Raw genomic sequence first — 144,179 nt, forward strand, 5'->3', positions numbered from 1 at the left:
CCTTAATGCTTCTTCCAAGTGCTGTTCAACATGGAGGAGCACTGATTCATCAGTTGAGGGAGGGCAGTACGCGGTAATCAGTTTCCTTGTTCATGTTTGACCTGATGCTATGAGACTTCATGGGGTCCGGAGTCAATGTTGAGGTCTCCAGAGCAACTCCCTCCCGACTGTATACACCACTGTGCCGCCATCTCTGCTGGGTCTGTCCTGCCAGTGGGACAGAATATGGTGATGGTGGTGTCCCAGGTCAACTCCTTCCCAACTGTATACCACTGCTGCTGGGTCTGACCTGCCAGTGGAACAGGACATACCCAGGGATGGTAATGGTGATGGTTCTGTCTGGGACATTATCTGATTCTGTGAGGATGACTATGTCAGGCTGTTGCTTGACCAGTCTGTGAGACAGCTCTCCCAATTTTGGCACTAGCCCCCCGATGTTAATAAGGAGGACGTCGCAGGGTCAACAAGGCTGAGTTTGCCACTGTTGGTTCCGGTGCCTAGGTCGATGCCAGGTGGTCCATCCAATTTCATTCCTTTCTTGAGGCTTTGTAGCAGTTCAATACAACGGAGTGGCTTGCTAGGCCATTTCAGAGGGCATTTAAGAGTCAACCACATTGCTGTGTGTCTGGAGTCACATGTAGGCCAGACCAGGTAAGGACGGCAGATTTCCTTCCCTAAAGGGCATTAGTGACCCAGATGGGTTTTTACAACAATCGATAATGGTTGCAAGGTCATCCAGATTTTTATTGAATTCAAATTCTACCATCTGCTATGAGCATTACCTGGGTCTCTGGATTACTAGTCTAGCAACAATACCACGATGCCATCACCTCCTCTTGACTCCCCAAAGCCTGCCATCTACAAGGCACAACTCAGGAGTGTGAGGGAATACTCCCCACCTGCCTGGTTGAGTGTAGCTCCAACAGTAGTCGAAGCTTGACACCATCCTGGACAAAGCAGCCTGCTAGATTAGCACTCCATCCACACACATTCATTCCCTCCACCATTGATCCCCACCCACACACAGTCACACACTCCACCACCAACACACAGTGGCAGCAATGGTACCATCTATAAGATGCACTGCAGGAACTCACCAGCTCTTTATGATATTACCAGCCCATTAATGCTAAATCTAGGCACGTTTAATCTTAATGGGGAGATGCACAGACAGGATGAGGCCAATAGCAACTACGAAGAAGCACATCTCTAAAAGGCTGTTGAAATCTTCAAGACTGAGATCAATAGTTTTTTTTGTTGAGCATCAAGGGATATGGAGCAAAGCAGGGTAAATAAGGAAGGGCAAGGGGAGGAGACGAGGAGGGTGGAGTGGACAGAGCAGAAGAAAGGAGAAGGAGAATGGGAAGGGGATACAGAGAAGCAATAAGAGGAAGGAGAGGAGGGAGAGAAAGGAAAAGGGGGTGTGGAAAGCATTGGGAAAGGGAAGGTGACAGGGAAAGAGTAAAGAATGGGATTCAGAGAGGGAAAGAAATTTTCAAAGCTGCTATAATCTTGACAGGGTGGATGTGGGGAGGATGTTTTATCTTGTGGGAGAATCTAGAACGAGGGGTCACTGTTTAAAAATAAGGAGTCGCCCATTTAAGACAGAGATGAGAAGAAATTTTTTTCTCAGGGAGTTGTGAGTCTTTGGAGCTCCCTTCCTCAAAAGACAGTGGAAGCAGAGCCTTTGAATATTTTTAAGGCAGAATTAGATTGATTCTTCATAAACAAGGGGGTGTAAGGTTATCAGGAGTAGACGGGAGATTACAATCAGATCAGTTATGATCTGCTGGATGGCTGAGCAGGCTTGAGGGGCCGAGTGGCCTAGTCCTGCTTCTAAATCATATATTCATAGAGACTCTGGGGAAAAGGACAGGTTAGTGGGCCAGGCTGCTGTTCAGGGAGTTGAAGACAGGATGTTAAGAGGTCCCTCTGTCCAATCTCTCGGTTCACCAACTGTATGCTCAGTTTCTGCTCTTTCAAGCTGCACAGTTTCAGTTTCATTTCTTGTGCCACTAAACCATTACCAATTAATAGAAACTGGAAAGAAGCCCAGGATGAAGGTTGGATGCGATGAGTCACAATAGAAAACACATTCAGGCAAATATTACTCAGTTACTCATTGCCTTTGCTGTTAAGATGTTTAAAAGATGGTTTGTTCTTTTCCCAAGTATTGTATGATTAGTCAGGAAATTGGTAGTTCAACAACAACTTGCATTTAAATAGTACCTTTAATGTAGCAAAACATCCCAAGATGCTTTATCAAAGTGTCTCCGACATACATAATGGTGTTATTAGCACAGGTGGCTAAAAGCTTGGTCAAAAAGCTAGATTTTAAATAGCGCTCCCACTCTGAACTTTCTCTCCTTGGTCTGCCTCAGTATTCCAATGGGTCAAGGAACAGCACCTCTTCTTTTGACTTGGCATTCCAAAAAATCCAGAAGGCTGTAACTCTTTCACAGGATGTGGGCTAGATAAGCATTTGTTCCCCATCCCTAATTGCCCTAGAGAAGGTGGTGATGAGCCACCTTGTTGAATTACTGCAGTCCATGTGGTGTATGTACACCACAATGCTGTTCAACATATTAGAATTCAACAACTTAACCAGCTTATATTTCACCTCTCTTCTATTTTTCCTTAGTTCTGGTGAAGAGTCATACGGACTTGAAATGTTCGAGTTCCTGTGTTCCTCTCCGCAGATGCTGTCAGACCTGCTGAGTTTTTCCAGGTATTTTTATTTTTGTTTTTGTTTTGGGTTTCCAGCATCCACAGTTTTTTGCTTTTAACTTTCGATTATCCTTTTGCCTTCATTTTGTTTCTTTTTTTTTGCTGGTTCAGTTATTTCTCATTTCTTTCTTTATTCCATTACTTTGCATTGTGATAAGGCCATCAGACATAGGAGCAGAAATTAGGCCATTCGGCCAACCGAGTCTGCTCCGCCATTCAATCGTGGCTGATAAGTTTCTCAACCCCATTCTCCCGCCTTCTCCCCGTAACCTTTGATCTCCTTACCAATCAAGAACCTATCTATCTCCGTCTTAAATACACTCAATGACCTGGCCTCCACAGCCTTCTGTGGCAATGAATTCTATAGATTCACCACTCTCTGGCTAAATAAGTTTCTCCTCATCTCTGTCCTAAAAGGTCTTTCCTTTACTCTGAGGCTGCGCCCTCGGGTCCTAGTCTCTTCTACTAATGAAAACACCTTCCCAACGTCCACTTTATCCAGGCCTTTCAGCATTCTGTAAGTTTCAATCAGATCCCCCCTCATCCTTCTAAACTCCATTGAGTATAGACCCAGAGTCCTCAAACGTTCCTCATATGTTAAGCCTTTCATTCCTGGGATCATTCTCGTGAACATCCTCTGGACCCTCTCCAGGGCCAGCACATCCTTCCTGACTTACGGGCCCAAAATTGCTCACAATATTCTAAATGTGGTCTGACCAGAGCCTTATAAAGCCTCATCAGCACATCCCTGCTTTTATATTCTAGTCCTCTCGAAATAAGTGCCAACATTGCATTTGCCTTCCTAACTACCGACTCAACCTGCAAGTTTACCTTAAGAGAATCCTGGACTAGGACTCCCAAGTCCCATTGCACTCCAGATTTCTGAATTCTCTCCCCATTTAGAAAATAGTCCATGCCTCTATTCTTCCCACCAAAGTGCATGACCTCACACTTCCCCACGTTGTATTCCATCTGCCACTTCTTTGCCCATTCTCCTAACCTGTCCAAATCCTTCTGCAGCCTCCCCGCCTCCTCAATACTACCTGTCCCTCCACCTAACTTTGTATCATCTGCAAACTTAGCCAGGATGCCCTCTGTTCCTTCATCTAGATCATTAATGTATAAAGTGAAAAGTTGTGGTCCCAACACCGACCCCTGCGGAACTCCACTAGTCACCGGCCACAATCCTGAGAAGGACCCCCTTATCCCCAATCTCTGCCTCCTGCCAGACAGCTAATCTTCTATCCATGCTAGTACCTTGCCTCTAACACCATGGGCTCTTAATCTTACTGAGCAGCATCCTGTGCGGCACCTTGTCAAAGGCCTTCTGGAAGTCCAAGTAGATAATATCCATTGGCTCTCCTTTGTCTAACCTACTTGTTACCTCCTCAAAGAATTCTAACAGATTTGTCAGGCATGACTTCCCCTTGATGAAACCATGCTGACTTTGCCCGACTTTACCATGCACTTCCAAGTATTCTGAAATCTCATCCTTAATAATGGATTCTAAAATCTTACCAACAACTGAGGTCAGGCTAATAGGCCTGTAATATCCTGTCTTTTGCCTCACTCCCTTCTTAAACAGGGGGGTTACATTAGCGATTTTCCGGTCCTCTGGGACCCTCCCTGACTCCAGTGATTTCTGAAAGATCACCACTAATGCCTCCACTATCTCTTCAGCTATTTCCTTCAGAACTCTGGGGTATAATCCATCTGGTCCAGGTGATTTATCCACCTTCAGACCTTTCAGTTTTCCTAGCACCTTCTCATTGGTAATGGCCACCATACTCACCTCTGCCCCCCGACTCTCTTGAACTTTGGGGATGTCACTCGTGTCTTCCACCATGAAGACTGACGCAAAGTACCTATTCAGTTCCTCCACCATTTGTTTGTTCCCCAGTCCTACTTCTCCAGCATCATTTTCCAGCGGCCCAATGTCCACTTTTGCCTCTCTCTTACCCTTTATATATCTAAAAAAAACTCTTGCAATCTTCTTTTATATTACTGGCTTGTTTACCCTCATATTTAATCTTCTCCCTCATTTCTTTTTTAGTTGTCCTCTGTTGGTCTTTGTAGGCTTCCCAATCCCCCGGTTTCCCACTGCTCTTCGTCGCATTATATGCTTTCTCTTTAGCTTTTATGCTGTCCCTGACTTCCCTTGTCAGCCATGGTTGCCTCATCCACCCTTTAGTATGCTTCTTCTTCCTAGGGATGAATTTTTGCTGTGTCTCCCAAATTACTCCCAGAAACTCCTGCCATTGCTGTCCCACTGTCTTTCCTGCTAGGCTCATCTCCCAGTCAATTCTGGCCAGCTCCCCCCTCATGCCTCTGTAGTTGCCTTTATTCAACTGTGATACCGTTACATCTGATTCCAGCTTTTTCCTCTCAAATTGCAGGGTAAATTCTATCATATTATGGTCACTTACTCCTAAGGGTTCCTTCACCTTAAGCTCCCTTATCAAATCTGCCTCACTACACATCACTAAATCTAGAATTGCCTGTTCCCTAGTGGGCTCCACCACAAGCTGCTCCAAAAAGCCATCTCGTAGACATTCCACAAATTCCTTTCCTTGGGATCCACTGCCAACCTGATTTTCCCAGTCCACCTGCATATTGAAATCCACCATGATCACTGTAACCCTGCATTTCTTACACATCTTTTCTATCTCCTGGTGTATCTTGTGCCCCACATCCTGGCTACTGTTCGGAGGCCTGTACATAACTCCCATTATGGTTTTTTTACCTTTGCAGTTCCTCAACTCTACCCACACAGATTCTACATCATCTGACCCTACGTCATTTCTTGCTATCGATTTAATTTCATTTCTTACTAACAAAGCAACCCCACCCCCTCTGCCAACCTGCCTATCTTTTCGATAGGATGTATATCCTTGGATATTTAGCTCCCAGTCCTGATCCCCTTGCAGCCATGTCTCCGTGATGCCCACCACATCATACCTGCCAATTTCAATCTGCGCCACAAGCTCATTTACCTTATTTCGTATACTGCGTGCATTCAGATACAACACCTTCAGTCCTGTATTTCCCGTCCCCCTTTCTCATTGTCATCCCTTTATCTGATGTGCTTGAAGTTAGATTCCTAGCCCTTTCCAAACACTCTGTCCTATTTTGTGTTCTGAAGACTTTAATAGCCTCTCCTGGGCTCTCCTTTCTTTTCAGTTTATTCATAATTTTCCATGAAGTTGAATTCACCACCCCCCCCCCCACATGCTAATCTGCTGCTTTGTTTCCCATTAGTTATACTTCTTGGAGTTTTACCCTTCCCCCCCCCCCCACTTTCTAGTTTAAAGTCCTGTTGACCACCCTATTTACCCTTTTCGCTAGAACATTGGTCCTAGATCGGTTCAGGTGGAGACCGTCCCAACAGTACAGATCCCTCCTGTTCCAATACTGATGCCAGTGCCCCACGAAATGGAACCCCTCTTTCCCGCACCAATCCTTTAGCCACATGTTTACTTCCCTTATTCTCGCATCCCCATGCCAATTTGCACGTGGCTCGGGTGGTAATCCGGAGATTATAACCCTTGAGGACCTGTTCTTTAGTTTAGTTCCTAGTTCCTGATAATAGCTGCTAAACCAGCCGTTCACATCTGCTATAACAGACTGGTTGCAGCATTCAACCCATTGTCAGTGAATTTCTCTTGCACGAGTTCCCACTCCCCCAACTCCTCCCCCGTCATCTTGCCAATGTTTCTGTTCTGCTCTTCTTGAAAGCCACAATTCAATTGGCCTTCATCCCACAGAGGCAGTGCTTTCCTCAGGCTGTATAAAGATGTTTATCCTCGTGTCACCGTTGCTTCTTTTGTCAATCACCTTAAATCAGCGTCCTTTGGTCCTCAATCCTTCCACAAATGAAAACAGTGTCTTCTTATTGGGATTCAAAATCACTTGATCAAATTTCCTCTCAACATGCTCTCCGCTGCCCTGCAGTACTGAGGGAGTGCTGCACTGTCAGCAGGGTCAGTACTGAGGGTGCACTGCACTGTCAGCAGGGTCAGTACTGAGGGTGCGCTGCAGTGTCGGAGGGTCAGTACTGAAGTAGCACCGCACTGTCGGAGGGTCAGTACTGAGGGTGCACTGCACTGTCGGAGGGTCAGTACTGAGGGTGCGCTGCAGTGTCGGAGGGTCAGTACTGAGGGTGCACCGCAGTGTCGGAGGGTCAGTACTGAGGGTGCGCTGCAGTGTCGGAGGGTCAGTACTGAAGTAGCACCGCACTGTCGGAGGGTCAGTACTGAGGGTGCACTGCTGTGTCGGAGGATCAGTGCTGAGGGTGCGCTGCAGTGTCGGAGGGTCAGTACTGAGGGTGCACCGCAGTGTCGGAGGGTCAGTACTGAGGGTGCGCTGCAGTGTCGGAGGGTCAGTACTGAAGTAGCACCGCACTGTCGGAGGGTCAGTACTGAGGGTGCACTGCTGTGTCGGAGGATCAGTGCTGAGGGTGCGCTGCAGTGTCGGAGGGTCAGTACTGAGGGTGCGCTGCAGTGTCGGAAGGTCAGTGCTGAGGGTGCGCTGCAGTGTCGGAGGGTCAGTGCTGAGAGTGCGCTGCAGTGTCGGAAGGTCAGTACTGAGGGTGCGCTGCAGTGTCGGAGGGTCAGTACTGAGGGTGCACCGCAGTGTCGGAGGGTCTGTACTGAGGGTGCGCTGCACTGTCAGCAGGGTCAGTACTGAGGGTGCACCGCAGTGTCGGAGGGTCAGTACTGAGGGTGCGCTGCAGTGTCGGAGGGTCAGTACTGAAGTAGCACCGCACTGTCGGAGGATCAGTACTGAGGGTGCACCGCAGTGTCGGAGGGTCAGTACTGAGGGTGCGCTGCAATGTCGGAGGGTCTGTACTGAGGGTGGGCTGCAGTGTCGGAGGGTCAGTGCTGAGGGTGCGCCGCAGTGTCGGAAGGTCTGTACTGAGGGTGCGCTGCAGTGTCGGAGGGTCAGTACTGAGGGTGCACTGCAGTGTCGGAGGGTCTGTACTGAGGGTGCGCTGCAGTGTCGGAAGGTCAGTGCTGAGGGTGCGCCGCAGTGTCGGAGGGTCTGTACTGAGGGTGTGCTGCAGTGTCGGAGGGTCAGTACTGAGGGTGTGCTGCAGTGTCGGAGGGTCAGTGCTGAGGGTGCGCTGCAGTGTTGGAGGGTCAGTGCTGAGGGTGCACTGCAGTGTCGGAGGGTCAGTGCTGAGGGTGCGCTGCAGTGTCGGAGGGTCTGTACTAAGGGTGCGCTGCAGTGTTGGAGGGTCAGTGCTGAGGGTGCGCTGCAGTGTCGGATGGTCAGTGCTGAGGGTGCCCTGCAGTGTCGGAGGGTCTGTACTAAGGGTGCGCTGCAGTGTCGGAGGGTCAGTGCTGAGGGTGCGCCGCAGTGTCGGAGGGTCAGTGCTGAGGGTGCACCGCAGTGTTGGAGGGTCAGTGCTGAGGGTGCACTGCAGTGTCGGAGGGTCAGTGCTGAGGGAGCATGGCATTGTTGGAGGGTCAGTGCTGAGGGTGCACTGCAGTGTCGGAGGGTCAGGGCTGAGGGTGCACCGCAGTGTCGGAGAGGCAGTACTGAGGGATCAAACAGATTCTTATCTTGCCTTACCACCCATCCTCAAATGGTGAAGCTGAATGCTTTGTTCAGACATTCAAAATGGCCATAGTGAAGGGGTGGACGCAGACAGATTGGAAGTTGAAGCTGAAGAACTTTTTGATGATGTATTGTAACACTCCACATTCAACAACAGGCGTATCGCCTGCTCAGCTGATGTTTGGAAGATGACTCCATACCAGACTGGATTTGCTGTATCCAGATTTAAAAGGAAAGATTGGTTCAAGGCAACTTGATCAGTAAAGGTCACATGACACAAGTAAACCAGCTTGAGAGTTTAATCTGGATCAGTCTGTTTGGATCTGAAATTACTGTGGGACACCAAAGTGGTTCCAGGGAAGAATCATCAAACGTCAGGGACCACTGATCCATGATGCTGAATCTTCCAGATTCCACAGGAAGAGACACACTGACCATGTTAAGAGAAGCCAAATCCAAGGAACCAAATTTCCAGGGGTCTCCAGTCACAGTGGATGATTTCTGGGAAACATCTACACCAGTTGGTGAAACCCAAACTTGATTCCACTGACAAACCTGTAGCTGCAACTGTTGAACCTGAACAGAAACCAGTGGAACAGCAGAACCTTCCATTCCAAAGGACATTTTAGTTAAAAAGAATTGTTATGTATAATCTGCCAATAGGGTGTGCTAAGTCCCAGATGTATTGTCCTCTAGTGGAGAATAAGGAATAAACGAATCTTCAGTTTTTCACACAGGAGGTTGGAGTTTAGAAGCAGATAGCTGTGTGTATATTCTTAATTGTTAAGAAGTGACAAAACACTTCACCTGCTCCGACAGCACAGCACTCCCTCAATACTGCCCCACTCCAACATAAGAACTAGGAGCAGGAGTTGGCAATTCAGCCCCTCGAGCCTGCCCCTCCATTCATTACGATCATGGCTGATCTCATTTCAGCCTCAACTCCAATTTCCTGTCCTCTCCCCATAACCTTTCACCCTGTTACTAATTAAAAACCTGTCTATCTCCTTAAATTTATTCAGTGTCCCAGCATCCACTGCACTCTGAGGTAGTGAATTCCACAGATTCACGACCCTTTGAGAAAAGTAATTCCTCCTCATCTCTGATTTAAATTTACCACCCCTTAGCCTAAAACTATGGCCTCTCATTCTAGAATACCCCACAAGGGGAAACATCTGCTCCATGTCTACTTTGTCTATCCCCTTTAGCATCTTATATACCTCAATTAGATCTCCTTTCATCCTTCTAAACTCTAGTGAGCATAGGCCTAAACTGCTCAGTCTCTCCTCATAAGACAAGCCCTGCATCTCTCGAATCATTCAAGTGAATCTCCTCTGAACCGCCTCCAGTACAACTACATCCTTCCTCAAGTAAGGGGACCAAAACTGTGCACAGTACTCCAAATGCATTCTCACCAATGCCTTGTACAGTTGCAACAACACTTCCCTATTTTTATACTCTATTCCTTTAGCAATAAATGCCAAAATTCCATTTGACTCCCTTATTACCTGCAGACTAGCTTTCAGCGATTCATGCGCAAGGACACCCACATCCCTCTGCACTGAAGCATTCTGAAGTTTCTCTCCGTTTAAATAATAAGTCACCTTTTTATTCTTCTGACCAGAATGGACAACCTCACACTTATCCACGTTAAACTCCATCTGCCAAATTTTGGCCCATTCACCGAACCTGTCCATATCCATTTGTAAATTTCTTATTTCTTCGTTGCAACTTACTTTCCCACCTATTTTGGTGTCACCTGCAAATTTAGCTATAGTATCTTCTATCCCTGAATCCAAGTCATTAATATAGGTTGTAAATAGTTGGGGCCTAAGGACCGAACCCTGTGGCACCCCACTAGTTACAGCTTGCCATCCAGAAAAAGACCCATTTATCTTGACTCACTGCTTCCTGTTGGTTAGCCAATCCTCTATCCAAGCTAATATATTACCCCTAACTCCATGTGATCTTATCTTGTGTATTAATCTTTTATGCGGCTCCTTATCAAAGACCTTCTGGAAGTCCAGATTTACTAAATCTACAGGATCCCCATTATCCACTTTGCTTGTCACATCTTCAAAGAACTCTAGCAAATTAGTCAAACACGATTTACTCTTCATAAAACCATGCTGACTCTGATGGATTGCACTTTGACTTTCCAAATGCCCCATTACTACTTCCTTAATAATGGATTCCAACAATTTCCCAATTGTTAAACTAACTGGTCTATAGTTTCCTACTTTCTGCCTCCCCCCTTTTTGAATAAGGGCGATGTATTACCATTTTTCCAATCTACTGGAACCCTCCCAGGATCCAGGGAATTTTGGAATATTATAGCCAATGTATCCACCATCTCCGCTGTCACTTCCTGTAAGACCTTGGGGTGTAGGCCATCAGGTCCTGGGGACTGGTCACCCTTTAATCCCAATAGTTTGCTCAGTACTTTTTCTCTAGTGATGGTGATTGTTCTAAGTTCCTCCTTCTCTATACCCTCTGCACTACCTGTTACTGTTGGGGTGGTACTAGTGTCCTCCACTGTGAAAACTGAGGCAAAATATTGATTAAGCGTCTCTGCCATTTCTGCGTTCTCCAGTCTCGTCCTCCAAGGGACCAACATTCACTTTAGCTACTCTCTTCCTTTTTATATACTGGTAGAAATTTTAGCTATCAGTTTTTACATTTTGCGCTAGTTTTCTTTCATAATTTATCTTTGCTCTTATTTTTTTTTAGTAACCCTTTGTTGATTTTTAAAAGTTTCCCAATCTTCCAGCCTGCCATTGACCTTTGCAATTTGGTATACCTTAGTTTTTGCCTTTAAGTTATCTTTAATTTCCTTGCTTAGCCATGGATGCTTTTTCCCCCTCTTACCATCTTTCCTCCTCATTGAGATATATTTTATTTGGGAGGAATTGAATATCTCCTTAAATATCTGCCACTGTTCATCAACTGTCCTACCTTGTAGTCTTCCTGCACAGTCCACTAGGGCCAAATCTGCCCTCATGCCTATGTAGTTACCTTTGTTTAACTCCAGAACACTAATGTGGGACTCAAGTTTCTCGCTCTCAAACTGAACTTGAAATTCTATCATGCTATGATAACTCTTCCCTAACGGATCCTTTACTATGAAATCATTAATTAATCCCATCTCATTACACAACAGCACAGCACTCCCTCAGTACTGTCCAATTCCAACAGTGCAGCACTCCATCAGTACTGCCCCATTCCGACAGTGCAGTACTCCCTCAGTACTGCTCCTTTCCTACACTGCAGCACTCCCTCAGTACTGCGCTGCTCAAACAGTGTGGAACTCCCTCATTACTACCCCACTCTGACAGTGCAGCATTCCCTAAGTACCACCTGCTCCGACAATGCAGCAAAACCCATTTTTAAAAAAATATCCATTTTGACAGAGGAACAATTTTTTTAACTATCCATTTTGACAGAGGAACAGCAAATAAATTTTAACACATAAATGAAATATGTTGCAGGTTGGTGGAAAGAACATGTTGAAACTAATGTAAGATTTATAAAGGGGACCTGAGACTAACAGTAAAACTTCGATGCTCATACAATGAGCAGAAGCATTTAAGAAAGCAAGTTGAATACCGAGGTTACACAGCCACAGTAGCAGTGTGCAATTCCAGAGAGGCTATGGCAAAACTATTACAGGCTACTGGTGGAAATCATTTTACAGTATCACCATCCTAAGGGAAAAGATGTATGTGCAGTGGAAGTGCTTCTGAAGTTAGCAGCATAACTGATCCTAACTGCAGAGGGATGAACTAGATGGAACTATACAGCAAGATGTTTGCACACAACAAGCTCCCACAAACAGTAATAAGATAAATTACTGTTTTAGTGATGTTAATCGAGGGGCAAATATTTGCCAGATCATGGGATCTTTATATTCACAAGGGAACGGGCAAGAGTCTTTAAAACAAAAACAGAATTACCTGGAAAAACTCAGCAGGTCTGGCAGCATCGGCGGAGAAGAAAAGAGTTGACGTTTCGAGTCCTCATGACCCTTCGACAGAACTTGAGTTCGAGTCCAGGAAAGAGCTGAAATATAAGCTGGTTTAAGGTGTGTGTGTGGGGGGCAGAGAGATAGAGAGAGAGAGAGGTGGAGGGGGGGGGTGTGGTTGTAGGGACAAACAAGCAGTGATAGAAGCAGATCATCAAAAGATGTCAACGAAAATAGTACAATAGAACACATAGGTGTTAAAGTTAAAGTTGGCGATATTATCTAAACGAATGTGCTAATTAAGAATGGATGGTAGGGCACTCAAGGTATAGCTCTAGTGGGGTTTTTTTTTAAATAATGCAAATAGGTGGGAAAAGGAAAATCTTTATAATTTATTGGAAAAAAAAAGGAAGGGGGAAACAGAAAGGGTGTGGGGATGGGGGAGGGAGCTCATGACCTAAAGTTGTTGAATTCAATATTCAGTCCGGATGGCTGTAAAGTGCCTAGTCGGACGATGAGGTGTTGTTCCTCCAGTTTGCGTTGGGCTTCACTGGAACAATGCAGCAAGCCAAGGACAGACATGTGGGCAAGAGGGCAGGGTGAAGTGTTAAAATGGCAAGCGACAGGGAGGTTTGGGTCATTCTTGCGGACAGACCGCAGGTGTTCTGCAAAGCGGTCGCCCAGTTTACGTTTGGTCTCTCCAATGTAGAGGAGACCACATTGGGAGCAACGAATGCAGTAGACTAAGTTGGGGGAAATGCAAGTGAAATGCTGCTTCACTTGAAAGGAGTGTTTGGGTCCTTGGACGGTGAGGAGAGAGGAAGTGAAGGGGCAGGTGTTGCATCTTTTGCGTGGGCATGGGGTGGTGCCATAGGAGGGGGTTGAGCAGTAGGGGGTGATGGAGGAGTGGACCAGGGTGTCCCGGAGGGAGCGATCCCTACGGAATGCCGATAAGGGGGGTGAAGGGAAGATGTGTTTGGTGGTGGCATCATGCTGGAGTTGGCGGAAATGGCGGAGGATGATCCTTTGAATGCAGAGGCTGGTGGGGTGATAAGTGAGGACAAGGGGGACCCTATCATGTTTCTGGGAGGGAGGAGAAGGCGTGAGGGCAGATACGCGGGAGATGGGCCGGACACAGTTGAGGGCCCTGTCAACGACCGTGGGTGGAAAACCTCAGTTAAGGAAGAAGGAGGACATGTCAGAGGAACTGATTTTGAATGTAGCATCATCGGAACAGATGCAACGGAGGCGAAGGAACTGAGAGAATGGGATGGAGTCCTTACAGGAAGTGGGGTGTGAGGCGCTGTATCGAGATAGCTGTGGGAGTCGGTGGGTTTGTAATGGATATTGGTGGACAGTCTATCACCAGAGATTGAGACAGAGAGGTCAAGGAAGGGAAGGGAAGTGTCAGAGATGGACCACGTGAAAATGATGGAGGGGTGGAGATTGGAAGCAAAATTAATAAATTTTTCCAAGAGTCTTTGTTTAACACCTCTAGAACTAGCAGTCACTGTTTAAAAATAAGGGGTTGCCCATTTAAAACAGGGGTGAGGCAAAATTTTTTCACTCAGAAGGTCGAGAATCTTTGGAACACTCTTCCTGAAAAGGTGGTGGAAGCAGAGTCTTTGAATATTTTTAAGGGAGAAGTGGATAGATTCTTGGTAAGCAAGGGGGTCATAGGTTATCGGCAGTAGGGGAATGCAGATTTCACGTTACTATCAGATCAGCCATGATCTTATTAAATGGCGGAGCAGGCTTGAGGGGCTGAATGGCCTACTCCTGCTCCTTGTTCATATGTGTGTATAAAAAAAAAACTGCACCTCCAACAGTGCAGCACTCTCTCAATACTGCGCTGCGATTGTAAACCTAGATTATATCTGGAATGGGATCTGAACTCTCAACTTTCAGAGGTTGACTCTGAGGTGAAAGTGCTACAGCTGATCAAGGCAGTGGATATCTGACATTGACCCCGATGACTGACCAGAAGTTGGAGCCGCACAAACCAAATGCAAGCGCAACAAGCATTTGGGGAGGCAAATGGTGTGTTAACCTTCAATGCAAGGGAGATAGAGTGTAAGAGTAAGGAAGGCTTGCTGCAATTATAGAGAGCTTGGGTGAGAACAGACCTGGAGCACATCCACTACCTTAAACATTCACTCCCTCCACCACCGACGCACAGTGGCAGTAGTGTGCATCATCCACAAGATGCAATGCAGCAACTCAGCAAGACTCCTTCAAAAGCACCTTCCAAACCTTTGGCCTCTAACACCTCGAAGGACAATGACAGCAGATGCATGGGAACACCACCGCCTGCAATTTCCCCTCCAAGCCACACACCATCCTCACTTGGAAATATATCACCGGTCCTTCACTGTCACTGGGTCAATATCCTGCAACTCCCTCCCCAACAGCACTGTGGGTGTACCTACACTACATGGACTGCAACGGTTCAAGAAGGCAGCTCACCACCACCTTCTCAAGGAGTAATTAAGGATGGACACAATAAATGCTGGTCTAGCCAGCGACACCCACATCCTGTGAAAAGAATACAAAAATGTGCTGTGTATAGTTTTGAGCTCCTTAACCAAAGAAGGATATACTTGTCTTAGAGGGAGTGCAACAAAGGTTCACTGGACCAATTCCTATGCTGGAGGGATGTCCTATGAGGAGAGCTTGAATAGAATAGGTCTACATTCTCTGGAGTTTAGAAGAATCAGAGGTGATTTCATTGAAATATATAAAATCTTAAGAGAGTTTGGCAGGGTAGATATTGAGAGGCAGTTCCTAATGGGTATGGTTCTACATAACAAAAATCTCTCCACCCCGACACCACATGCCAGCTGTCATCAGAAACAGGAACACATCACACTGTGCAGCAGAGCATGTCCTTCAGCTGCTGCTGTACACCTCAGACACTTTGTTCTTTCTGGGGCTCGAAGAAGCAATAAGTTCAACACTTCAAGAGTTTAGGCTCTTGGTGTTTCAGAATCCAAGGTACAAGTCCAGTCTATGTGAGCTGTAACCTAAGCACAGCATCAAGAAAAGGGAGGGAATAGAGAAAGCGTTAAAAGTGTAAGTAAAACAAAGGGTCTCCCTCCCTAAAAGCACCGTGCATGTACCTATACCACAGGAACTGCAGCGGCTCAAGAAGGCAGCTCACTACCACCTTCTCAAGGGCAATTAGGGATGGGCAATAACTGCTGGCCTAAGCTAGTGACGCCCACATCCCGTGAACAAGTTAAAAAAGTTAAGACAAAGATGAGTAAGAATTTCTTCTCTCAGGGGGTTGTTAGCATCTGGAATTCTCTCCCCTAGGCAGCAGTGGAGGCTGGGTCAATTAATATATTCAAGGCTGAGTTAGACAGATTTTTGGTTGACAAGATTATGGGGACAGGCAAGAAAGTGGAGCTAAGGCCAAAATCAGCCATGATCTTACTGACTGGCGGAGCAGGCCGAGGGGTTGTATGGCCTACTCCTGCTCCTGATTCTTATGATCTCACTGTATTCCCTTGAGTACAGGAGACTGAGGGGGTGATCAGAGAGAGGTGATTAAAATAAAGGATTTGATAAGGTAGATGCAGAGAAACTATTTCATCTGGTCAGAGAATCAAGAACAGAGGGAGATAATCTAAAAATTAGAAGTATTTTTTCCATATACAATAGTGGAAGTTTGGAACTCATCCCCCAAAAGGCTGTGGATGCTAGCAGCAGGTACAGTAGCATTGTGGATTAGTAATGTAGAGGCCCCAATGAGTAATATGGCATTGAGAGTTCAAATCCCACCACGGCCGTTTATAAATTTGAATTCAGTTAAATAAATCTGGAATAAAAAGCTAGTCTCAATAATGGTGACTAGGAGCTATTAGATAGTCATAAAAATCCATCTGTCCCACTTCAGGTAAACCTGCTGTCCTTACCTGGTCTGGCCTTGCTGCAATGGCGGAGACAAATAAAGAAACAAAAGCTGTCTAGAGGAGGTGTGAACTGGAACAGTGGAATCATTACAAATTTCTAGACTCAACATTGAGTCTAAAGCTTTCATATCATCACCACCTGTTTTAGTTCTTTCAAACAGCCACCAATGATTCTGCTATTGTTACTTTCAGTTCCTGTAATCCCATCTTTTCTTTCTTTACTTGTCCCATTACCATCTCCCTTTTATTACTAAATCTCTCCTTGCCTTATACCATTATAAACCTTCGATTTTGCTCTATCCTCACTTCCTCCCACCTTTACCCTGCCTCTGTACTTGCTGAAACTCTGATATTTTTCATTTCTGACAACAAGATCATTGATCTGAAAGGTTAACTCTGTTTCTCCCCCCACAAATGCTGCAGGAGAAACTTCTTCACGCAGAGAGTTCTGAATGCGAAACTTGCTATCATACAAACACATGAATTAGGAGTAAGTCACTTGGCCCCTCGAGCCTGTTCCACCATTCAATAAGATCATGGCTGATCTGACTGTAACCTCAACCCCACATTCTTCCCTATCCCCAATAACCTTTCACCACCTTGTTTATCAGGAATCTAAATACCCTTGCCTTAAAAATATTCAAAGACCCTGCTTCCACCACCCTTTGAGGAAGAAAGTTCCAAAGACCCAAGACCCTCAGAAAAATTTATCCTGATCTGTCTTAAATGAGATTAGTCCTAGCTTCTTCCACAAGAGGAAACATCCTCTCCACAACCACTCTGTCAAGACTCCTCAGGATCTTAAAGTTTCAATCAAGTCGCCTCTTATTCTTCTAAACTCCAGTGGATACCAGCCTAACCTTTCCTCATAAGACAACCTGCCCATTCCCAGTATTACTCTAGTAAACCTTCTCTTAACTGCTTCTAACCCATTTACATCCTTCCTGAAATGAGGAAACCAATACTATACGCAGTATTCCAGTGCCCTATATAACTGAAGCATAACCTTCCTACTTTTGTAATCAATTCCCCCGATGCCCAGTTTGGGTTCTGCCAGGTCCACTCAGCTCCTGATCTCATTACAGCCTTGGTTCAAACATAGACAGAAGAGCTGAGCTCCCGAGATGAGGTGAGAGTGACTGCCCTTGACATCAAGGCCACATTTGACAGAGTGTGGCATCAAGGAGCCTTATGAAAACTGGAATCCATGGGAATAAGGGGAAAAACTCTCCATTGGTTGAAGTCACCCCTAACACAAAGGAAGATGGTTGTGGTTGTTGGAGTTTAGTCATCTCAGCTCCAGGACATCACTGCAGGAGTTCCTCAGGGTAGTGTCCTCGGCCCAACCATCTTCAGCTGCTTCATCAATGACCTTCCTTCCATCATAAGGTCTGAAGTGAGGATGTTCGCTGATGATTGCACAATGTTCAGCACCATTTGTGACTCCTCAGATACTGAAGCAGTCCATGTCCAAATGCAGCAAGACCTGGACAACATGCAGGCTTGGGCTGACAAGTGGCAGGTAACATTCACGCCACACAAGTTCCAGACAATGACCATCTCCAACAAGAGAGAATCTAACCATCACCCCTTGACATTCAATGGCACTACCATTACTGATTCCCCACTATCGACATCCTGGAGGTTACCATTGACCAGAAACTGAACTGGACCAGCCATATAAATACTGTGGATAAAATAGCAGGTCAGAGGCTGGGAATCCTGCGATGAGCAACTCATCCTGACTCCCCAAAGTCTGTCCACCATCCACAAGGCACGAGTCAGGAGTGTGATGGAATACTCCCCACTTGCCTGGATGAGTGCAGCTCCCACAACACTGAAGAAGCTGGACACCATCCAGGACAAAGCAGCCCCGCTTGATTGGTCACCCCATCCACAAACATTAACTCCCTCCGCCACTGATGCACAGTAGCAGCAGTATTTACCACCTACAAGATGCACTGCAGGAATTCACCAAGAATCCTCAGACAGCACCTTCCAAACCCACGATCATTACCATCTAGAAGGACAAGGGCAGCAGATAGGTGGGAACACCACCACCTGGAAGTTCCCCTGCAAGTCACTCACCATCCTGACTTGGAAATATATCGCCCTTCCTTCACTGTTGCCGGGTCAAAATCCTGGAACTCTCTTCCTGGGAACATCGTGGGTGTACCTACATGGACTGCAGAGGTTCAAGATACAGCTCACCACCACCTTCTCAAGGGAAACTGGAGATGGGCAATTGGCCTAGCCAGTGAAGGCCACGTCCCGAGAATGAAAAAGAAACAATAATATTCTATTAGCCTTCCTAATTATTTGCTGAACCTACATACTAGCCTTTTATGATATATGCACTAGGACACCCAGATCCCTCTGCATCAGAGCTCTACAACCTCTCACCATTTAGATAATATACTTCATTTTTTATTCTTCTTTCCAAAATGGACAATTTTACATTTGTCCAGGTTATACTCCATTTGTCAGATCTTTGCCCACTCACTTAACCTACTTTCCTTTGTGTTGTCAGCAAATCCATAACAATAGCTTTGGTCTCTTCATCCAAGTCATTTACATAAATTGTATAAAGCTGAGGTCCCAGCACTGATCCCTGTGGCACCCCATTTGTCATATCCTGCCAAACAGAAAAAGACCCATTCATGGCTACCCTGTTTCCTGTTAGCTAGCCAATCTACTACCCATGCCAGTATGTTGTCCCTTACACCATGAGCTTTTACTTTCTGCAATAAACTTTGATGTGGCACCTTAACAAATGCCTTCTGTAATCTAAGTACAGTACTTCCACTGGTTCCCCTTTATCCACAGCACATGTGACTCCAAAGAGCACCATTAAATTGCTTAAACACGATTTAACTTTAACAAAACTATGTTGACTCAGCCTGATTACCTTGAATTTTTATTAAGAGCCCCACTATAACATACAAACAAGGATTAGGAGTAGGCCATTTGGACACTTAAACCTGGTCTGCTATTTAATAAGATCATGGCAGATCTGGTAGTAACCTCAAATTTGCATCCTGCCTACCTCCAATAACCTATCACCTTCTTGCTAACCAAGAATCTATCCACCTCCTTAAAAATATTCAAATGCTCTGTTTCCACTGCTCTTTGAGGAAGATTCACCACCCTCAGAGAAAACATTTTGCCTAATCTCCATTATTTTTAAACAGTGACCCTGAATTCTAGATTCTCCCAGAAGAGGAAACATCCTCTCCACATCCACCCTGTCAAGACTGCTCAGAATCTTATATGTTTCAATCAAGTCGCCTTTTACTCTTCTAAACTCTAGCAGTACAAGTCTAGCCTGTCCAACCTTCCCTCATAAGACACCCAGGTATTAGTCTGATAAACCTTCCCGGAACTGTTTGCAATGCACTTACATCTTTCCTTAAATAAGGAGACCATAAAGAATATGTACATATTCTATGTATTCTGAAATATCCCTTTAACAGTTTGCCTTTGCTTCTCAACCGACCTGTCCCTCAACTTCATTTGCCAGTTCACTTTAGCTAGCTCTGCTTTTATGCCCTCATAATTGCCCTTATTTAACTTTAAAATGCTAGTCTCAGACCCACTCTTCTCTCCCTCAAACAATGTAAAATTCAATCATATTATGATCACTACTATCTAGGGGTGCCTTCACTAGGAAGTTATCAATTAATCCTATTTCGTTGCTGTCACAGGGAATGGTCGAGGTGAGTAGAATAGGTGCCTTAGTTTTGTCTCGTCGTCCATCCATCTATGAGGGATAAGGGACATGCAGCAAACAATCCATTTAGGTGGAGTCTCTTCATTTGGTGCACCTTTACTGATGGCTGTAAAGGCCAATCCTTGAAAGGCAGGTTCTGTCACAAGTGCTGCATGTGAAGCTGCCACATTGATGTTGTGGGTTGTTGCTTTTGATGTTGGTATCTGTTGTCAAGCTGCTGTGGCCATTGGTCAGGAGGTCTCCACTTTCCGCCCCTTTCTCCAGCTAGTGACTCCGAGGTGCGACAATTGATATCTAGGGTCTTCATATCATGTTTACAAGCATTGTTGAAAAGTCGTCTGGCTCTAGCTACTTCACCATATATAAATTCGTTGCTAATGAATCATCTTCCATCCTGCAGAAGTGACTGAGGCAACACAGACATCTCTGTTTGATGAGTGCTAATAAACTTGGGAAGCTTTGCCTTTGAGAGGATTGTCTGCATTCATGATTTTGTCCTGCTAGGATATACCCATAAATGCCACAGAGAGCGAAGATGGAAATAGTTGAGCTTCTTTCCTTGATAGCTGTTAAGCCATCCATGTTTCACAGCCATACTATAAGGTGCTGAGAACAGAGGCCTTATAAAGTATTATCTGGGCCCTAAGTGTCAGCTTGGTGTTATCCTTTGTGCATTTTGTAAGTTTGCCAAAGGTGGTAGCTGCCTTTCGTACGTGTATCAAATTCTGCATCAAGGGACATATCGTCTGTCACTGTGGACCTGAGGAAACAGAATTTGCTGACCACTTCCAGTGGGATGTGACTTAGTTTGACCAGGGGCAGAGATGCAGCACTTTGTCCCATGACCATTTTCTTGACACTTCTAGTCAGGGAGAACAAGTTACAGGCGTGGCCAAGACAGTCCATAACCCTTTGTAGCTGAGTTTCCATGTGGGTGATTTGTGCAGCAGCATCAGCATTATGAACTCTCTGATCAGGACACAATATGTTTTTGACTTGGCTTTCAGTCCTGATAGATTGACCTTGTGTGCAAGTAGACTCCTTCCATATCTACAGGGAAGGCAAAAAATCAGGAGCATGAAGAAGAAAATATCAGCGGGGCTAGGACACAGCCTTACTTTAAGGGGAAGCTAAATACATAAGGGAGAAAGGAGTAGAAGCATATGTTCATTTGGTGAGATGAAGTAAGGTGGGAGAAGGCTTCTGTGGAGCATAAACAACAGCACAGACAAGTTGGGTCAAATTGTCCATTTCTGTGCTGTAAACATGACCTAATTCAGTGTGCACTTATGATCACCCCTCCTAGTATTTCCTTTTTTTTGGGCTAATGTCCATATTTCCACACACTCCTGTGAAGCCCAATGGGATGTTCTTCTCCACATTAAAGGGACTGTATAAACTGCTGTATTGCTTAAACCAAAGAAATGGCTTCAATCGTCCTGGGTTAGAGCCTAATGACAAGGTGAGTTGTACCTTGCATGGAGGTAGAGTAGATGGGCTGAATGGCCTACCTCATTTCAGACCAGTACTCAAGGAAATAAGAGTAGTTCACAGCAACACAGTATCAGAAAAAGTATTTGTTTTATTATTACCTTTAGCCTGGAGAGAGAGAGGTTGTGGTAGAAGGAAGATTTCTCATTATAACACTTAAGGGGGTTTAAATACCATAAATCTCATGTTTATTCCGCCTCATGGATCCTCTCAGGGAATGGAGGGTGGCAAAGTCTCAACTAATGTCTAGTCCTGCTCAAGCGTCAGCTTCAGGAAGCGCACCAATAGTTCAGGGCTGGGATGTAACGAACATATAAAATAAATCCTTTTTTTTTTTGTTTTTTTTTTTCCATAGCTCTCTGCAATAACAGAGGCCGGTATTCTAAAAATCTAGTGTCACAAAAAGACAGCAGCTACATTGCTGACTGAGACAGGACAGGACAGGAGGTCCCTGCAGTCCAGCAGTTAAGTACACAGAAAACCAATGCCATTAACAGCCTGCAAACCTAAATATCATTAATTTTGCAGGTGGTTTGTCAATTTTTTTTTTTGCACTGAACAAAAATAAACGTGTTAAGGATCCACGAGCAATTGGGGCTCTGTCTCTGGCCCGCCACCTGCCTCCTGGCTCCTCTAGAAAACACGCAGCTGACGAGGAGGAGGAGGAGGAGGAGGTGGGGGGGAGGGGGGTTGCGATAGCATGGTGGGGCCCTTGGTGCCTCAGGCAACGTCAAGAGCCAAGGGTCGAGGGTCAAGGCTGTGCTCCGGCTGCGGCGGGGACAGGTGGTCCCAAGGTGTTGGGTGAAGACATGACTGGTGATCCGGCGAGTGGGCCCAAGGGCTGAGACACGGGCATCGAGATTATACCTGCAGGAGGGGAGCGAGGAAGGGGGTAGCGGAAGGCAACAAAAACAGACAGCTAGGTTAGGGACGAGAGTCACAGTTCAGGTACTCCTTCACGAAGAAACTGCGTACTTCAGAGTTGTCAGAATCCAGTTATGCTGGCCCTGCCAACCTATTTGAAATTTATATGGAATTTAGAACACAGAAGCAGGCCATCCAGGCCAAATGGTCTATGCCACGTGAGCTTAACTGTCGGCTATGACTCAGTTGGTAGCACTCTCATCTTTGAGCCCAAAGGTTCTGGGCTTTTGTTTATTCTTTCATGGCCACCAAATAGAAGCAATGCGCAATAAAATTAAATCTAGTGAGAAGGCCGTGGTGAAACTACTAAGCCTAGTGAGAGGGTTGACGTGATACTGGTTTCACGGACTGTTACTGTGCAGGAAGCCATTCAGCCCATTGTATCTGCACTGACTCTCCAAATGCCATTCTCCAGTTTTCTTCCCGTAACCCTGCACATTCTCTCTTTTCAAACAATCATCCATTTCCCTCTTGAATGCCTCGACTGAACCTGTCTCCACCACATTCTCAGGCAGTGCATTCCAGACCCTAACCATTCACTGTGTGAAAAAGTTCTCTTTCATATTACAAAATAGAACCTTGGTGAGGCCACAGCTGGAGTACTGTGTGCAGTTCTCATCGCCACATTATAGGAGGGATGTGATTGCATTGGAGGGGGTGCAGAGGAGATTCACCAGGATGTTGCCTGGGATGAAACATTTAAGTTATGAAGGGAGGTTGGATAGACTTGGGTTGTTTTCATTGGAGCAGAGAAGACTGAGGGGTGACCTGATCGAGGTGTACAAGATTATGAGGGGCATGGACAGGGTGGATAGGGAGCAGCTGTTCCCCTTAGTTGAAGGGTCAGTCACAAGGGAGCATAAGTTCAAGGTGAGGGACAGGAGGTCATGGGGGGATGTGAGGAAAAATTTATTTAACCCAGAGGGTTGTGACAGTCTGGAATGCGTTACCTGGGAGGGTGGTGGAGGCGGGTTGACTCACATCCTTTAAAAAGTACCTGGATGAACACTTGGCATTTCATAAAATTCAAGGCTATGGGCCAAGTGCTGGTAAATGGGATTATGTAGGTAGGTAGGTCAGGTGTTACTCATGTGTCGGTGCTGACTCGATGGGCCGGAGGGCCTCTTCTGCACTCTGTGATTCTGTGATTTTGCTTTTACCAATTACCTTAAATCTGTGCCCTCTACTTCTCAATCCTTCTGCCAATGGAAACAGTTTCTCTCTATCTACTCTGTCCAGGCCCCTTATGATTTTGAATACCTCTATCAAATCATCTCTCAGCTTTCTCTTTTCCAAGGAAACAAGTCCCAACTTCTCCAATCTATCTTCATAAGTGAAGTTCCCCATCGCTGGAACAATTCTTGTAAACCTCTGCTGCATTCTCTCCAATACCTTCACATCCTTCCTAAAATGTGGCACCCAGAATTGTACGCAATACTCCAGCTCAGATCTAATTAGTGTCTTATCCAAGCTCAACATAACCTCCTTGCTCTTGTACTTTATGCCCCTATCAATAACGCCTGGGACTGTATGCTTTATTAACTGCTCACTCAACCTGACCTGCCAACTTTAATGGCTTCTGTACAGAGGCCCTCTGCTCCTTTAGAGTTTTACCCTTTATTTTATGCTGTCTCTCCATGTTTTTCCTCCAGAATGAATCACCTCTCATTCCTCTGCATTAAACTTCATATGCCACCTATCCATACATTCTACCAACTTGTCTGTGTCCTTTTGACTACATTGTCCTCTTCATAGTTTACAATGTTTCCAAGCTTTGTATCGTCTGCAAATTTTGAAGCTGTTCCCTGCACACCAAGGTCTAGATCATTAACATATATCAGGAAAAGCAAGGGTCCCAGTACCAACCTTGGGGAACTTCACTACTAACCTTTCTCCAGCCTAAAATACATCCATTACTCTGTTTCCTGTCATTCAGCAAATTTTCTATTCACGTTGCTAACGTCCCTTTTATTCCATGAGCTATAACTTTTCTAGCAAGTTTGTTGTGCAGCAAATGCCTTTTGAAAGTCCATGTACACCACACCAACAGCATTGCTCTCATCAACCTTCTCCGTCACCTCTTCGAAAAACTCCAGCAAGTTAAACATGATTTTACCTTAAGAAATCCATGCTGGCCCTCCTTAATTAACCCACATTTTTCCATGTGACTATTAGTTCTGTCCTGAGTTACAGTTACTAGAAGCTTCCCTACCACCGAAGTTAAACTGACTGGTCTGTAATTGCTGGACTTATTCTTAGCCCCTTTTTTGAACACGGGCATAATGTTTGCAATTCTCCAGTCTTCTGGCACCTCCTGAGTCTAAGAAGACTGAAAAATTAAGGCCGGTACCCCTGCAATTTCAACTCTCACTTCCCTCAGTTTCCTTGGATGCATCTCATCAACTTTACATACTACAGCCTATCCAATACCACCTCCTTATTAATCTTAAATCCTTCTAGTGACTGAATTTCCTCCTATTTCACCATAGCCTGGGTAGCATCTTCTTCCTTGGTAAAGGCAGATGCAAAGTACTAATTTAATATCTCAGCCGTGCCCCCTGCCTCCATGTGTAAATCCCTTTCCTGGTCCCTAATTGGCCCTACTCCTCTTATCACCCTTTTACTGTTTTTTTTGCCTGTAGAAGACTTTGGTATTTCCTTTCATGTTAGCTGCCAGTCTCTTTTCATACTCCCTCTTTGCTTCTGTTATTTGATTTTTCACCTCCCCTCTGAACCTTCTGTATTCAGCCAGGATCTCAATTATATTTTCTACCTGACACCTGTCATAAGCACACTTTTTTCCTTTATCTTAATTTCTACCTTCTTTGTTATCCAGGGAGCTCTGGGTTTGTTTGCCCTACCTTTACCTTTTGAGGGGATATACCCTGACTGTGCCCGAGGTCTCTTTTCTTTGAAGATAGCCCATTGATCAGCTACGGTTGTTCACGCCAACCTTTGACTCCAAATTACTCAGCCCAGCTCCGTTCTTGCCCCCATCGAAGCTGGATCTCCCCAGTTAATTATTCTTACTCTGGATCGCCCATTGTCCTCTTCTACTATCATCCTAAACGTAATGATACAACGATCACTGTCACCTAAATGTTCTCCCACTGTCACTTGTTCTACTTGGCCCAGCTCATTCTCAAAAACCAGGTCTTGCAGTACCTCATTTCTCATTAGACTGGACACATACTGCCACAGAAAATTCTCCTGAACACACTCTAAGAACTCTTGTCCCTCTCTGCCCTTCACACTACCACTACCAGTCTACATTCAGGTAATTAATGTTGCCATAAGTACTCCATAAGCACTGCAATGCTCTGCTTAACCAATACAGCCACCCCTCCCCTTTCCTTTCTTTCCTATCTTTCCTGAACACCTTGAACCCAGGAATATCATGCCCTTCCTGGAGCCACGTTTCTGTTATAGCCACAATATCGTAATTCCACATGGCAATCTGCACTTATTACACACCAATCTTATTTACCACACTCCGTGCAATCATGTACATGCACAGATTTAGAATATTACTTTCTCCATTACTCTGACCCCACCTATTAACTTTTTAATCCCTATTTTACTGCTGTCTCTCTCTCCCAGTATTTTGCGCACCCTGGTTTCCCTCTCCTAGGTTTCTCCTGATATTTTCTCCTGGTTCCCACACTTCTGCCATGTTAGTTTAAACCTTCCCAAATAGCACTAACAGAATTGGTAAACCTAATGACAGGGTCATGCAGAGAAAGAAAGAAATTTGAGGAATTAATTTTAAGAAAATATCTTATCTACACAGTAATTAACAGCAGGCTATTAAGGTTATTGGTTCAGTTTGCAACACTGCTCCTGTACCTTGCATCATTTGCTTGCCTGGTTGAGGGAGGAAAGGCTGAGGCCAGAGTTTCAGAAAGCTCTTTGGGATGTTTTATTGCCTTAAAGATGGTACACAAGTTCAATAAGATAAAAGCACAATACCGTGGATGCTGGAAATTGGAAATAAAAACAGAAAACACTGGAAAAACGCAGCAAGTTCAAGTTGTTATACAGATTGAATTGGCAGCAAGTTATGAAGATCACTTCTAAATGAACACAAGTTATTTTCGAAAGCTTGGAGCGAGAAACATCAGTGATAAGAATTTGTCATTAACAACAGGCCAACTGTCCCTTTGAACAAACATGAATTGAGCAGATACAGACAGCAATGATTTGCAAGGGCTAAGTCATGTTTACGTAACATGGTTAGACTTTTCAAGCATGTTTTGATGGAGAGAATAGGGAAAATAACTGACAAAAAGGTCAATAACTAGAGGGACCCAGATTTAAGGCAAATGGCGAAATAATTATTAGGAGGCGAGGAGAATTATATATATATATATTTTTTTTTAAACGCAGTGAGTTAGTGAGATCTGGAATTCACTGCCTGAAAGGGAAGTGGAAGCAGATTCAATAATAAATCTTAAAAGGGAATTGATATAAATACTTGAAGAAGAAACATTTGCAGGGGTCGGGGAAAGAGCAGGAGAGTGGGATTAGTTGAATAGCTCTAAGAGCCAGCACAGAATCAATGGGCCGAATAGCCTTCTTCCATATCATTCCATGAATCAGCTGATGGTGAGGAATTGTAGCAACACTAACAGGGTGGGCGGGGAGGATGACAACAGAGTAATAAACAGATTATTATGCAGTTAAAGGGCTACCTGATGATTTTGACAGCATTATCCATGTTCTTTTAACAAGCAAACTATTTCAAAGTTGCAGCAGCATGCTTTCCTTTTCTTTATTCTTTTGTGGCTTGCTAGGCCATTTTAAAATCAGGCTAGTTAAGAGTCAACCATGTTGCTGTGGGGTCTGGAGTCACATATAGGCCAGACCAGGTAAGGATGACAGATTTCCTTTCCTAAAGGTCATGGTGAACCAGGTAGGATTTTACAACAATTGGTGATAGCTTCAAGGTCACTACTACTGAGACTAGCTTTATATTGCAAGTTTATTAATTGGATTTGGATTTGAATTTGAGTAGATGCCACGGTGGGATTTGATCCTACGGCCCCAAAGCAATAGCCTGGGCCGCTGGATTACTAACCCAGTGACATTACCACCACGCCACCATCTCCCCCGACTTGGTGTAGCTGGAGAGCTGGTACAGGAGAGAGGGTTTCAGACTTCTGGAGCATTGGGTCTGATTTTGGGGGAATGATGAGACCTGTACCAGCTGAACAGGATGCAGCTCACAGGGCTGGAACCAATAGGAACAAGTTAGGCCATTCAGCCCATTGAACCTGTTCCGTTATTCAATTCGATCATGGCTGATCATCTACCTCAACGCCACTTTCCCACGCTATCTCCTTGTCATTAGTCTCCAGACTCGAGAATTTTGGTCCTGATCATACAATATTGCGGTAGGGTGGTTTGCTGTGCTGTTGGGGAGGGTTGAAACTAGCTTGGCAGGGGAATAGGAACTTGAGCATTGCTTCTTTCCCTTGTGAACCTAAGCTGGAAACGGAAGGCAGAAAATGAGTGAGTGTGGAAAGTCAAGCAATTCAAAGGGAAGAACAAAAAGAGCCGAAGAAGTCATATTGGACTCAAAACATTAACCCTGTTTCTCTCTCCGCAGATGCTGCCAGACCTGCTGAGTTTTTCCAGCATTTTCTGGTTTTTATTTCAGATCTATAGCATCCGTAGAATTTTGCTTTTACCCAGAATACACTTTTTTTTATACATTTGCAGGATGTGGGCTTCGCTGGCTGGGCCAGCATTTGTTGCCCATCCCTAGTTGCCCTTGAGAAGGTGATGGTGAGCTGCCTTCTTGAACCGCTGCAGTCCCTGTGGTGTAGGTACACCCACAGTGCTGTTAGGGAGGAAGATCCGGGATTCTGACCCAGCAACACTGCAACCTTACTGTATGGTGCACAATGGTAAGACCAATCTCCACTTAAAAGCCTTGGTTATTTTCACACAATGGGTTCTAATGATAAAACAGACCCTGTGGATCTTTTGAGGAGAGGTGTGACGATAAAATAAGGGGTACAAGTCTTCAGGGGATGGAGGGGCAGAAAGATCTGGGTTTATATGTGCATGGATCATTGAAGGTGGCAGGACAGATGGAGAGAGTGGTTAATAAAGCCTACAGTACGCTGGGGTTTATTGATAGAGTCATAGAGTACAAGAGGAAGGAGGTTATGCTGAACTTAAATAAAACACTAGTTAGACCTCAGCTGGAGTACTGTGTACAGTTCTGGGCGCCACATTATAGGAAGGATGTGAATGCAATGGAGACAGTGCAGAAGAGGTTTACAGGAATGATTCCAGGGATGAGAGACTTCAGTTATGAAGAGAGATTGGTGAGGTTGGGACTGTTCTCCTTGAAGAGGAGAAGGCTAAAAGGACATTTGATAGAGGTGTTCAAAATCATCAGGAGCCTTATAGAGTAGATAAGGAGAAGCTATTCCTGCTCATAAAAGGATTGAAAATGAGAAGATACAGATTTAAAGTGAGTTGCAAAAGAAGCAAATGCAATGTGAGAAAAACTTTTTTAACACAGCAAGTGATTCGGGTCTGGAATGTCCTGCCTGGAACTGTGGTGGAGGCAGGTTCAATCAACACATTCAATCAGGGCATTGGATGATTATTTGAATAGAAACAATGTGCAAAGGTACAGGGAAAATGCAGGAGAATGGTACCAAGTAATAATGCTCATTTGGAGAGCCATTGCAGAGAAGATGGGCAAATTGGCGTCCCACTGCAGCGTAACAATTCAATGATTCTGTGAACACAGAGGCATTGAAGGGATCGAGCTGAGTGTTATGAGGATGTCTGTGTAAACTCACTATGTCTTCAGTGAATCCTTCCAACAGGTGGCAGAGAGATCAGAATTAATGTTACAGATGAGAAAGGCCATTTAGCCCATCTAAATTCATCCATACTGTTAAACTGTTATTTGATGATGCTGGTCATGGGAATGTATAAGACAAGCAAAGACCATTATGTCCACTGGTTCGGACTCAGTTGAAGCTCAGAGTGGCCTCCTTTGCTGGGTTTAATTCTGGGCCTCAGGCTTCAGGAAGGGTGACTAGGCTGTGGAGAAGAGATTTACTGCAATGAAACAGGGATTAAAGACTTCAGTCATGTGCAAGAACTGGGACTGCTCTCCATATGAGGGGATCAAAATCATGAAGAATTTTATTGGAGTAAATAAAGAGGAACCGTTTCCATCGCTGGGGGATAGAGTGCAGGGGCCAGTCAATTACCAGAGGACACAGAATTAAAGTACTTGGCAAAAGAACCAAAAGTGACGAAGAAGCTTTAAAAGAAATCATAGGAATTTGTTCTGATCTGGAATGCAGGTTGAATAGCAACTTCCAAAAGGGAATTGGATAATTACTTGAAGAGAACGATGGGAAAGAACAAGAGAGTGGGATATAATTGCATAGCTCTCTAACGAACCAGCAAAAGTTACAATCAGAACACCAGAAGGAGGAGAAAACAAGGAAGTGAGAAGTTATTCACTTAGGTTGTTAGAATAAAAAAAAGCAGAATATTTTTTAAAAGATGATAAGCTTTTTAAGTAGTTGTTTGGTAGTACAGAACTTGAGTAGTGCTGACAAAAGGTAATTTATCGGAGCTTTGCATTTTGCACTCCTCAGGACAATTCACCAGAATACCAAATATAAGTCATTCGTCACAAAAAGAAAGTGCTGATTGGTTGGGAAGTAGGCTCTGATTGGTAGAGGTATTGCTATGACGAATGCACTGGTTAACTGACAACTGACGGTTAAATTCAAACCAGGCAAGTTGACTCTGATTGGTCAAGGCATTGCCCTGGGGAATGAACCAGAGAATGGCTGTTGCTTATTTTGTTAAGTTGAATTATTGAATCACATTGCGCCTGTTTCAACTAAACAAATAGGCGACAGCCATTCTCTGGTTCATTGCCCTGGGCAATGCCAGGGCAAGAGGGCTGGAGAACAAAAATAAGTAAGTCATGCTATAGTTGTGCAGGGTTCTGGTGAGACCGCATCTGGAATACTGTGTGCAATTTCTGTCTCCACATATAAGCAAGGATATACTTGCATTGGAGGCAGTAGTGAAGATTCACTAAATTGGTCCCTGGGATGAGGGGGTTGTCCCTAAGATGCAAGTCTGGACTTATATTCTCTGGAGTTTAGATGAGAAGCAATCTCACTGAAACATACAAGATTCTGAAGGGGCTTGATAGGGTGGACGCTGAGACATTGTTTTCGCTGATCGGGGAATCTAAAACACGGGAACAGTCTCACGATAAGGAGTCAATTATTAAGGACCGAGATGAGGAAAAATTACTTCACTCAAAGGGTTGTGAATCTTTGGAATTCTCTACTCCAGAGGGTTGTGGGTGCTCCATCGTTGAATACATTAAAGGCTGGGATAGACAGATTTTTGATGTCTCAAGGAATTAAGGGGGATGGGAGCAGGTGGGAAAATGGAGTTGAAGCCCAAGATCAGCCATGATTGTACTGAATGGTGGAGCAGGCTCAATGGGCCATGGGGTCTACTCCTGCTCCTATTTCTTATGTTCTTGTGGAACAAAGGAAATAGGAGCAGGACAAGGCTTTCAGCCCCTCAAGCCTACTCTATTATTGAACTAGATCATGGTTGATCGTCTACATTAGAGCCAATTTCACATGCTATCCCCATACCCCTTGATGACTTTAATATCTAAAATCTATCGACCCCTGTCTTGAAAATGCTCACTGACTGAGCTTCCACAGCCCTCTGGGGTAGAGAATTCCAAAGATTCACCATCCACGGAGTGAAGAAATTCCTCTTCATCATCAATGGCCTCTTCAGTGCTGTTTTAGTTTATGATTCTTTATCTTATGATGGAAGGCAATAATTCTGAATAAGTATTGAAACTTTTGGTGAATTGCTGTCACTAATAATGGATCCCAGCACTCAAGTCTGTGACCCCACTCTGCCTGCCTTTGTATTTGGGGGGGAGGTGGGGGCAGTATTTGACTCTCTATTAGAGACACAGAATCTCTAAAGGAATAACTCAGTACAGTCCAGGTCCAGCCCAGCCCAGGTGAACAGAGCCTACCTGGCGCGGCTCACTGGCTTTGCCCAAGCTGTAAGTTCTTGTTTGCTATCTTGCAACCTCTTGCCTCCAAAACTTCAGGGGCAAGCTTGCGCTCCTCCCGAGCTGGAAGGCACACATTCACCTCGAGTGACCCAGAGCTGAGAGAGGCGGGGAATTGCTCCAACTCCGCCAAAAGCCGGGAACTAACAAACATGCCTGAAGTTGGTGGGAGGGGAGGGGCTGCAGCAGAACTGAAAACAGAGAGATTTGGGCAATCCAGAGAAAACTGTCAGAACAGCAGGACACAGTGAAAATCCTGGGACATCTGAATCACCATAGTATCAGTGGGAGAACAAGTTAGTGATGGTGATCATAATTCAGTTAGATTTAGAGTAGTAATGGAAAAGAATAACGATAGGTCAAGGGTAAAAGTTTTAAACTGGGAAAAGGTCCATTTTACAAAGCTTAGATGAGATTTGGCAAAAGTGGACTGAGTGAAATGGGGAGGCAGTGGCAGAGTGATATTGTCACTGACTAGTATTCCCGAGACCCAGGGTAATGCTGGGGGCCTGGATTCGAATCCCACCGTGACAGATGGTGAAATTTAAATTCAATAAAAACCTGGAATAAAAAGTCTAAATGATGACCACGAAACCATCGCCAATTGTCGTAAAAACCCATCTGGTTCACTAATGCCCTTTAGGGAAGGAAATCTTACCTGGTCTGACCTACATGTGACTCCAGACCCACAGCAATGTGGTTGATTCTTAACTGTCCTCTGAATAAGGGCAATTAGGGATGGGCAATAAATGCGACGCCCACATCCCATGAATGAATAAAAAGAACACAGTTACACGAAGGTAAATCAGTGTCAGAGCCGTGTGAAGCATTGAAGGAGAAGATAGGGAGGGTTCAAAATAAGTATTTTCCTACAAAGAAGGAGGATGGGACTTCCAAACCTACATTCCCCTCCAGATGTCAAACAGAATAGGATAAGGTCAAAAAGAGAAGCTTATATCAGATACCGAGAACTCAATACTGCATAAAGCCCAAGGGAGTATAGGAAGTGGAAGGAATGACGAAGGAGGTTAAGAAAGCAAAGAGAGAGGGCATAGAAACTCATGTTGAAAATTGGCCATGTGGTTGATAGTGAGGAAGGTAGCTGTACGCTGCAGGAAGATATCAATGGACTGCTCAGGCGGGTGGAAAAATGGCAAATGGAATTGAAAATCCTGAGAAATGCAAGGAGGACAAACAAGGCAAGGAAATACACAATAAATAGTAGGATTCTGAAAAAAGGAGGAATGGAAGGACCATGGAGTATGTCTACAGATCCCTGAAGGTAACAGGATAGGTAGATGAAGTGGTCAAGAAGGCAGAGAGGATGCTTGCCTTTATTAGCCGAAATAAAGAGTCTAAGAGCAGGGAAGTTTTGCTAGGACTGAATAAAACACTAGTTAGGCCACAGCTAGAGAACTATGCACAGTTTCACTGCATTACAAGAAAGATGTGATCACACTCGAGAGGATACAGAGGAGAGTTAGAGGATGTTGTCAGGAATGGAGAATTTTAGCAATGAGGAAAGATTGGATAGGCTGGGGTTGTTTTCTTTGAAACAGAGGAAGCTGAGGGGAGACTTAATTGAGATGTATAAAATTATGGAGGATTTAGATAGAGTGGGTAGAAGAAACTATTCCATTAGCACAATAAGTCTCATGGCACCAGGTCAAACATGGGCAAGGAAACTTCCTGATTACCAAAGACCACCCTCCCCTCAGATCAGATCACCCGGCATTGATCTAGGCACTGGAAACAACAATGGCAATCTCCATCCTGTCGACCCTGCAAAGTCCTTCTTACTAACACCTGGGCGCTAGTGCCAAAATTGGGAGAGTTGTCTCACAGGCTAGTCAAGCAACAGCCTGACATAGTCATCCTCATGGAATCATACCTTACAGATAATGTCTCAACTCCACCATCACCATCCCTGAGGTGGCAGCACAGTGGTATACAGTTGGGAGGGAGTTGCCCTGGGAGTCCTTAACATCGACTCCCGACCCCATGAAGTCGCATGGCATCAGGTCAAACAAAGGCAAGGAAGCTTCCTGCTAATTACCAATGTACCGCCCTCCCTCAGCTGATAAATCAGTGTTCCGACACGTTGAACACCACTTGGAGGAAGCATTGAGGGTGGCAAGGGTGCAGAGTGTTCTCTGGGTGGAGGACTTCAATGTCCACCACCAAGAGTGGCTCGGCAGCACCACTACTGACCGAGCTGGCTGAGTCCAAAAGGACATAACGGCTAAAGTGCATCTGTGGCAGGTGGTGAGGGAACCAACAAGAGGGAAAAACTTACTTGACCTCATCTTCACCAACCTGCCTGCCGCAGATGCATCTGTCCATGACAGTATCAGTAGCAATGACCACCGCACAGTTGTTGTGGAGCCGAAGTCCTGCCTTCACATTGAGGATACCCTCCATTGTGTTGTGTGGCACTACCACCGTGCTAAATGGGATAGGTTTCGAACAGATCTAGAAACTCAAGACTGGGCACCCATGAGGCACTGTGGGACATCAGCAGCAGCAGAATTGTACTCGAACACAATCTGTAACCTCATGACCCAGCATATCCCCCACGCTACCATTACTACCAAGCCAGGGGATCAACCCTGGTACAATGAAGCAGGCAGGAGGGCATGCCAGGAGCAGTGCCAGGCATACCTAAAAATGAGGTGTGCCATACCTAAAAATGAGGTGTGCACACAGGACCACCTGCATGCCAAACATCACAAGCAGCAAGTGACAGACAGAGCTTAGCAATTCCACAACCAACAGATCAGATCTAAAAATAAAAACAAAAAACTGCGGATGCTGGAAATCCAAAACAAAAACAGAATTACCTGGAAAAACTCAGCAGGTCTGGCAGCATCGATGGAGAAGAAAAGAGTTGACATTTCGAGTCCTTATGACCCTTCAACGAACTGAGTGAATATTAGGAGAGGGGTGAAATATAAGCTGGTTTAATGTGGGGGGCGGGGGGCGGAGAGAGAGAGAGAGAGAAGTGGGGGGGGTGTGGTTGTAGGGTCAAGCAAGCAGTGATAGGAGCAGATAATCAAAAGATGTCACAGACAGAAGAACAAAGAGGTGTTGAAGGTGGTGATATTATCTAAACGAATGTGCTAATTAAGAATGGATGGCAGGACAATATCACCACATTCAACACCTCTTTGTTCTTCTGTCTGTGACATCCTTTGATTATCTGCTCCAATCACTGCTTGCTTGTCTCTACAACCACACCCCCCCACTTCTCTCCCCCACCCCCACAAACCCCCCCCAACCTTAAACCAGCTTATATTTCACCCCTCTCCTAATATTCACTCAGTTCTGTTGAAGGGTCATGAGGACTCGAAACGTCAGCTCTTTTCTTCTCCGCCGATGCTGCCAGACCTGCTGAGTTTTTCCAGATCAGATCTAAGCTCTGCAGTCCTGCCACATCCAGCCATGAATGGTGGTGAACAATTAAACAACTCACTGGAGGAGGAGGGTCCTCAAATATCCCAATCCTCAATGATGGAGCAGCCCAGCAAGTCAGTGAAAAAGATAAGGCCGAAGCATTTGCTACAATCTTGAGACAGAAGTCACTGGATACTGCAAAGGCTATGGGCCCTGACAAAATTCCAGCAATAGTACTGAAGACTTGTGCTCCAGAACTTGCCACGCCCTTAGCCAAGCTGTTCCAGTACAACTACAGCACTGGCACCTACCCAGCAATGTGGAAAATTGCCCAGATATGTCCTGCACAAAAAAACAGGACAAATCCAACCCGGCCAATTACCGCCCCATCAATCTACTCTCGATCATCAGTAAAGTGATGGAACAGTTCATCAACAGTGCTATCAAGTGGCACTTGCTTAGCATTAACCTGTTCACTGACACTCAGTTTGGGTTCTGCCAGGGCCACTCAGCTCCTGACCTCATTACAGCCTTGGTTCAAACATGAAAGAAGAGCTGAACTCTAGAGTTGAGGTGAGAATGACAGCCCTTGACTTCAAGGCCACATTTTACCGAATGTGGCATCAAGGAGCCCCAGCAAAACTGGAGTCAATGGGGATCAGGGGAAAAATTCTCTGCTAGTTGGAGTCACACTTAGCACAAAGGAAGGTGGTTGTGGTTGCTAAAGGTCAATCATCTCAGCTCCAGGACATCACTGAAGGAGTTCTTCAAGGTAGTGTCCTAGGCCCAACCATCTTCAGCTGCTTTATCAATGACCTTCTTTCCATCATAAGGTCAGAAGTGGGAATGTTCGCTGATGATTGCACAATGTTCAGCACCATTCGCGACTCCTCAGATACATGTCCAAATGCAGCAAGACCTGGACAACATCCAGGCTTGGGTTGAGGCAAGTAACATTCGCATGGGTTGACAAGTGGCAAGTAACATTCGCGCCACACAAGTGCCAGGCAATGACTATCTCCAACTAGACAGATCTAACCATCAGCCCATGACATTCAATGGCATTACCATTGCTGAATCCCCCACTATCAACATCCTGGGGGTTACCATTGACCAGAAACTGAACTGGACTAGCCATATAAATACTGTGGCTACAAGAGCAGGTCAGAGGCTAGGAATTCTGTGGCGAGTAACTCACCTTCTGACTCCCCAAAGCCTACCCACAACCTACAAAGCACAAGTCAGGAGTTTGATGGAAGACTCTTCCCTTGCCTGGGTGAGTGAAACAACACTCAGGAAGCTTGACACCATCCAGGACAAAGCAGCTCACTTGATTGGCACCACATCCACAAACATTCACTCCCTCTACCATTGACACACAGTGGCAGCAGTGTGTGTACCATCTACAAGGTGCACTGCAGAAACACACCAAGGCTCCTTAGACAGCACCCTCCAAACCCATGACCACGACCATCTAAAAGAACAAGGGCAGCAGATAGATGGGAACACCGCAACCTGGAAGTTCCCCTCCAAGCCACTCACCATCCTGACTTGGAAATATATTGCCGTTCCCTCACTGTCGCTGGGTCAAATTCCTGGAGCTCCCTCCCTTACAGCACTATGGGTGTACCTACACCACATGGACTGCAGCGGTTGAAGAAGGAAGCTCACCATCACCTTCTCAAGGGCAATTAGGAATGGGCAATAAATGCTGGCCTGGTAAGCCAAGCCCACAACCCATGAATGAATAAAAAACGAGGGGGGCAGAGATTTGAGGAAGGATTGGAGGGAAGTTGAGGAGAAACTTTTTCCATTCAGAGAGTGGTAAGGGTTTGTAACTCAATGCCTGCAAGGGTAATAGTGACAGAAACCCTCATCACAGTTAAATAAAACACTTGAATATGCACTCAAGTTGCTGTAACCTACAGAGCTGTGGACTAAGAGCTGGAGGGTGGGATTAGACTGGATAACTCTTCTTCAGCCTACAGAGATACAATGGACAAAATGGCCTCTTTCTGCACTGTAAATCTTTGCATGCTTCTAAGTCTCCCTCTTGATTCAATCTGCTTACCTGACATCAGACTGGCAGAGCTGACTGGGGTGCTACTGGAGGACATACTCGCTGTGGAGCCCATTCGCACCTGATCTTTCACTACTGGATCTGTGGAGGAGAGTGTTCAAGGTTTAATATAAACACAACAATCAGTTTCTGTCTACACAGGACTAGGAGAAGATTATTCAGCACCTTCGAGCCTGCCCCGCCATTCAATTAGCTCATGGCCAATCTTTATCTTATTTCTATCTACTCCCTTGATTCCATAACCCTTAATACCCTTTGTGAAGCAAAACCAATCTCAGGTGACATTTTCAGTTGACCTCCAGCCTCAACAGTATTTTGGAAGAGAATTCCAGATTTCAACTACACTTTGCCTAAAGAAGGGCTGTAACAAATGTAGACTGTTTTATATCTTTTTGTATTATGAATGTTATGCATGTTTTACAATAACTTTTGGTAAGCAAAGAGTTAACTGCTGTGTTGTGTTTTAACGGGAAATTGCCGTTTGCATTGAACAGGTTAGGCATAAACGAGGATGATATGGGATGATTAGGGGTAGCATGTTGTATGAAACCAGACATTTATGGAGACGAGACAAAGAGTAAGAAATTAGAACAATTTAAAATGATTGAGTCTGTCTGTGGAATGTATAAATTAACAATAGAGACAGAAAAACGAAAGTTAAATGGTTAGGCCACGTGCATACTTCTGATTGTACTGAGACTTGGACAACCTACAACAGACGCCTCAAAGCATTGGAGAAGTACCACCAGTGGTGTCTTCACAAGATCCTCCAAATCCTGTGGCAAGAAAGCATCCTCTCCCAAGTCAACACATCCAGCATCGAGGCGCTAATCACTCAAAACAAGCCTGGCTGGGCTGGGCATGTCATTCATATGCCTGACACCAGACTCTTGAAGCAATTGCTCTACTCCATCAAGGTAGGAGACTCCCAAGAGGACTGAAGAAACGCTTTAGGAATGTCCTCAAAGCAACCCTGAAAAGATCAAACATTCCCACTGACTCATGGAAGACCCTGGCTTGTGACCGACCAAAATGGAGAAGGTTCATTCAGGAAGGCACCGAGCACGTTGACAGACTTTGTCGGGAACGTGCAGAGGTGAAGTCGAGGCGTCAGAGGGAGTGCACAAACCTCCAAACAACCCACCCAACCCTTCAAGCACCACCTGCCCCACTTGTGGCAAAGCCTGCAGATTGCGCATAGGACTTATTAGCTTTTTCAGAACCTGTCAAACCAGAGTGGAAACAAGTCATTCTCAATCCCAAGTGACTGCATAAGAGGAGGAGAAGATTGCATCATGAAAGACTGCTAAGTGTAAAGAACAATGTTAGCCTATAAAGGTGACTGCATGCTAACTTTGTTATAGTTCAGGATATAGCTCTGATGAAGGCATAACAATCTATTGATGGAGCTGTAAATGATCTATTCATTATATCGATTATATTATGAATTGCACAAATCCTGGAGATGGGAAGGTGGAAGCTAGAAAAAGATGTCATACGGATGCGAAACCTTAACTGTTTCTTTCTCCAGATGCTGCCAGACCTGCTCAGTTTTTCCAGCATTTTCTGTTTTTATTATGAGAAATAAGAGGGGTCCCCTGGGAAGACCCATGCACGGTTTCACAGATGAAGCAGAAGACAAAAGAAGGAAAGAGAAGTCAGTACATGTCAAGCTTGCCCAAACTGCAATGGGAAGTAAAGGCCGTGGGCATTCCGTCAACTGCTGCATGCTTATTAAGTATAATCTCTGCTTCATAGATTTTGCATCTGTTTGGAAAAGCTTTGTTGTCTGTCCACTTTTGACCGGTCCAAGAATGTGACCAGCCTCTCAAGCCTGCCCCGCCATTCAACGATCATGGCTGATCTCATTTAGGCCTCAACTCCAATTTCCTGTCCTCTCCCCATAACCTTTCACCCTGTTACTAATTAAAAACCTGTCTATCTCCTTAAATTTATTCAGTGTTCCGGCATCCACTGCACTCTGAAGTAGTGAATTCCACAGAATCACAACCTTTGAGAAAAGTAATTCCTCCTCATCTCTGATTTAAATTTACCACCCCTTAGCCTAAAACTATGGCCTCTCATTCTAGAATACCCCACAAGGGGAAACATCCGCTCCACGTCTACTTTGTCTATCCCCTTTAGCATCTTATATACCTCAATTAGATCTCCTCCCATTCTTCTAAACTCTAGTGAGTATAGGCCTAAACTGCTCAAAATTTCCTCATAAGACAAGCCCCACATCTCTCAAATCAATCAAGTGAACCTCCTCTGAACCTCCTCCAATGCAGCTACATCCTTCCTCAAGTAAGGGGACCAAAACTGTGCACGGTACTCCAGGTGCAGTCTCACCAATGCCTTGTACAATTGCAACAACACTTGCCTATTTTTATACTCTACTCCTTTAGCAATAAATGAGAAAATTCCATAGATGTAAATGGGTACGATTTGATTGTGATTACAGAGACATGGCTGCAGGGTGACCAAGGCTGGGAGCTGAATATCCAAGGGTACTCGATATTTCAGAAGGACAGGCAAAAGGAAAAGGAGGTGGTGTGGCATTGTTAGTTAAGGATGAAATTAGCGCAACAGTGAGAGAGGATATCAGCTCAGAAAATCTAGATGCAGAATCAGTCTAGGTGGAGTTAAGAAGCAACAAGGGGTGGGAAACTTTGGTGAGAGTTATATAGAGGCCTCCAAGCAGTAGTGGTAAGGTAGGGGACAGCATTAAACAGTAAATTAGAGATGCTTGTAACAAGGGTGTTTTAGTAGTCATGGGTGACTTTAATCTACATATAAACTGGGCAAACCAAATTAGCAATAATATTGTGGTGGATGAATTCCTGGAGTGTATACGAGATGTTGTTTTTAGACCAGTGTGTAGGGGAACCAACGAGAGAATAGATGATCCTAGATTTGGTATTGTGCAATGATAATCTTGTTGTGAGGGGCCCTTTAAGGAAGAGTGATCATAATACGGTGGAATTATTCATTACGTCCAATCTGAAACAAGGATCCTAAATCTAAACAAAGGATGGTGTGAGGGGTGAGTTGGCTACGTTTGACTGGGGAACTTCATTAAAAGGCATGATGGTGGACAGGCAATGGTTAATATTTAAGGAGCAAATGTATGCATTGCAACAGTTATAATTCCTTTCTGGCACAAAAACACAACAGGAAAAATGGCCCAACTATGGCTAACAAAAGAAATTGAGAACAGTATTAGATCCAAAGAGGAGTTATATAAAGTCGCTAGAAAAAGTAGCAAACCTGAGGATGAGGAGCAGTCTAGAATTCAGCAAAAGAGGACCAAGAGATTGATTAAGAGGGGAAAAAGAGAGTATGAGAGTATACTTGCAAGGAACAAAAAAGCAGACTGTAAAAGCTTCTAAACGTAAAAAGAAAAAGATTAGTGAAGTCAAATGTAGATCCCTTAGAGTCTGAAACTGGAGAATTTATAATAGAGAACAAGGAAATGGCAGAGCAATTAAACAACTGTCACAGAATTTTAACGGCACAGGAGACCATTTAGCCCATCGTGTCTGCACCTGCTCTCCAAATGACCTAGTGCCATTGCCCTGCTTTTTCCCCATATCCCTGCACATTGTTTCTATTCAAATAATCATCTAATGCCCTCTTCCATGCCCCGATTGAACCTGCCTCCACCACACTTCCAGGCAGTGCATTCTAGACCCGAACCACTTGTGTAAAAAAGTTTTCTCACATCACATTCGCTTCTTTTGCAAATCACTTTAAATCTGTGCACTCTCATTCTTGATCCTTTCACGAGCGGGAACAGTTTCACCCAATCTACTCTGTCCAGGCCCTTCATGATTTTGACCAGCTCTATCAAAATTCCTCTTAGCCTTCTTCTCTCCAAGGAGAACAGTCCCAAACTCTCCAATCTATCCTCATGGCTGAAATTTCTTATCCTTGGAACCATTCTTGTAAATCTTTTCTGCACTCTCTCCAATGTGTTCACATCCTTCCTATAATGTGGCACCCAGAACCTGCACAATACACAATACTCCAGCTGAGGTCTAAAAAGTGTCTTATATAAACTCAGCATAACCTCCCTGCTCTTGTACTCTATGCCCCTACTAATAAAGCCCAGGATACTATATGCTTTTTTAACTGCTCTCTCCACCTGTCCTGCTACCTTCAATGATCTATGCGCATATAAACCTAGATCTTTCTGTTCCTGCACCCCCTTCAAAATTTCACCCCTTATTTTATATTGTTTGTCCATGTTCTTCCTACCAAAATGCATCTTTAGTTCTGTCTTCACAGACGAAAACACAAATAACTCACCAGAAATACTAGGGAACCAAGGGTCTAGTCAGAAGGAGGAATTGAAGGAAATTAGCATTAGTTAAAAAAAAAATGCTGAAATTAATTGGACTGAAAGTCCATAAATTCCCAGGGCCTGATAATCTACATCTCAGGGTACTAAAGGAGGTGGCCATGGAAATACTGGATGTGTTGGTCATCACCTTCCAAAATTCTGTAGATTCTAGAACCGTCCCAGCAGATTGGAGGGTGGCAAATGTAACCCCGCTATTTAAAAAAGGAGGGAGAAAACAGCAAATTACTGACTGGTTAGCCTCCCGTCAGTCATAGGGAAATGCTAGAGTCTGTTATAAAGGATGAGATAACAACACATTTAGAAAACATCAAAGGGATTAGACAAAGTCAAATATGGATTTATGAAAGGGAAATCACGTTGGACAAACCTACTGGAGATTTTTTGAGGACGTTACTAGCAGAATAGATAAGGGAGAACCAGTGATTGTGGTGTATTTGGATTTTCAGAAGGCTTTTGATAAATTCCAACATAAGAGGTTAGCGTGTATAATTAAAGCACATGGGATGGGGGCAATATATTGGCATGAATTGAGAACTGGTTAGCAAACAGGAAACAGAGTAGGAATAAATCGGTCTTCTTTGGAGTGGCAGGCAGTGACTAAGGGGTACCACAGAGATCAGTGCTGGGGCCTCAGATACTCACAACATATATCAATGATTTGGATGAGGGAACCAAATGTAATATTTCCAAGTTTGCTGATGACACAAAACTTGTGTCATGTGAGTGGTGAGGAGGGTGTTAAGAGGCTTCAAGGCGATTTAGACAGGTTGAGTGAGTGGGCAAATACATGGCAGTTACAGTGTGAAGTTATCCACTTTGGCAGGAAAAACAGAATAGTGATAGATTGGGAAATGTTAAGGTACAAAGGGACCTGGGTGTCCTTGTACACCAATCATTTAAAGCAAACATGCAGGTGCAGCAAGCAGTTAAGAAGGCAAATGATATGTTGGCCTTCATTGCGAGCGGATTTGAGTACAGGAGCAAGGATGTCTTACTGCAGCTATACAGGGCCTTGGTGAGACTACACCTGGTGTAGTGTGTGCAGTTTTGATCTCTCTAACTAAGAAAGGACATAGGATATACTTGCCATAGAGGGAGTGCAGTTAAGATTCACCAGACTGATTCCTGGGATGGCAGGATTGTTGTATGAGGAGAGATTGGGTCGACTAGGCCTGTATTCACCGGAGTTTAGAAGAACAGGGGGGGATCTCAATATTCTGACAGGGCGGGCCAGGCTGGATGTAGGGATGATGTTTCCCCTGGCTGGGGGTCTAGAACAAGGGGTCACAATCCCAGGATACGGGGTAGACCATTTAGGACTGAGATGAGGAGAAACTTTTTCACTCAGAGGGTGGTGAATCTATGGCATTCTCTACCACAGAAGGCTGTCACTGGATACATTTAAGAAGGAAATAGACAGATAAAAGGTGTCAAGTGTGGGAGTATGGCGTTGAGATAGAGGATCAGCCATGATCATATTGAATGGTGGAGCAGGCTCGAAGGGCTGAATGACCAACTCCTGCTCCTAGTTTCTATGTTTCTAAAATCCAGTTTGACACTGCCAGGTCAGCAGGGAGAAAGCAATTATTTTTATTTGTTCATGGGATGTGGGCAGCACTGGCTAGGCCAGTATTTATTGCCCATCCCGAATTGCCCTTGAACTGAGTGGCTTGCTTCCTTTCAGAAGGCTTTTAAGAGTACAGCTGTGGGATGTCTGGAGTTGGCTGTTGGGAGTGTCATGGTAAGGACAGCAGATTTCCTTCCCTAAAAGAAGGTAATGAGCCAGGTGGCTTCCTCTGACTTTATTTTATTTGTTCACGGGATGTGAGCGTCGCTGGGATGTTCCCCTCGGGTCTGGAGTCACGTCTAGGCAGATTTCCTTCCCTAATGGACATTAGTGAATCAGATGGGTTTTTTACGACAATCAACAATGGTTTCGTGGTCATCTAATTTCAGATTGTTTTCGCCACCTGTTGTGGCGAGATTCGAACCCGGGTCCCCAGAGCATTACCCTGGTCTCTGGGTTACCAGCCCAGTGACAATACCACTACATCATCATCTCCCCTCAATACACATGTCATTTGCATGGAAAATGTTCAGTGTACAGAATAACGGAAAGGTAAGAAGATTGTCAGATATGGTTGAGATAGAGTAGAAAGGGTCTATATTCTCTGGAGCTTAGAAGGATAAGAAGTGATCTCATTGAAAATGTGTAAGATTCTGGAGAGGATGTTTGCCCTGGATGGAGAGTCTAGAACTAGACAGCACAGTCTCAGGATAATGAGTCCACCATTTAGGACCGATATGAGTGTTGTGAATCTTGGGAATTCTCTACCACACAGAGCAGTTGTCGAGTGTATTCAAGACAGAGGTTGTCGGATTTTTGGGCACTGGAATAAGAAATAGAGGGATAGAGCAGGAAAGTGGAGTTGAGGTTGAAGATCAATCCTGATCTTAATGAAGGGTACAGCAGGCTCAAGGCACTGTACAGCCTAATCCTGCTCCTATTTCTTAAGTTTTTTTTTAAGTGCTACAAGTGTTTAGTACGAAAGCTCAGTGCAACTCTAAACCCAGTACAGCTACAGGTTGGAAATATACACCTAGCTAGTGAGCGTCAAAGAGAGAGGAAAATATCCTGCCGCGCACTTCCAGCATTTTCAATTACTTTATCGCAGATACCCGCCACTTTACTCTCTCCCTCCTCCACCCACTGGTGTTTTACAGCATGCTCTGGGGGAGACGTACAGAAGTAAGGGTGTTCCATGGCCTCTCTCGCTGTAAGCCGTGCTTGGTGATCATATCGAAGCAACTTGTCCAGGAAGTCCAGGGCCTCTGAGCTGACCAAGTGCTGGTTCTCACTGTGCACAAAGCGTTCCCACCTCTTCCGAGAATGCCTGGAGATGAAAGGGGATGATAGGTTAACAAGTATTGGAAACCCATCATATTACGGTGCTTCAGAGGCACCCCCTAAAGCATTTTTGAGGTACAGTCATACAACAGACCCTGCAGCCAGCTGTCACATAGCAAGATCCTGGGAATAGCATGAGCACCTGGCAAGCTTCCGGGAACAGCACCAGCACACAGCAAGATCCTGGGAGCAGCACCAGCACACGGCAAGATCCCGGGAGCAGCACCAGCACACGGCAAGATCCCGGGAGCAGCACCAGCACACGGCAAGATCCCGGGAGCAGCACCAGCACACGGCAAGATCCCGGGAGCAGCACCAGCACACGGCAAGATCCCGGGAACAGCACAGGCACATGGCAAGATCCTGGAAATGGAACCAGCACCAGCACAAGCACACAACAAGATCCCAGAAGCAGCACTGAGATACACAAATGATTAATCTATTTTTAGTAGCATTATTGTAGGGAGAATGCAGGTCAGTCACTGGGGAACTAGTACGGTGTGATCTTCAACACCAGAATGGGCAAACACTGCAACATCTCAGCTGAAAGATAGAACCTAGGCTCAAGGCCAGAAGCGAGTTTTGTACCCAAACCTCCTGATTTAGAGATAAGTGTGTTAAGAACGGAGCCAAGCTGATAGGTACATATCTGCTAATGAGGACCATTTGGAGGGTCTGTGATTAAAAATTTAATTCAAGAAAAGTATGCAGTTCACTTTTGAATAGGGTAGTACACTAGAGGGTTTCAATGGCCTTATCTCCATGCTATACACCTGGAGGAGCTGAATGACCTTATCCCCATGTACACCTGGAGAAGCTGAATGGCAAAATCCCCATGCTGTACACCTGATGTTTTGCTGGGTTCCTACAGTTCTAACAGCTCAGCATCACCACCAAGAGGAGCACAGTGATATTGCAGTAATTTGTAACATATACAGGAAGGGAAATATTAGCCAGGGTTGCTTCTCATTCCTGGCCCCATTCAGTACTCTCTGCTCTACAAGCACACGTGGACAAATGGTAAGAATAAGGCCAGGCTCGGATGTGATGAACTCCCTCCCAAACAGCACTGTGAGTGTACCCACACTACAGGGATTGCAGCAGCTCAGGAAGCCAGCTCACCACCACCTTCTCAAGGGCAATTAGGGATGGGCAATCAATTCTAGTCCAGCCAGTGACATCTATGTCCCATGAAAGAATATAAAAATGGTTGGTTGAGGTAACAGTGTGTGACCAGCTCCCGTAGAACCAGAGACCAGCACCAGTGCCTTCAGCAAGGGAGAAGACCACCTATATGGTGGAAAGATGGTCCTGCTCCATGGCTTCTGCCAACACACTCCTGTCCAGCGCTGGACAAATGCAAGGAAAATCTCTGCAACTGCCCTCTTCCCCCACCCACTCTTCTTTCTATCTCAATCCTCCATTCAGCTGAAGCATGTTCAAATCCCTCCACGCCCTTACCACTTCCTCCCCCCACCTCCATCTCTGTAACCTCCTTCAGCCCTTCAACAGCTTGAGATCTGCTTTCCTCCAATTATCTTGAGCATCCCCCACCAACATCCCCACACCCAATGTCTTTGTTTCACAATTAATGGCCGTGGTTTTAGCTGTCTAGATGTCAAACTCTGAAATTCCCTTCCCTAAATCCATCCTCCTTTAAGAAGCTCCTTAAAACAATACCTTCCCAAGTGTCTGCAACCTGGGCCTAAAAGTGACCAAAAACCTCTTGAACGAACCAAAAATCTCCCCAAAAAACTAGAGGGATTTGAACATGCTTCAGCTGAATGGAGGATTGAGATAGAAAGAAGAGTGGGTGGGGGAAGAGGGCAGTTGCAGAGATTTTCCTTGCATTTGTCCAGCGCTGGACAGGAGTGTGTTGGCAGAAGCCATGGAGCAGGACCATCTTTCCACCATATAGGTGGTCTTCTCCCTTGCTGAAGGCACTGGTGCTGGTCTCTGGTTCTATGGGAGCATAAACAGTACCCTCGGTGTTACAAGGCCGTAGGCTCGAGCCCCAGTATAGTAGTAACATGCCCTCTTTTGCACTGATGTCCTGAAGCGGATGCACAGAGGCAAGGATGAGGAGGAAGGAGGCTCCAGTCTCGCTATAAATACTTCCTCTAGGCCAGTGGAATAGAGGTAGTGTCACTGGACTAGTATTCCAGAGACCCAGGTTCGAATCCCACCACGGCAGATGGAAAAACATGAATTCAACAAAAACCTGGAACTTTTAAGTCTAATGATGACCACGAAACCATCGGCGATTGTCGTAAAAACCCATCTGGTTCACTAATGTCCTTTAGGGAAGGAAATCTGCCATCTTTACCTGGTCTAGCCTACGTGTGACTCCAGACCCACAGCAATGTGGTTGACTTTTAAATGCCCTCTGAATAAGGGCAATTAGGGGTGGGCAATAAATGCTGGCCTAGCCAGCGACACCCACATCCCATAACTGAAAAAAAAATCCCTTCAGGTTTCAATGAATAAATAAAAACCACGAGGACTCACCTGCCCAAAATATCATTAAAGCGTGGGTCTAGCTCGATGTTGTATTTGTCAATATAATCGTACAAGTCTTCTGTACCCAGCACCTTCGCAATTCTAACCAACTGGAAACAAGTGAACAATATATCAACGACCTGGATCTAGGTCAACAGAACATCATTTCAAAGTCTGTAGATAGCACAGAACAGTATGGAGACTCCAGGAGGACACAGACAGGCTGGTGAAATGGACAGGCACACGGTGCCTGCAATTTAATGCAGAGGGGTATGAAATGATACATACTGGTTGGAAGAATGAGGAGAGACAATATAAACTAAACAGTACAATTCTAAAGTCGGTGCAGAAACAGAGAGTCCTAGGGGTGTATGTACAGGTGGAAGGACACTTAAGAAGCTAGTTTATAGGTCTTTGGGAGCCTTGGCTCACAGGGGCATTGAGTAAAAAATTAAGGAACTTAGACTATGCTGTTACAATTCACTGGTTAGGCCTCAGGTGCAGTATTGCATCCAATTCTGGACACCACACTTTAGGAAGAATTTGAAGACACCCAGAATCCCATATGCTTTACTGAGTACTCTCTCAACTTACCTTGCCATCTTCAAAGTTCTGTGTACGTACTCACCAGGGATGGGGAATGTCAGTTAATGTGGAGAGACTGGAGAAGCTGGGATTGTTCTCCTTAGAGCCGAGAAGGGACTTGACAGGGTGGATGCTGAAAGGATGGTTCTCCTGGTGGGAGAGACTAGAACTAGAGGACACAGTTTAAAAATAAGAAGTCGCCCATTTAAAATTTCTCTCTCTCCAAGGTTTGTGAATCTTTCAAACTGTCTCCCCAGAGAGCGATGGAGGCAGGGTCAATGAAGGAGTCAAAGGTTATCTGGGGTAGGCGGAATGTGGAGCTGAGGCCACAATCAGATCGGCCATGATCTTACTCAATGGCGGAGCAGGCTCGAGGGGTTGGATGGCCAACTCCTGCTACTAATTCCTATGTTCATATGTAAGGTTAATGGGAGATTTCATATAATTAGATGGATGTCCAAAATCAGGAAGAGCTTTGAAATGTTACCTGTGGCAGAAGGGTCAGTAACTAAAGGAAACTAATTTCAGATAAGTGGCCAAAGGACCAAGGGTAACATGAGGAAACCTTTTTGTACACAGCAAGTTGTGATCTGGAACTTGCTGCCTGAAAGAGTGGTGGAAGCAGATTCAATAATATCTTTCAAAAGAAGATTGGATGAATATTTGAAGGGAAGAAAATTGCAGGGCTATAGGGAAAAAGGAGAGTGGGACTAATTAAATAGCTCTTTCAAAGAGCTGGCACAGGCCTAGTGGGGCAAATAGCCTCTTTCTGTCTCGTGCTGCATCACTCTGTGGTGAAAATAAGATTTAGCATTCGACTTTTTGGGTGAAGTAAGTTCAGCCGAGGGTGGGGGTGGTGTGCTAAAGGGGATGTAGAGAGAGGGTACGCTCGAGAATGAGACACATAGAGGGAGAAAAAATGCTTGCAGGTACAGCAAACAGCATGTGAGAGTGAGAGAAAGCGAGCGAGATACAGAACAAGAGAGATAGGCTGCCTGGCCTACTGTGTCTCTTCCTCTTTTAGAATAATGTACAGCATAACCAAGAATTATCAGAATTTGGCAAAATCATTAACTATGATGGCTGAGGTAGGCTGATCATGCAGAGTTTAGTGGATCAGTCAGCAACCCTTGTTTTCTTTCTTGCTAGTAAATTAATAATGCTCACAGGGAAACGGGCAGATAATGGGTGAGGGGAAGAGTCTATTGTATAAAACTCTCTCTACAGGTAGTTTGATGTATCTGGAACATAAAGGTGATGAGCTATCACCTGATCATAGTTGTCGTGTCCGTGGAAGAAGGGTTCCTTTCTGAAGATCATGCTGGCCAGCATACAACCTAAACTCCACATGTCTAGACTGTAGTCATACATCTAGGAAAGAACAAGAGATTTAGTTAGTTAGTTAGTTAACACTGCATTATGGTCAACTGGGATTAGCTTATTTTCTCCAAATATTTCTCTGCAGATAATTATCCAATTCCCTTTTGAATGCCTTGATTGACCCTGCCTCCCCCACACTCTCAAATAGTTTATTCCAGATCCTAATCATTCGCTGTCTAATTAAGGTTTTCCTCATGTCACCTCTGGTTCTTTTTGTCAACAAGGTGACCAGCTCCTGGTGAAGAATTGAAGGCACACATCGGAGGGGTGGGGTGGGGTGGGGGTTGGTCTTCTGCGAGAGCTTTTTATGCCAGCCGAGAGGAGACCACAGAGGACGGTGCCTATTGGGCATGTGCAAAGCTCCAACATTGGAAATACAGGAAAAGCCGTGTTCTGGCCTTAAACAACCCGGGACATGTGACTTCCGCCCCAATTACGAGGCAATCCCATAAATCCCAGAATGGTTGGTCAACCTGCTTGTCCGGTTCTCGGTCCTACCGCCAAGGGGAATGGTTTCTATCTACTCTGTCCAGACCCCTCATGATTTTGAATACCAGTACTTCTATCAAATCTCTTTTTAACCTTCTGAGGAGAACAGCTCCAGCTTCTCCAATTAACCCATGTAAAAGTTGCGGGTACGCACAAGTGTGTGCGGCCGGGAAAACAGGGTAATGCTGTGTTGTCAGGTCCCAGCAATAGAAGCAGAGTTAGCCAGTGTACATCAGGTGAAATTTGCTAAAACGGCACTTCCGCATTGGAAAGCAATGCTGTTATGCTTAGACGTGCTGCTTAATGTAACTCGTTGTGACTGAAGCATTGTTCGGAGACAGTGTTAAAAGACTGTAGGCAACACAGGCCATTCACACAGAGAGTAGGTGGGAGGAGCAGCAGGGTCATTAACAGTGTGTGTGTGTGAGGAGCAGTGGGGCCATTAACAGTGAGAGTGCAAGAGCAGCAAGGCCATTAACAGAGTGTGAGAGAGGAGCAGCGAGGCCATTAACACTGAGAGAGTGCGAGAGGAACAGGAATATTAACAGCAACTATAGGCCATTGAATTTAACTTTGATGATGGGGGCACCTCTTGAAACAATAATCCGGAACAATATTAATCATCACATGGACAAATGCAGATTAAGTCTGGAAAGCTAGCATGGATTTGTTGAGGGAAAAGTATGTTTAACTAAATTCCTGGAGTTGTTTGAAGAGGTGACAGAGAGGACTGATGAAGGTAAGGTTGTTGCAATTGGCATTTGATATAGTGTAGCGCAACAGACTTATGGGAAAAGTTATAGCTCATGGAATAAAAAAAGATAGTAGCAACAAGGATACAAAATTGGCTGAGCAACAGGAAACAGAGTAATGGTTAATAGAGGTTTTTTGGGCTAGAGAAAGGTTTGTAGTGAAGTTCCCCAGGGGTCAGTGTTGGGACGTTTGTTCTTCCTAATATATATTAATGACTTAGACCTTGGTGTCCAGGGCACAATTTCAAAGTTTGCGAATGATACTAAGCTTGGAAGTATTGTGAACTGTGAGGAGGACAGTGTAAAACTTCAAGAGGACACAGACAAGTTGGTGGAATGGGCAGATAGATGAAGTTCAATGTGGAGAAATGTGACATGATTCATTTTGGTAGGAAGAACGCAAAGGTGATATAAAACAAAGGGTACAATTCTAAAGAGGTGCAGGAGCAGAGGGACCTGGGTGTATATGTGAATAAGTCATCGAAGGTGGCAGGACAGGTTGAGAGCATGGTTAATAAAGCATACTGGGTTTTATTAATAGTTGTCATGAAGATATTAATATATGTTATTGGAAATTATTTTAAATTGGACTTGTGATAGGGTCTGTGTCTGTGGGTGTGAGTGTGTGTGGCTTAATTGGATTAAAGCCAGCTAGTCTGGGCGCTTTGATGTATAGTAGTTTTGAGATGCTATATAGTAAGGTAGAGGGTACATTTGGATTTTGTTAAATAAACCATTCAAAGACTGAGGGTGGAATCTTACACCTAGCTAGGAGACACCATGCAATATGTTTATATTACTAATAAAATTGGTACTATGAAAGGGGTTTTATTGTTAGAAGAGGTGGAGTTCAAAGGGTTTGGTGATACAATGAGAATTTACATTCAAAGGGAAGGCTAGGTATATACAGGAAAGAATTTTGTGTGTGTGAGTCAGAGGCATGCTGCCTGTAAGCCTACAACTGTACGAAGGAACCAAATTGAAAGGAACTTCATTTTGAATTTGTAAGATAAAATGTGCTTTTCTTGGTGTCTGTTTACAGTCTATGGGTTATTGTTGCCTTGGTGAAGATTTACTAGGGGTGATTAATTTGGTGGGTTTGTTTAAAACTTATTATGGCAGTAATTTGTAGACATGTCTATGTGTTTAATTCCTTGTTAAATTAATAAATGTTTAATTTATATAAAAAACCTCTGGAGGCTTGATGTTCCTACATATGAAAGGATCAAGAACAAGAAGGCACAGATTTACAGTAATTGGCAAAGGGATGCAAAAGCAATATGAGGAAAATCTTTTTCACACAGCAAGTGGTTAGGGTCTGGAATGCACTGCCTGACAGTATGTTGGAGGTAGGTTCAATTGAAGCATTCAAAAGGAAATTACACTGTTATCTGAAAAGGAAGGATGTGCAGGGTTACAAGAAAAGATGGGGAAATGGCACTAAGGGAATTGTTCATTTGGAGAGCCAGTGCAGACATGATGGGCCAAATGGCCTCTTGCACCATAACAATTCTGTGATTCACTGAGCACTTTTGCCTCTGAATTCAAAGGGTTTAAATCCCACTCTACTGGTTTGAGCAAATAATCCAGGTTAATGTCAGTACTGAACATGAGCTGCATTGGGGGAGATGTCCTCTCTCAGATAAGACATTAAACCAAGGCCATATTAGCCCCTCTCAAGTGGATGTAAAAAAATTCCACAACATTATTTCAAAGAAGAGCACAGAATATCCTCCTGGTGTCCTGGTCACTAATTATTCCTCAACAAACATCACGAGAACAGGTAATCTGGTCCTTATCTCATTGCCTTATGTGGGATCTTGCTGTGTGCAAACTGGTGGTCAGGTTTCCTACAAGAGTTTCCAGAGTGAGAGTTACAAGATTGATTCCTACTTAAAGAGCCTCACTTACTTAGATAGGCTCAAGAAGCTGGGTCTGTTTTCTCTGGAACATTGCTATCAAATGGCACTTACTCAGCAACAACCTGCACACTGATACTCAGTTAGGAAGGGAACTCCAAGATTATAACTGAAGGAACAGCAATATAGTCTCAGGTCAGGATGGGGATGGTGTGTGGCTTGGAGGTGAACTTGCAGATGGTGATGTTCCCATGCATCTGCTGCCCTTGACCTTCTAGGTGGTCGAGTCATGGGTTTGGAAGGAGCCTTGGTGAGTTGTTGCAAAGCATCTATCTCTCAATAGGGATACTCTCCGGCCCTCATTGGTTTACAGGCCTATGTGTAGTCATGATGCCCTCTCTGTTAAGAGGCATGGGACAGGCTTGATGGACCAGCTAGTGTTTTCCTGTCCATTATTTTGTCCAGTTAAGACACTAACAGTCTAGCCCTTCGTTAACATACCTGATAGTCGACCAAAAGCTCGGGCCCCTTGAAGTATCTGGATGCCACCCGTACATTGTACTCCTGCCCTGGATGGTAAAACTCTGCCAGACCCCAGTCTATTAGTCGAAGCTACAGGTCCGATGAGAGAATTAAAAAACAACACAAATCAGGATAATTGCTCCACACATCATGACAGAAAGATGCTATAGATTCCTAGCTGGACGGGGTCAGGAAGCGGGCTCACTCCTTATGAGCCCTCATAGTTGTTGTGAAACAATTCCCAGTCATGAATTACAGTGGAGAGGTTGAGAGCAGGCTGGAAGGAAATTACCATCCCCCATCGGACAGTATCAGCCAAGGCTCAAAGCGTTGCACTGTGTCATGTCTCAAGGTCAGAAGATACAGGTTCAAGCTCCATTCAAGAGACTTAAGCACATTACCAAGCAAACCCCAACTGTGTCATGCCAAGGGAGTGCACAAGGATTGGCGGGGCAGTGCCAAGTGAAGGTGGCCCTGTCGACAGGGCACCGAGGGAATGCCGCACAGTCAGAGGGGCAATGCTGAGTGAGGGAGCACCGCATGGTCGGAGGGCCAGCACCGAGGGAACGCCGCACAGTCAGAGGGGCAGTGCCGAGTGAGGGAGCGCCGCATGGTCGGAGGGCCAGCACTGAGGGAGTGCCGCACAGTCAGAGGGGCAGTGCTGAGTGAGGGAGCGCCGCATGGTCAGAGGGCCAGCACCGAGGGAGTGCCGCACGGTCGGAAGGGCAATACTGGGTGAGGGGGCGCTGCATGGTCGGTAGGCCAGCGCCGAGAGAGTGCCGCTCCATTGGAGGGTCAGTGCTGAGGGACCACCGCATGATTGGAGGGCCAGCGCCGACGGAGTGCCGCACAGTCGGAAGGGCAGCACTGAGGGAGCGCCGCACGGTCAGAGGGGCAATACTGAAGCTGAGTTGCACTGTTCGAACTGCCAAAATTTGGACGCGATGTTAAAATAAAGTCCCGTCTGCCTTCTCAGGTGGACAAAAAAGATTCCAGGGTCACTATTTTGAAGAGCAGGGGAGATCTCCCCAGTGTCTTGGTCAAAATTTATTGCTAACATTGCTAAAATAGCTTAGCAAGTCTTTAACATATTGCTCTTGTGGGACTATACTTCAAAAATACCTCATTCAATGTAAAGCACTTAGGGACATCAGGTGGTCACGTGAGGTGCTATAGAAATGCAAGTTTTTTCTTTTCAATTCTTTTTAACTCCACAACATCAATGGTGGAGGTGTGAGGGTAAAGGTGCTCTGGTCACACTGTGATACACACATCGACAAACAAACACACGTACACAGAGTCCGAGAACAGGTGAGGGAAGAATAATTTTAAAAAGTTGCATCTAACTTTTGACACATTTAGGGGACCAAATTAGTCTACTGGAAAAACGTGCTTGATTAATCTGAATTTTAATTAGTTGTGGGTACTCACTTTTAACTGCCACCCATTAAGTATGCAGTTATTACAGAGCATTTTACACCTCAGAAACAGGCCATTTGGCCTATCGGGTCCATGCTGATGAACCTCCTCCTGTTCTGCTCCATGTCACCCTATCACCATATCATTCTATTCTTTTCTTCCTCGTCTTAGTCAACCTTTTCCTTTAGTGCTTAGCAGCAACTAGATATGAAAATCGTGTTGCATGTGAAAAACTCGGCAGCCATTCCAACATCTAATAGCCAAAGTAAATAACTAGCCATAAATCATTTAAAAGTTATAGTTCAATGTGAAACTTTAATCAAGTTGGAGGAATATAGAAACAGGAGGCCATTCAGCCCTTCGAGCCTGTTCTGTCATTCAATTAGATCATGGTTAACTTGTATCTTAACTCCATCTACCAGACTAAGAAAGGCACAGATTGATCAGGGATAGTCAGCATGGTTTTGCTGGGGGAAGATCCTGCCTTACTAACTTAAAAGAATTTTTTGAGGAAGTAACAAAGAGGATTGATGAGGGTAGTGCAGCGGATGTTGTCTATGTGGATTTCATTAAGGCATTTGACAAGGTCCCACATGCCAGACTGGTCAGGAAAGTGACACAACATTGGCTCAGTGACAGGAAACGAAGGGTAATGGTCAAGGGATGTTTTTGCAAATGGGAAACTGTTTCAGGTAGTGTTCCACAGGGCTTAGTGTTGAGGCCCTTGCTGTCTATTGTATATATTAATGCTTTAGACTTAAATGCGGGAGGCAGGATTGGGAAATTTGCAGATGATACAAAAATTGGCCAAGTAGTTGGTGGTGAAGAAGATAGTTGTTGATTCCAGAATGATCTCAATGGTTTGGTTGAATGGGCGGAGAAGTAGCAAATAGAATTCAATCTGGAAAAGTGAGAGGTAATGCATTTGAGGAGGGTAAACAAGACAAGGGAATAAACGGGAAGTTATTGAGGGAGGTTGAGGAAGTGAGACCTTGGAGTGCATGCCAACAGGTCCTTGAAGGTGGCAGGACAGGTGGACAAGAAAGCATATGGAATGCTTTCCTTTATTGGGTGAGGTATTGAATACAAAAGCAAGGATGTAATAATGGAACTGTATACAATGCTGGTTAGGCCACAGCTGGAATTTTATGTACACCACTTGGTCACCACATTACAGGAAGGACATAATTGCTCTAGAGAGAATGCGGAGGAGATTTACAAGAATGTTGCCAGGGTTTGAAAATTGCAGCTATGAGGAAAGATTGGATAGGCTAGGGTTGTTTTCCTTAGGACAAAGGAGGCTAAGGGGGTGACCTAGTTAAGGTGTACAAAATTATGATGGGCTTAGATAAGGTAGACTGGAAAGACTTGTTTCCTCTAGCTGAGGAGTTGATTACGAGGTGGAATAGGTTTAAGGTGATTGGAGGATTTGAGGGGGCCTGAGGAAAATCTTGTTCACCCAGAAGGTGATGCGTGTCTGGAATTCACTGCCTAAGTTGGTGGTTGAGGCTGAAATGCTCAGCTCTTTTAAAAAAGTACCTGGATCTGCATCTGAAGGGCTGTAACCTGCAAAGCTATGGACCAGGTGCTGGAAAGTGGAATTAAAATGAGCAGCTTGTCCCTTTTTTTTCTCTTTTTGGCTGGCATGGATACGATGGGCTGAATGTCCTCTTTCTGCACTGTAAATTTTCTATGGTTCCCTGGTTAGGTAAACTCCAACATCTACTATTGTTTAGGAGGGGGAGAGGGTTCCAGGCTCAATTGTACAGCGCCTTGGTGATACCACATCTGGAATACTGTTTTATTTTAATTCATTCACTGGCTGGGCCAGCATTTATTGCCCATCCCTAGTTGCCCTTGAGAAGGTGGTGATGAGCTGCCTTCTTGAACCGCTGCAGTCCATGTGATGTAGGTACACCCACAGTGCTGTTAGGGGAGGGAGTTCCAGGATTTTGACCCAGCAACAGTGAAGGAACAGCGATAGGTTTCCAAGTCAGGATGGTGCGAGGAAGTTCCAGGTGATGGTGTTACTATCTATCTGCTGCCCTTGTCCTTCTTGATGGTAGTGGTCATGGGTTTGGAAGGTGCTATCTGAGGAGGCATGATGAATTCCTGCAGTGTATTTTGTAGATGGTACACACTGCTGCAATTGTGCGTTGGTGGTGGAGGGAGTGAATATTTGTGGATGTGGTGCCAATCAAGCAGGCTGCTTTGTCCTGGATGGTGTCAAGCTTCTTGAGTGTTGTGGGAGCTGCACTCATCCAGGCAAGTGGGGAGTATTCCATCACACTCCTGACTTGTGCCTTGTAGATCGTGGACAGGCTTTGGGGAGTCAGGAGGTGAGTTACCGTTGCAGAATTCTTGGCCTTTTGTAGCCGCAGTATTTATATGGCTAGTCCAGTTCAGTTTCTGGTCAATGGTAACCCCCAGGATGTTGATAGTGGGGAATTCTATGATGGTAATGCCACTGAACGTCAAGGGAGATGGTTAGATTCTCTCTTGTTGGAGATGGTCATTGCCTGGCACTTGTGTGGTGCGCATGTTACTTGCCACTTGTCAACCCAAGCCTGGATATTGTCCAGGTCTTGCTGCATTTGGACATGGACTGCTTCAGTATTTGAGGAATCGTGAATGGTGCTGAACGTTGTGCAATCATCAGCAAACATCCCCACTGCTGACTTTATGATGAAAGGAAGGTCATTGATGAAGCAGCTGAAGAAAACTATGTGTAGTTTTGGTCTCTTTACTTAAGAAAGGATATAATAGCATTAGAAGCAATTCAAAGAAGGTTCAATTGACTGATGCCTGGAATGAGGGGGTTGTCCAATCATGAAAAGTTGGACAGGTTGGGCCTGATCCATTGGAGTTTAGAAGAATAAGAGGTGATCTTATTGAAACATATGAGATCCTGATGGGAATTGACAAGTTGGATGTTGAGAGGATGTTTCCCCTTCCGGGAGACACTACGACTAGGGCACACAATAAGGAGTCATCCAATTAAGATGGAGATGAGGAAAATTATTTTTCTCTGAGGGCCGTTGGTCCAGAGAGTGGAGAAGGCTGGGTCATATGAACATATGAATTAGGAGCTGGAGTAGACCACTCTGCCCTTATGCCTGCTCCTCCATTCAATAAGATCATGGCTGATCAGAATGTAACCTCAACCCCACATTTCTGCCTACCCCCCAATAACCTTCCACCCCCTTGTTAATCAAAAATCTATCTAGTTCTGCCTTTAAAATTTTTAAGGAAAAGAGATCCAAAGACTCTCAACCCTCAAAAAAATTTCTCCTCATCTCTGTCTTAAATGAGCAACCCCTTGCTTTTTAAACAGTGACCCCTAGTTCTAGATTCTCTCACAAGAGGAAACATCCTCTCCACATCCACCCTGTCAAGACCCTTCAGTATCTTAAAAGGTTTCAATTAAGTCGCCTCTTACTCTTCTAACTCCAGTGGATACAGTGTCCAGCCTTTCCTCATAACAGTGTCTAACTTTTCCTGGTATTAGTCTAGTAAACCTTCTCTGAGTTGCTTCTAACGCATTTACATCTTTCTTTAAATAAGGAGACCAGTACTCTTCACAGTACTACGAATGTGGTCTTAGTAGTGCCCTGTATAACTGAAGCATAACCTCCTTACTTTTGTAAGCAATTCCCCTCATGATAAATAACATTCTATTAACTTTCCTAATTACCTGCTGTCCCTGCATACTAGCCTTTTGTGATTCATGTACTAGGACACTTAGATCCTTCTGCATTTCAGAGCTCTGCAATCTCTCACCATTTAGGTAACAAGCTTTTTTATTCTTCCTGCCAAAATGAACAACTTCACATTTTTCCACATTATAATCCATTTGCCAAGTCTTTGCCCACTCACTTAACATATCTATGTCCCTTTGTAGCCTCCTTACGTCTTCTTCACAATTTACTTTCCTGCCAATCTTTGTGTCATCAGCAAATTTAGCCACCATTCCTTCAGCCCCTTCATCCAAGTCATTTACATAAATTGTAACAAGTTGAGGCCCCAGCACCGATCCATGTGACACACCACTCATCACATCCTGCCAACCAGAAATAGATCCATTTATGCCAACTCTCTGCTTCCCATTAGCTAGTCAATCTTCGGTCCATGCCAATATGTTACCCCCTACACCATGAGCTTTTATTTTCTACAATAACCTTTGATGTGACACTTTATCAAATGCCTTCTGGAAATCTAAATAAAGTACATCCACTAGTTCTTCTTTATCCACAGCACATGTGACTCCTTCAAAGAGCTCAAATAAATTGATTAAACATGATATCCGTTTCACAAAACCATGTTGAGTCTACCTGATTGCCTTGAATTTTTCTAAGTGCCCTGCTGTAACATCTTTAATAATAGCTTCTAACATTTTCCCTATGACAAATGTGAGGCTAACTGGCCTAAAGTTTCCTGCTTTCTGGTCCCTCTCTTTTTGAATAAAGGAGTTATATTTGCTATTTTCCAATCTAATGCAACCTTCACCTAATCAAGGGAATTTTGGAAAATCAAAACCTGTGCATCAACTATCTCACTAGTCATGTCTTTCAGGACCATAGGGTGAAGTCCAGTCAGACCTGGGGATTTGTCAACCCGTAGCCCCAACAATTTACTCAATGCGATTGTAATTTTCCTGAGTTCCTCCCTCCCTTCCATTTCCTGATTTACAGCTATTTCGGAGTGTTACTTGTGTCATCTATAATGAAGACTGAAGCAAAATACCTGTTTAATTCATCCACCATCTCCCTACTTTCCATTATCAATTCCCTAGACACACTCTCTATAGGACTAACACTCACTTTGTTAACTCTTTTCTTATTTAAATATCTATCGAAACTCTTACTATCCGTCTTTACATTGCTAGCTAACTTTCTCTTGTACTCTAATTTTTCTTTCCTTATTAATCTTTTTGTCATTCTTTGCTACTCTTTATACTCTTTCCAATCTTCTGACCTGCCGCCCATCTTTGCGTAATTATATGCTTTTTCTTTGATACTATCTTTAACTTTTTTAGTTAACCACAGATTGTGGGCCCTCCCCTTGGGATGTTTCTTTCTCATTGGAATGTATCTATTCTGTGCATTCTGAAATATCCCTTTAAATGTCTGCCACTGAACTTCCATTGACATATGCCTTAACTTCATTTGCCAGCTGACTTTAGCTAGCTCTGCTTTCATGCTCCCATAATTGTCCTTATTTAAGTTTAAAATACTAGTCTTGGACACACTCATTTCTCCCTCAAAGTTAATGTAAAATTCAATCATATTATGATCGCTGCTACCTAGGGGTGCCTTCACTAGGAGGTTATCAATTAATCCTATCTCGTTGCTCAATACCAGGTCTAGTACAGTCTGTTCTCCGGTTGGCTCAGGACATGCTGTTTTAAGAAACTCCAGGACACACTGTTCTAAGAAACTATCTCGAAAACATTCTATGAACTCCTCATCTACGCTACCTTTGCCCATCGGATTTATCCAATCTATATGTAAATTAAAATCCCACATGATTATGGTTGTACCTTTCTGGCAAACTCCCATTATCTCTTCTTTTATACTCTGTCCTACTGTGTAGTTACAATTAGGGGGCCTGTACACCACTCCCACAAGTGACTTCTTGCCTTTATCATTACTCATCTCAACCCAAACCGCTTTTACATCCTGGTTTCCTGAACTTAGGTCATCCCTCTCTAATGTGCTAATTCCATCATTAATTAGCAGATCCAACCCTCCAACTTTTCCTAATTTTCTGTCCTTTCTAAATGTCACATACCCTTCAATATTCAGGTCCCAATCTGTGTCATCCTGTAACCATATCTCTGTAATGGCTATCAGATCATACTTATTTATTTCTATTTGCGCCATCAGTTCATCTGTTTTGTTTAGGATGCTACTTGCGTTTAGATACAGAGCCTTTAGTATTTTTTTATTATTTTGTAGCGTCAAGCCTTATCTGCTGATTTACTCTTAGAAATGTACTCTCGGTTCCTTCCTGTCACAGTCTATCATTTCCCATAATAATACCTTTCTCTCTTGCCTTGTCTCTACTCTTTGGTGTACCATATCTCCCCAAATTTGATCCCTTGCCCCCACTATTCAGTTTAAAACCCTCTCTACTTCCCTAGTTAGGCAGCTCAAGAGGACACCAGCCCCAGCACAGTTCAGTGTAGACTGTCCCAACAGTACAGATCCCACTTTCACCAGTACTGGTGTCAATGCCCCACTTTTCTCACACCAGCCTCTGAGCCACACATTCATTTCTCTACTTTTAATTGTCCTATGCCAATTTGCACATGGTTCAGGTAATAATCCAGAAATTATTACCTTTGAGGTTCAGCTTCTTAATTTGGTGCCTCGTTCCTCATACTGACTATGCAGAGTCTCCTTCCTCATCCTGCCTATGTCGTTGGTACCTACATGGACCATGACCACTGGATCTTCCCCTCCAACTGCAAGTTCCTCTCCAGCCCTGAGCAGATGTCTCGAACTAGGCAGGCAACAAAGTCTTCTGAATACTCTCTCTTTACTACAGAGAACAGTGTCAATCCCGCACTCTATACTGTCCCCTACAGCCACTGCATTCCTTTTTGCTCCCCCCATTTGGATGGTTTTCTGTACCACGGTGGCATGGTCAGTTTCTACATCCACCCTGCAGACCCTGTTCTCAACCAATCAAGCTGAGAGAACCTCAAACCTGTTGGACCATTGCAGAGGCTCACACTCCTGCCCTCTGGGTCCCCTTACCTGCCTCACTCGCAGTCACACCCTCCTGTCCCTGACCACTGACCAAATCAGAAGGCCCTATCCTAAGTGTTGTGACTGCCTCCTGGTATAATGCATCCAGATAACTTTCCCCCTCCCTGATCTGTCGCAGAGCTTGCAGCTCAGCCTCCAATTCGCTGACTTAGCCAAGGTTCCTCAAGATGCAAACACTTACTGCAGATGTTTGCCTTGGATCACCATGGCATCCAGGAACTCCCACATGCTGCAGCCTTGACACATCACCTATCCTGACATCCTTAATATCTTTTAAACAATTACTTAATTATATTAACCACTTATTTAATGTTGCTTTCTTATATATTTGATTAACTTTATCAACAAACGGTGCACTATTTTAAACATTAGGGATAGAAAGAATTAATGCACTTACCAGATACTCACCAAACAGCTAGATCCTTTCCCTATAGTAGAGCAAGAACCAATTTCTATAGCGTGATAAAGATACAAGGAGGAAACAAACAACTCCTTCCCCCCTCTCAGTGCCAAGGCTGCACCAAAGAACCCTGAATTTACAGTAAACTGAACTGGGGCTACAGTAACCAGATTCAACCAGTTAACTAATTAACTACTCAGCTCCTACGGCTGAGAGTGAGCTTACCCTGTCTAAACTGCAAGAAAGAACGAACTTAGCCTGCTTACATAGTACTTTCCAATTATAACTAATTGCAGACTAGATTCAATTTTAAGAGCAAAATTTAAGAACAAAATTAACACTTAAAACTCCCCTCTCACCAAACTTAAGTCTTCACTCAGTTTGTCAGTTGCACTCCGTTTGCCAAGGCTGCACTGATTAACTATTTTTAAGGCTGAATGAGATACATTAGGTAGGTAGGTCAGGTGTTTTCCACATGTCAGTGCAGCCTCGATGGGCCGAAGGGCCTCTTCTGCACCGTGTGATTCTGTGATTCTTGATTGACAAGGGAGTCAAAGGGTATAGGGGGAAATAGGAAAGCAGAGTGAGGCCACAGTCAGATTAGCCATGATCTTATCGAATGGCAGAGCAGGCAGGGACGGCCTAGTGGCCTACTCCTCCTAACACCTGGCTCTCATTTTAAGTCTGTATCCCACTTTGTCCTGGATACCTCGCCCAGCAGAAGACGGGACCTGGTCAAGTCTAGAGTCCAACAACAAGCCAGAAGCACAATTTATCAACAGCTCAAGCCAGTGCTGAGACCTATATAACTGCAGCAATGAGTACAGCTCGTGTGCACACAGTGCAAAATGGGTTTCAGGGAGGAACTCAAACAAGTGTTACCGGTGACCAGCACTCCTATACAGGGCCTCATTGCAATCCGAGCAGGGTTCAGGGGAAAGGGGCAAGGGCAAGTATTTAATTTATTCAGTTCCACTTGATTAGCAGCAATCTCCTGGATGTGGCCTTGGAAGCTCTAATGCTTCCTGAACCAGGCTGAGGTCAGCCTGAAGATGAGATACACATCAGCCCTTTACCTTTCTGTGTTCGTGGTCAATCATCACATTGTGTGGTTTGACGTCCCTGTGCATGATCCCCATACTGTGACAGTAATCCAGGGCCTGGCCAGAGAAAAGAAACAGAAAAAAGTAAGTTCAACCCATGATGAATAAGACCGTCACCTCCCTCCTGCTCACCACTTCCCTCCCTCCCTCGCACTTGCTGCTTCCTTCAGGATCATCAAGTAGAACAGCCCCACATGTAAAGAGGTTCCTCACCTTTAGAATCTCATACATGTAGAATCGAATGTCGTAGTCTGATAACGTCTGGTACAATTGCTGTAGAATTGAGAAAAGGACACAAGTTATCCTCAAAAATCTTCCCTACCCCACACCCTGTCCCCAACTTGGGAAAGGGCTGGCACAATTTTGTCAAAAAGAATGCCCATTTGGCAGGTGGTGCCTGGTTAAGGGTATAACCTCTTGGATCAACTGGGGTAGCAATCCCACCCTCTCTCATTAGCACAATTCTCAAAGCTTTACTAGGAATCTGGGACAGTGACTTGGTCTTTTTATGCAAAAGAAAATTACACTTGGCTCCCCCTCCCTCACACCCACCCTGTATCAATTACTTTGAGTCAAAATATTACGGGCAGCTTGGCTTGATAAAAGAATTCAGGAAGACAGGTTGGTGGGATGGGCAGACAGGTGTCAGAGGCAATTTATTGCAAAGAATCGTTATAGGAGAGAAAAAACTTCAATATACCATAGCATAAGTTCATTTGAAAGACAGTAAAGATTGTGTAAAAACACAGTCAGCTAGGTCCAAATATAAGACCTTGCAAGTGTGAGAAGGGGGTCACAACTTCAAACTCAGGAAGGAGAGAGAGAGAGAGAGGGAGACGGAGACAGAGACAGAGACAGAGACAGAGACAGAGACAGAGACAGAGACAGAGACAGAGACAGAGAGAGAGGGAGAGGAGAGCAAGGGGTTGGACATGCAGGTGATTTTATTTTTCCTCAGAGGGTGCCTGACGGGTGCAATTGAATTCTGGAGATGGTAATGAGGACCAACATCACAAAGTCCATTTTTGGAAAAAGATCTGGAGTATAAATGTACACTTGTGGTGCCCATATTTCCAAAAAGGAGGTCTGGTTAAAGGGCAAAATGGTTTTACAAGAATAATACCAAAAGTGAGAAATTATGCCCATCAGGAACGATTGAACAGACTGGGGTGCTGTTCTCTAGAAAAGAGAAGACTGAGGGATGACCTTATAGAAAATCTTTAAGAATATGACTGGGGTTCAGTGGGGTAGACGTGGAAGTGATGCTTCCACTTGCAGGCACGACCAGAATTATGGGCTATCAATATAAGATAGTCATTAATAAATCCAAGCAGCAATTCAGGAGAAACCTCTTTTCAACCCACAGAATGCTAAGAATGTGCAATTCACAAGCAATGTTTGAGGCAAGTTGCATAGAGGCACTTAAGGGGAAGGTGATAAACACGAGGGAGAAAGAAATGTTGTTGGGGTGAGAGGAAGGAGGGATGAGGCTTGGGTGAAGTATAAACTCCAGCACAGACCTGTTGGCCATACAGCCTGTTTCTGTAAATATTTGGTATTATCTATTACTGTAGATCGCAGCATCAACACTTGAAGCCTCAAAACATTGTTCCAAAAATGGATATTGACTTATACGCAGGTATAAGGTGTGAACTACCATTGAAAAAAACACTGGGTATTCAAATTAAATCAATTTGACACTTTTTATTCAACTAATTAATTCTACAAGGACACCTTTAGCCACAATCAAAACATTTTAAAACCATCAGATTAATTATCTTTGATATTCGATGCAGAGTTCATTAAATTCATTCCGAGTCACTTTGAATACAGCATCATCGTAAGGATCCCACTTTGGACCAGATGTGACTCTTTCGGTTTCAGAATCATCCCTCCACAACAAATCATCTTCCTCTCCGTCCACTGAATTGGCTATTCCACAATTTCTGAATGATCTGATGACAGTTTGTACATTAATAGCATCTCACGATTTTATGAAAAACTCACACAAAATATCAACTGGGCAGCACACATACCTCCACTGTTTCTGAAGGTTTTTCTTTGTTCACCATCCATTCCGTTCAGTGTGTACATGATCCTTGAATGGCTTGTTGAGGCTCACATCCAAAGGCTGAAACTATGGATATCAGACCCCTTGGCAGCTAACACCTGCAATGTGAGTGTTATTTCTTTGCAGGCATCTCTCGATCAGTTGTATGAGATCTGAACATGTCCCACACTAATAAGCTGAATTCTTTACGCAGGCCTACTCCACACATTATTGGCCCACATCTTGACTCCACCTTCACCCATCCAATCACTGTCAAGGACATGCACAAAAGCTCATGCAGTGATCTTGATTTGCGGCACGGTTTTATGTTTACAAATTACCATAGGCTTTAATTTCTTCCATCAGCCATGTAGGCTAGTACCACTGTGAACCTTGTCATCTTAGGTCCTCTAGTTTTCACTAGAGCTGTTATCGAACCTGTCAACTCAATGCGGTTGCTGGACATATCGAAATTCATGGGTTTTTCATAATGGAAATTCATGCTTATGCTGCATTCTGATGATGAATCGCTGGAAACTGGTCATTTTGGGATCGAGCAATATTGGTCTTCTGCGGCAACACTAGACATTTTTGTTCCATAAGTTAGCTGTTGCTCTGAAATCGTTGCTGGACTTGGTTTGATTTGGCCCACTTCAGTGCCTATGCACACAGTGTATTTCTGCTGACGATGTAATCATTCTGGCCATTTGAGGGCCCATTCAGATACAGGCTTCTCAAGATCAGGCCAGTGGCTGATCCCGTTCTCATGGCACATTTGGTTTTCGATGTCTTCCTCAGATTGAATTCCTCCTCCTTCCATTCTCGCACCAGTTTTCCCGCTAATGTCAAATTCACTGACTGCAGTAGAGTTAGTTGATGAGTTAGCAAACGCTGTGACATTCAGATTGAAACCAGCTTTGTACTTTTTACTGGAGGCCCATTTCTGTTCAGCATTCATCATGCGCGGTCTGCTCTTTGTGGGCATGTCTTAAACTCCTGCATATCTTCTTGGCAACACAGCCCATATCACCTGATCGATACCAGGCATCAACTTATAAGGTGAATAAAACATCCATCTCTGAGATGAAAAATTGCAGCCAACTCCTAATGCAAGTATAGTATTCCATAGAAGAAAAGGAATACGCCAAGTATAGGCTTAAACATGGTATTTGGCACCAAAGAAGTGGGGTTGATATATATGCCAGGTTGACTTATGTCACAGCAGGTAGAGGTGGAATTTCAGGTATATAAGCAATGAATGAGTTGGGGTCTTCTGGCTGATTCCCTTCAAAGGGTCAGAGAGAAATTTTTGATCGGAGTCTCCTAAATTTGATGTGGATCCCACTTTTCGCCTCTTCCAGAAAATGGGAGAAGGGAAGATGGGGATATGGAGATATCCATCTCGAAGGACAAGGGCAACAGATGCATGGGAACGCCATCACCTCCAAGTCACACCCCATTCCAATGTGAAATTCCTTCTTCATTGTTCAGTCATAGTAATGGAACTCTCTCCTTAACAGAAATGTAGACGTACCTGCACAATATGGACTACAGCTGTTTCAGGAGGACCACAGCCTCGCTGCTCCCTGTGGTTCAGTTGGGAAAATTAAAAGCCTGAGACGCTGTGTGTTTTTTTTATATTCATTGAAGGGGTGTGAGAGTCACTGCTAAGGTCCGTAGTTATTGCCTATCCCTAATTGCCCTTGAGAAGGTGGTGAGCAGCCTTCTTGAACTGCTGCAGTCTGATGATTAGTGTACATCTCCTGCTGTAGATACACCCACATTGCTGTTAGGAAGGGAGTTCCAGGATTTTGACCCAGTAACAGTGAAGGAACAGCGATATATTTCCAAGTTAGAATGGCATGTGGATTGGAGGGGAACTTGCAGGTGGTGGTGTTCCCATGCATCTGATGCCCTTGTTCTTCTAGGTGGCATAGGTCGTGGGTTTCGAAGGTGCTGTCAAAGAAAGCTTAGTGAGTTGATGTAGCACATCATGTAGATGGTACACACTGCTGCCACTATATTGGTGGTGGAGGGAGTGAATGTTGAAGGTGTTGGATGGGGTGAATGCCTTTCAACAGAGGGTTTAGGGAGCATGGACTGCCTCATCACAGTGAGGCAGAGACAACCACACCTTTGAAGGGAAGAGTAGGAAACATTCAAAGCAGATAGAGCCACGGTGCAACAGTGAGGCAGTGAGATTAGTTCTGAATTGCTGAAACGAGTTGGCTCAGACACAATGGCTGAATGGCCTTTATCTATAAAGTTCTACCTGCATCCACAGCTTTGCTGATGATTAGTGTACATCTCCTGCAATCGCTACTCCAAAATAAACCATGACTTGACTTACCTTAAAATCGGTGTTGTTTACATGTTCAAACACAAGTGCAGGCGTCCGAGACTGAGAAAGGCCCAATCCAAGACATGGAAAGAAAAGAAAGATGTTTTTAGTCCTGTGTGTAATTAAATAAAGATCTGTTTAGACATAAGTAATAAATCTTGATCTGTATTTCCATATACGATACATTCAGCCATGATCTTATTGAATGGGCTTCCTCCTGCTGCTAAGTCCTAATTACCCAAGTGTAGGATGGAACAGTGGTAGTGTAAAGGGTGGAGAGGGGCCAAAGTTCCTACATTATGTTCAGGAAAATTTTCCAATCCAACGAGAAAATATGCATTATTGGACCTAGTTCTTGGAAATGACGTGGGCCAAGTAGATCAAGTGTCAGTAGGGGAACATTTAGGAGACAGTGATCATTGTATTGTACGTTTCAGGATGATGATGGAAAAGGACGATAGGCAATCCAGAGTGAGAATAATTAACTGGGCAAGGGCTGACTTCGATGGGGCAAGAACGGAGCTTAGCCAGATAAACTGGAACATTAGGTTGGCAGGAAAAACTTAGCTGAACAATGGGCTACCTTCAAAAAAGAATTGGTTTGGGCACAGTCAAGGAAGTCCATTGAAAGAGAAAGGTAGGGCAAACAAATCTAGAGCTCCCTCGATAAAAATGCAGATAGAAATGAAGGTAAAGAAGAAAAAGTGTGCTTACGACAGGTAGAAAATATAATTGAGAACCAAGAGGAATACAGAAGGTTCAGAGGGGAGTTGAAAAAGCATATTAGATAAGCGAAGAGGGATCATGAGAAAAGACTGGCAGCCAACATAAAGGGGAACCCCAAAGTCTTCTATAGACATATAAATAGTAAAAGGGTGGTAAAAGGAGGAGTAGGGCTGATTAGGGACCTAAAAGGGAATTTACACATAGATGAAGGGGCCATGGCTGAGGTATTAAATGAATATTTTGCATCAGTCCTTACCATGGAGGTAGATGATACCCAGGCCAATGTGACAGACAAGGAAACTCTGTCACTAGAAGGGTTCAAAATTGATAAGGAGGAAGTGTTGAACAGACTGTGGGTACTTAAAGTTAACAAGGCACTGGGACCGGATGAGATGCATCCAATGATATTGAAGGAAGTGAGAGTAGAAATTGCAGGGGCATTGGCCATAATCCTTCAGGCTTCCCTAGACTCAGGGGTGGCGCCAGTGGACTGGAGAATTGCAAACATTACGCCCTTGTTCAAAAAAAGGCCCAGCAATTACAGACCAGTCAGTTTAACTTCAGTGGTGGGCAAGATTCTAAAAACAATTATTCGGGACTGAATTAGCAGTCACATGGAAAAATATGGGTTGATAAGGAAGAGCCAGCATGGATTTCTAAAGGGGAAATTGCATTTAACTAACTTGGGGTTTTTTGAAGAAAAGGTTGATGAGGGTAATGCTGTTGTGTACATGGACTTTCAAAAGGCATTTGATACAATGCCACACAACAGACTTGTGAGATAAGTTTTTGCTCATGGAATAAAAGGGGCAGTAGCAATGTGGATACAAAATTAGCTGGAAAATAGGAAGCAGAGATTAATGGTCAATGGATATTTTTTGGGCTAGAGCAAGGTTTGTAGTGGAATTCCCCGGGGGTCGGTATTGGGACCCTTGCTTTTCCTGATACATAGTAATGATCTAGATCTTGGTGTGCAGGGGGCAATTTCAAAGTTTGCGGATGATACAAAGCTTGGGAGTGTTGGAGGGGGACAGTGTGGGACTTCAAGAAGACATAGGCAAGTTGGTGGAGTGGACAGATGAAGTCAGTGGCAGATGAAGTTCAATATGGAGAAGTGTGAGGTGATGCATTTTGTTAGGAAGAACATGGACAGGCAATATAAAATAAGGGGTGAAATTTTGAAGGTGGTGCAGGAGCAGAAAGACTTGGGTGTATGTGTGCATAGATCATTGAAGGTGGCAGGACAGGTGGAGAGCAGTTAATAAAGCATAAAGTATCCTGGGCTTTATTAACAGGGGCATAGAGTACAAGAGCAGGGAGGGTACGCTGAAATAATAAGACACTTGTTACACCTCAGCTGGAGTATTGTGTATAGTTTCGGACGCCACATTACAGAAAGGATGTGAACATATTGGAGAGAGTGTAGAAGAGGTTTACAAGAATGGTTCCAGGGATGAGAAACGTCAGCTATGAGGATAGATTGGAGAAGTTGGGACTGTTCTTGGAGAGGAGGAGGCTAAGAGGAGATTTGATAGAAATGTTCAAAATCATGAGGGGGTTGGACAGAGAAGATAGGGAGAAGCTGTTCCTGCTTGTAAATGGATCAAGAATGAGAGGACACAGATTTAAAGTGATTTGCAAAAGAAGCAAACATGATGTGAGACAAAATTTATTCACACAACGAGTGGTTCGGGTCTGGAATGCACTGCCTGGAAGTGTGGTGGAGGCAGGTTCAATCGAGGCGTTCAAGAGGGCATTAGATGATTATTTGAATAGAAACAATGTGCAAGGGAAAAGGCAGGGCAATGGCACTAGGTTATAATGCTGATTTGGAGAGCCGATGGGCCAAATGGCCTCCTTCTGTGCAGTTAAAATTCTGTGATTCTCTGAAGTCCTAAGTCCCCATTCTATATACTGCTTGGAGTTTAGAGGAATGAGAAGCGATCTTATTAAAATATATCAGATTCTGAGGGGGCTTGACTGGGTAGATACTGAGAGGCGTGTATAAATATTGTAGCTTAATTCATCAATAAACGCAGAATGATACTGCAGGAAACCAAACGAAGGGTTTCAATCAAATACATCTGCTTCCTGACTCTTTGCTCTCGAGTCAAACACAATTAATAAATTGTGAACGAGCACATCTGTTAATGATTTGGGGAATGATGGCGCACCAGAACACCAACTGTGTAACAGATAGCCAATATAAAAGATAATCAATGAAGTAATGGACAGAGCTAACAGTACAACTACACGAGCACAGGAAGACACAAAAATCAAAATGTTCTTATTTCTTGCTTCTTAAGTTCGCTTTCAAGCCCACCTTCCTGCAAACGCCGACATTTTCCCCACCACTGCCTCTCACCAGCTGCTTTCAGTATCTCACCATATCACTCTGTGAACAAGGGACATCCACTCTCTGAAGTACCCTCAGTGAATGACTACAGCTTTGCTGATAACAAAATTGTTAAATTAATTGCGCCTTTGCCATCAGTTACTTTATCTGGGCTACTGAGGAATTCTGCCTCTTCACTTTTTTGAGTTCTCTGCCGGAAGGCAGGTCTGACCCACAGCACTACAATATCCACCACAGGCAGGGCAAGGCAGCAGGTCCCGAATCCACCCCAGCCGGAATAGGGATTGAACCCTGTGCCATTGACACCAATCTGATCCACACCATCTGATCCAATTTTAAGCAAGGATATAGTCGCACTGGAGGCGGTACAATGAATGTTTACATAATTGGTCCATAGGATGAGGGGTTGCCCTATGATGAGAGGCAGGAGACACTGGACTTAAAATTCTCTGGGATGTAGAAGAATGGGAGGCAATCACATTGAAACCGACAAAATTCTAAAGGGGCTCGATAGGGTGGATGCTGAGAGAATGTTTCCGTTGGTCAGTGAATCTAAACACGGGCACAATCTCAGGATAAGGGGCCGATCATTTAAGATTGAGATGAGGGGAAATTACTTCACTCAAAGGGCTGTGAATCTTTGAAATTCTCTACCCCAGAGGGTTGTGGATGTCTATCATTGAATACATTTAAGGCTGAGATGGACAGACTTTTGGTCTCTCAAGGAATTAAGGAATATGGAGAGCGGGTAGAAAAATGGAGTTGAAGATCAAGATCAGCCATGATCATACTGCATATCAGAGCAGGCTCAAAAGACCACGTGGTCTACACCTGCTCTTATTTCTTATGTTCTTATGTTCCTACTGCCCAGCCAACAATCCCCCAAGGAGTTAGAGTTTCTGTGGCAAAATGCACTTTTAGATGCATGTTGTAGCCTAGAACTATGGATAGTGACAGAGGTTCCAATTTCTTTCCATCACATGGATGACCAGGAATCTATCCTGCTCTTACCGCCTGTCATTGGCATGTGTTGGAAGGTTTTGCAAGTTGACACTCAACCTGTATGGCCACATCATGAATGCACATTCCTCTGCCATGAAGTCCTGAATTGGAACTTGAACCTGGAGCTTCTAGCTCGGAGACAGGGAGGCTACCCACTGCACCACAAGACCTCCATTACACTCTGCATGTAATTTACCGGCTCTCCCCATCTGCTGAACTCACATGTTCCCTCACGCTCCTCTTCCTCCATCCCGTTACCCCACTCACTCACTCCCTCCATTACCTGCTCCCTCACACTCCTCTGGCGTTCTCTCTCCCTCACCTACTCCCTCACACTGTCCTCTCTCTCCCTCCCTCACCTGTTCCCTCTCCCTCCCTCCCTTCCTAGTGGACTGCTGAGGCCTCAACTATTAACAATCTATATTAATGAGATTGGATGGATGGCCTGACTGCAATAGCCAAATTTGCTGAGGATACAAAGGTAGGTAGGAAAGCAATTTATGAGGAGGATACAAATGGTCTGCAAAGGGATATAGATAGGTTAAGCAAGTGGGCAAAAATTTGGCAGACAGAGTATGATGTGGGAAAATTAGAGATTGTCCACTTTGGCAGGAAGAATAGTAAAGTAAAGCAGAATATTATTTAAATGGAGGGACACCACAGAATGCTATAGTACAGAGGGATCTGGGTGTCCTTGTACATGAATCACAAAAAGATAGTATACAAGTACTGAAAGTAATTAGGAAGGCAGATGGAATATTGGCCTTTATTGCAAGGGGAAGAGAGTATAAAAGTGGGGAAGTTTTGCTACAGCTGTGCAGGGCATTGGTGAGACCGCACCTGGAGATCCTGTGTGTGGATCTCCCTACTTAGGGAAGGATATACTTGCACTGGAAGTCATTCACAGAAGGTTCACTAAGCTGATTCCTGGGATGAAACGGTTGTCTAATGAGGAAAGGTTGAGCAGGTTGGGCCTATACTCATTGGAATTTAGAAGAATGAGAAGTGATCTTATTGAAACAGATAAGATTCTGAGGGGGCCTTGACACGGTAGATACGGAGAGGTTGTTTTCTCGTTCGGGAAAATCTAGAACAATGGGACACATTTTAAAAATAAGGAGTTCCCATTTAAGGCAGAGATGAGGAGTTTCTTTCAACCCCAGAGGGTTGTTAGTCTCTGAAATACCCTTCCCAAAATAGTGGTGGAGGCTGGATCATTGAATACATTCAAGCAAAGTTAGATAGATTTTTGATCAACAAAGGAGTCAAGGATTATGGGGCAGGCAGGCAAGGGGTTATGGCCACATCAGATCAACCACAAATTGGCTGATTGGCCCACTCCTGTTCCTATTTATGATCTTACAATGTCACTTATTCCTTCACACTCCTCTTTCGTTCTCTCTCTTGCCCTCTCCTGTTCCCTCTCTCTTACTCACTAGGGTATCGGAATTGCAACAAATTCACAGTCCTGATTAAACCTTGAGGTTCAAGTACATATTAGGAGTGACAGCACCAGGAAGGAGGTCACTGGAGGGGCCAGAATAGTAGAGTTGAATTTTGGGAGGGAGGTGCATGGTAAAACCAGTAAGCGAGTGCTGAATGGAGAAGGTTTGAGCTGCCAAATTGAATTCTCTTTCTTTGGGTTTTCTCATGTGTGAATGGCTTTTCATTAATTTATTCATGGGATGCGGGGGTCGCTGACTAGGCCATAATTTATTACTCATTCCTAACTGCCCTTCCGAAGGTCGTGGTGAGCTGTCTTCTTGAACCACTGCAATCCTTGCGGTGTAGGTACACCCACAGTGCTGTTAGGAGGGAGTTCCAGGATTTTGACCCAGTGACAGTGAAGGAATGGCAATATTTTTCAAACTCAGGATGAAGAGTGGCTTGGAGAGGAACTTGCGGGAGGTGGTGTTCCCATGTGTTTGCTACCATTGTCCTTCTAGACAGTAGCAGTCAGGGGTTTGGAAAGTACTGCCTAAAGAGCCTTGGTGAGTTCCTGCAGTGCATCTTGTAGGTGATACACCCTGCTGCCTTTATGCATCAGTGGTAGAGGGAGTGAATGTTTGTGGAAGGGTTGTTAGTCAAGCAGGCCGCTTTGTCCCAGATGGTATCACGTTTCGAGTGCTGTTGGAGCTGCACTCATTCAGGCAAGTGGGGAGTATTCCATCACACGCCTGACTTGTGCCTTGCCTTGTAGGTGGTGGACAGGCTTTGTGGAATCAGGGGGTGAGTTACTTGCTCCAGGATTCCTAGTGTCTGGCCTTGTAGCTACAGTGTTTACATGGCTAGTCCAGTTCAGGTTCTGGTCAATGGTAACCCCCAGGATGTTGATAGTGGGGGATTCAGTGATGGTAATGCCACCGAATGTCAAAGGGTGATGGCTAGATTCTCTCTTGTTGGAGATGGTCATTGCCTGACACTTGTGTTGTGCGCATGATACTTGCCACTTGTCAACCCAAGCCTGAATATTGTCCAGGTCTTGCTGCATTTGGACATGGGCTGCTTCTGTTTCTGCTGACTGAGCATGGAACACTCACTGTTGAACCTCCTCCATTTATCTAAGCAATCTAGAGGTCAATGGAAGTCCAAGCAAGTCAGGACAATGATTTTGCGTTCAATCAAGGTGAGTACTCCCCCCACAACAACACCAGATTTAGAAACAATCAAGAACTCTTGCTTCACAGCAAAAGAACAAACTCATGGAATGGCCTACAGGTCAGGTGGTGCAGGCAACAAATGGTGCAGATATTTAAATAGAAGTGGGTTCTTCCTGAATGTATGTATTTGTGGGTTCCTCCATCCACATCTGATCTCACAACATTGACATCCTCATGACCCACGGCCAATACCAGGCCTGACTGAGCAATCCAGGCCACAGGCTCAGATACAGAAAGGCACGCAGGTCATTTCACCGGCTGCGACGTGATGATTAAAGGTAGAACCACTGCGTCCCAACCCTGCTGTGAACCCAAAGGCTGCAGGAAAAGCCCTTGATAATATTCGGTACTCACCACTGGGTCCTTTACTATGTCTAATAAGTTTATGATATTGGGACCCCCACGCAGGTTCTCTAAAATCTTTATCTCTCGCTTTATTTTCTTCTTTTTTACTGGCTGTGAAAACAAAATACTAGGTAAATGTAGGTACAAACAAACATAGTGCTTAGCTGGAATCTTGCTGAAGAGAGAGACATGTCACTGAAGCTTTGTGTCTTGCATTCATCAGGACAAACACAAGAAGGCCAAATTTCAAACGATCACAACTATTAATACTTCAGGAAAAAAGGGTGCTGATTGGTTGACAAACTGACCTCAATTGGCCCAAATGGTACCATAGAGAAAGCAATGAAAAATTATAGGCCCCCCAAGCTCCCAGGTAATTCAAAGAAAGGTGCAAAGTTTGAACGTATTCCTTTTGTTTGCGGAGGGCAGCTCCCTGCATTTTTTAAAAAATTCATTCATGGGATGTGGGCTTCCCTGGCTGGGCCAGCATTCATTACCCATCCCTAATTGCCCTTGAGAAGGTGATGGTGAGCTGTCTTCTTGAACCGCTGCAGTTCATGTGGTGTAGGTACACCCACAGTGCTGTTAGGGAGGCAGTTCCAGGATTTTGACCCAGCGACAGTGAAGGAACGGTGATATATTTCCAAGTCAGGATGGTGAGTGACTTGGAGGGGAACTTCCAGGTGGTGGTGTTCCCATGTGTCTACTGCCCTTGTCCTTCTAGATGGTAGTGGTCGTGGGTTTGGAAGATGCTGTCTAAGCTCTTGGTGAGTTCCTGCAGTGCACATTGTGGGTGGTTAGGACTCATTCCATTAAAAACTCGTTTCTTGTGAAAACCAACAAAAATGTTAGCATGCGCTGGACCTAGATGGGAGCCCATAGCTACACCATCTCTTTGGTCATACATGGTGTCATTAAAACTGTATTCAATTGTGCGAGTTCCTAAGTTCAATGAATACAGATGCAGGAAATGGCAGCGTGTCTATATTGCTTTCATATGGTGACATGGCACAAAAGTCAATGGCTTCCTTCAGTGGCACATTCATAAATAAACTCGCGATTTTGCCACTTTCAGACATGAAAAGTGCCCGGTCTTCCTCAAATTACCAAATGGTAATTTCCAATGGGCAGCAGACACCTGGGAGCACCACCACTGGGAAGTTCCCCTCCAAGTCACTCACCATCCTGACTTGGAAATATATCGGCCGTTCCTTCACTGTCGCTGGGTCAAAATCCTGGAACTTCCTTCCTAACAGCACTGTGGCTGTACCTACACCACATGGACTGCAGTGGCTCAAGAAGACAGCTCACCACCACCTTCTCAAGGGCAATTAGGGATGGGCAATAAATGCCCCCACCCAGCCAGCGAAGCCCATGTCCCATGAGTGAATTTTAAAAAACGCAGGGACCCATTCTCTGCAAAATAAAAGGAATATGTTCAAACTTGGCACCTTTACAAAGGCAAAGTATCTCAAAAATTTGAAGAACATTTAAGCAAGCCACTTCATGCTGCTATCGTGCAGTGATGACTCGAGTGGTATTCTCCACTAACAGGATGCTGCCATCAGTCCGAAAAGCTGTTCTGCCTACCACACAATTGAGCAACAATGTGTATGAATTTCAGTGCCGGTGTGATGTTAAGTACTTAGGCCGCACATCCCAGTGATGGGCTGATTGAATCGAACAGCACGGTCCTTCGGTTTTTCACAATAGGCAGAGTACAGACCATACTCAACCAGCCCACGTTCACAAAGTGTCCACTGTTAGATGTGATTCTGTGTTTGGGCAGCACAAGCTGAACAATCCTGTGTGCACTAATAACTACACTAACACCAATTTAAGATAATTAGTCCAGCTCTTGTAGTGGCTCATTTATGTTTGCTAGAAGCGACATACATTCAGACACAGGGACCGGCTCACTGCAAACAAAAGGAAAATGTTCAAACCTTGCACCTTTTTTGAATTACGCAGGATCATCATGGAGATTCCCATCTCTATAATGGCACAGAGCCTACCGCTGCCTCTACAGTAAGGGTAGGGCTACTGCCTGGTAACAGTCCACCAGCACTGCCACTGTTGGCTGGCCAATCGGTGGCGTGCCAGATCAATCCAATGAACACTCCACATCCAATTCCCCCACTCTGGTCAACAGTGAGACCAAGTCACTGAAAACACAAAGCAAGAGGGAAAATAAAAATGCCAGAAAAAAGAAACACACAGCTAAGTAATCTAGCGCTGTTAGACAATCAGCACCCACCTTCAATATTTTGACCACTACTTTCTCGTTATTTGTGATGTTGATGGCTTCAAAGACTTCGCTGTATTTTCCACGGCCCAATTTCCGAACTAGCTGGTAATCATCCTGATTACTGCGTGAAAAAACAAAACAGCATTTGAGTGAATGCAGTCCATCGCAGGTCACCACTCTTAAGCCTCTTGAGAATCACTTCCTCCTCCATGGTTCAGTCCCATGGGTCAATGTGGGAGGTCAGGCGAGAGGAGGCAGGCGAGATTTTCCTGGAGTCGGCGCTCACCTCCATTGATTGTGATGTACAACTTGCCATTTGACAGATCCAATAATGTGCAGCTAGTACTCAAGGAGCCAGTTAACAATAACACTGGATAACAAGTGGATTAGGATTACGCGAAATTATATTGTCTCCAACAAAGGCCCCCTCCATCCTCATCTCAGTCCATCCAAGACACTCATCTAAATCTTTATAATATTATTCAGGCTTTATTGGGGGAGGTGAAGGGGTGGGGGGAGGAGGGAGCCAGGCAAGTGGGAGGGGCAGTTGGCCAATGGAGGCAGGATGGGGTGGCCAAGAGAGCAAAGATGGCAGGCTGGCCGAAGAGAGAGAAAGTGGCCAAGGTTGTGCGGGGAGGCCAGCCAATCAGAAGTAATACGGGGTCATCCGGGGGCGGGGGGGAATACAGGCAGATGGGGGTTGGGGGCCCATGGGAAGGTGGACGGGGGTGCCAGCGCAAGGGTCAGATGAGAGGGTGGTGGGGAAGGGGAGAGGGTCAGAAGAGAGGGAGGAGCGGCGGGGCACAGGGAGGGATCATGAGGAGTCCAGGGAGGGTGGGTCAATGGTGGAAGGGCAGAGATGGGGGTGGAAGCCATGGGGGAGTGGAGGCCGCAACAGGTGAGGGGGAGGAAAAGAGCTGTCAGATAGGGGTAGAAGGGTGGGAAGCAATACGGAGGCAGGGAGTGGGGCACAGGGTGAGAGCGGCATGGAGAGAGAAAGGGGGGCATGGAGAGAGAGAGAGGTGGGGGGCACAGAGAGAGGGTGGGGCACACAGAGAGAGGGTGGGGCACACAGAGAGAGGGTGGGGCACACAGAGAGAGGGTGGGGCACACAGAGAGAGGGTGGGGCACACAGAGAGAGGGTGGGGCACCCAGAGAGAGGGTGGGGCACCCAGAGAGAGGGTGGGGCACCCAGAGAGAGGGTGGGGCACCCAGAGAGAGAGTGGGGCACCCAGAGAGAGAGTGGGGCACCCAGAGAGAGAGTGGGGCACCCAGAGAGAGAGTGGGGCACCCAGAGAGAGAGTGGGGCACCCAGAGAGAGAGTGGGGCACCCAGAGAGAGAGTGGGGCACACAGAGAGAGAGTGGGGCACACAGAGAGAGTGGGGCACACAGAGAGAGTGGGGCACACAGAGAGAGTGGGGCACACAGAGAGAGAGTGGGGCACACAGAGAGAGGGTGGGGCACCCAGAGAGAGGGTGGGGCACCCAGAGAGAGGGTGGGGCACCCAGAGAGAGGGTGGGGCACCCAGAGAGAGGGTGGGGCACCCAGAGAGAGGGTGGGGCACCCAGAGAGAGAGTGGGGCACCCAGAGAGAGAGTGGGGCACCCAGAGAGAGAGTGGGGCACCCAGAGAGAGAGTGGGGCACACAGAGAGAGAGTGGGGCACACAGAGAGAGAGTGGGGCACACAGAGAGAGAGTGGGGCACACACAGAGAGAGTGGGGCACACACAGAGAGAGTGGGGCACACAGAGAGAGAGTGGGGCACACAGAGAGAGAGTGGGGCACACAGAGAGAGAGTGGGGCACACAGAGAGAGAGTGGGGCACACAGAGAGAGAGTGGGGCACACAGAGAGAGAGTGGGGCACACAGAGAGAGAGTGGGGCACACAGAGAGCGAGTGGGGCACACAGGGAGAGAGTGGGGCACACAGAGAGAGAGTGGGGCACACAGAGAGAGAGTGGGGCACACAGAGAGAGAGTGGGGCACACAGAGAGAGAGTGGGGCACACAGAGAGAGAGTGGGGCACACAGAGAGAGAGTGGGGCACACAGAGAGAGAGTGGGGCACACAGAGAGAGAGTGGGGCACACAGAGAGAGTGAGGCTCACAGAGAGAGTGGGGCTCACAGAGAGAGTGGGGCTCACAGAGAGAGTGGGGCTCACAGAGAGAGTGGGGCTCACAGAGAGAGTGGGGCACACAGAGAGAGTGGGGCACACAGAGAGAGTGGGGCTCACAGAGAGAGTGGGGCACACAGAGAGAGTGGGGCACACAGAGAGAGTGGGGCACACAGAGAGAGTGGGGCACACAGAGAGAGTGGGGCTCACAGAGAGAGTGGGGCACACAGAGAGAGTGGGGCACACAGAGAGAGTGGGGCTCACAGAGAGAGTGGGGCTCACAGAGAGAGTGGGGCACACAGAGAGAGTGGGGCACACAGAGAGAGTGGGGCACACAGAGAGAGTGGGGCACACAGAGAGAGTGGGGCACACAGAGAGAGTGGGGCTCACAGAGAGAGTGGGGCTCACAGAGAGAGTGGGGCACACAGAGAGAGTGGGGCACACAGAGAGAGTGGGGCACACAGAGAGAGTGGGGCACACAGAGAGAGTGGGGCACACAGAGAGAGTGGGGCACACAGAAAGAGAGAGAGAGAGAGAGGCGCACGCGCAGAGGGAGAGCGGGGCACGCGCTGAGGGTGAGCGGGGCACGGGCTGAGGGAGAGCGGGGCACACACAGAGAGAGACCGGGACACACACAGAGAGAGACCGGGACACACAGAGAGAGACCGGGACGCACACACACAGAGACCGGGACGCACACACACACAGACCGGGACGCACACACACAGAGACCGGGACACACACACACAGAGACCGGGACACACACACACAGAGACCGGGACACACACACACAGAGACCGGGACACACACACACAGAGACCGGGACACACACACACAGAGACCGGGACACACACACACAGAGACCGGGACACACACACACAGAGAGCGAGCGAGGAGGCACGGAATTAATCTTACCCCCATTCAACAACATGTGATTCGTAGTCCCAGTACTCGCGTGGTCTTTGTGTGTTTACATCTGCATACACTCTGGCCCTGCTTGGGACTGGCCCAGACATGTTTTGTTAGGAGATGAAATGGGCACTTCTTGTGTTACCTGCAATACAATGCGAACAGTTAACGTTTTACATTGACTCAGACCAGTGTCTCTGTGAAACCCAATCATACTTTCCACCTGCTCCATTAGGTATGTGCAACTTTCCTAAAAAAGGAGCATTTGATAGATTCAGTTAGGTGTGCAGAAAGCTGAGGTTGAGGGGGTTGGGCTCAGCATAGCCTTGTGTCCAGCGTTCGATCCAGCCATGTGGTCACCAGGAGCATGTCAATCAATATGAAAATTATCAAGATCAATCAGTGCTGCTGGCCACTGGAGACTACTGGACCATCTACAGCACAGAACTCAGGTGCTCAGCCCAATTGGCACATGCTGCTCTTTCTAACCACACCAGCCTTCTCCCATTCCGATTACCTCTTTCCCACCCTGCCTGCACCCATGTATTCCTCTATTTTCTTTGCCTGTATACCAGCATCAAGGCCCCCCTCATTGTTCTGTTTCACTTTGCAGTGACTTCCATAATCTCATCGTTCTCTTAACTGAGGGCTGGAGGAGAGAACGTGAAACAGTATAAAACACGATTCAATGCTGCGCTGTGTCTCTGCTATTTGATCTAGCCATGGGAACAGGGAGGGCCTGAGAAACTACAGAGAACACCAAAGACATCAAGTGGCAGGATACTAACTTTTGCCTGTCAATAATACGAATTAGAAGGAGCAGGCCATTCAATCCCTCAAGACTGCTCTGCCATTTAATAAGGTTATGGTTGATCGGATTGTGGCCTCGACTCCATTTTCCTGTCACTCTCCCATAGCCTTTGACTCCCTTGTCTCTGAAAAATCTGTCTCACTCAGCCTTGATTATTTTCAACGACCCCAGCCTCCACTGCTCCCTGGGGAAGAGAATTCCACAGACTAATGACCCTCTGACAGTAAAAAAAATTTTCATCTCAGTCTTAAATGGGGGACCCCTAATTTTTAAACTATATCGCCCACAAGATTAAACTAGATTCCCCCACAAGAGGAAACATCCTCTCAGCATCCATCCTATTAAGTCCCCTCAGGGTCTTACATGTTTCAATAAGATCATCTCTCATTATTCCAATGGATACAGGCCCAGCCTGTCCAACCTTTCTTCATAAGATAACCCCTTCATCCCAGGAATCGGTCCAGTCAACCTTCTCCGAACTGCTTCTAATGCAATTATATCCTTTTTTAAATAAGGAGACCAAAACTATACACAGTACTCCAGATGCAGTCTCAGTAATCAGGTCTTGTACAGCTGTAGCGACACTTCCCAACTTTTATACTTTGTCAAAATTCCATTTGCCTTCTTAATACATCCAACTTTTTGTGATTCGTGTACCAAGACACCCAGATCCTTCCATGCCATAGCCTTCTGCAGTCTCTCTTTCCAATCAAACAGTATATCGCTTTTCCATTCTTCCTGAAGTGGACAAGTTCACATTTTCCCACATTTACTCCATCTGCCAAATTTTTTGCCCACTCGCTTTGCTTCCAGTTTGGCCCATTGAATTGAATGTTGAACAGCGGACATAGGGTGAACTGTTCCCTCTGCTCACATGAGATACTCGGTTCATGCTGCAAAACTGGACTAGGAACAAAACAAAACAATACTGAAACGAACAGTGATCTGATGTTATCGCTCTGTTAGGTCATGTTTTGCGGGGTGGGGGGTAGGGATGGCTGATGGGAAAATTGTCTCCTTTAATACTTCTGACATTTGAAGAAAACAATTTTGCAGGGGCGAAATGTGCTACACTCGTGATGTAAAACATAACTGCCAAGTGGCCAAACAAATGATTAGAGGGCATTCCACAGCGACATTTTCAAATAATTCTGAATATCAACTAATCACATCAAAATCTCTGGCTGCCCACTCAATGGCTGGGATTTTCCAGCCCCGACATCGGAGGACATCACGGGAAAATTGGGAGAGCCATCAAAAGTCAACAGCTCTCCAAATTTTCCCATCCCACCCATGATGCTGCCAGCTGCCGGAGGGACTGGAAAATCCTGTCCAAGGTGCCCAATTCTGTATCAACTATCAAAACGGCATTAACCCATTTGGGTTATGGTCAGTGAATCGCCCCCAAACATAATTTTCTACCAGTGCTTGTGCATCCTCCCAACCTATATAATCAGGGCATATATAACCCCCCCACCCCCACAATCAAGATCAATGATGAAATCCTGGAAAATGTGTATCTCTTTCCGTATCTTGGGAGCCTCCTCGTGATGACGGCAAACATAGAGGACAAAATTTATCATCGTCTCCAATGTACCAGCTCAGCCTTTGGATGACTGAGGAAAAGAGTATTTGAGGACCAGGATCTCAAACCTGAGACTAAGGTCATGGTTTACCAATCAGCAGTGATCTCCATGCTGCTACGTGCTTTGGAGACTTGGACAATCTACAGCAGAAGCCTCAATGCACTGAGAAGTACCACCAGTGGAGCCTTCTCAAGGTCCATAAGACCATAAGACATAGGAGCAGAAATTAAGCCATTCGGCCCATCGAATCTGCTCCGTCATTCAATTGTGGCTGTTAAGTTTCTCAACCCCATTCTCCCGCCTTCTCCCCGTAACCTTTGATCCCCTTATCAATCAAGAACCTATCTATCTCGGTCTTAAATACACTCAATGACCTGGCCTCCACAGCCTTCTGTGGCAATGAATTCCGGAGATTCAGCACTCTCTAGCTAAAGAAGTTTCTCCTCATCTCTGTTCTAAAAGGTCTTCCCTTTACTCTGAGGCTGTGCCCTCGGGTCCTAGTCTCTCCTACTAATGGAAACATCTTCCCCACTTCCACTCTATCCAGGCCTTTCAGGTCCTTGACAACAGCAGCAGCCTTTCACAAACCAACTTGCCCAGCATCGAGGCGCTAATCACTCAAAACTAGGTCCACCAGGCAGGACAGAAGGTTCATATGCCTAACACCAGACTCCTGAAGCAACTGTTCTATTTGGAACTTGGTGGCTGCACAAGCGTCCCAGGGGAACAGCGGAAATACTTTAGGGATGTCCTCAAAACATCCTTGAAAAGGTCAAACATTCCCACTGACTCATGGGACTCCCTGGCTTGTGACCACTAAAATGGAGAAGGCACCGAACACATCTAGAGACTTCATCAGGAATGCGCAGAGGTGAAGTCGAGGCATCAGAGGGAGCGCACAAACCTCCAAACAACCCACATAGCCAACCCTTCACCTGCCCCAGATGTGGCAGAGTTTGCAGATCATTACAAACTGGGATCACTGCACTTATCAGCTCAAAATCCAAACCGGAGTGGAAGTAAGTCATCCTCGATCCCAAGGAACTGTCTGAGAAGGGGAGGAGAACCTGGATGCTTAACCAAAATGTCAAGATCAACCTGAGACGATAAGCTGAATTTCTCCACCAATAGCTCTTGCTGCAATGGATTTTGCCACCAGATTAATAACAATCAAACCACCCATACTGCCTCTGATGACCCTGTAGGAGTTACACCAGCCTGGGTTTAACACTAGGTTTCCTGTAACAGGACACCAACACTAAACTTTAGCTTCAGATCATTTCCATGCAGTTAACAGAGTGTCACAAGGTGATCAAGGCCACTTGGTCCATCTTACTTGATTCACAGGGTCAGGAGGAGGCCATTCAGCCCCTCTAGGCTGTTCACCATTCATTCAGATCATGGTTAATCTTACCCCGACACCATTTACCCTCCTCTGTTCCATATTCCTCAGCACCCTTATGCAACAAATGTTTATGGATCTCAGTCCTGAAAATAGCAATTGAACCCTTGCATCCACAGGCTTTTAGGGGGGAGAGAAAGTGCCAGGCATGGTCCAAATCTGCAGTCCTGTACAAAATCTTTTCTAGCCACTGAGAAATGTCAACAGTCAGCAAAAAAAAACAAACACTAGTTACAGCCAAAGACTGCTCCAATCTTTTATTTCCATCTCTGAATGAAAGCTTCAAAAGAAACCTCACCCACTGCATTTTTCATCCCCTCTCCGCAGGAATGGACTGGATATGGTCACACCAGGAAAGCTGCATCATACATGCCTATTAACATTTACAAAACCACAGGCCAATTATTGTGGCATTTCTTCTGAACAGAAGCGCAGCCCATTCATACTTACCGTTCAAAACTTAGTCACTGGGAGTTGCACAGATTTGAACATCACGGCGAGGATGTGTTGGTGCATTATGGCTGTATCTCGAATGCACTAGACAACAGAAACAGCTCAGTTTGTTACATAATGCTTTTCATGGCAATACCATATTGTGGTGCCACCATGCACCTATGATGGAGGGAGTGGGTGTTGAAGGTGATGAATGGGCTGTCAATCAAGTGGGCTGCTTTGTCCTGGATGTTGTCAAGCTTCTTGAGTGTTGTGGGAGCTGCACTCATCGAGGCAAGTGGAGAGTATTCCATCACACTCCTGATCTGTGCCTTGTAGATGGCAGACTGGCTTTGGGGAGTCAGGAGATGAGGTACTCTCCACACAATTCCCAGCCTTTGACCTGCTCCTGTAGCCACAGTGCTTATATGGCTAGTTCAGTTGAGTTTCTGGTCAATGGTAACCCTCAGGTTGTTGATTGTGGGGTATTCAGTGATGGTAATGCCATTGGAAGACATGGGGAGGTGTCATTTTTGGCACTTGTGTTGCGCAAATGTTATTTGTCACTTATAAGCCCAAGCCTGAGTTGTCCAAGTCTTGAAGCATATGGACATGCTTCAGTATCTGGAGAGTTGTGAATGGTGCTGAACATCACGCAGTCATCAGTGAACATCCCACTTCTGATCTTATGATGGAAGGAAAGTCATTGATGAAGCAGCTAAAGATGGTGAGCCTCGGAAACTACCCTGAAGAACTCCTGCAGTGATATCCTGGAACTGAGATGACTGAATTCCAATAACCACAACCACCTCCCTTTGTGCCAGGTATGACTCCAGCCAGTGGAGAGTTTTCCCCCCAATATCAATTGACTTCAGTTTTGCTAGGGCTCCTCGATGTCAAATGCTGGCTTGGTGTCAATGGTAATGTCAGGAAGAGATATTAATGTATATAATGTTACTGGAAATTTTTTTTTTAAATAGAGGTTTAGTCTGTGTGTATTAATTGGATTAAAGCCAGCTCGTCTTGGTGCTTGGATGTATAGTAATTCTGAGATGTAAACAGTAAGGTAGAGGGTGCATTTGCATTTTGTTGAATGAACCATTCAAAGAGTGGGAGTGAAATCTCGCACCTAACTAGGAGACACCAAGCAATGTTTATATTACTAATAAAATTGGTACTATGAAAAGGGGTTCAAAGGGCCTGGTGATACAATGAGAATTTACATTCAAAGAGACAAGCTGGGTATAACAGAAAGGAGTTTGTGTGTGTAGGTCAGAGACATGTAAGATCTAAGTCTGTAAGCCTACCACTGTGTCTGCGAAGGAACAAATTGAAAGGAACCTCATTTTGAATTCGTAAGGTGAAAATGCTTCGCCTGGTGTCTGCTTAAAGTCTATGGGTTAATGTGCCTTAGTGGAGATTAATTTGGGAATCTGTTAAAAAGTTATAATAGTAGTAATTTGTAGCCATGTGCATGTGTTTAATTTGTTGTAAATTAATAAATGTTTCACTTAGTTTGTAATAAAAACCTCTCGAGGACAGGTGGTCTTATTCCTGAATTTAGAGCTGCAACTCAAAACATACCAATTGAAAATATGGGTTATAACAGTTATTTAAAGTTTTCCTCTGGGATTGTAAATAACTCGGCCTTTACAAACTGATATTAGGCAATTGCTCTCACCTCACCTCTGGAGTGCAGCTCTTTTGTCCATGTTACAACACAGAAATAGATATTCTGCCCAACCAATTTACCCTCCATGGTACTATTTCAAAAAACAGGGGAGTTATCCCCCATATCCTGCCCAATATTCATCCCTCATTCAATATTAAAACATAGGAACATAGAAGCATAGAAAATAAGAGGAGCAGGTCATTCAGCCTTTTGAACCTGCTCCATCATTCAATATGATCATGGCTGATCCTCTATCTCAACGTCATACCTCCACGCTCTCCCCATACTCCTTGAAACCTTTAGAGTCCAGAAAACTATTTCCTTCTCAAATATATTCAGTGACTTGGCCTCCACAGCCTTCTGTGGTAGCGAATTCCACAGGTTCACCAGCCTCTGAGTGCAGAGGTTTCTCCTCATCTCAGTCCTAAATGGCCAACCCCGTATCCTGAGATTGTGACCCTTGTTCTAGACACCCCAGCCAGAGGAAACATCATCCCTGCATCCAGTCAGTCCAGCCCTGTCAGAATTTTATATGTTCAATGAGGTCTCTTTTCGTTCTTGTAAACTCCAGTGAATACAGGCCTAGTCGGCCCAATCTCTCCTCATACGACAGACCTGCCATCGCAGGAATCAGTCTGGTGAACCTTTGCTGCACCCCCTCTATGGCAAGTATATCCTTTCTTAGGTAAGGAGACCAAAACTGCACACAATACTCCAGATGTGGTCTCACCAAGGCCCTGTACACTGCAGTAAAACATCCTTGCTCCTGTACTCAAGTCCTCTCACAATGAAAGCCAACATACCATTTGCCTTCCTAACTGCTCGCTGCACCTACATGCTTGCTTTCAGTGATTAGTGTACATGGACACACAGGTCCCTTTGTACATCCCGGGAAGAGTGCCCCGCAGTCAGCATCGCTGTGAAGCAATCTGGGAAGAATGTCCTGCAGTCAGCATCGCGGTGAAGGAGTCTGGGAAAAGTGTTCTGCAGTCAGCATCACTGTGAAGCAGTCTGGGAAGAGTGTCCTGCAGTCAGCATCATGGCAAAGTAGTCTGGGAAGAGGGTCCTGCAGTCAGCATCACTGTGAAGCAGTCTGGGAAGAGTGTCCTGCAGTCAGCAACGCGGTGAAGGAGTCTGGGAAAAGTGTTCTGCAGTCAGCATCACTGTGAAGCAGTCTGGGAAGAGTGTCCTGCAGTCAGCATCATGGCAAAGCAGTCTGGGAAGAGGGTCCTGCAGTCAGCATCACTGTGAAGCAGTCTGGGAAGAGTGTCCTGCAGTCAGCAACACGGTGAAGGAGTCTGGGAAAAGTGTTCTGCAGTCAGCATCATGGCAAAGCAGTCTGGGAAGAGTGTCCTGCAGTCAGCATCATGGCAAAGCAGTCTGGGAAGAGGGTCCTGTAGTCAGCATCACAGTGAAGCAGTCTGGGAAGAGCGTTCTGTAGTCAGCATCACAGTGAAGCATCACTTCAAAAAGTGACGTCAGCACAAAGGTGAGAGCTGATTGGCAAGTAGCGGGTAAGTGTTTTTCTCCAGTTTAAAATAGATTAAGCTAAGGAAATGTAAGGGTTCTAGCTTTTATTTAAAGTAGAGAAATAATTTAACTTTTTTTTTACTGTATTTAACTTAAAGAAAGGGTTTTTCTTTTCAACTAGAGGCATGGCAGGGCAGCTCAGTCCCGTGTTACATACCACTTGCAACATGTGGGAAGTCCTAGACGTTCCTTGCACTCTGACTGACCACATATGCAGGAAGTGCCACCAGCTGCAGCTACTTGAGCTCCGAGTTTCGGAGCTTGAGCGGCAGCTGGAAGCACTGAGGTGCATCCGCGAGGCTGAGAGTTTTGTGGATAGGACGTTTTTAGGCATGGTCTAATGGGGGAGGGCAAACGGAGATTGTGGTATATATTGGTACCAACGACATAGATAGAAAGAGGGCTGAGGTCCTGCAAGCAAAATTTAGGGAGCTAGGAAACAGATTAAAAAACAGGACCTCAAAGGTAATAATCTCTGGATTACTTCCAGTGCCACACGCCACTGACTATAGAAATAGGAGGTTAGTCCAGATGAATGCATGGCTGGAGAGCTGGTGCATGAGGGAGGGCTTTAGATTTCTGGGACCGTTTCTGGGGACGATGAAACCAGTACAAGGCAGACGGGTTGCACCTGAAACAGAATGGGAACAACATCCTTGCGGGGAGATTTGCTAGTGCTGTTGGGGAGGATTTAAACTAACTTGGCAGAGGGATGGGATCCTGAGAGAAGGTTCAGCAGGGGGAGATGCACAACCAAAATTAGAAGAGAAGAGCAAGTGAGTTTGGAAGGCATAGAAATTATAGGCCAGTTAAGGCACAAGGATGTTTGGCAAGGTTGGATGGTATTTATTTTAATGCAAGGAGTCGGACATTGCTGTCACAGAGACATGGTTGAGAGAGGGACAGGATTGGCAGCTCAATATTCCATGGGCCTAGTGCTGGAAAATGGATTAGAATAGTTAGGTACTTGTTTGACCGGTGTAGATTCAATGGGCCGAAGAGCCTTTTTCTGTGCTGTAGACCTCTATGACTCTATCAGCATTTCCCAATCCATCACAATTTAAATAATACTCTGCCATTCTGTTTTTCCTACCAAAGTGGATAAGCCTTTTAAAATCCTCATCGCTGACATTCCCACCAAACAATTTAGCTGATCATCATCACCTTACTGTTTTTGGGGGCTTACTGTGAGCAAATTGGCTGCCACCTTTCCTACAATGTAATGATGACTCTGCTTCAAAAATACTTCATTGGCTGTAAAGTGCTTTGGGACATCCCAAGATCGTGAAAGGCGCTATATAAATGCAAGTCTTTCAAAGTGTTTCTTTAACAGGCACCAAAACAGAATTCGAACAAGCCACGTTTCACCCCATTCATTCCAAACAAAACAGAATTCCTGACCCAGGGAGCCTTTAAGACATTTAATTCCCAACCTAATAAGAAGCATTCCCCAATAAGATGGGTTTTTATTGCTCAGCAAAATCTAGCAGAGCTTGGAATGCAGGCAATTCGAAGAGCTAATGCTTCGTGTGTTCTCTGGGATTTAAACTGGACTCTGCTCAACTGAGCTTTAAAAATTACAATGTCTAATTAGTGCAAGTGAGGGTCAGGACTTCACAAGGGTGTGATCAGAGTCCTGTTCCTTCCCACCCTCAATCTCCCTGTGCCGCATGCACACCATCTGCAACTCAGCAGGCAAAGTGGGGAAAGCAGCTTCCCTGCCACTCATGTGATGTAGCAGGGGGACAGTGGGGACATACATCTGTTTTCACAAAAAAGGATGGCCCAGATTTTGCATTAATCAGGGAGCAGTGCGAAATATTAGAGTAAATTAACACAGCGAAGCGGATGTATTCAGGTTTTTAGCATCTTTAAAAGAAGATATATCCCCAGGCCCAGATTTAACCTTTTAAGGGAAGCAAGAGAAGAAATAGCAGAGGCTCTGACCATCACCTTCCAATCCTAAGATAAAACAAAAAAACTGCAGATGGAAATCCAAAACAAAAACAGAATTACCTGGAAAAACTCAGCAGGTCTGGCAGCATCGGCGGAGAAGAAAAGAGTTGACGTTTCGAGTCCTCATGACCCTTCGACCGAATGGCAAATGAGTTCGGTCGAAGGGTCATGAGGACTCGAAACGTCAACTCTTTTCTTCTCCGCCGATGCTGCCAGACCTGCTGAGTTTTTCCACCTTCCAATCCTCTCTGGTTAGAGGTTTGGTGCCAGAGGACAGCTAACATTGTACCATTGTTTAAAAAAGGAGAAAGGGATAGAGCAAGTAATCACAATCCAGTCAGCCTAACCTCGGTGGTGGGAAAATTATTGGAAAAAAATTCTGAGAGTCAGGATTAATCTTCATTTAGAAGGACACGGATAATCAAGGCCATTCGGCACAGATTTGCTAAGCGAAGGACATGTCTAACTAACAGGATTGAAAGTTTTGAGGTAGTAACAAGAACAGTCGATGAAGGTAGTGCATTTTACATCGTCTGCCTGAATTTTAGCAAAGTAGCGTATGGCAGACTGGTCAGTAAAGTAAAAACTCATGGAGTCCAAGACAAAATGGCAAGTTGGATCCAAAATTTGTTCAGAGGCGGGAAGCAAACAGTAATGGTTGATGGGTACTTTTGTGAATACTCTTTCCAGTGGGGTTCCATAGAGCTCAGTACTAGGTCCCTTGCTTTTTGTGGTAGATATCAATGATTTGGACTTCAGTGTAGGGGGTATGATTAAAATGTTTGCAGATGATACAAAAATTGTCTGTGTGGACGGTCAAAAGGAAGAAAGCTGTAAACTGCAGGAAGATATCAATGGACTAGTCAGGTGGGCAGTAAAGTAGAACTCAATCTGAGGAAGTGTGAGGCATGCTTTTGGGGAGGGTAAACAAGGCAAAAGGAATACACAATATTTGGAATTCTAAGAAGGATAGGGGATAGTGGGGTCTTGGAGTGCATGTCCATGGATCCCTGAAGGTGACTGGACAGGTAAATAAGGTGGTTAAGAAGGCACATGAGATGCCTTTATTAGCTAAGGCCTAGAATATAAGAGCAGGGAGGTTATGTTGGAACTGTACAAAACACAGCTAGAATACTGCATACAGTTCTGGTCACCACATTACAGGAAGGACGTGAGCTCACTAGAGATGGTACCAAGGAGATTTATGAGGTTGTTGGCAGGACTGAAGAATTTTAGTAATGAGAAAAGGTTGAATAGGCTACAGTTGTTGTGTTTGGAACAAAGGAGACACTTAACTGTAGTACATAAAATTAAGGGGGACTAACTAGAGCAGATAGGAAAAAAAATTCTTGCATTTAAAGCAAAGCACTTTGCAGCCAATGAAGTACTAAGTGTGTTATAATGTAGGAAACATGGCAACTAATTTGCACACAGCAACATTCCACAAGCAGCATTATGATAATGAGCAGCTAATCTGCTTTTTGTGATGTGATTGAAGGATAAATATTGACCAGGATGGTGAGGATAACTCTCCTGTTCTTTGTTGTTATTTTTTCATGGGATGTGAACACAGCTGGCAAGGCTAGTATTTGTTGCCCATCAGTATATTGATGGTGGGAGAATCAGCAATGGTAATCCCTTTGAACATCAAGGGAAAATGGTTAGAATCTCTCTCATTGGAGATGGTCATCATCTGGCACTTGTGTGACTCAAGTACACTACTTGCCATTTATTGGCTGAGGTTTTGCTGCATGCAGGCATGGAAAGTATCAATGTCTGTATCGTTCACTAGCTGATCAGTATCACAGCTCCATTTCCCTGGTTTGGCTCCGTAACCCTGAACCCACAATAATCTACTCAGTTATGCCTGCTCCTGAGTATTATAGCTCTCACTCTGGCCTCCCCATGGATAACTAACCTCTCTTCATTGGACACAGAGCTATCCACTACCTGAAACGTTCTTCTTCTCACCTCTCCGAGAGGAATACAGAGCTGCAGAAGGATGGGAGGACGAAGTGCCTAATTTCAACGCTCTGGCCATCATGAGTTACAGGGTAGGCTTGGATAATCTTTTCCCACACACAAGTTTCTCCATAAACCCAACCAACTTACTTTTTCTCTATACCTTCAGTCACTTCTCTCAACAGCCACACTGGATCCCTATTCACTCAACATCTCTGAAGTACCTTAGGATCTTTATAAAAATAAAGGTGGTATGTCACTGCAATTCTGCTGTTGCTGTTCTCCTGTTGTGTCGCAACAAATTACCATAGAATAAATGACCACTGTGCAAGAAAATATGGCAGCCACGTTGACCACAGCTCAAGGTCCCACAAATAGCAACAAGACAAGTGGCCTACAAATAGAAACATAGGACTTAGGAGGAGTAGTAGGCCACTCAGCTCTCGATCTCCCTCTGCCATTCAATAAGATCATGGCTGATATGGTTGTGTCTCAATTCCACTTTGCCATCTGCCCCCTATAACCTTGTCTATCAAAAATTTGCCTAATTCTACATTGAATAAATTCAATGATCCAGCTTCCACTGCTTTCTGGTAAAGGGAATTCCACAGACTAATGACCCTCAAAAATATTTCTCCTCATCTTTGTCTTAAATAGTAGACCTCATATTCTTAAACTATGACTCCTTGCTCTAGTCTCTCCCACAAGTGGATACATCCTCCCAGTATCTACCCTGTCAAATCCCCTCAGGATCTTAAATGTTTCAATAAGATCACCTCTTACTCTTCTAAACTCCAATTAGTATAGGCCGAACCTGTTCAACTTTATAAGACAAGCCCATCATCCCAGGAATCAGTCAAGTGAAACTTCTCTGAACTGCTTCTAACACAATTATATCTTTTTCAAATAAGGAAACCAAAACTGTACACACTACTCCAGCTGTGATCTCACCAAGGCTCTGTCCAGCTGCAGTAAAATTTCCCTATTTTTATATTCCTTTCCCGTTCCTAAGAAATGCCAGGTCTCCGGAGAGGGAAAAGCAGACACTGACTATGTCCCTCGCTGATGAAGTTGAATTCCTTCATGCACACGGTGTCCCAGAACTTATTCCAGAGTCACAGCCGCCTCTGCTAGCCAGCTCAAAAGCTTTATTACCTAAAGCTGTAACAGAAACAAAGCTCAGGCTGGCACCTAGCTCTGATCAGAGGAGCAAATGCAAACACTGGAGACTCTCAGTCTGGATTGAATTCTCTCCTGACCATCTCTACTGGCTGAATAACTTGTTTTAACAATTCTCACTGAAATGATCCACAGAGAGGGCGGCACTGTAAGAGAACACAAGATACAACACACTGCTGCTCCTGCTGATTCACTCAAATGAAGATGATATTTTGGGATCAATATGTGAGTACTTTGAGGTCTGACAGGTTAAGTTGGGCAAAACAGGTGGTGTTGCTGGATCGGTAGTTTCCAAGCTCTCTGGGGGTTTTCCTCACCTTATACCTGGGTCTGTTGTAGACTTATTGATAAGGATTGATCAGTGTGATTAGTCACAACTCCATTATCATACCATCTGACTATTAGGATAATAGAAGGTGAACTTTTTTTTTTGGCTAGCTCTTTAACTGGAGGTAGTTATCCTAACCCCATTTCACTACTTTCTCCTGTATCCTTTCACACCTTATCTTTTCAAATATTTATTCAATTCCCTGTAGCTGGTGAAGAACACCCATTTCCAATAACCCTCCTGGAGAAGAGAACGGTTACAGCAAATGGTGTAATGCAGCAAAGCTGGTGTACATGGATTCAGAAAACCCTTTGACAAAGTATTACATGGGAAAGTACTGAAGAATACTATGAGCTATAGCACTGGGGAATATCACAAATACATTTATAAAACTCTCTGAGGGAAATGTATCTCGCCACCAATTCCTCAGTCTAGTCTACAAACATCTTCTCCTTCAAACAGAATGTGCTTCTCCACACAGTATATAGCAAACTTCCTTTCCTCTCTCCCAACAACAGCTTGTATTTATATATCACCTGTAACATTCTAAAACGTTCCTGTGAAGTGCCTTGGGGCATTATAAAGCAAAATTTGACATTAAGTCACTATAAGGAGATATTAGGTCAGATGACCAGAAGTTTGGTCAAAGAGGTAGGTTTTAAGGAATGTCTTAAAGGAGGAAAGAGAGGTAGAGGTGCAGAGAGGTGTAGGGAGGAAATTCCAGAAATTAAGACTGTGGCAGCTGAAGACATGGCCACCAACTGTGGCAAGATTAAAATCGGGGAAGCTCAAGAGGCCAGAATTAGGGGAGCACAAATATCTCAAAGGGTTGTGGGGCTTGAGGAGATTACAGAAATAGGGAGGGGTGAGGCCATGGAGGGATTTGAAAACAAGGATGAGGATTTTTAAATTAAGACGTTGCTTGACTGGAAGACAATATAGGTCAGTGAGCACATAGGTGACAGGGGAATGGGACTGAGTGAGAGTTAAGACACGGGCAGCAGAGTTTTGGATGTCCTCAAATTTACAGAGGGTAGAATGTGGGAGAGCAGCCAGGAGTGCATTGGAATAGTCAAGTCCAGAGGTAACAAAGGCATGAATGAGGGTTTCATCAGCAGATGAGCTGAGACAAGGGCAAAGTTAGGTGATAAAACAGAGGTGGAACTAGTTGGTTTTAGTGATGGCACGAATAAGAGGTTGGAAGTTCATCTCAGAGTCAACTGTGACACCAAGATTGCAAACAGCCTGGTTTCATCTCAGACTGTTGCTAGGTAGAGGGATGAAATCAGTAGCTAGGGAAGGGAGTTTGGAGCAGGGACTGAAAACAATGGCTTCAGTCTTCTCAGTAATTATTTGAAGGAATTATTTGCTGATCCAGTACTTGATGGCAGACAAGCAGTCTGATAATTTAACAACAGTGGAGGAATTGAGAGAGGTGGGGATCAGGTAGGGCTGGGTGTCGTCACCATACAGGAGCAGGAAGAGAAGGCATTGTGGGTGATTCACTGACTATGATTAGATAGCTAAGACTGGAATAAAGCAAGTGAAGTCCCATCCAGATAGTGATGATGGAGAGGAGTCCTAAACCTTGAACTCTACCTACTAAATGTTTACTCCTTTCCTGCTGGACAGTGTTGTCTGCGTCTGTAGCCTTTGCAGTGCGCTCAGCTATTTCTCAAAGTCACATGGAGTAAGTCAAACTGACTGTGATGGTGGGGGCAGAATGTTCCCTGTTTACCCCTCATGGCCCCGCACCCTGACCACACTGAGCGCTGCAATACTTACAACAAATACAGAGGCTATTCTATGAAGAATTTCATTCTGGGATACACACAACAGTGTGTTCATGGAAGAAAAGATTGGGAGAGCACAAAAAAATTAAGAAACCACAAATTTCACCTCCGAACTGATTCAACAGCACAAGCAAGTTGAGATCAGTGCATTGCTGAGAATGTTAGTTATGCGCCATTATTTAAGTATATTCATTTATAAATCTTGTGGCTATTCGTTTCCATGCATTGTTATAAATTCCTATGCCAACATTTATACTGGAAGTTACCTAAGTAAATGGTCACACTGTAATGATGTCCTCCCGCATGTGGTGGCGCTGCAGTGCCTCAGCAACACATGTTCCAACTCCACAGCCTAAACTGTATTTGGAACTCCCACGCTCCAAACCAAATCTATTCCTTTGCTTCCTAAATTCCTGCAAGTTCTGCTTACGTAAAAATAAAATTGAAATCCAAAAAACAAGGATGGAATTTGTAACTTTAAAATGGGACACTGAATTAAGTCAGTTCACCCTTGTCTAATAATCCACATCTTCTAATCCATTTGATCCGAAGACCATACTTGGTCTGGACTGACCACAGAAGATCAATTGATAATATTTCTAAAGGGCTTCATCAGTCACTCCACAAAATATGAAAGAATGTGGGAAATTGAAAAAAGGTTTACATACTGTGTAGAGAATGAAGAGACTGCACAGGGCAGTCAAGCAAAATCTCCTCTTAAAGCGTCAGGTTCAGCAACAGCAATGGGCTGATACTCATTCTCGGTTATTCCAGCTGCAGGGACTCTCTCTCTGGCAGCTTCAAATGTCCAATGTGAAAGGACTTAGGGCGATTTCTGGTGGATTATGAATCCACAAGACAAGGCTCGCATTGTTCAAGAAGAAAGAAAAAATACAAGTGCCCACACAAGCCTTGAGATAAAAACAGTAACCAGTTTATTGTGCAACTGTTCTGCTTGCATTGCTTTGATCATATCAATCCTTTCTCAGTCCAAAGCAGAACGAAAGTTTCTTTGAAAGTAAGACATGAATTCCAGTGCCCTGTTCTGCCTACCCCAGGCAAAGCACTCCCCAAAGCTCTGTCAAGCCTTCCTGTTCAGGCAGCCACATGAAAATCTGGAAGCAATAACATTCTCCCTACAGAGAGGCACCAAATGAGATTGGGTACCAAGTGAAGGTGCTTTAGGCAGATTGCATTGATAAACAGGATAAGATAACAAGGAAGAAACACACACCTACACAGCTGTACTCTTGCACTCTGACACCCCAGCCCTGTTATTCCACCCTACAGCTAATGGCGACACTTAAAAATTTTTTTACAAGTGCCTCCCCTATAAAATCAGTATGAGCAGCAAACTTTAAATCAGTGAAAACTTCCCAACTACAAAATGTCAGATCCCAGGACGTGTGCTACAGTTGATCAGGTAATACAGTTGTTACAGTGCCTTTCAGGCCCTCAGGGTATCTAAGGCGCTAAAACAAAAAAAAATTTTGCAATTTTTTTGTTTTTATCTAAAGCGCTACAAAGGTAATGTAGTTCTTCAGAGTTTAAACACTTAGTTGCGGCTCTCAGTGACTCCTGCACCCACTGACCTGACACTCCACTCTGCAGTATTCAATTCAAGCCCACTTGGCATTCGCTTAATCATTTCACTAATCATCCTCATATTGCAGGAGAATGCAAACTCTTCATCAACCAGGATTACTGCATTTAGCAACCAATTTAAAATTAAAATTAAATTTATGGTGACAGAATAAAACCAGATAAAGAAAGAGAGTCGTAGAGTTATACAGCACAGAAGCAGACCCTTTGGCCCAGCGTGTCCGTGCTGGCCATCAAGCACCTATCTATTCTAAACCCATTTTCCAGCACTTGGCCCGTAGCCTTGTATGCTATGACGTTTCAAGTGCTCATCTAAATACTTCTTAAATGTTGTGAGAGTTCCTGCTTCTACCACCTCCTCAGGCAATGTGTTCCAGATTCCAACCACCCTCAGGGTAAAAAAAATCTTTCCTCAAATCCCCTCTAAACCTCCTGCCCCTGAACTTAAATCTATGCCCCCTGGTTATTGACACCTCTGCTAAGGGGAAAAGTTTCTTCCTATCTACCCTATCTATGCCCCTCATAATTTTGTATACCTCTATCAGGCCCCCTCAGCCTTCTCTGCTCTGAGGAAAACAACCCCAGCCTATCCAGTTTCTCTTCATAGCTGAAATTCTCCAGCCCAGGCAACATCCTGGTGAATCTCCTCTGCACCCTCTCCAGTGCAATCACATTCTTCGTAAAGTGTGGTGACCAGAACTACACACAGTACTCCTGCTGTGGCCTAACTAGCGTTTTATATAGCTCCAACATAACCTCCTTGCTCTTATATTCAATGGCTCGGCTAATAAAGGCAAGTATCCCACATGCCTTCTTAAACACCTTATCTACCTGTCCCGCTACCTTAAGGGACTGGTGGACATGCACATCAAGGTCCCTCTGATCCTCTGTACTTCCTAGGATCCTACCATTCATTGTGTATTCCCTTGCTGTGTTAGTCCTCCCAAAATGCATCACCTCACACTTCTCAGGATTAAATTCCATTTGCCACTGCTCTGCCCATCTTACCAGCCCATCTATATCATCATGTAATCTAAGGCTTTCCTCCTCACTACTTACGACACCACCAATTTTCATGTCATCTGCAAACTTACTGATCATACCTCCTATATTCACGTCTAAATAATTAACATACACTACAAACAGTATGGGTCCCAGCACTGATCCCTGCGGTAAATCACTCATCACAGACTTCCAATCTCAAAAACACAATCATCACCCTCTGTCTCCTGCCACTAAGACAATTTTGGATCTAATTTGCCAAATTGCCCTGGATCCCATAGGCTCTTACCTTCTTGACCAATCTCCCTTGCAGGACCTTGTCAAAAGCCTTACTGAAGTCCATGTAGACTACATCAACTACACTACCCTCATCCACACAACTGTCACCTCCTCGAAAAATTCAAACAAATTTGTTAGACATGGTCTCCCCCTGACAAAGACATGCTGACTATCCCCAATTAATCCCTGTCTCTCCAACTGGAGATTAATCCTGTCCTTCAGAATTTTTTCCAATAGTTTCCCTATCACTGATGTTAGACTCACTGGCCTGTAATTATACTTGGTTTATACCTACTATCCTTCTTGAACAACGGTGCCACATTCGCTGTCCTCCAGTCCTCTGGCACCTCTCCTGTGGCAGAATGTCAGAGCCCCGACAATCTCCTCCCTTGCCTCACATAGCCTGGGACACATCTCATCTGGGCCTGGGGATTTATCCACTTTTGAGCCCACTAATGCCTCCTCCCTTTCAATGCTAATTTGTTCAAGTATATCACAGTCCCCCTCCCTGATTTCTACACCTACATTGTCCTTCTCCATAGTGAACACCGATGAAAAGTAATCATTTAAAACCTCACCTATATCCTGACTCCACACACAGATTGCCACTTTGGTCCCTCTCTTTCCCTGGTTATCCTCTTGCCCTAAATATATTTATGAAATGCCTTGGGGATTTTCCTTTAGCATGCCTGCCAGTGATTTTTTATGCCTCCGCTTCACTCTCCTAATTACTATTTTTTTTAAGTACGCCCCCTACACATTCTATGCTCCTCTGCCTTCTGCTGCTTTCAACCCTCTGTTTCTGCCATAAGCCTCCGTTTTTTTCCTTATCCAATCCTCTGTATCCCTTGACATCCAGGGTTCCCTGACTTGTTGGTCCTACCCTTCAGCTTTAGGGAACAGGGTGGCCCTGAACTCTCACTATTTCCTTTTTGAATGATACCCCAATGGTTTTATGTACAAGTAGCTGCTCCCAGTCCACTTTGGCCAGATCCTATCTCGTCTTACATTGAAATCAGCCGTCCCCAATTCAGGACCTTAATTTCCAGTCCATCTTTGTCCTTTCCCATAACAACCTTAAACCTTAGAGTTATGGCCATTATCCCCGAAATGCTCCCCCACTGACACTTCTACCACTTGCCCGGCTTCATTCCCTAAGATTAGGTCCAGTACCGCCCTTTCTCTTGTAGGACTTACTATGTGCTGGCTCAAAAAGCTCTCCTGAATGCACTTTGAGAATTCCATTCCCTCTAAGCCTTTCACACAAAGATTATCACGGAATCACAGTGCAGAAGAGGCCCTTTGGCCCGAGTCTGCACTGACACATGAGAAACACCTGACCTACCTACCTAATCCCATTTACCAGCACTTGGCCCAAAGCCTTGAATGTTATGACGTGCCAAGTGCTCATCCAGGTACTTTTCAAAGAATGTGAGGCAACCCGCCTCCACCACCCTCCCAGGCAGCGTATTCCAGACCGTCACCACCCTCTGGGTAAAAAAGTTTTTCCTCACATCCCCCCTAAACCTCCTGCCCCTCATCTTGAACTTATGCTCCTTTGTGACTGACCCTTCAACTAAGGGGAACAGCTGCTCCCTCTCCACCCTGTCCATGCCCCTCATAATCTTGTACATCTTGATCAGGTCGCCCCTCAGTCTTCTCTGCTCTAACGAAAACAACCCAAGTCTATCCAACCTCTCTTCATAACTTAAACGTTTCATCCCAGGCAATATCCTGATGAATCTCTTCTGCACCCCCTCCACATCCTTCCTATAATGTGGCAACCAGAGCTGCACACAGTACTCCAGCTGTGGCCTCACCAAGGTTCTATACAACTCCAACATGACCTCCCTACTTTTGTAATCTATGCCTCAATTGATAAAGGCAAGTGTCCCATATACCTTTTTCACCACCCCACTAACATGCCCCTCCGCCTAACCACTGTTAATGGGACTATAAATTACTCCCACCAGTGTTTTCTAGCTCTTGCTATTTCTAATTTCTACCCATACTGATTCTTCATGATCTTCTGAGGCCAGATCCTTTCTCTCTAAGGTCCTCATGTCATCCTTTACTATCAGGGCTATTCCGCCTCCTTTCCCATTTTGTCTGTCTTTCCAAAATCGTGTGTGTATTGGAATATTTATTTCCCAACTTTGATCACCTTGAGATAACTTGTGCCACTAGTTCAACTCTCTTATTGCAGATACTTTGTACATTCAGATAAAGAAACTGTAATTTCATTTTTTTTACTTCCATTCCCTGCAATGTCCTTACTTATTCTTAGATGTACAATTTTTCTTAAACTCCCCGTCCATTCCTGTCCCATTTTGCTTGTCACTACTCACATTACTCTACTCTTGAGATGCCTCAACTTTTTCCTTTGGATTTCTAATCTTCCTTCACCCAAACCCTCCTTCCCACTCCTGTTAGTTTAAAGTCCTGTCCACTGACCTCGTAATACGATTGCTCAGGACACTGGTCCAAGCCCAGTTCAAATGTAGCCCACTCACCCCCCCACCACCGCAGCACCACTCCCCACATGCCATTCCCCACTGCCCCCAGTGCCTCTCCCTACAACAATCCTCCCCACGCCCCCCTCCCTCCTCACATGCTGCTCCCTTCGCCTCTCATTGTAGGTCTGGAGGCCATGTAACCTTTGTGCAAGAGTCAATATCTGCAGGAGTTTGAAGAAATCTAATATAACGTAACTGGAGGCGCAGATGAGAAATCTTTATTTTTAAAGAGTGTGATGCTGTGATCTGGAACACGCTGCCTGAAAAGACAGTGAAAGTAGATGCAATAACAACTTTCAAAATGAATTGGATAAAGATTAGTAAAGAAAATTTTGTGGGAATCTGGGGGAAGAATAGGGGTGGGGCCAATTGGATCAATCTGTGAAAGAATCAACACAGACATACCCATTTCGTTTTATTTTATACAAGTTACATTCATTTGACCTTGGCTACTCTCCTAACTTGGAGTTTCAGAATTTGAGTGCAAATAGTTACTAATTGCATACCATCTCTTTCACTTAGCCTCTGCTGATCATCTGAATGTTGCAGCCTGATAATCATTGTGTGGAGCTGTTTACTTATGTTGAAATGTTTGCTGCTGTGGTATTCACATTCACCACATTGTAGTGATGAGGCATCATGGTGATTATAGCATAAGAGCACAGGGTTTTGGGGAGAGAGGAACTGTGAATAGTTTAAGCTCCATGGGCTGCTCCACATGTAAGCAGCTGACTCACTGAGCTACTCAGCCACTGAGATCCATGAAGTGTCTGTTTCTGAACATAAAGTAAAAAGTGTATGGTTCTTCTAGCTCACTAGTGTATGAGCTTCACTTCAAAGGGCACTCTTGCGTGCTTTCAAGTTGCATTCACAGATAGTAAAGCATCTGTGCCGCTGTTCATTATTGGTTTACCAAGTCAGTGTACACCTGGGCATCCTCCCTTTACTCCAGTAATTGTGTTGATAGAGTTTTTGATAGTTGTCCATGTATGCGTGGTTGTGTTTTTGTGCTTTTAATGAAACTTATTTTTTCAAGCACTGTTTTTAATTATTTAATGCCGTTTGTGGTCATGCATCTTATTTAGTGTTGCACTTTTACTTGTGAAATGACCAGTCTGATGCTTGTTCTTGCATATCCTCATCCCACTTAATTTTTATTTTGCTTTTCCTGTGCCTATTCCTTAGCTACTGATTTGGCCTGCTTAATATAAATTGGTATAGCACATTGGGTTTGGCAGTAAATGTGTCCATTATTTTCTGATGCTGCTTAGTTAAGTCAATTCTGGTTGTGTAAATTTTAGTTCATTGCCTATTCACTTTAAAAATATACAGATAATCTTAACACTAAATAGTTTCGTAGTCTTTGTAAGAACTTCAATAGTGTAGACCTTTTTAACGTTGTTAAATATGAAGGTTGAAACATTGGTTTTAATATCTGGTAAGAATATGTACATGTAATTTCCTTGTACACATTACTCATAGTGTCTGGGTTCAGAAAGAACTGATGAATTTGATGCATTGATTTAAAGTTATAAGATTTTAAAATACTTTTTGTGTAATTTAATAAAGTTGAGGCTCAAATCACAATATAATAAGAATGGTAATGTAAGCTAATATCAAGGTTCATTCTGACTCCTAAGATGGAGGATTCAAGAGTAATACGTAATTCATGGATTCATGAATTACGAAGAGGGTAGTGGGTGTCTGGAAATCGCTGCCGAAGTTGGTGGTAGAGGCAGAAACTCTAAACTCTTTTAAAAAGTATCTAGATCTGCACCTTACGTGCTGTAAGCTGCAGGGCTATGGGCCGGGTGCAGGAAGGTGGGATTAGAAAGGGCACCTGGGTGTCCTCGTGCTGGGCTGAATGGCCTCCTTCTATGCTGTAACTTTTCTATGATTCTATGATGCACCAAATGGCCTCCTGTGCTCTAAGATTTTATATAGAAAATACCATGAAGCACATTAAGATTGCACTCGAGAGTCGCCCTGTGTTCAATGTGCAACCCTCCCAGTGACAGCTAACGGAAAGTGCAATCTTAACGTGCTTCAAGGTATTTTCTATATAGAATCTTACAGCACAGGAGGAGGCCATTTGGCGCATCATGTCTATGTTGATTCTTTCACAGGCCGATCCAATTAGTCCACGTTCCATAGCTCAAAAGCTTTCTGATACGAGCTAAACTGTGTCGCTGACCTGGGACCTCATGCCAGGACTCCCTAGGAAAGTTACACAATTTTAAAGGAGCTGGCTCAACACCAGAAACCTTGACCGCTTTCCAGTGAAGATCCATCAGGTACCATTTTGGGGAGGTGGTGGCATAATGGTATTGTCACTGGACTGGTATTCCAGAGACCCAGGTATTACCCAGGGTAATGCTCTTTGGACCTGAGTTCAAATCCCACCACGGCAGATGTGAAATTTGAATTCAATAAAAATCTGGAATTAAAAGTCTGATGATGATCACAAAACCACTGTCGATTGTCGTAAAAACCCATCTGGTTCACTAATGTCCTTTAGGGATGGAAATCTGCTGTCCTTACCTGTTTTGGCCTACATATGACACCAGACCCACAAAAACGTGGTTGACTCTTGAATATCCTCTGAACAAGGGCAATTAGGGACGGGCAATAAACGCTGGTCTAGCCACATCCCATGAATGAATTTTTAAAAATCTTAAAATGCACAAGTTGATCAGGTGCGCAAGAAAGGTTTTTTACAAAAAGATTGAACTTGCTCAATGGCTTAGCGACATGAATTAAACCTTAGGGGCCAAATGGTGTGAGGAATCTGATGTCAGAAAGAATAGGCAAGAGCTAAAAGTCAGCAGGTCCGGCAGCATCGGCGGAGAAGAACAAAATTGACGTTTCGAGTCCTCATGACCCTTCAACAGAACTTCTGTTGAAGGGTCATGAGGACTCGAAACGTCAACTCTTTTCTTCTCCGCCGATGCTGCTAGACCTGCTGAGTTTTTCCAGGTATTTCTGTTTCTGTTTTGGATTTCCAGCATCCGCAGTTTTTTGTTTTTATCAAGAGCTAAAAGTGTTCTCCAGACTCTGATACAGAGAGGGGAAATGGGGGTGGGGCTGTAAATACAGTCAGCCAGGACTCTGATAACCGAGCACTGATTACTGATTCTCCTCTAACAAACAACAATGAGATAAGAGCACAAGAAAAAGGAGTAGGCAGCCATCCGGCCTCTCCAGCCTGCTCAGCCATTCAATAAGATCATGGCTGATCTGATTGTGGTCTTAACTCCACTCTCCTGCATGTTGTCGTCCTCCTCATTTTTTTCCCCATGAGGTTGGTTGAGGGGTAAATTATTGACAGGACACCAGGGAGAACTCCCCTGCTCTTCTCCGAAATAATGACCATGGAATCTTTCACATCCACCTGAGAGCAGGCAGGACCCTGATTTGAATCATTAATTTGTAAAGTGTAGCTGTGCAAATTGCAAATGCATTCAATTTTTTTCCCATTTTGCAGATACTCAATAGAGACTTGGACCATACAGGAGAGCCTCTATAGGGCTCCAGTACATAAATATAATGGGTGTTACTGATGTCATGTTGGAATGTTTATTCTAGTCTCTTATTTACAGTAAACAAGGTTAAGTGAAGTGAATTGATATTGTGGATGGGGAAAGCTGCCAATAGTTGGGAAGCAAGTTATTCGTAAACAACTTGCTGATTCTCACTGATGACTCAACAAAATATTACCTACAGCATTTATGCTGTGTGCCTGCAATTACCAGATTTAATTAACTCAATTTCCCAGGCCAATTCAAACTCACCATCTCTGGATTTCCATAACCACTGGGCCACTGTGTGTGAACACACAGTCAGATATTCCCAATGTGATCCATTTGAAACACAGAAACAAATTTGAATCGAAAACTAGTTTTGTCTACGGAAGCACGATTCCAATGTAGAAGCTCACTGCTGAATTGCACAGTAATCTCAAGTGGCTGCTTATTTAACCCCAGAGAGCACAGGACTACCTCAAATAACCTTTGGGATCTCTCAAAGGATCCGGGCCAGATTCCCACCCCGAGTCAGAAATAACCTCTTATCCCACCATTAATTTCAGCCGGGATCAAAATTAATCCCTTCCCAGGAGAATACGGCTGAAATATTGCAAACACAGCCCAGCTGGAAGAACAGCCTCGAGACACACTGGAGATTCTCTACATCGCCACAGAATCAGTGTGTCAATTCTTGAGGAAAGGGAACCGGAGATCATTCAGCCCCTCAAGCCCGTTTCCCCCTCAAGCCCGTTTCACCACTCTATTAGATCATAGCTGATCTGTACCTCAGCCCCATCTATCGTCTTAGATCTACATCCTTGCCATCTTCACACTAAACTCAATTTTAATTAATCCCCAGCATCCACAGCCTTTTGGGGGAAGAGTTCCAGATTTCCACTCGTGTGTGTGTGTGTGTGAAGAAGTGTTTCCTGACATCACCCTGAGCAGCCTGGCACGCAATTTAAGATTACGTCCTATCGAATCCTATTACTATTTTAAACACCTTGATTAACACTTTCGAAACCCAAAGGAATACAAACCTCAAATCTGCAATCTGTCCTCATAACTTAACCCAGGTATCATTCTGGTGCATCTGTGCTGCACCCCCTCCAAAGCCAAACTATATCCTTCCTGAGGGGCAGTGTCCAGAACTGAGCACAGTTATTCAAAATGGAGACTGACCAGAACTTTATACATCATGTTTCACTTGCGCTCCAATAAAGGCCAACATTTCATTCATACGAACATACAAATTAGGTGCAGGGATTGGTTTATCAGCCCCTTGAGCCTGCTCCACCATTTGATAAGATCAGGGCTGATCTGATTGTGGACTCTACGCTCATGACTCCCTTATCAATTAGGAATCTGTCTAACTCAGCTGAAAAAAAATATTTAATGGCCCTGTCTCCATTGTTCACTGAAGAAGAGAATTCCACAGACTAACAACCCACTACAAAAAAATTTCTCCTCATCTGTCTTAAATGGGAGACCTCTTATTTTTAATAGCACCCTCTAGTTCTAGTCTGTCCCATAGGTGGAAACATCCTCTCAGTATCCACCCCATCTAGTCCCCTCAAGATCTTATATATTTCAATAAAATGACCTCTCATTCTTCTAAACTGCAATAGATAGATGCCAAACCAGTTCAATATTTCCTCATAAGGTAACGTCTTTATCCAAGGAAATCAGTCAAGTGAATGTTCTCTGAACTGCTTCTAATGCAATCGTATTGTTAGGTATGGAGACCCAAACTGTACACTGTACTCTTGATGTGGTCTCACTAATAGCCTGTACAACTGTAGCAAAACATCCCTACTTTTATATTCCATTCCCCTTGCAATAAACAATATCCCATTTGCCTTCCTAATCACTTACTGTACTTGCATTCTAACTTTTCATGCACCAGGAGACCCAGATCCTTCTGTATGACAGAGCTCTTCCAGCATTTGGATAATACTTCTTTGCTGACTGCCAAAGTAATCAAGTTCACATTTTCCCACATTATACTCCATCTGCCAAATTTTTGCCCATTCACTGAACCTATCTGTATCCCTTTGCAGACTCCTTATGTCCTCGTGACTTAATTTCCTACTTATCTTTGTGTCATCAGCAAATTTAGCAACCATACATTCCGTCCCTTCATCCTAGTCATTGATATAGATCGTAAATAGATGAGGCCCCAGCATCGATCCCTGTAGGAAAGTAAGTTGTGAAGAGGACATAAGGAGGCTACAAAGGGATATAGATAGGCTAACTGAGTGGGCAAGGATCTGGCAAATGGGGTACAAAGTGGGAAAATTTGTAATTGTCCATTTTGGCAGGAAGAATAAAAAAAGCATATTATCTAAATGGTGAGAGATTGCAAAGCTCTGAGATGCAGAAGGATCTGAGTGTCCTAGTGCATGAATCGCAAAGCTGAGTATGCAGGTACATACGATCATGCGAAGGAGTAGGCCACTCGGCCCCTCGATCCTGCTCCGCCATTCAATAAGATCATGGCTGATCTGATTGTAACCTCAACCCTATATTCCTCCCCAATCCCCCAATAATCTTTCACCCCCTTGTTAGTCAAGAATCTACCTCGCTCGGCCTTAAAAATATTCAAAGACTCTGCTTTCATCACCTTTTGAGGAAGAAAGTTCCAAAGACCTATGGCCCTCAGAGAAAAATTCCTCATCTGTCTAAGATGAGTGACCCCTTATTTTTAAACAACGACCCCTAGTTTGAGATTCTCCCACAAGAGGAAACATCCTCTCCAGATCCACCCTGTCAAAACCCCTCAGGATCTCATATGTTTCAATTAAGTCGCCTCTTACTCTTCTAAACTCCAGCAGGTACAAGTCTCTCCTGTCCAACCTTTCCTCATAAGACAACCCACCCATTCCTGGTATTAGTCTAATAAACCTTCTCTGAACAGCTTCTACTGCATTTACACCTTTCCTTAAATAAGGAGACTAGTACTGTACACAATACTCCAGGTGTGATCCTACACCATGAGCTTAAATTTTCCGCAATAACCTGTAACTAGTTCCTAACAAAGGTTAATAAGTTGCATTTGTGGGAGTTTGGAATAAGCTATAGTTTTAACTTTAAGTTATAGGTTTTATTTGTTGGTTAAAAGGGAAAAAAACTGGGTCTAGTTTCACTTAGAAGAATGTTGCCTGCAAGTCTGTGGGTTTGTTTGTATATCTGCATTCTAATCAGGTTTTATGACTCTTGAAGTAGCAACAGGGGGCCCACAGACACAGAAATAGAAAGCGGTTTGAGTTCAGCTGGTGATTATGCTCTCAGGTGAAGGGAGCAGAGCAAGTCTCTCTAGCTGACATACTAGCAGATTGTTGCGGAAAATAAATCTAAGAATCTGAGATGAGTTCTCAAAAGTTAAAGCAACAGTGAATGTCAAGCGAGTTCTGGATCTCAAGTGAGATACCAAGTTGTCAGTGGTCTGCTGGGAGAGGGAACTGCAGGGAGTAGGTCCTAAAGAAAAAAGAGAACGGTCACAATAAGCTCTTTATGTTAAGTCAAAGGACAAGGACAGGAATCTGGAACAAGATTCTGTTCAGTGGAAGCCAAAGCAAGGAGCAGAGGGAAAAGCTCCAAGTTACAGAGAAAGCTGCAGGAAGCAGACTCAAGGCAAAGTGGGCTTGTGAGAAGCCAGATCATCTGAGGAAACAGCGAAAGGTTTGTGACTCCTTACCATGGGCATGTGGTGTTCTGTTGGCACAGCTAAGTATCCGAGAGAGTGGGTGTGGAAGGTAAAGCTTAAATGCACATGGTGATCCAGGGGACAGGAACATCAGAAGGAGAGATTGAAACCCTGTAAGTGGATCCCTGTCAAAGATGTCAGAGTGAAAGTGATGTTTGGGAGAAGATTCCAAAGCGAGTTCTTTGAGCATTGAGATTGGAAACCCTTGGGAGAAAGGTGGAGTTCAGCGAGACTGGTTGGCTCACGGTGAGACAAGCGTCTGGAGTGGGTTGATGAAAGATCCATAGCATCTGTTTGAAGCAGCATCTGTCACTTGATTTCAGAGTGTGGTGTGTCTGACCACAGGTCACCTATTGGTTTACATGGACTGTTTGCTTACAGACTTCTTATCGTGTCCAGAGACAGTCTATACATGGCCCAGCCAGAACTGGACACATTTTTGAGCCTTGTTGTTGAATTTGGCAAGATCTGCAACAGTGCAGGGTTCCTCTAGCGATAGGCATTGCAGGAGATGTTGCATAGTCTGTGGCTCAGTTCCACATTCACAAATTGTCGGGCTGGTTGTATATCCCCATTTGCTTAGTGACACCTTTGAACGACCTACACCAGTCCTAAGTCTGTTAAGGCACTTCCAGGTTGCTCAGTTGCAATTAGCTCCGAGGGGAAGGCTTTCATCTGGCAGAATTTCCATCACTGGGGGTTGTTCGAGACTGGCGAACCGGTCTTTCCACAAGGTGATGCGGGCTTCAGATGGGGTTGATTGTAATGGAACAACACTGTTCATGAAGCTCTTCCTTGACTTTAGGCAGCTGGGTGTAGGTGTATGACCATGTAGAGGGTGCCTCTCATCTGATGTTTGACAGAATCGCCCTTTCTTGCTGGCTACCATTCTTGTTATATCAGGGGGAGCGATACCCACCAGGAATTATAGGTGTTTGCTGGTTTTAAACAACCTGTGATAAGTCGGCAGCTTGCATTCAGAATGGCATCCATCTTCTTAGCATGAGTAGATCTTTCCCATGCAGGGCCGGCATATTCAGCAGTGGAATAGCAAAGAGCAAGGGCACTGGTTCACAATGTTTTCGAGCTTGCTCCCCATTTTGCGTTAGTGAGCTTATTCAGGGTGTTGTTTTGTGTGCTCACTTTTGCCTTTGTCTTTTCGATGTGGTTCTTGAAGGTGAGGCATGACTCCTAAGGGTGACTTCAAGGGTGACTCCTAAGTAGATCGGTTGCTCGTAATGCGTCAGTGTTGCTGCACACCAGGTTACTTTAAGTTGGCGTTTGGCTACACGGTTTCTGAGGTGGAATGCACAAACTTGCGTCTTTGATGGGTTTGCGTGAAGGTGGTTTTCTTCATAGCAGGATGTTAGCCCCTGCAAGGCCTCAGAAAGCGTTTTCTCCACGGTGTTAAAATCAGTGCTTTGGGCAGTGACACATAAGTCATCAGCATAAATAAAATGGCGTGTGACACCGTCTATAGGTTGGTCATTCGTGTAGATATTGTACAGCAGCGTTGCAAGCACTCTTCCCTGAGGAAGACCATTCTTCTGAATATGCCACCTGCTGCGCTTCCCACCTGGTTCAACATAGAACCAGCGATTCTGAAGCATGCTTTCTAACAGCTCTGTTAAGTAAATATCTTTTGTCATCTCTAGGATCTTGCAGAGGAGACATCTATGGTTCACTGTATCGTATGCTGCTGACAGGTCTACAAAAACAGCACCTGTTACCGTCCCTTGCTCAAAACCATCTTCGATATGTTGTGTGAGGTTGAGCAGTTGGCTTGTTGTTGATTTGCCGGGGTGGAAACCTGCCTGCTCTGGAATGATCTTCTCATGTACACTTGGTGCTATCCTATTGAGTATCAGGCATTCAAACAGCTGACTGGTGTGGCAAAGCAGTGAAATTGGCCGAAAACTCTTAGGATCTGAGGGATCTTTTCCGGGCTTTAACAGTGCTATTACATGTGCCTTCTGCCAAATATTAGGTAATTGTTGCCTGTTGCCTGGCAGTGGCTGAACAATGATAGGAGCCATTTCTTTGCTTGCTGTCCAAAATGCTTTATCTGCTCCGTTGCTACGTTGTCAAGACCAATTGCTTTCCCATGTTTTAGACTAGATATACCAGTTTCCAACTCTTCCATGGTACATGGTCCAGTGAAGCCAGGGTCATCACTGTACTGCTTCCTATCTAGTTGTGCTCTTGGTTATTTCTTGTTGATTTTTCCATTTAGGAGCAACTGGGTGCAACCTAGTTTGCAGACACATTTGGATGTTGGGCAGCTTTCCTGGGATCACCTCCATGTTTGCATATGAGAGACCATGCCTTCTTGATGTTTTTTGTAAGATCTGTTGTCTCTATCAAGGTGTCCCAGGTGTTTTGATGCTCTTGAGAAATACTTAACATCACCCTCTCACTGGTAGATATTCTTTCCTCTGAGAAGGGGTCAGATTCAAACATTGAGACATCCCAGTAGTGTTCAGCATTCTCCTTGGTGAGACCAGAGATGTAGTGTGCTCTCCAACCTCAGGGGATCTTCCTTCTGGCTGTTTTCTGGACAGCTTTTGCAAGCAGGTTGTAGTGCTCAGGTAATGATTTAATGCGTTTAACCTTGCGGTCAAGTGCTCGTATGAAGCCGATCCAATTGGCCTTCTTGAAGCAGAAGCGCCTTTTGAATGGTACGACGGTTGGTAACACTGCTGCATTTACCTGGATACCAATAGGACGGTGTTGTGTCTGTGGTATTGGGTCTGTGACAAGCTTCTTGCAGAGGCCAGCGATGTCGTTGCTGACAATGGCAAGATCTGGGTTATAACCCAGTGGGCACTGTGGAAGGAGACTGGCACTTTAGGATCTTGGATGAGACTAAGCTAGTTAGCGTCCATCCGTTCTTCGACTGCTTCTCCATCGTTGTTAGACTCCTTGCACCCCCATTGGGTACTGTGGCTATTAAAGTCTCCAATGATGATCTGTGGTTTACTGTGCAGGTTGGGTACAGGGTTAGAGACGCTGAAATCTATGCCAGGTGGCATGTACACCGAGGTCACTACTACTTTGCTCAGCTCTACAGTTAGAATTTCGATGTTGTCCTTCTCTGTTTTAGGAGTAGCTTCTACAACTGAACCAGCTCTAACAAATACAGCACTGCCATATTGTCGATGAGGTCTTTCAATAACCAGGAACATTCCTGGTATTTTTGGGCGGTTGTTCTCACTTCCTCTATGTGTCTCCTGCAGGCAGAGGACATCACACTGCAACTCATTGCATAATGTAGCAAGGATGTTTTGTTTAGATACAGAGAACTCTTCAGATATAAGCAGATATAAGAGTCAATGCCGGTCTTACGGTGAACTTTAGGGTATATGATACCTTTTGTAACTTGTGTTATCTTTATGAATCTGAATAGGTCTATGAAGGTTTAAGGTGTGGGTAAAGGAATATTGTCATTTAGTTCATTGGTGGAGAAGAGCACAGTTGACGTTTCGAGTCCTCAAACATCAACTGTGCTCTTCTCCGCTGACGCTGCCAGACCTGCTGAGTTTTTCGAGGTATTTCTGTTTCTGCTTTTGTTTTGGATTTCCAGCATCCGCAGTTCTTTGCTTTTATCTCTGTCATTTGGTTCATCTTTTGTTTATTAAATTTTTATTTTCTTTTGTTAAAATTTCATCAGCTGACTCCTGTGACTCTGTTCAGTAGCCGCCCTACATATTTCTAAACATAAAATAAAACTTAGGATCTATCAAGCCAGGTTCCACCCTAGGATCTGACTTGTCCAGTAGTAACATCAGCTGGGGTCATAACACCTTTGATGTGGCACGTTATTAAATGCTTTCTGGAAATCTAAGTACAGTACATCCATTGGTTCTCCTTTATCCACAGCACATGTGACTTCTTCAAAGAATTCCAATAAATTAGTTAAACTTGTTTTCCCTTTCACAAAACCATGTTGACTCTGCCTGATTACCCTGAATTATTCTAAGTGCCCTGCTGTAACATCTTTAATAATAGCTTCTAATATTTTCCCTATGACAGACGTTAGGCTAACTGGCCTGTAGTTTCCTGCTTTTGGTCTCCCTCCCTTTTTGAATAAAGGAGTTACATTTGCTATTTTCCAATCTAATGGAACCTTCCCCAAATCTAGGGAATTTTGAAAAATTAAAACCAACGTATCAACCATCTCACTAGTCACTTATTTCAAGACCTTAGGGTGAAGTCCACCCACACCTGGGGGCTTTATCAGCCCACCGCTCTAACAATTTGCTCAATACCACTTCCCTGATTATAATTTTCCTGAGTTCCTCCCTGTCCAGAAATAGCTGTAAATCAGGAAATGGAAGGATGTTACTTGCATCCTCGAAAGTGAAGACCGATGCAAAAGACCTGTTCAATTCATCAGCCATCTCCCTACTTATCATTATCAATTCCCCAGACGGTCTCTCAATAGGACCAATGCTCATTTTGTTAACTCTTTTCATTTTTTAATTAATTCATAGGATGTGGATTTCATTGACTGGGACAACATTTATTGCCCATCCCTAATTGCCCTTGAGAAGATGATGATGAGCTGCCTTCTTGAACCGTTGCAGTGCATGTAAGTATAGGTACACCCACAGTGCTCTTAGGAAGGGAGTTCCGGGATTTTGACCCAGCAGCAGCGAAGGAACGGCGATATATTTCCAAGTCAGAATGGCATCCAAGGTAAAGGTCCAAGATTATATATCCTGACTTTTATTTCCAAGTCAGGATATCTAAATATCTACAGAAACTCCTGCTACTCATCTTTATATTGCTAGCTGGCTTTCTCTCGCACTCTAATTTTTCCTTCCTTATTAATCTTTTTGTCATTCTTTCCTGTTCTTTATATTCTTTCCAATCTTCTGACCTGCCACCCGTCTTTGCACAATAATGTGGTTTTTTCTTTAAGTTTGATTCTGTCTTTAACTTTTTTAGTTAACCACAGGTGGTAGGTGATCCGCTTGGAATGTTTCTTTCTCATTGGAATGTATATATTCTGTGTATTCTGAAATGTCCCTTTAAATGTTTGCAACTGAACTTGCATTGACCTCTCCCTTAAGCTCATTTGCCAGTTCACTTTAGCTGGCTCTGTTTTCATGCCCCCATAATTGGCCTTATTAAGTTTAAAATACTAGTCCTGGGCGCACTGGTCCGTCCCCCAAAACAAACGTAAAATTCAATCACATTATGACTGCAGATACCTAGGGGTGCCTAGGTAGTAATTCGTAAAGCTAATAGAACGTTATCATTTATTGTGAAGGGAATTAAATACAGAAGTAGGGAGGTCTGACAGCATCTGTGGAGAGAGAAACAGCGTTAACGTTTTGAGTGTGTAAGACCCCTCTTCAGAGCTCTGAAGAAAGGTCATACAGACTTGAAAAGTTAACTCTGTTTTTCTCTCTCCACAGATGCTGTCAGGCCTGCTGAGTTTTTCCAGCATTTTCTGTTTTTATTTCAGATTTCCAGCATCCACAGTATTTTGCTTTTACAAAAGTAGGAAGGTTATGCTTCAGTTGTACAAGACAGAGGTGAGACCACATCTGGCGCACTGTACAGTATTGTTCTCCTTATTTAAGGACATAAATGCATTAGAAACAGTTTGGAGAAGGTTTACTATCCTAATAACAGGAATGGATGGGTTGTCTTATAAGAAAAGGTTGGACAGGTTAGGCTTGAGTCCACTGGAGTTTAGAAGGGTAAGAGGCAACTTGATTGAAACACACAAGATCCTGAGGAGTCTTGACAAGGTGGATGTGAAGAAGTTGTTTCCTCTTGTGGGAGAATCACAAATTCAGGGTCACTGTATGAAAATAAAGGGTCGCCCATTTAAGACAGATGAGAAATTATTTCTCTTGAGGGTAGTGAATCTTTGGCATTCTCTTCTCAAAAGGCAGTGGAAGCAGGGTCTTTGAATATTTTTAAGGCAGAGGTAGATGGATTCTTGATAAGCAAGGAAGTGAAAGGTTATCGTGGGGAAGGTGGGAATGTGGAGTTGAGGTTACAACCAGATCAGCCATGATCTTATTGAATGGCAGAGCGGGCTTGAGGGGCCAAGTGACCGACTCATGATCCTAATTTGCATGTTTGTGACACTCCACTAGTTACAGCTTGTCAATCCTAAAATGACCCATTTATGACTAGTTTCTGTTTCCTCTTAGCTAACCAATCCTTTATTAATTCTAAGGCGTTTTATTTATTCTTTCATGGGACGTGGGTGCTGCTGGCTAAGCCGGCATATATTGCCCATCCCTCATTGCCCTTGAGAAGGTGAGCTGCCTCCTTGAACCGCTGCAGTCCACGTGGTGTAGGTACACCCACAGTGCTGTTAGGGAGGGAGTTCCAGGATTTTAACCCAGTGATAGTTATCCCCTACACCACGAGCTCTTATTTTGCATGGTAATCTTTAATATAGCACCTTGTCACATGCCTCAAATTCCAAATCACTTTTACAGGTTCCACTTTATCCATGTTGCTTGTTACTTCCTCAAAGAAATCTAATAAATTAGTCAAACACAATTTTCCTTTCATAAAACCATGTTGACCCTGCCTGAATTCCTCTTTTTGATTTGCTTCCTGTACCTGTCCTCAAACATAAAGCAAATGCTCTGAGTTTGCACTGTGCACCTCAGCAAACACAGACCCAGTTCTGGAGTTGCTGCATTGAACACAGTATACTGTTCAGTACAGCCTGATATTGAAAACACTGGATGAGTGCAGCTCCAACAACACTCAAGAAGCTTGACACCATCAAGGACAAAGCAGCCCACTTGATTGGCACCACATCCACAAACATTCACTCCCTCCACCATCGATGCACAGCGGCAGCAGTGTGTACCACCTACAAGATGCAGTGCAGCAACTCACCAACCTTCCTTCCAAACCTGCAACCTCTATCACCGAGAAGAGCAATATTCACCAGGCTTGTGGCCCACACTCGTCTTTCCTGCAACACCATCGTTGACCCTCTTAATCACCGCCTCACTCTCCAAACCACCCAACTTGCCAACCCTCTCAACTTGACATGTCTCTCCTGCTGGAAGCCTCCGCCCAACCTCCCATTGGGAGCTCAGCTCACCCCCAAGCTCACTCCCTCCCTCTCGGCACCCCTCTCCCAAGCCCACGCTCACATTCAGGAGAGGGAAGTGGCGAGCGGGAGAGGCATTGAACAGGAGGTAAGTAGAAAAAGTTGCTAAGTTATTATGGGTTAGCAAATTAATAAACATATTGGTGTACTGTGTACAGTTACTGCTTTTTATGTTTTACGTATTAAACTGTCTTTTTGAAGAAATAAATCACAACAAATCTATAAAAGTGTTTTTAAAAATTCTACTTGTAGCCCGATTAAATTTGCCAGGATCCCACTGGCCCTCACTATTTTTCTGTGACCTCTTACCACCTGGAAGGACAAGGGCAGCAGATAGATGGGAACAGCACCACCTGGAAGTTCCCCTCCAAGCTACTCATCATCCTGACTTGGAAATATATCACCGTTCCTTCACTGTCACTGGGTCAGAAATCCTGGAACTCCCTCCCTAATAGCACTGTGGGTGTACCTACACCACAGGGACTACAGCAGTTCAAGAAGGCAGCTCACCACCACCACCTTCTCAAGGGCAACTAGTGATGGACATAAATGCTGGTCTTGCCAACAACGCTCACATCCAATGAAAGATTAAAAGAAAATTCCCAGCAGGAGCCAGCGGTGACCACATTCAAGAATGGGGCAGGAAGATTTAGAAAAGCTTTTAAGAGCACCAGGCATCAAAGGTCACAATATTCAAACCAGAAACAACGGCTCTTCACAGCCCAAGAAGAGACACCTGGCAGTGGGGACCCTAAACTCAGCAACAAAAGCCACTCTTAGAACATTCATCACACTCTGCAAACAGTCAGATCCTGGCGTCCTTCAGGGGTTTACATTCTGCCCCGGAAATTCCTGACAAAAATACACCTTTAAATTCTACATGGCCCAACCATTCATTAAATGTACTTGGTAAAGCCAACAATGAGACAAGAGTGCTTTCAGGCACCACACAGAATCACCACCCAAACACAGTGCAATCACTGAGCTCCACAAACACCCCAATGTCACAAAGCACAAACATGCAAGGGGAAAGCAGTGCACAGCTTTTATCACAGAGGCACAGGGGAATCCAAAACAAAACGCATAACAAGACTGAAAAGAGAAACGTGTGTTTCTAAAGGGCTTTCCACAACTTCAGATCCCAAAGTGCTTCACAGCCATCAAGCTATATCAGGAATATGGTTACTGCTGTAGTGTAGGAAATGTGGCTGTTAATTTTAGGACAGCAAGCTGCCATTAACAGCAATGTGCTAAGGACCAGGTAACCTGCTTTTGTTGGGGGATAAATATTGACCAGAATATTGGGAAGAACGCACCTGCTCTTTGAATAATGCCATGCAATCGTTTACATCCAGTTGAGGCAGACACTCACACCACAAATTTCACAAATGGTTCAACAACTCATTCAATAGACAGTTCCCTCAGTGCCGGCCCCCTGACAGTGCAGCACTCCCATGGTGCCGACCCCCCCGACAGTGTGGCGCTCCCTCGACGCCAGCCCCCCGAAAGTGTGGCGCTCCGTCGGTGCCGGCCCCCAGCAGCACGAGCTCCCTCGGTGCCGACCACCCGACAGTGCGGCACTCCCACAGTGCCGACCCCCCCGACAGTGCGGCACTCCCACAGTGCCGACCCCCCGACAGTGCGGCACTGCCTTGGTGCCGACCCCTCACAGCACGGCGCACCCTCGGTGCCAACCACCCGACAGTGCAGCGCTCCCTCGGTGCCGATCCCCCGACAGTGCGGCGCCCCCTCGGTGCCGGCCCCCCGACAGTGCGGCGCTCCCTCGGTGCCGACCCCCCGACAGTGCGGCGCTCCCTCGGTGCCGACCCCCCGACAGTGCGGCGCTCCCTCGGTGCCGACCCCCGACAGTGCGGCACTCCCTCGGTGCAGACCCCCCGACAGTGCGGCACTCCCTCGGTGCAGACCCCCAACAGTGCGGCACTCCCTCGGTGCCGACCCCCCGACAGCGCGGCACTCCCTCGGTGCCGACCACCCGACAGCGCGGCACTCCCTCGGTGCCGACCACCCGACAGTGCGGCACTCCCTCAGTGCCGACCCTCCGACATCGCAGCACACCCACAGTGCCGACCCTCCGACAGCGCGGCACTCCCACAGTGCCGACACCCCGACAGCGCGGCACTCCCACAGTGCTGACACCCCGACAGCGCAGCACTCCCTCGGTGCCGACCACCCGACAGCGCGGCACTCCCTTGGTGCCGACCACCCGACAGCGCGGCACTCCCTCGGTGCCGACCCTCTGACAGCGCGGCACTCCCACAGTGCCGGCACCCCGACAGCGCGGCACTCCCACAGTGCTGACACCCCGACAGCGCGGCACTCCCGCAGTGCTGACACCCCGACAGCACGGCACTCCCACAGTGCTGACACCCCCGACAGCGCGGCACTCCCACAGTGCTGACACCCCCAACAGTGCGGCACTCCCACAGTGCTGACACCCCGACAGCGCGGCACTCCCACAGTGCTGACACCCCCGACAGCGCGGCACTCCCACAGTGCTGACACCCCCGACAGCGCGGCACTCCCACAGTGCTGACACCCCCGACAGCGCGGAACTCCCACAGTGCTGACACCCCCGACAGCACGGCACTCCCATAGTGCTACACTGGGAGTTATAGCCTTGAGCCATTTGACCCATTTCAGGACACCCATAGCCTCGCAGCTCCTGATGGTACACTTGGAAAAATTAACAGCCCGAAAAGCAGCGGGGTTTTTATATTTATTGACGGGGTGTGGGTATAGTGAGCCAGCACTGCCACGCCTAAATTGTCCTTGAGAGGGTGGCAGGGTGCCGCACTCTTGAACTGTGGCAGTCCATGTGGAATAGGTACAACCAGAATGCCATTAGGGAGGGCGTTCCAAGATTTTGACCCAGTGACAATGAAGGAACAACGATATAATTCAAAGTCAGGATGCCGTGTGCCTTCGAAGGCAACTCTCAGATGGCAGTGTTCCCATGTGTCTACTGCCCTTGTTTTTTTTAGCAGATGTCGCGTGTTTGGAAGAAGCCTTGGTGAGCTGCAGCGACGCGTCTTGTAGATGGTTCGGGCAGCCCGAGGGGCTGGCACCGAGGGAACGCCAGGCGGCCCAAGGGGCTGGCACCGAGGGAATGACTGTCAGGTGGATGGGCGAGATCCCCCTTGTTGAAGAACAGGTGGGGTTCACCCCGAGTACTGGTCACTACTTATATCTCAACCAAGATCACAGAGATCTGGTGATTATCACGTTATTTACGGATGTTTGTTGCCATGTTTCAAAAGATAAGAAATAGGCGGGTAGGCAATTTGGTCCTTCAAACCTGCTCTACCATTCAACAAGATCTTGGCTGACGTTCTACCTCAACTCCACCGTTCCTGCTTTAACCCCCATATCCCATCATTCCTTTAGTGCCCAAAAATTAACATGGTCTCAACCTTGAATTTGCTCAGTAATGGAGCATCTGCAACTCTCTGGAGTAGAGAATTTCAAAGATTCACAACCCTCTTCATCTCAGTCCTAAATGTTGCACCCTTTATTCTGAGGCTGCGACTCCGGGTTACAGATTCTCCAACCAAGGGAAACATCTCCCAATATTTACCCAGTCGAGCCCCGTAGGAATTTCAGATGCTTCAAAGAGATCAACTTTCATTTTTCTAAACTCCCGGAAATATAGGCCTAGTCTATTCAATGTGTCCTCACAGGAACCTGTTATACTCCCTCAACAGAAAATATGTCCTTCTTTAATTAAGGAGACTAAAAGTGCATACTGTACTCCAGGTGTGGTCTCACCAATGCCCTGAATAAATGTAGTAACTCTCGTTTACTCAAATACTCCAAAATCATTTTAACAAAAGTTGCCACACCATTTGCTTGCCTAATTACTTGCTCATTCATGGAGGAATCTGGGTGGCCTTGTACAAGTACCAACTTTCCCAATCTCTCACCACTTAAAAAATATTCTTTTTTTTTTAATGTTTAACACCAAAGTGGATAACTTCACACATTGTATTTGGTCTGTCACGTTCTTCCTCACTCCACTGAGTATTTCCTCTGCGGTGAAGGTGCCTCTTCATCACTTACTTCCCAACCTAACTTTGTACCATCAGCAAACTTGGATACTTTACACTCAGTCCCCTCATGTCAATCAGGTTACAGCTCGCCAAACCAAAAATACCCTGTTTATTCCTACTCTCGCTTTCCTGTCCATTAACCAATCCTCAATCCACGCTAATTTATCGCCCCAATCCCACAAGCCCTAATTTTGTGTTGTTACCTCATGCGTGGCATTTTAATGAGTGTTTTCCGAAATTCCAAATATCCCACATCCACTGGTTCCCCCTTATCCAACTTACTAGTTACAGCCTCGAGAAGAAAAACTCTGGCAGGTTTGTCAAACAATTTTCCTTTCCTAAATCTGATTTTACTCAGCAAACCATAATACTACTCAGCAAAGTGCCCTGTTACCACATCCCTAATAATAGATTCTAACACTTTGTCCATCACTGACATTAGGTTCCCTCTTTTCTTGAAGATTAGGATTATGTTTGCTACCTTCTGTGATTCCAATGTTTGGGAAAGGAACTACTCTAGAATCTATGGAATTAATGTTTGGTACATTACAAGAGTGAGAATGCTTCAAAACCTACTTCATCGACAGTGAAGAGCTTTGAGACACTCGGAAGGTGTGAAAGACATTACTGAAATTCAAGTCTTTCTTTTTGCCCCCCCACCATCTCACGACACTCGGGGATAAGACAATGATCAGCAGCCTCAAAAATATTCTCACAAAAATAAAGATCCAGCTTCTTCAACTCTCATATCACACCCTGCCCCAGTGATAAATAGATTCAGAAACTTCTCTCTGATACAACACACACACGGGATTAATCCACTCACAGCTCCTTTTCCTAGGCAGAAGCATAGCATAGGAATATCCAACTCTGCTGAAGCACAGATTGTACAACTTCCAAACCACAGGGCAGAGGAGAATGCAGCGAGGAATCTCCCTTTTGATAGTTAATCCAATGAAAGTGCATTCTGACCAACAACAACACAACACAGGCCAGACACAGATTCACAATCTACCTTTCTGAAAACTCAGCAATGAGTGGAGGAGAAATCCAAATCACTGTTGATATATGCAACATGTTTAACAGCGACTCTGGCTGCCGCAGTGAATAAAACAGTCAGAAATAAAGGTCAGTTGAAAAATGGCATCACCTTATGTAAACCTCTTACCCCGACATCCAGCTTCCCCAGGGCAGGGCAGGGCAGAGCAGAACAAGCAGGAAACTGCAATCAGATTGTCTCCATACAGCCAACTCCCAGCTTCTGCCTGTCTAACACGAGGCAAGCAGCACAGGCTGTTACAGGATAATTATATATATTTCATACAGAGATATACATATTAAAAATGTAACATTCAACAACGCTAATTCCATCAATTGCACTAACATCTCAAACCTGTTACATGAAAGCACATGTCTTTAAATTAAAACTAATTAGCCTGCATAGCTTTTGCATCAATTATTTTCTCAGGGATGAGAATAATATAACCTGGATTACATTTCACAACAAATGACATAGAAAAAGGATCAGGAGACAAGCTGCTCACACTGCACTCAAATCAATACAGACAGACAGCCTAACTTAAACAGGCATTGCTTCTGCTGTTGCTGCTTCCTGCTATCAGGTCAGAGGAGAGTGGAGTCCCTGACACACTCCAGACACAACAAGATAGTCTATTTACATTTTTTTTCTTTGAAAAATAGAGCTCAGTTAGGAGCAGACACCAGGGGAATTGGGGAAAAGAGCAGACAAGGGGGCAAACAGTGAATCAGAGGGTGAAAACAGATAGTGGTGGAATGGTGGCTAAGGGGTGCAATGCTTTTTGAGACTAACTGGGTGCAGGGAGGATGTTTCCCCTGGTTGGGGAGTCTAGAACCAGGGGCCACAGTCTCAGGATATGGGGCAGGCCATTTAGAACTGAGATGAGGAAAAATTTCTTCACTCAGACGGTGGACAACCTGTGGAATTCTCTACCACAGAACCTGTGGAAGCTGGGTCACTGAGTATATTCAAGAAAGAAACAGATAAATTTTCAGATATTAGGCGCATCAAGGAGTATGGAGAGAAAGTGGGAATATGGTGTTGCGATAGAGGATCAGCCATGATCATAGTGAATGGTGGAACAGGCTCTAAGGACCAAACGGCCTACTCCTGCTCCTAGTTCCTATGCTTCTATGATCATTGTCTTATCCACATGTGCTTTGAGAGGGTGGGGGACAAGAAGAAGGAATTGAATTTCAAAAACATCTTTCACACCTTCCGGGCTTCTGAAAGCTCTTCACTGTCAATGAAGTAAGTTTTAAACTGTTGTCACTCTTGTAATGTACCAAACATTAATTCATTAGATTCTAAACTAGTTCCCTTTCCAAGGATTGGAATCACAGAAGGCAGCAAACATACTCCAGCTCTTCAAGAAAGGAGGGAACCAAACATCAGTGATGGACAAAATGCTAGATTTCAGGAGTGGAAGGTAAGGCACATTGTGGCTATGAGTCCCAGAAAATGGAGCACATTACATCAACCTGCGCATTGAATAGGAGGTGTGGGAACCCCATTACCCCAGGTGATGACTCAGGAGGTCATCAAAAGGAGCCAAACTACATATCACACAACAAACATTTCCCTTCAAAACAGCAGTCAGGGTGAAGAGCGGGCATGTCGATGGGTGGGGGGAGGGACTTGGCTGGGCATTGGGGGGGAGGGGGTAGAGTGTGAGGCTGGTGGAGGGAGCAAGGAAGGGGGGGTGGTGGCCTGGGGTGGGATGGAAAGGTGGGTGGGTGGGGGGGGCCACACAGGGGAGAAGGGGGGGTCGGGGAAGGAGAGATCGGGGGGGTCGGGGAGGGAGAGATCGGGGGGGTCGGGGAGGGAGAGATCGGGGGGGGTCGGGGAGGGAGAGATCGGGGGGGGGTCGGGGAGGGAGAGATCGGGGGGGTCGGGGAGGGAGAGATCATGGGGGTCGGGGAGGGAGAGATCGGGGGGGTCGGGGAGGGAGAGATCGGGGGGTCGGGGAGGGAGAGATCGGGGGGGTCGGGGAGGGAGAGATCGGGGCGGTCGGGGAGGGAGAGATCGGGGGGGTCGGGGAGGGAGAGATCGGGGGGGTCGGGGAGGGAGAGATCGGGGGGGGTCGGGGAGGGAGAGATCGGGGGGTCGGGGAGGGAGAGATCGGGGGGGTCGGGGAGGGAGAGATCGGGGGGGGAGAGATCGGGGGGGTCGGGGAGGGAGAGATCGGGGGGTCGGGGAGGGAGAGATCGGGGGGGGAGAGATCGGGGGGGTCGGGGAGGGAGAGATCGGGTGGGTCGGGGAGGGAGAGATCAGGGGGGTTGAGGTGGGGAGAGTGTGTGGGGGTTTCGGGGGCAATAGGGATGGGCCGGCGGGAGGGTAACGGGGATGGGCTGGAGGGGTGTGGGGGGGGGGGGGTAATGGGGCCGGGGGGGGGGGGGGGGGCTGGTAATGGGGCCGGGGGGGGAGGTTAGTGGGAATGGGCCGGGGGGGGGTTTGGTGGTAATGGGGATGGGCCGGGGATAGGTAATGGGGATGGGCCGGGGGGGGGGGGGTGGTAATGGGGATGGGGCGGGGGGGTGGTCAATTGGGCCGGGGGGGAGGGTGTTACCGGCCGGGGCCGGGGCCGCTCCCACCGCCTCCTCCTCCCGACAAGTTGAGAATAAAGGAAGCGGCCTGAAGAGTTTCCTGAGGTTTGTGAGTGAGCGGCCGCTCGGGGGGTTTGAATCCTCCGGTTCCGGCCTGAGGGGCAGCCGGAGCCCGGAGCCCGGGCCCGACCCAAATCTGCTGCGGCCAATCCGACGCTGCGAGTCCGCCAGGAGCACCACCCCCCTCCCCCGGGGCTAGCGCACTTTACCTGTCCCGCTCTCTCGGCTTCTTCCCCCCTTGGACAATAAATATGGCGGCGGCTAACAGGCGGCTCTGAGTCGGCGCTCCTTCCGCAGCGAGGCCCCGCAGGGGTTAATCCCCGTCCGAAACGGCGATCCGCTTTGTGGCTGGGTCGCAGCCGACACTCGGCGGACACCGTAGGGACCATGCCCCAGGCGGCTCTGGGAGTTGTAGTCTGTTTCCGATTAACGGCCGTGAGGTGGAATGCTGGGACGAACTACAACTCCCGTCAGGCCTCGCTCCAGTGGCTGCCAGCCGCTGTTCTGCGGGGCATGATGGGGGTTGTAGTTTATTTCTTGGGATTTGCCGTGTTGGGGATCCCAGTGAGAACTACAACTCCCAGCCTCGGGGGCATTGCGGGAGTTGTAGTTTGTCAGCCTTTGTGAGCAGCAATACTCGCACTGAATGAACGTAAGGGTTTTTAAGTGCTCTGTGGATGTCTCAGTATCCTCAGCATCTCCTCGCAAAACAGGGTCATCAACTCAGAAGTAATTCCATCAACATTTTTTCCCCCAAAATACACTCTATTCATAAAATGTGTAAAAGTGCAAAACATTTCAAATTGCTTATTATAGAAAGTGCAATAAATTTCAACTTTTTTCTGTACAACATGCACCTCTCTGAGGTGCCTCGATAGAATTGCAATACTCTTGATATTTACAATATACATTTCATGTCAGACATACAGCCTGAGAGCAAAACGTTTCAAATTGATTGTGGCAGAATGGGCATTCAACTCACTGCTCAGCCAACAATGTCTGCACTGGTTCGGCTACATTCATTGGTTGGATAATGGCCGGACACCCAAAGTATGGTGAACTGGCCACTGGGTCACAACATCCTGGATGTCCACTACAAGGACAATTGGGAAACAGTCACTGATGGCCATGACCTCTGGAGACTGCCTGGTTGGAAAGGCATTGGAAGAAGTGAGCAGAAACGAAAAGGTCAGCTGGCCGAGAAGAGGGCCCAGAGAAAACAGAGCCCACTGTCTTCCACTGCAACATGTGTAGCAGAGATTGCCATGAGTGGAGCTCAGAATTGACCACCATGGGGCAAATCATCAGCTTTACAAGACAGAAGGCTGCCACTCATCAGTGTTCAGTAACCATCAAATTTAAGTTCAAAACTACAAAGTCCTGTTGCCATAGGATCATGGAATGATAAAAGCGTGGGAGGGTATTCAGCCCATCAAACATCTGCTAGCTCTCTGAAAAGAGCAACTCGACTATTGCCACTCTGCTGCCCTTTTTCAGTTGGCCTTAAAATTATTTCTCTTCAGGTAATAATTTATTCCCCTTTAAAAGCCGCAATTGAACCTTCCTCCAAAACTCTCAGGCTCTGCATTTCAGATCTCAACCACTCGCTGTGTAAAAATGAATCTCCTCATGTCATCATCACTTCTTTTGCAAGTCACCTTAATCAGTGTCCTCTCTGGCTTTCGATCCTTTCACCAATGGGAATGGTTTCTCACTATCTGTTCTGTCCACGCCCATCATGATTTTGAATATATCTATCCAATCTCCTCTTAATCTTCTCCAAGAAGAACAATATCAGCCTCTCCAATCTATCCTTGTAACAAAAGCTCTCAATGTGTTTCACAGCCAATAAAATATTTTTGAAGTGTTTTAACGTAGGAAAAAACTCATAAGATGCTACATTCTATCCACTTTCCCTTCTGCCTCAGAAACCTGGACAATAAGTAAAGATCTGTGGAAGAAAATAGAGGCCTATGAGATGAGGATACTAAGATATACACTAAAAATTCCATATACAGACTGTAGGACAAGTGAAGAGATGTTTGAAATTTCAAGAGCAAAAGGAACTCTTACAAAGTGACATCCAGAATAGAAAATGTCAGTATTTTGGCCATTTTATCAGAGCTAAAAAGCTACAGAGATGTCTTCTATAGGGTAAAGTGGGGGGGGAGGGCAGCAGAAAGAGGGGTTGTTGGTGTAGTTGGATGACAGACATCACAGAGCACTTACAGACATGTTCCAGTGGATGTGTGAGAATGGCACATGTTATACCATAACAGCAGATCTTTTAGTAGGAGTAGTTTACAAGCAGCATCAGCAATGCAGGAAAGACTGCAGTCAATTTGCGTACAGCAAGCTACCACAAACAGCCACGTGATAATGACAAGATAATTCGCTTTAGTGATATATGATTTGAGGGATGAATATTATCCATGACACTGGAGCCAGGGGATGGGGGGAGGGAACTCCATTGATACTCATTTCACAGAATTATCACAGTGCAGAAGGCGGCCATCGTGTCTGCACTGACTCTCCTAATTATGACCTGGTGCCACTGCCCTGCCTTTTCCCCTTCTCCCTGCACATTGTTTTTATTCAAATAATCATCCAATGCCCTCTTGAATGCCTCAAATAAACCCACCACCACCACACTTCCAGGCAGTGCATTCTGGACCTGAACCACTCGCTGAATGAGGAAGTTTTTTCTCACACCTTTGCTTCTTTTGCAAATCACTTTAAATCTGTGCCCTTGATCTTGATCCTTTTACAAGCAAAACAGTTTCTCCCTATCTACTCTATCCAGCCTCTTCATGATCTTGGACACCTCTATCAAATATCCTCTCCAAGGAGAACAGTCCCAACCTCTCCAATTTATCTTCATAACTGAAGTTTCTCACCCCTGGAACCATTCTTATAAACCTCTTCTGCTCTCTCTCCAATGCATTCACATCTTTCCTATAATGTGGTAGTCAGAACTGTACATATTACTCCAGCTGAGGTCTAACTAGTGTCTTCTTTAATCTCAGCTTTTGTACTCTATGCCCCAATAATACCGTGAGACTTTGACATCCACCTGATAGGATATTCACAGGGTCATTAGGTATTAGGTATTAGATATTCACAGGGTCAGTATTAGGAACACTACTCTTTTTTATATATATTAATGATCTAACTTCGGTATACACCTGTGAAGAAGAATCATACGGACTCAGAATGTTAACTCTGTTTCTCTGTCCACAGATGCTGTCAGACTTGCTTAATGTTTCCAGCGTTTTTTGTTTTTATTTCAGATTTCCAGCATCCACAGTATTTTGCTCTCATTATTTGGGTATACAGCATATCATTTCCATGTTTACAGATGGTACACAACTTGAAAATGTAGTAAACAATGAGGAGGATAGTCACAGACTTTGGGAGGATAAAGACAGATTGGTGAAATGGACAGACACATGGCAAATTAAATTCAACACAGGGAATCATAGAGTCATTTACAGAATTTACATTTTGTGGGATTGGAGATTACAGGGATAGAGAGGGGTAAGGCCATGGAGGGACAGGGAACAAATGTTGGTCAGTGAGCACAGGGATGATAGGTGAACAGGACTTGGTGTGAGTTAGGGATGGGCAACAGAGTTTTAAATGACCTCAAGTTCATGAGCAATAAATAAAGGCAAAAATGATCATTAATTGGATGTTATCCCTTTAAGAAGCCGGAATCCAACATGTTCTAACTTATCTCATGTTGACGTTGTTCTTGGTAGTGGATTGGATGCTGGTATGGCCTCTGCCCCCGATCCAACAATGTAAGTTCAGTTCTATAATCTTCATCAACAATCAAAGAATAGTTTATGTTTCCAACCTGACCAACTCTTCACTGAAAGTGCTGGGTCATTCTGACTTGATATTAATCAAGGTGTTCTGGATTCCATTTCACCTATCGGGATTATTTTTTTCTTTTTGGGGATTAAGCCACTTGATTAAAGTTACAGCAAATCTGGTGAAATACAATATAAAACACCATGACTTGTAAAGTGTCAGCTCTCCATCACTCACCATCCAAGACAGGCTCTGATTAAAAAGCCCAATCCCAGGCATCTGCAGACTCTGCTCCAATTTTCCCCTTCCATTCCATATGTTGATGACTCTCGTCTGGTCTGTCCTATATGTGATTCGCCGCTCAGTCAAAAGGTCAGGGTTCATGTCTCACTCCAAAGATTTGAGCACAAAATCCAGGCAGATGTTTACAGAATGTACAGCACCATTTGCAACTCCTCAGATACTGAAGCAGTCCATGTCCAAATGCAGCAAGACCTGGACAATATCCAGGCTTGAGCTGACAAGTGGCAAGTAACATTCGTAACAAGGATGATCTAGTAATCAGGAGGGACTTTAATCTTCATATGGGATGTGGGCTTCACTGGCTGGGCCAGCATTTATTGCTCATCACTAGTTGCCTTTGAGAAGGTGGTGGTGAGCTGCCTCCTTGAACCGGGGAGTCAGGAGGTGAGTTACTTGTCACGCAATTCCTATCCTCTGACCTGCTGTTGTAGCCACAGCATTTATATGGCTAGTTTCTTGTCAATGGTAACCCCCAGGATGTTGATAATGGAAGATTCAGGCAATGACCATCTCCAACAAGAGAGAATCCAACCATCACTCCTTGATGTTCAATGGTATTACCATCACTGAGTCTCCCACTATTAACATCCTGGAGGTTACCATTGACCAGAAACTGAACTGAACCAGCCATATAAATACTGTGGCAACAAAAGCAGCTCAGAGGCTGGGAATTCTGCAGCGAGTAACTCACCTCCTGACTCTCCAAAGCCTGTCCACCATCTACAAGGCACAAGTCAGGAGTGTGGTGGAATACTCTCCACTTGCCTGGATAATTGCAGCTCCAATAGCACTCAGTAAGTTCAACACCATTCAAGGCAAAGCAGCCCGCTTGATTGGCACCCCATCCACCACCTTAAATACTCACTCCTTCTGCCACCAGTGCACAGTGGGTTGTGAGTATTGAATCTTTCCCCCAAATATGAATTTACTGCCACTGTGTCCATATGATGCAATGTGCAGGACATGTTAATGAGGGCTGAGGCAGTCACTGAAATCAGTGTTATCGTCTGTACAGTGTTATAAATAACCAATGGGATATTTTCCTGGCAAATTAACAATAATTCACGATGCTATTAAAGTAAAATTTGTGCCCCCTGGTTTGTTTAATAGTCAGGTTGGGATCACCTATTGGATGCACACAAACTAACACTGAATTATATTGTTGCTGCTCTTAACATTAATGATCCACGGTACATATTTGTCAGACAATATTTGTAACCAGATGCCAACAATGTGATTATCATTTTACTAGGACCTTTCTGTGATGGGTGAATTGATTAGTGAATATTGGAAGGGCGAAAATATCATGCAAGATTGAAGTAGAGAGTTAAGTGGGGGGATGTGGGGAATAAGGAGTCTGGAAAGAGGAGAAGCACCAGGGCCCATGATTTTTCTCTCTGGTCATGCTCCATCGACAGCACCTTCCAAACCCATGACTGCTGCCACCTAGGAAAAGGGCAGCAGACGCATGGGAACACCATCACCTGGAAGTTCCCCTCCAAGCCACTCACCATCCTGACTTCGAACTATATCGCCGTTCCTTCACTGTCACTGGGTCAAAATCCTGGAATTCCCTTCCTAACAGCACGGTGGGTGCCCCTACACCACGTGGACTGTAGCGTTCCAAGAAGGCTACTCACCCCCCCCCCCCATTGAACAAAGGTACAAGAAAGAAAGGATATTAGCTTGGAAAATCCAGATTTTGAATCAGTTTGGATGGAGCTCAGAAACAACGAAGGCCAGAAAGCTGCAGCTGTAATGTTGGGCTGAGTATGTTCAACAAATTAGAAGTACATGTAACAACGATGATCTAGTAATCAAGATGGACTTTAATCTTCATATGGGATGTGGGCTTCGCTGGCTGGGCTCTAGTTGCTTTTGAGAAGGTGGTGGTGAGCTGCCTCCTTGAACCAAGGAGTCAGGAGGTGAGTTACTCGTCACACAATTCCTAGCCTCTGACCTGCTTTTGTAGCCACAGCATTTATATGGCTAGTTTCTGGTCAATGGTAACCCCCAGGATGTTGATAATGGAGGGTTCAGTGATGGTAATGCCATTGAGCATCAAGGGGCGATGGTTAGATTCTCTCTTGTTGGAGATGGTCATTGCCTGACACTTGTGTGGCGTGAATGTTACTTGCCACTTATCAGCCCAAGCCTGGATATTGTCCAGGTCTTGCTGCATTTGGACATGGACAGGCCGAACCAAACTTACAGTGAAGGACCAATTAATTCAAGGTCATTTCTCCTTTTCTTCTTCATTTACAGGATGTGGGCATCGCTGGCTGGGTCAGCATTTATTGCCCATCCCTAATTTCCCTTGAGAAGATAGTGGTGTTGAGCTGCCTTCTTGAACCGCTGCAGTCCATGTGGTGTAGGTACTTTGAGATTTTTAAGCTCCTTGAGACATCCTGCGGTCATGAAAGGTGCTATATAAGTAGAAGTCTTCCTTACTGTAATTGTTAAAGAAGGAAGTTACATTGCTCTAGCACTTCGCAGCACCTCGGGATGTCCCGAAGTGATTTGCAGCCAATGAGACATGTAGTAACTGTTGTTAAATTGGTAAATGCAGCAGCCAATGAGCAGATCACATAAACAACACAGTGACTTGCCTGACGAGTGCTGGGTATTTGGTCCTCAGCTGGTTTAGGTCAATATCTGTACCCACCTGCTTTTGCTGAAATTCTTGTCTGTAACCTGATACCAGCCGTATAATTTCAGCAATGCACATAATCTCCTGCCACAGAAATCTCTAATCAAACTGCAGCTCATTTTCCACCATATCATGGAAAAAACCTCCTTTCAGATACTTTGTTTTGATGGATTGTGAGTGTGTTGCAATGTAATCCATCCCTCTGTCCATCAGCACTCTGATATTAACTGGCATCAGGCTACCCCATGTGAGTTGGCACACAAGTTACTGGTGTTATTCAGATTATAAAGGCTGTCCGGGACACTACGTTTTCCAGTCCTGAAGGAAGTCTCCAGTTCAGATATTGCCTCTTGCTTGCAGGCTTACTCTGAGTCTCATCATGCTGTCTAGGTAAGTATTAGCAGCCTGGATCTGGCCCAGGTAAATTGGAATCAAAAATCAGCAGACAAAGCTGTAATTGAACAATGGGCTGCCTTTCAGTTCGGGTGCAATCAAGGTACATTCCCAAGAGAGGGAAAGGTCAGGCAAACAAATCCAGAGCTTTCTGGGTCATAGGAGAGATTGCGAGTTAGATGAAGCAATAAAAGGGATGTGTACAATAGATGTCAAGTTGATAATGCATTTGAGAACCAGGCTGAATATAGAAGGTTCAGAGGGGAAGTGTTAAAAAAAAAGAGAAGTAAAGACAGAGTATGAGAAGAGGCTGGCAGTTAACATAAAAGAGAATCCAAAAGTCTTCTTTGCTTTTTATTTGGCGATAGGAGTGGTAAAAGGAGGAGTGGGGCTGATTAAGAACCTAAAAGGGGATTTGCATAGGGAGGCAGAGGGAGTGGCTGAGGTATTTTGCATCTCTCTTCACCAAGGAAGAAGATGCTGCTTGAGTCATAGTGAAAGAGGAGGGAGTTGAGATACTGGATAGACTAAAAATTGATAAAGAGGAGGTTAGGCCAGCTGTTGATAAGGCAGATGAGATGTATCCAAGGATACTGAGGGAAGTAGGGGTGGAAATTGTGGGGACATAGGCCCATAATTTCAGACTCAAAGGTGGTGCCAAGGACAAAAGAATTACAAACTTTACACTCCTGTTCAAGAAATGGGTTATTGGGACAAGCCCAGTAACTACGAGCCACTCAGTTTAACCTCGGTGGTGGAAAGCTTTCTGAAATGATAATCCACAACAAAATCATCAGTCACTTGGACAATTGTGGATTAATTAATGATCAGTTTGTTAAGGGCAAATCATGTTTAACTAACTTGTGTTGTTTGATGAGATAACAGTGAGGGTTGATGAGGGTAATGCAGTTGATATCATGTACATGGACTTCCATAAAGTGTTTGATAGAATGCCTCAAAGCAGTTTTGTCAGCAATGTTGAAGCCCATAGAATAAAAGGGACGGCAGCAACAGGGATACAAAATTGGCTGAGTGACAGAAAACAGAGAGTTGTGGTGATTGGTTGATTTTCTGCCTGGAGGAATGTTTGTGGTGGAGGTCTCCAAGGGTTGGGATTAAGAGTCTTTCTTAGCCTGATCCATATTAATGACCTAGCTCTGGGAGGGCAGGGCACAATTTCAAAATTTCCAGATAATGCAAAACTTAGACACATTGTGATCCACGAGGAGGATCATGTAGAACTTCAAAAGGACATGGGCAGGTTGGTGGCATGGGCCGACAATTTACAGATGAAATTTAAAGCAGCAAAGTGTGAAGTGAATCATTTTGGTAGGAAAAATGCAGGGAGACAATATAAAATAAAGAATATAATTCTAAAGCGGGTTGCAATAGCAGAGGGACCGAGGGGTATACATACGTAAATCGTTGAAGCAGAGAGCGCAAGTTGACAGCACAGTTAATAAGGTATCCTGGGCTTTAATAATGAGTGTAAGAACAAGGAGGGTATGGTGAACCTTTATAAACATTGCCTCAGCCTCAACTGGAGTATTTTGTCCAATTCTGAGCACCGCACTTTGGGAAGGATGTCCAGGTCTTGGAGAGAGTGCACAGGAGACTAGGGTGGTTCCAAGGATGGGAGAGTTCAGTTAATGTGGAGAGACTGGAGAAGCTGGGATTGTTCTCCTTTGAGAAGATTCAATAGAGATGTTCAAAATCATGAAGGGTTTTGATTGAGCAAATTTATAGGGTATAAAGGAGAAATTGGAAAATTGTATTGTTCTTATTGTTCTTTAAAAGAATCAGCACAGGCTAGCCTCCTCCTGTAAGGTTCTGCTGTGGTTTGCTAATGAGGGTGTTGTTTTATAGGTCAGTCCTCTGCTGTGTTCTGCTGGTTCTACTGGGATCCTGGCTGACTGCTGCAGGAAGAGGTAACAGAATGACTCCATTTTTAAAAATTCTTTCATGGGATGTGGGCATCACTGGCGAGGTCACCCATCCCTAATTTCCCTTGAACTGAGTGGATTGCCATACCTTTTCAGAGGGCAGTTAAGAGGCAGCTACATTGCTGTGGTTCTGGAGTCAGATGAAGGCCAGACTAGGTAAGCACAGCAGATTTCCTTCCCTGAAGGACATTAGTGAACCAGATGGGTTTTTCGCAACAATCCTTGATAGCTTCATGGTCACCATTACTGAGACTAGTTTTCAATTGCAGATTTTAGTTACTAATTGAATTTAAATCCCACCAGCTACCACGGCGGGATTTGAACCCATGTCCCCTGAGCATTAGCCTGGGCCTCTGGTTTCCTCGTCTGGTGACATTACTGCTCCACCACTGTCTCCCCAGTTAGTGAATGAGGCCAGTCCACACTGGTGCTCTGTGGATCAGTTTGGTAGCACCCTCACCTCTGATTCACAAGGTTCCAGCTTCAAGTTCTACTCCAAGGTTTCAGCAGCTGAACACTCCAGTGCAGTACTGAGGGATTGCTGTACTGTCAGAGGTGCCGTCTTTTGGAGGAGTTGTTAAAACCAAGGCTTCATCTGCCCGCTCTGGTGGACACAAACAATCCTGTGGCATTATTTTGAAGAACCACAGGGGCATTATCCCTGATGTCCTGGCCTATATTTATCCCTCAATCAACATCACAAAAAAACAGATTGTGTGGTCATTATCACACTGCTGTTTGTGGGAGCTTGCTGTGCACAAATTGTTGCCACATTTCCTACATTACAACATTTCCAAAAGCATTTCATTGGCTGTAAAATATTTTGGGATACCCTGAGGTCTTGAAAGGCGCTCTCTTTCTCTCGCTCTCTTCTTTTGTCTCTCTCTCTGTCGCTCTCTCTCAATCTCTTTTATGCTCTTTGTCTGTAAGTCTGTCTCTCTCTCTCTATCTGTCTCTCTCTCTCCATCTCTCTCTTTCTTATATTCCCCTCTTGCTGTTCTCTATTAACACCTCCCCCCAGATGATATTACTTTAAACCCCTGCCCTTGTTTACCTACTGTGATTCAATGCCCCCCCCATTCTCTCTTTCTCACTCTCTCTGTCTGTCCCTCTCTCTCACTCTCTCTGTGTCTCTCTCCATCCCTCGATCTCTTTCTCATTCTTTCTCTCTCTCACTCTGTCTCTCTCTGCCGGTCCCTCTTTCTCACTATCTTTCTCTCACTCTCTTCTTCTGTCTCTCTCTCTGTGTCCCTCTCTCTCACTCTCTTTCTTATATTCCCCTCTTGCTGTTCTCTACTGACACCTCCCCCCAGTTGATATTAGTTTAAACCCCTGCCCTTGTTTACCTACTGTGATTCAATGCCCCCTCTCTCTCTCTTTCTCGCTCTCTCTGTCTGTCCCTCTCTCTCACTCTCTCTCTCTCTCTATGTCTCTCTCCATCCCTCGATCTCTCTCCCACTCTTTCTGTCTCTCACTCTGTCTCTCTCTGCCTGTCCCTCTTTCTCACTCTCTTTCTCTCACTCTCTTCTTCTGTCTCTCTCTGTGTCCCTCTCTCTCGCTCTCTCAATCTCTCTCTCTTTCTCACTCCGTCTGTCTATTCCTCTCTCTCTTTCTCTCTCATTCTTATTTTCTCTCTCTCTGTTTCTCTCTCTCTCGATCTCTTTCTCACTCTTTGTCTATCTGCCTGTCTCTCTTTCTCTCTCTCTGCCTGTCCTTCTTTCTCACTCTCATTCTCTCACTCTCTTCTTTTGTCTCTCTCTCTCTCTGTCTCTCTCTCTCTCTCACTCTTGCAAATAGCCTAATTTTTTCATTTTCTTGAACTGCGGCTTTAAAATTGAACTGTGGCTTTAAAAAACTACAATAGCTGCAGTTGAAAGGCATGTCCACTGGAACAGGATGAGGAATATCTATAACGTTGCTATCCTGGAACAAAGGGTGCCATAAGAGAACAGGATGTTACCGGAAAGGAGTTCTGGACTAGGGGTAACTGCCTAACAACAGTATTTTAATTGGCTCCTGACCAGGTGACCAGAGTTTTGTGTGGTAACAGTGCAGGCAGAACAGCTCCTGGCCTACAAAGAGGGGAGACCTGAAACCTCCCTCTCCTGTGTTTTTAAGATTCCAGCAATTCTGCCTTGGTAGCTAGCTGGCTATCCTTCACATCTCTGTAAGCTGCTTTCTCTGAAAACTCAAGAGGAAAGGGGGAAAAATCACCAGTAAAGACATTGAAAAGCAAGTTTTTTCAACCAGTGAACCACAGACTCAAAGTACTGGGAGACCACCTTGTATAATCAACAACAAATTGCAAGGAATTTGGAAGACATCAGTCAAAATCAACCCATCTTAATCCCATACTCCGGATTGGTGTTACTGAACTAACACCCTTAAAGTCCATGTTTTGTGTGTCTTGTGTGTGTGTGTGTGTGTGTATGCGTCTGTGTGTGTGTGTGTGTGTGTGTGTGTCTGTGTCTGTCTGTGTGTGTCTGTGGGGGTGTGTGTGTGTGTGTGTTTGTGTGTCTGGGTCTGTGTGTGTCTGTATATGCGTGGGTGTGTGTGTGTCTGTGTCTGTGTGTGTGTGTGTGTGTGTCTGTGTGTGTGTGTGTGTGCGTGTCTGTGTGTGTGTGTGTGTGTGTGTCTGTGTGTGTCTGTGTGTGTTTATGTCTGTGTATTTGTGTCTGTGTGTCTCTGTGTATAGGGATTTAAGAAGGGGTAGAGTTTAAGTTATAGTGTTAGAAATTAGCAGTTCATATTTCTTTCTTTTGCGACTAGTTAAAGACAATTTGTTCAATAAACAGTTATTTACTTATTAAGTTTACAAACCTGGTGCTCGTATTCTGTTACCCTAACTTAAACAGTTCGGTAGAATTGGGGCAATCTGGTAGTTTGGTCAAACTTTTCACATTTGTCGTGGCTCGAGGAACAGTGGGGCTGATATTACAGCGCACTGTCCCCAGTGAGTCGTGACACTCTCACCCTCTTTCTCTCTCTCTCTCTCTCTCTCTGTCTCTCTCTCTTGATCTTTCTCACTCTTTCTCTGTCTCTCTCTCTCTCTCCCTGTCTGTTCCTCTCTCACTCTTGCTGTCTCTGACTCTCTTGATCTTTTTCATTCTTTCTCTCTCTCTCTCTCTCTCTCCCCCTCTCTGTCTGTTCCTCTCTCACTCTTTCTTTCTCTCTCTCTCTCTCTTTCTCTTGATCTCTTTCTCAGTCCTTCTCTGTCTGTCTCTCTCCCTCCCTCTCTTTCTCTCTCTCACACTCTCTCTATCTGTCTCTCTCCTTCAATCTCTCTTTGTCTCCCTCTGCCTCTTTCTGTCTCTCTCCTCTCTCTCTCTCCCTCCTTTCTCCCCCCCCCCCCAACCTCTCTCTCTCTCTCTCCTCCTTCCTCTCTCTCTGTCTCTCTCTCTCCCTCTCCAGGTCTCAGCTCTTACTGACATTTCACATTTCCTCATCCCTGACTGGGTTGCTTTCAGGTTTTTTGCGAGATTAGGAGGCTGAATTTCCCCCCCTTTGTCCCACCCCCAAATCAGACAAGACTGTGGCAGGGAAGGAGCAACATTAGTCCATAATCATGCTTAGTTGCCCTCCCTACTTCCCCCACCCTATAACTACTGGTTACCCCACCTCACCTGCCCTCCTCACCTGAGCATCTCCACCCCCATGGTGGGGAAATGGAGGGGGTGGGGAGTTGACACCAGATTCTGGCCATATTCAGGTTATTGGGAAACTCTCATCTCTTCTTTCTGCCCCCACAGGGAAAATGCACTCCAGAAAATCATCGGATTCCTTGGGAAGTGAGTGTTTCTCTTTCATTTGTTCCTATTGCTCTCCCACCAAGTTTCATGGTGAGCAAGCATCTTTGTGGAGAACTCATTTCTCTAGGGGAAGACTGAGGGGTGACATGATAGGGGTCTTCAAACCTATGAAAGATGAGACCAGGTCGACGCAGAGAAAATGTTTCCGGTTGGGGGTGGGGCAGCTTATAGCAGCCCAAAAAAAATCACCGCAAGATAAAACTGGGAGAAAGGAATGTCATATTATCATGAAATCTCCATTTGATTTCAGGTCACTCCAGACACGATCGATCTGTCGGCGGCTGTAAGTATTTTTCTGCAATCCAGGGAGTGTATTTAAAGGTTTCCCCCGGCCCGGTATCTCATTGGGTAGGTGCGTCACCCTCTGCAATCCCCCAGCACCAAGAGGTAGAAAGGCTGAAACCCAGTCCCTGCACAGTGTCACCTTGGGTGCATCTGGCCTCGATGCCTTGGGCCAAAGACAAGAGCCATCCAACCTGGGCTCTAACCCTCTGCTCTGAAATAAGACTTTACTCAGGGACACAAATCCTCAAGATTAGATAATTGAGGTGTATAAATCCTTGAAAGTGGCAGAACATACTGAGAGCACAGTCAGCAAGGCATACGGGATCTTAGGACCCATGAATAGAGGCATTGAGTACAAAAGCAGGAAAGTTATGCTGAACGGTTCTAAAATTCTGGTTAGGCCCCAACTGGAGTATTGTTCTGGTCACCACACTTTAGGAAGGATGTGGGGGTCACTGAGAGGGTGAGGAGGAGATTTACAAGAATGGTTCCAGGAAAGGGCAACTTTAGCTATAAGGTTAGGCTGGAGAAGCTGGGCTTGTTCTCCTCGGAGTGAAGGTGAAGGAGATTAAGGGAAGATTTGATAGCGCTGTACAAGATTATGACAGATTTGGATAAGAAAGGATGTGAGGGCATTAGAGAGAACGCAGAAAAGATTGACAAGTATAGTTCCAGGGATGAGGGACTTCAGTTACATAGATAGATTGGACAAACTGGGACTGTTCTCCTTGCAGAAGAGAAGGTTGAGAGGAGGTTTTGATAGAGGTGTTCAAAATCATGAGGGACAGAGTAGATAGGGAGAAACTGTTCCCATTGGTAAAAGGATTGAGAGCCAGAGTTAATTGGTTGGTAATTGGCAAAAGAAGCAAAGACGACATGAGGAAAAACTTTTCCACCCAGCAAGTGGTTAGGATCTGGAATGCGCTGCCTGAGAGTTTGGTACGAACAGATTCAACCAAGGCATTCAAGTGAGAATTCGATTATTACCTGAAAAGGAAGAATGTGCAGGGTTATGGGGAGAAGGTGGGGGAATGGCACTAGATGAATCACTCCTGCCGAGAGTTGGCACAGACACGATGGACTGAATGGCCTCCTTCTGTGCTGTAATCATTCTGTGATTCTACAGGTAGACAAAAATAACCTCCTCCCACTAGCTGATGGTATAAGCACTGGAGGAAGTGGGTTTAAGGTTTTGGGCAAGGGATTCAGTGGGGATGTGAGGAAGAACGTTTTTACACAGCGAGTGGTCATGACCTGGAACTCACAGCCCATAAGGCTGGTGGAAGCGGAGATGACCAATGATTTCAAAAGGAAATTGGATGGGCACTTATAAACTTGCGGGACTCTGGGGAAAGAGTGGGAGAGGGGAATTGATCGGACTGCTCAACCAAGGGCCAGCAAGGGCTTGAATAGTTTCCTTCTTCACCGTAATTGACTCTGAGATACTCAAGGTAACAGTTTTGAGGGGAAAACACTCAAGATTTTTTTTTCTTTTCCCTTAGTCTCCTCACCAGATTCCCATTCCCTTGATGAAGGTAAGACTTGTTTTATTATTTTAATTTGAAAATAATTTGACGTAAAATAAATGTACCAGCTTGATGAAGCAACTCACTGACGGATTCACTCAGTCCCCATTCTTGTGGTGTCGGAGAGGCTCCTGTGTGTGTGTCAGATGTTCTGTGGAGGAAGGAAAATGAGTTGGCCTCTGAACATCTGTCCAGTACTGAGCTGAGCGATAAGACACTTTGTTGGGGTGAGGTTGTTGTGAAGGTCGGGGAGTGTGGAATTCCCTGTGATGTCTCTTTTCCCTTTTGTCTCCTCTCTGTAACAGGTAGCTTCTCCAGCCTTTATGACTATGGCGATTTTCTATTAGGTAGGAAATGTCATCTTGTATTTTTTTTCTTCTTGCTTGTCCCTCTGGATTGTTGGCAACACTGGCAAAAAGGGCTTAAATTGCGTCAGGCTGCCTGAACCAGTTATTATCCTAGAAGGGTTACAGCACAGGAGGCGATGCAGCCCATTGTGTCTGTGCTGGCCCTCATCAAGAGGATCTCTCCTCGTCCAGATCAGCCATGATCTTGTTAAATGGTGGAGCAGGCTCGAGGGGCTGAATGGCCTACTCCTGCTCCTTGTTCGTATGTTCATATATGTCCCACTCCCCCACCTTCATCCCCCTAGCCCTGCACAATTTTCTCCGGATAATTTGTCCAATTCCCTTTTGAAAGCCAGCATTAAACTTGCCTTCCCCACACTCTCAGGCAGCACATTCAAGATCCTAACCATTCGCTGCGTAAAGAGGTTTTTCCTCATGTTGCCTTCGTTCTTTCGCCAATCATCTTAAATCAGCACCTTTTGGTTCTTGGTTCCATAATGGGAAGGATTTTGCTCTACTCTGTCCAGACCCCTCATGATTTTGAATACCTCTATCAAATCTCCTCAGCCTCTTCTCCAAGGAAAACAGTCCCAGGTTCTCCAATCTATCTTCGTAACTGAAGCTCCTCATCCATGGAACCATTCTCATGAATCTTTTCCCCAATTCCTTCACATTCTTCCTAAAGTATGCCACCCAGAACTGGACACAGTATGCTAGCTGAGGCTAAGCCAGTGCTCTCGTCGGGACTTGGAAAAATTTATTAATTTTGCTTCCAATCTCCACCCCTCCATCATTTTCATGTGGTCCATCTCTGACACTTCCCTTCCCTTCCTTGACCTCTCTGTCTCAATCTCTGGTGATAGACTGTCCACCAATATCCATTACAAACCCACCGACTCCCACAGCTATCTCGACTACAGCTCCTCACACCCTGCTTCCTGTAAGGACTCCATCCCATTCTCTCAGTTCCTTCGCCTGCGTCGCATCTGTTCCGATGATGCTACCTTCAAAACCAGTTCCTCTGACATGTCCTCCTTCTTCCTTAACCGAGGTTTTCCACCCACGGTCGTTGACAGGGCCCTCAACCGTGTCCGGCCCATCTCCCGCGTATCCGCCCTCACGCCTTCTCCTCCCTCCCAGAAACATGATAGGGTCCCCCTTGTCCTCACTTATCACCCCACCGGCCTCCGCATTCAAAGGATCATCCTCCGCCATTTCCGCCAACTCCAGCATGATGCCACCACCAAACACATCTTCCCTTCAACCCCCCTATCGGCATTCCGTAGGGATCGCTCCCTCCGGGACACCCTGGTCCACTCCTCCATCACCCCCTGCTCCTCAACCCCCTCCTATGGCACCACCCCATGCCCACACAAAAGATGCAACACCTGCCCCTTCACTTCCTCTCTCCTCACCGTCCAAGGACCCAAACACTCCTTTCAAGTGAAGCAGCATTTCACTTGCATTTCCCCCAACTTAGTCTACTGCATTCGTTGCTCCCAATGTGGTCTCCTCTACATTGGAGAGACCAAACGTAAACTGGGCGACCGCTTTGCAGAACACCTGCGGTCTGTCCACAAGAAAGACCCAAACCTCCCTGTCGCTTGCCATTTTAACACTCCACCTTGCTCTCTTGCCCACATGTCTGTCCTTGGCTTGCTGCATTGTTCCAGTGAAGCCCAACGCAAACTGGAGGAACAACACCTCATCTTCCGACTAGGCACTTTACAGCCATCCAGACTGAATATTGAATTCAACAACTTTAGGTCGTGAGCTCCCTCCCCCATCCCCACCCCCTTTCTGTTTCCCCTTCCTTTTCTCTTTTTTTTCCAATAAATTATATAGATTTTCCTTTTCCCACCTATTTCCATTATAAAAAGAGAAAAAGAAAAAAAAATATATTTATTTATTTATTTATTTTTTACATCTTTTATGCTCTCCCCACCCCCACTAGAGCTATACCTTGAGTGCCCTACCATCCATTCTTAATTAGCACATTCGTTTAGATAATATCACCAACTTTAACTTTAACCTATGTGTTCTTTTGTATTATTGTTGTTGACATCTTTTGATGATCTGCTTCTATCACTGCTTGTTTGTCCCTACAACCACACCCCCACTCCACCTCTCTCTCTCTCTCTCCGCCCCCCACACACACACCTTAAACCAGCTTATATTTCAACTCTTTCTTGGACTCGAACTCAAGTTCTGTCGAAGGGTCATGAGGACTCGAAACGTCAACTCTTTTCTTCTCCGCCGATGCTGCCAGACCTGCTGAGTTTTTCCAGGTAATTCTGTTTTTGTTTTTGTTTTATACAAGTTTATTCATCCTGGTTCTTGTACTCTTTGCCCCTGTTAATAAAACCCAAGATACTGTACGCTTTCTTAACCACTTTCTCAACCTGTCCTGCCACCTTCAATGATGTATGCACATATACACCCAGGTCCCTCTGCTCCCCCTTTAAAATTGCGTCCTTTGTTATATTGTCTCTCCATGTTCTTCCTAACAAAATGAACCACTTCACACTTCTCCGAAATGGGGGGCCTGAGGTGTCTAGTGACACCAGGGCAGTCAATGAAAGATTTAACTCTGTTCCCTCTTACAGAGGCCATTCATCCCATCTTGCCCGTACTACCTCTTTAAATAGCTACCCAATTTAACCCCACACCTTGTTCTTTCCCTGTATCAAATATCTACCCCGGTTGGTTTTGCAGCTTATTATTTAATCTGCTTAAACCACTCATTCAGGCTACACATTCCAGGTCACAACAATACGCTGCGTAAAAATATTTCTCAGCTGCCCCTGGCTTTTGGTCAATTATCTTCAATCTGTGTCCCTCTGGTTACTGATCATCCTGCCACCGGAAACAGTTTCTCCTTATTTACCCTATCAAAACGCTTTATGATTTTGAACACCTCCATCAAATCTTCCCCTTAACTTTCTCTGCTCCTTGAAGAACAATTCCAGTTCACCAGTCTCTCCATGTAGCTCAAGTTTCTCGTTGCTAGATGAGTGGAGTTGGGGGTCAGAACAGGTCAGGATGGTTGTCCGGAGGTGGGGTGGTAACAGGAACCTGTCGCACCTTGGATGGTGTCTAGCACATTCTGGTGATGGACTCCAGGGTAGGGGTTGCCAACTTGGACCTATTCTGGGAGGTTTCACCACATGACCATCTCCTTCCAGCTGCCCCGCCTCCAAACTCCTCCCATTGGCTGAGCTGACGCATTCCTCTTCCGAGGGAACCACCTTCCAGAGCCAACAAGGGAGCAAACAGCTTCGTCATCACCAGATTGGATGATTCAGTTTTGGTCACCACAATTTAGGAAGGATGGGAGGGTCCTGGAGAGGGTGTAGAGGAGATTTGCCAGAATGGTTCCAGGGATGGGGGAATTGAGCTGTAAGGTTAAGCTGGAGAAGCTGGGGTTGCTCTCCTTGAAGGGAAGGAGATTGAGGGGGGATTTGACAGAGTTGGACGAGATTTTGACAGGTTTAGATAAGGTAGATGAGGTAAACTGTTCCCCTCAGCTGATGGTACAAAGACTATGGGGCACCAATTTAAGGTCTTGGGCGTGAGATGTAGGGAGGAATATGGGGAAGAACTAGTTTACACAGCGAGTGGTGATGACCTGGAACTCGCTGCCTCCCAGGATGGTGGAAGTGGAAAACAATCCAGGATTTCAAAAGGAAATGGGATGGGCTCTTGAAGGAAATAAACCTTCTGGGCTTCGGGGAACAAGCAGGGGGTTGGGGGGGTGGGGGGATTGACTGGATTGCTCCACAGACAACCAGCATAGATTCAATGGACTGAATGGCCTCCTTCTGTTCTGTAACAAATCTATGATTCAGCTTGTTCTACTTCCCATCACCAGAACTTTTGTAACCAATAGACAAAGATCTTCAAAGGTTTCTTTTCTCAATTGTCCCGATGGTTTTTCTCCTGGGTTGACCCCAGTCATGTCCTGGAGAATCCTGGAGGGGTTGGCAACCTGGAGGGATGGGCACAGATGATCCTGAGGGGGGGTGGGCACCTGAGTAGATGCCAGGCCGAGAAGCAAAAATGGAATTTGAGAAAAGCGGGAAAGGTACTCAGAAAACAGAGAGTGGGATTGTACACGTTAAAACTTACTCCATTCTTGTATTGGCTTTCAGTGCCTGGGAGACGTATAAGATCTGCAACTTCTGGCAAACGCTGTGAGTATCAGGAGGTGTCTGGGCTGCAATCTACAGCATGATGAACAATTATTTGAAATGATCGTGAAGTTCCCCCACCCCTGGTATATCAGACTGTCTGACTGCAGACACCAGGAATGTTCAGAGTCACTCCCTGCTCTGGGGGAACTTGCCCTGTTTCTGACTTTGTTCTAATTGGCTCACAGTGAAGTTCAGCACTTGGGGTCTTCCAAATCACTATCCATGGCCTCTTGCTAAAAGGGCTTGTCAGTGGATGAGCTTGGCTCTGATGTCTCCTGTGGCCCACCTGCCTTACAGCACTTGATGTTAGAGCTCACACATAAGTGATGGGGATTTGGGAGAGCAACTGTGAGTGAAAGGGATGGAACTGTGAGGGCAAGGATGTTGAGAGGCAGGGGAATGGGAATGGAGGATAGGGCAATGGAGCACAAGATGATGGGGGGCTCCTAGACACCCAGGGACACATGCTTGGATAGATCTCAGGCACAAAGGACAGGGACAGACATTGAGGGATTGACTCCAGGAGATTGACTCTGAAGGATTAAGTATACATTTCAATTAGGAATTAAAAATGTATAACTTATTTGCAGGTGGTACTAGCAAAGTAGCTGCAAAGCCCTCCCTACTAACATCAGGGGGCTAGTGCCAAAATTGGGAGAGCTGTCTCACAGACTAGTCAAGCAACAGCCTGACATACTCATCCTCACAGAATCATACCTTACAGATAATGTCCCAGACACCATCATCACCATCCCTGGGAATGTCCTGTCCCACCGGCAGGACAGACCCAGCAGAGGTGGGGGCACAGTGGTATACAGTCGGGAGGGAGTTGCCCTGGGAGTCCACAACATCAACTCTGGCCCCCATGAAGTCTCATGGCATCAGGTCAAACATGGACAAGGAAACCTCCTGCTGGTTACCACATACCGCCCTCCCTCAGCTGATGAATCAGTGCCCCTCCATGTTAAACGTTAGTTGGAGCAAGCACTGAGGGTGGAAAAGACGCAGAATATGCTCTGGGTGGGGGACTTCAATGTCCATCACCAAGAGTAGCTCAGTAGCACCACTACTGACCGAGCTGGTCGAGTCCTAAAGGACATAGCTGCTAGACTGGGTCTGCGGCAGGTGGTGAGGGAACCAACAAGAGGGAAAAACATACTTGACCTCATCTCCCCAACCTGCCTGCTGCAGATGCTACAGAAGCCCCGCCTTCACATTGAGGATACCCTCCATCGTGTTGTGTGGCACTACCACAGTGATAAATGGGATAGATTTTGAACAGATCCAGCAACTCAAGACTGGGCACCCATGAGGCCCTGTGGGCCACCAGAAGCAGCAGAATTGTACTCGAACATAATCTGTAACCTCATAACTCAGCATATCCCCCACGCTACCATTACCATCAAGCCAGGGGATCAACCCTGGGTTCAATGAAGAGTAGCACCAGGCATACCTAAAAATGTGGGTGAACCTGCTGAAGCTACAACATAGGATTGCTTGTGTGCCAAACAGCATAAGCAGCAAGTGATAGACAGATTCGAGCGATTCTGATTAAGCAATTCCACAACATAAAGAGTCTACAGAGGGATATAGACAGGTTAAGTGAGTGGGCAAAAACTTGGCAGATGGAATATAATGTAGGACAATTTGTGGTTATGCACTTTGGCAGGAAGAATAGAGGAGCTGAATATTATTTAAATGGAGAAAGACTGTGGAAAGCTGCAGCACAGAGGGATTTGGGTTCCTTGCGCATGAATCGCAAAAGGGCTAGCACACAAGTTCAACAGGTAATAGGGAAGGCAAATGGAATGTTGAACTTTATTTCAAATGGAATGGAGTATAAAAATAGGGAAGTCTTGTAACACTATACATAGCATTAGTTAGACCACACCTAGAATACTGTGAACAGTTTTAGTCCCCTTATCTAAGGAAAGATATACTGGCATTGGAGGCAGTCCAGAGAATGTTCACTAGGTTGATTCTGGGTATGGAGGGATTTCCTTATGAGGAGAGGTTGAGTAGGTTGGGCCTGTACTCATTGGAGTTTAGAAGAATGAGAGGTGACCTTATTGAAACATATAAGATTCTTAGGGGGCTTGACAGGGTAGATGCTGAGAGGTTGTTTCCCCTTGTGGGAGAGTCTAGGACCTGAGGGCATAATCTCAGAGTAAGGGGTTGTCCATTTAAGACAGAGATGAGGAGCAATTTCTCCTCTCAGAGGGTAGTGCATCTGTGGAATTCTTTACCGCAGAGAGCTGTAGAGGCTGAGTCGATAAATATATTCAAGGCTGAGATAGACAGATTTTTAATCAGTAAGGGAATCAAAGGTTATGGGGAAAAGGCAGGAAAGTGGGGTTGAGGATTATCAGATCAGCCATGATCTCATTGAATGGCAGAGCAGACTTGATTGGCCAAAGGCCTATTTCTGCTCCTACATCTTATGGTCTTATGGTCTTATGGTCAACTGATCAGATCTAAGTCCTGCCACATCCAGTCATGATTGGTGGTGGACAGTTAAACAACTCACTGGAGGAGGAAGCTCCACAAATATCCCCATCCTCAATGATGGAGGAGCCTAGCACATCAGTGCAAAAGTTAGGGCCGAAGCATTTGCTACAATCTTCAGCCAGAAGTGCCGAGTGGATGATCCATCTCGATCTCTTCTGGAGGTCCCCAGCATTACAGATACCAATCTTCAACCAATTCAATTCACTTCACGTGATATCAAGAAATGGTTGAAGGCACTGGATACTGCAAAGGCTGTGGGACCTGATAATATTCTGGCAATAGTACTGAAGACTTATGCTCCAAAACATACCACACCCCCAGCCAAGCTGTTCCAGTACAGCTACAACTCTGGCATCTACCTGGCAATATGGAAAATTGTCCAGATATGTCCCATACAAAAATCAGGATAAGTCCAACCTGGCCAATTACCGCCCCATCAGTCTACTCTCCATCACCAGTAAAGTGATGGAAGGGGTCAACAGTGCCATCAAGTGACACTTGCTTAGCAATAACCTGCTCACTGGGGCCCAGTTTGGGTTCTGCCAAGGCCACTTAGCTCCTGACCTCATTACAGCCTTGGTTCAAACATGGACAAAAGAGCTGAACTCCCGATGTGAGGGAGAGTGACTGCCCTTGACGTCAAGGCTGCATTTGACCGAGTGTGTTATCAAGGAGCCCTAGCAAAACTGGAGTCAATGGGAATCAGGGGGAAAAGCTCTCCATTGGTTGGAGTCATACCTAGTACAAAGGAAGATGGTTGTGGTTGTTGGAGATCAGTCACCTCAGCTCCAGGACATCACTGCAGAATTCTGGCCTAGCTAGCAACACCCGCATCCATGAATGAATTAGAAAAAAGTTAATAAGCACAGTAAATTGTAGTATACAAAGGAACTATTCTAAGTTAATTAAGAAAGTAATTAAATTAAATTCCTAAAAAACATAATTAACAATGGCAGGACAGTTGTTATGTTGCAGCTGTGGAATGTGGGTAATCCTGGACAATAACGTGATCCAGGACAAACGGTCTGCAAAAAGTGTAAGCAGCTAGAGGAATTCCAGATCAGGATTATAGGCCTCACCAGTGCCCTGTACAACTGAAGAAAACCTCCCTACTTCTGGAGTACTGTATGGGTACATTACTGGTCTCCTCATTTAAGAAAGGATGTTAATGCGTTGGAAGCAGTTCAGAGAAGCTTCACTGGACTAACACCAGGAATGGGTGGGTTGTCTTATGAGGGAAGGTTGGACAGGCTGGGCTTGTATCTGCTGGAGTTTATAAGAGTAAAAGGTGACTTGATTGGCCCTGAGCAGTCTTGGCAGGGTAGATGTGGAGAAGATGTCTCCTCTTGTGGGAGAATCTGGAACTTGGGGTCACTGTTTAAAAATAAGGAATCGCCCATTTAAGACAGAGATGAGGAGAATTTCCTCAAGAGGCAGTGGAAACAGTCTTTGAATATTTTTAAGGCAGAGGTAGGTAGCTTCTTGATAATCAAGCGGGTGAAAAGTTATCAGGGACAAGTGGAAATGTGGGGTTGAGGTTACAATCAGATCAGTCATGATCGTATCGAATGGCGGAGCAGGTTCAAGGGGGAGGTGGCCTGCTCCCACTCCTAATTCGTATGTT

General features: G+C 45.2%; 1 protein-coding gene across 4 annotated transcripts; it reads right to left on the reverse strand.

Annotated features, from left to right (window-relative positions):
* Positions 1-21,453: 21,453 nt before the first annotated feature.
* zgc:86598 (STKc_CK2_alpha domain-containing protein) lies at positions 21,454-121,156 on the reverse strand. Of its 4 annotated transcripts, none has more exons than XM_041185125.1 (13): positions 120,992-121,153; positions 78,698-78,836; positions 75,681-75,792; positions 73,433-73,534; positions 66,344-66,394; positions 62,157-62,216; positions 61,917-62,000; positions 52,228-52,338; positions 48,516-48,617; positions 46,671-46,771; positions 44,000-44,148; positions 36,880-36,969; positions 21,454-22,249 (listed from the first exon to the last, which is right to left on the reverse strand). In XM_041185125.1, the coding sequence occupies exons 2-13, from the start codon at positions 78,796-78,798 to the stop codon at positions 22,134-22,136; spliced, it is 1,179 nt and encodes a 392-aa protein (XP_041041059.1). In that variant the 5' UTR covers positions 78,799-78,836; positions 120,992-121,153; the 3' UTR covers positions 21,454-22,133. The 4 variants fall into 4 exon arrangements, with proteins under 4 accessions (XP_041041059.1, XP_041041062.1, XP_041041063.1 ...); XM_041185128.1 differs by lacking the exon at positions 120,992-121,153 and adding an exon at positions 75,377-75,588 and having other exon boundaries at positions 78,698-78,715; XM_041185129.1 differs by lacking the exon at positions 120,992-121,153 and adding an exon at positions 75,370-75,588 and having other exon boundaries at positions 78,698-78,715.
* Positions 121,157-144,179: the final 23,023 nt, after the last annotated feature.

The sequence above is a fragment of the Carcharodon carcharias genome, chromosome 3 (assembly GCF_017639515.1).
Source record: "Carcharodon carcharias isolate sCarCar2 chromosome 3, sCarCar2.pri, whole genome shotgun sequence".
In the NCBI taxonomy this organism is placed as follows: Eukaryota; Metazoa; Chordata; class Chondrichthyes; order Lamniformes; family Lamnidae; genus Carcharodon; species Carcharodon carcharias.

What these genes read in the sequence shown, in the direction of transcription:
- zgc:86598 (XM_041185125.1), bottom strand. Translation starts at nt 78,798, where the DNA reads ATGTCTGGGCCAGTCCCAAGCAGGGCCAGAGTGTATGCAGATGTAAAC. An exon ending in TAGTGGTCAAAATATTGAAG is followed by an intron (nt 73,535 to 75,680) that starts GTGGGTGCTGAT and finishes TTGTTTTCACAG; the next exon opens with CCAGTAAAAAAGAAGAAAAT. An exon ending in TTTAATGATATTTTGGGCAG is followed by an intron (nt 44,149 to 46,670) that starts GTGAGTCCTCGT and finishes TTTCATCTCCAG; the next exon opens with GCATTCTCGGAAGAGGTGGG.